The 144,179-nt window shown below is 42.7% G+C and overlaps 1 pseudogene; it reads right to left on the bottom strand.

Moving 5' to 3' along the window:
* Window positions 1-49,530: 49,530 nt before the first annotated feature.
* LOC147456204 (polyphenol oxidase I, chloroplastic-like) lies at window positions 49,531-124,580 on the bottom strand (annotated as a pseudogene).
* Window positions 124,581-144,179: the final 19,599 nt, after the last annotated feature.

Raw genomic sequence — 144,179 nt, 5'->3', positions numbered from 1 at the left:
GGTGGCTCCTGGCGGAGTAGGTAGAGGTGTGTAGCTTTTAGGAACAGTCATCCGTGCAAAACCTGGCGTAGATTGCGATGTTGTGGCTGGTGTGGGGGCGGGCAAAGAAGGGGAGGGTAAAGAGCCTCTTGATGCTCGTCTGGCACCACCGCAGCGGCTTCTGATTGAGCATCTTCTCTGATCTCCTCCATTGATGCCGTTGTGATTGGCACATGGTAGCTTTCATATGTCCTTGCACTACGAGGGGCTACCTCTATGACGTACCACCAGTTTGATGTAGACTTTGTAGGATGAAATATTACCTTCCAGAGCCACATAACTTACATGAGAGCTTTCAAGCACATAACTTGTAAAAGGGGGATGTTAACTATTTACATACTTACTTGTTCACAATGCTCGGGTAGTACGAAAGTGTCTCTTAGGTCAGTCCATTTCTTAGTAGAATCCACCTCAAGAAAACCAGACTCTCCTCTACGCACAGTAGCGTTGCGACCCTCCATGATTATCTTGAACCATTGCACGTCGAACAAGTCGACAAAAAATCCTCTGTAATCGATCCTCAAAATCTCTTGGAGCGTGCCGAAGTAAGTGAGTTCCGCCACCACAGGATCCGCATCAGAGGAACGTCGTCGACTAGACTGTTCAAATTTTGCCATGATTCCACAATCTTGAGTAAAACGCTTTTTGTCGATTCGTTCCACCCTAAAATGTCGACCTTTACACCATGCTGCTGTGTATGACTTATACTACAACGAACAAAGATTATGAGTGGCCGTTCAAACGTTTAGCATTGGTGGTCGTCTTCCCCGTCTCCACTCGATTCGTGCCCTTTGTCGCTCTTGCTTTGCATCCTCATATTGTGAAATCCACTTTTTGCATCACTGGATTGTGAAGCATGCAAAATCGGTTGATTTTAGCCTCTAGATCTTCCGTCATCTTCTTCTCAACACCGAGATTGCACATGACAATCCCAGATATGCGCTCATCATCTATGGTTCGCCATAGCGTGTCCCGGGATTTATCAAATCCGTCTAGCCACTCTCCAATGTACACTAGGGACTGTGATACCAACCAACCTTCTGCCATGCTACCCTCCGGACGTGCCTTTTGATGCACATATCCCTTAAGCGTTTTCATGAAACGTTCTAAGAAGAACATCCATCTGGAATGAACTGTGCCAGCTATTTCCACCTCATCGACTATGTGAACAAGAATATTGCTCCATACGATCCACATTTCTAAGGTCAACTCTGGCTCCCAAAGTATCTTTCTTGCCGGTCAAATGGTCCCATAGTAGATTACCCACATTCTTGAATATGTGCATTGGATCGAGCAAGTGATTGATCATGAGTCGGGGCCAGTATGGTAACTCGTACCATAGAGATAGTCTCTTCATCCCTGGAGGCAATCCGTCATCGCACATCTCCTTCTGCTCTAACCATGCTTGTGCAGACATCCTTGGTGGCTCTCTTCCCAAAAAGCCGTCGCGTAACACATGATTCTCTGGAAGATACGCTTGATGACCTTCGTAGATTTGCTTCTTCAGTGAGGGTGCCCTACGTGCATTCAGTCTAGGTCCACATGTGACACATGCTCTGTATCCGCTTGTTTGAAGCCCTGCATGTATACACATGATAATAGATCAACTATGGGAAAAAACAAGATTTACAGTGTCTGAGTGAGGAGTGTCAATAGATCACCTGAGCATTCTTTTAGCCCGGGATAGTCATGCATGGTCCACATTAGAATGCCTCTGATCAAAGCATTCCGTCGTCCTGTGTGTCGGCTCATATCCACCACCTCTATGCCAATCCACAATTGTTGTAGCTCTTCCAATAGTGGACGAGGATACACATCCATATTCCCCACTTTATATCGCCCTGGCACAATCAAGCTTAGCCATAGGTGCCCCTTCTTCGTAGTCAACCACGGGGAAATGTTGTAGTTGACGATGACAACGGGCCATACACTGTAAGATGTTGATCTTTGACCAAATGGATTTACGCCATCCATAGCCAGGCTTAAGCGCAAATTTCGAGCTTCCCTGGCAAAATCCGACCATGTTCCATCTATATGTTTCCACGCTACGCAATCTGCAAGAATTCGTAGCACACCATCCGAAGATTTATTCTCCTCATGCCATGATGCTAGGGCGGCCATGGACTTACATTCGAAGAAATGCTTGATGCGAGGAAGCAGAGGGAAATGTCGCAAAACCTTTTGTGGAATTTTTGTCCCGTGGAGATCTACTCGATATCTTTTGGAATCACATTTCGGACACTTCTCCATGTCTATGTATTCCCCTCTGAAAAGAATGCAGTCATTAGGACAAGCGTGGATAGAATTGTAATCCATCCCCAAGTTTCGCAAAATCTTTCTTGCTTCATCTCGGGAATCTGGCATCACATTGGCAGCTGGTAGTATGTGCTCTTCCAGCAATCTACACAACATAAAAATATGATACAGTTGTGTAAAAATCTATCAGATCATTATACATTTAGAGTTTTATTAAAGTAAACTAATTGTAATAGATCACCTAAAAAGCGCTGTGACGCTAGTGTCACTCCATCCAAACTTTGCCTGCATGTTGAGAAGAACCAGGAGTGCTTTCAATCTAGACATACGTGCTCCATTATACAATGGCGTATCGGCTTCACTTTTCATATCATCATAGATAAGCCTTTCTGAATCCATGATCGTCTCGACCATTTCATCAATCTCGGGCTCAAACATTGCCTCGTTGGGAATGTGCTCTGCATGATCATCCCCCGAGCTGTCAGAGGCTACATCTTGTGGCCTCACATATGCTGCTTGACCAAAGCGCCTGCGAACACGTCTATTGGGTTGCAAGATTGCTGCTTGTTGGCCAGCGTCAGAGTCCGACGAGTTATAATTGGCAACAACTCGATCTATAATAGATGGATCGAACTCGCCAAATTCGCGAACATGCTGCAAAGAAACACGTCTTGTCCGTCGCACAGCATGCTTGCATTGATTACAAGGACATAAGACCCTCGTTGAGAGATAGGTGTTTCGGTTGGACGGTCCCACATCCTCGTCACTACTCATAATGAGGATAAAAAACTTATAACCTGGACAACAAATTTAATATTCTATTGTCATTCTTCGTCTTATCTCTCTCTCTCTCTCTCTCTCTCTCTCTCTCTCTCTTTACCTCACATTCTCTAGTCATGTCCAATCCCTGCACACCTCGGTCTAGAGGTGCACGGAGATCAAAACCACCGGGTTATAATCTCGTCTTTATTGGTCAATACCTATATTTGTGGGTACAAGAAATCTACACACCCACGTCTACATGATACTGCATGTAGTGGACAAAACCCCTTTGCCTCTTCTCTAGCTGTAGCACTTCACAGCATCTTAACATCTTTTCACAGTAGATCTTTTCACTGTTCGTCTAACCCTAAACCCTAAACCGTAAGTAATTCTTGCGTGGACTCGATCTAACGTAAATAAGCGTAAATCTAAATAAACGTAAATCTAACTAAAAATTAACCTAAATCTAATTTAACGTAAGTCTACATCTAACCTAATCTTTAACGTCTTTTGGGATAGTTTCCTACGACGTTAAAACTCTCCTCTTCTTGTGTGTGTGTGTGTGTGTGTGTGTGTGTGGGTAAACCTAAATAAACCTAAGTCTAATCTAATATAACATAAATCTAAATCTAACGTAAATTATGTTATATTAAAAACAAAGAACTAAACTAACAGGGATTATAAGAACCTTAAAACTGATTTAACACATAATTTTTCACATAACTCGGCAAGAGTTGGCATTCTCATCAGTAAAGATGTGAGAGTTAACTTCCGGCGGTGACGCTGCCTCATCTCGATCCACATCTGACGACAGCAATTGGCCCTTTAGACCGTTCTTGCTCTTGTTACTAACTTTGAAGTTGCTCTTGAATGACTAGAGGTTGTCTACATGGTCATTGTGTCAGGGATGTAGTGACTCTTGTTGCCCTGAAGATCCACCTTCTTCCCTATCTGGTGAAGACATTTCACCAGTACTTTTGGATCGACGGAGCCCACCATGAGTGAAGGCAACAATACCCTATATTCCATTGAGGGCTTTCTTCACCCGCTTCATGCAGACATCGCAGTCTATGGATACCTAAATCTAATCTAATATAACGTAAATCTAAATCTAGCGTAAATAAACGTAAATCTAGTTAAAAATAAACCTAAATCTAATTTAATGTAAGTCTACATATAACCTAATCTTTAACGTCTTTTAAGATAGTTTCCTACGACGTTATAACTCTCTTCTTCTTGTGTGTGTGCGCGTGTGTGGATGTGTGTGCCAATAAAAAGAGATAAATGGTATAACCTTTCTATCACCCATGCCAAGTATGATAGATTGATTATGCCATTTCCCTCTTGAATAATAGGTCTTGAGTTCAACTCCTCGTCTGCTAGATCTTTAGGTCTTTTAATTTTAATTAGTTTCCTACGACGTTAAATTAGTTTCTCTCTCTTTCTCTCTCAATGTGTGTGCGTTTTTTTGGATCGTATGCATGTTTTCTCTCTTTTCCTCTCTCAATGTGTGCGTTTTTTTTTTATGCATGTTCTCTCTCTCTTTTCCTCTCTCAATGCGTGCGTTTTTTGTTTATGCATGCTCTCTCTCTCTTTTCCTCTCTCAATGTGTGTGTGCATTCTTTGTTTATGTATGTGTGTGTGCGTTTTTGTTTATGTTTGTACTCTCTCTCTCTCTCTCTCTCTCTCTCTCTCTCTCTCTCTCTCTTTCAAAAACACTATGTGTGTGTGTATGTGTGTGTGAGAGAGAGAGAGAGAGGGAGAAAACTTTTGGTGTTGCATTCTCACATGGCCTATAAAAAAGAAAGTACCTACCACACGGTGAGTTGAAAAAACTCACCAGCAACTTTTGGAGTTGCCACTTCTACATGGCCTTATAAAAAGAAAGTAAAGTTCACATTTTAATCTGCCTTATACCCAGCCTTAAAGTTCACTTTAAACTATGTTAACTTTTGCATATTTGCAAAAGTTTCTTGAACGCATCCTCTCCTCGTTTATTCCCTCTTGCCCACTTTACTTGGTGAGCCCTGTTACACAATCATTCTCGTTCTCTCACTGTTTCACCTTGTTTTGATTTACTTCTCCCTACTTCATGCTCTTTCAGACAATTAGCATGCAATCCAAGTGGGATCAATTATATTAAGGCAAACGGAATTAGCTTTTAAAACTTTTTGTGAGATATATATAATTATATGCAGCGGCAGCGTTGACGGTTAGTATGGATACGCAGGCGCTTATCTGTACGAGCGCCGGTTGCAAGAGACTGCCACGTGAGATTCAGGTAGCCATTCTATCTCTCTTGGCTGTATTCTTCCACAGCTCATGTCACGGCGCCAAGCTGCAGGGGGACAATGACGTCGAGGGGCGCAATATTATGGGCGCCATTGGAATTGGCAAATTCACACCAAAGGCAGCGGAAATGGACGCAGTGGCGAAGCTGAGCCAAGGCCCAAGCCAACAGTCATGGTGGACGCTGGCAAACACTGCCTGGCATGACTCTGCCATTGAGAGGTTTTTTGGGGTAGGGCCGCTGAAAGCCGTTGAGATGGTCAACCTATATTCTGATGCAAGCAATGAGGCCAGCGGCATTACTTCATGGATGCAGTCTGGAATCAAAAATGTGAATGACACTATTGACATCACACATTCTCTGCAGAGTCTCGCCTCTGCAACCTATAATATAAGCAAAACTGTGGAAGGCACAGGTACCATAGATGCGACGTCCATGTTGACCATCTTCTTCCAATGCGAGGCCTCAGCTTCCTGTGATGAAGGTTATATGGTGCCTCTTGTTATCACGGAGGCCTCCAACCCGATTCAACCGGTCAAACTGCGCCTCTTGAAGAAGAAGTGCAGCTTTCTTATGGCACCCTTTGGCTTAAAGACACATCCACCATGCTTGTCAATGCCATTCCTTTCTTCATCACTCCCCCTAGCTCACGTCGCAATATCCACGCCGACCCAGATGATCAGTTTGCCATGGTCATCAATGTCCATGAAAAGATCCCTCTGTGCGCACTAAACGCTTGCTTTCTTAGTTACCGGTCCCATCTTGAGGCCTCCTATGGCCTTCTACCCGCAACAACATGTACTCTGTTCAACGTCAATCAGCTCACTAATTTCAAGCTTCTAGTTGCCCTGACTCTGACGTCGTCCAGCGATCTTAGTGACACGAGCGACCGTCTCTCTGGAAGAAACGTCACTGCTGAGTTTCTGGACTGGCTTCATGTTGAGAGACGGCACTGGAAGAGCCGACCATTTGACGAGTGTGAGAAGGAGGGCGTATTGTTAGCGGATTGGGATCCTGCTTATCCAGATTCTACGTCTCTCACCATCTGCAATAAAGATTTGTATGTCCAGCTCATTGACCCAATTGATATTTCATGCACAACTGATGATGTGCAAAGGCTCAAGTTCCTACAATTAGGAGTCAGCTTATCAGATTCCTGTACTGAAGATTCGCAGTCGGGTGATCAGAAGCTTAACGTCACTTCGGGATTTTATAGGAATGTTAGATGCCAGCTAGATGTAGAATCTAATGTATCTTGCGAAGCAGTACTGGTCATCTATACAACAAACATATCAAGCGAACCCTTAATTCAAACTACTCCCAAGAGCAACTGGGCCTCCTGTAAAGGTCTAGACACCAGCGAATTCAAGTGTGCCCCTCAGCAAATGAACAAAATGAGTGCAGCTTGCACTTTAAACGTGTCTTCCTCGCAGCTCTCCAACTCCATGCCAGGACATCACTCAACAGCTTCCTGTGGGCACACTACATGGCTTTCACAATCGAAAAGGGTCAGGCGACTGATATGAAAGGCTTTGCTGCAATCATTCTCAGCACGGCCATTTCTGTGTTGTTTGCCTTTGCTGGTCCCGGGTCTGATCGAACTTCTTGTTCCTCTTAATTTTGCAATAAATCTTATATTAGCTTGAAATTTGTGGAAATTCTTAAAATACCCCCATAATAGGTAGATGGGTTTAAAAAATAAAATAAGGTCCACTACTGGCTCCTACTAGCTCTCTCTAATTTTAAAAAAGTATTACTTAGGAGATTTCCCCTAAAACCACTCATCGTTTGCGTCTTAGCCCGCTGACAAGAAGTGCAGATTGCGGTCACGAAAGTGTCGAGTCTTTGATTGTGAGAGTTTGCAGCAAAATCAAGCAAGTCGTAAAAGATTTGAGGTTAAAAACACACTCAAAAAGAACAAAACTCCAGCCATGAAAGCTTCCGATCTTTGAAAAAGAACCAAGATCAACTCAAAACTCTTTGTGTGTGATGATTTGGTGTAGTCTCACTACCAATTACACAATTGCAGTGCTCTTTCGTTCTGATAAAACCCTACATAAAGGCTTCAATTCTACGTCGTAGCCATTTCATGGAAGCTTCAGAACTTCATTTTACATTCCCAAGTAGTTATTTGAAGAGGGGAAACCCTGATTGGTGGCCTGACAACCTCGAATACAGAGTTGGAATAGCACGAGACTGCACTAGCATACCTTAGGTGCTTCACAGAGAGGCTTATAGTGCTGATATTGTCCTTCTAGAATGTTCCCTCACTCCTCATAGTCACGGCACCATTAGTGATGTGGCATTTTTAGCCATTTTTTATTAATTATGTGTCATTTTTTATCATTTTTAGCCAAAAATACATTTTTTTGCCTTTAAAAAGCCCAAACGAGTTGGAAAAATTTCCTAAAATTGTGACAAATTCCCATTGGGCTTGAATTTCATCTTAAACCTCATTTTACCACTTGCCAAGTACTCTAAATGCATCTCTTCCGCCTACGCATGAAACATGCTATTTTTGGCCGAGACCGTCCGCATTGAACGTTCGAGACAAAACGAACGTACCACTTCGATACACTTGAAATTTGTACATGCCTAAACCAAATTAAGCATATATTTATGTGAAAAGAAACATGCCATAGTGCCATGTCGAGGGCCTCACTGTCCCCACAAGGTATATACAGAGCTGCAATAGTGGCATCTATTTTCGCATATATCACACTATGTAGATCATACCATTTGGTCCTACATAGAAAAATCATTGAGAGTGAGGTAGATAATTTAGTTTCACATTATGTTTGTGCCACAATACGACACCGTGTTCGCCATCTACACCCTCGTCCTTCGTCATATGTGCCTCAGCGTGCCTTCGCCATCCCTCGGCCTGCAACACCGCCCACCTTCCCCATCCCCCCCCATCTCGCTCCTTTGGCTGAGCGGCCTACTCCCCTGCACCTGCACCTCTCCCACCTTCTATGTCTCTGCACAGAGATGGCATTTGCCTTATTCCTACGAGAAGGGATTGCCACAGACACACACACACACACACACACAAAGAGAGAGAGAGAGAGAGAGAGATATTGATTGATTGATTATCATGCGAAATAAGGGAGAGAGACTCCAGATGTCAACTGCATATACATACATATATACACACACACACACACACACACACACATATATATATATATATATATATATATAGAGAGAGAGAGAGAGAGAGAGAGAGTCAAGTTCGCCTTCTCCTAATTTAGACGCTTCATATCTCATTTTATTCTCTTCTTCATTTCTTTTACAAAAATTGTAGCACCTACTTGCATAGTTCATGTGCAAGGAAACTTTAATAAAGAGATCAAAAAAACGTTAAAGGAAAAATAAGGAGAAGGAAAATATAAATTCACTAATGTGAAGCATGCCATCTTTTTATGGTCACAAAAAGTCTTTTGACTTTTCACCTTCATAAATCTTTTCATTTCTTAAAGTCACCCTTCACTTATGCACTTAATATATTTTTAAAAGACCTTAATTTATTTTGCCTAAATTCCAAATACCTCTTGTTAATCTCGCGCGAACATTTCCGAATACCTTTTCTCTGCAACTTCTCAAAAGAAAATTTGTTCCACCTAAGTAGAAGAGAATAGAACAAGGATTTTAGGCAGTGTTGTGGACACTCTAGTTGATGAAATGCTTCATTATTTCTACGTGAATGCCTGGATTCTCAAGCTCATTGTTGGTAGAATTGTGGGACCTCTAGTTCAAACACTTGATTCTTTGTAGATATGAATGTCTATATTATCGAGCTCATTTGGTGAAAACCTATCTTAGGGCCGAGTCACACCATGTGCGAGCAGGGTGAGTGGGGAGGAGGACACCAATAGGTCGCATCTACCTTCGATACACTTAAAATTTGTACATCCTAAACCAAATTAAGCATATATTTATGTGAAAAAGAAACATGCCATAGTGCCATGTCGAGGGCCTCACTGTCCCCACAAGGTATATACAGAGCTGCAATAGTGCATCTATTTTCGCATATATCACACTATGTAGATCATACCATTTGGTCACATAGAAAAATCATTGAGAGTGAGGTAGATAATTAGTTTCACATTATGTTTGTGCCACAATACGACAACCGTGTTCGCCATCTACACCCTCGTCCTTCGTCATATGTGCCTCAGCGTGCCTTCGCCATCCTCGGCCTGCAACACCGCCCCCTTCCCCCATCCCCCCCCCCCCCCATCTCGCTCCTTGGCTGAGCGGCCTACTCCCCTGCACCTGCACCTCTCCCACCTTCTATGTCTCTGCACAGAGATGGCATTTGCCTTATTCCTACGAGAAGGGATTGCCACAGACACACACACACACACACACACACAAAGAGAGAGAGAGAGAGAGAGATATTGATTGATTGATTATCATGCGAAATAAGGGAGAGAGACTCCAGATGTCAACTGCATATACATACATATATACACACACACACACACACACACACACATATATTATATATATATATATATATAGAGAGAGAGAGAGAGAGAGAGAGAGTCAAGTTCGCCTTCTCCTAATTTAGACGCTTCATATCTCATTTTATTCTCTTCTTCATTTCTTTTACAAAAATTGTAGCACCTACTTGCATAGTTCATGTGCAAGGAAACTTTAATAAAGAGATCAAAAAAACGTTAAAGGAAAAATAAGGAGAAGGAAAATATAAATTCACTAATGTGAAGCATGCCATCTTTTTATGGTCACAAAAAGTCTTTTGACTTTTCACCTTCATAAATCTTTTCATTTCTTAAAGTCACCCTTCACTTATGCACTTAATATATTTTTAAAAGACCTTAATTTATTTTGCCTAAATTCCAAATACCTCTTGTTAATCTCGCGCGAACATTTCCGAATACCTTTTCTCTGCAACTTCTCAAAAGAAAATTTGTTCCACCTAAGTAGAAGAGAATAGAACAAGGATTTTAGGCAGTGTTGTGGACACTCTAGTTGATGAAATGCTTCATTATTTCTACGTGAATGCCTGGATTCTCAAGCTCATTGTTGGTAGAATTGTGGGACCTCTAGTTCAAACACTTGATTCTTTGTAGATATGAATGTCTATATTATCGAGCTCATTTGGTGAAAACCTATCTTAGGGCCGAGTCACACCATGTGCGAGCAGGGTGAGTGGGGAGGAGGACACCAATAGGTCGCATCTACAAGCAAATGGGAGTGAAAAGCAACAACTGGAAAGAATTGCGTTGTAGTGGAGGCGTTCTATTGGAGGAAATTTATCGTGAAATAAGGAGAGAAAGGCCTCGCCAAAAAAATAGCTTAATACCATGCTTTCTCCACGTGCTAGTAGAAAGATAGCAGGGTCTCTACAAATTTGGAAGAAAACATGCACTTTCCTTTGTTGGTAATATTCTTTTTGTACATCTCCTTGCTCACACAGGGTGCGACCTGGCTCTTAAGACACTTAAAGATAGATCATATTGTCAAAAGTCATATACTATGCAAATATTGGAGCACTCTAACTTCTATCGAAAATTAGTACAAGGGTGTTCTTGGGTATTTTGGGAAAATTGGGCAATCCTCTGGTGGAGTTATTTCTTTTGGTTGTCTTATTGTGTACTAGTATGACCTGCGCGTTGCTGCGGCCAACGAAACAAAGCCTCTATTCTCATAGGACTATCTTATCTTTCAAGTGGAACACTATCAATACTCTCTTCCTACACGTATAGTCTATCGCATTTATAATAGTGATGCATGACACGACCTCTTAGATGATGCAAATCATTCTTTGATACCAAAATTGAAAGATTCTTATAGACATTATTTTCCATGACATGCTAGCCCTGGTTCAACCAACTCAGGAGTACTCTAATTCTATTGGGGTGGGTCGGTGTGTGTGTGGGTGCGCGTGCGTATAGAGAGAGAGAGACAGAGAGAGATTCCTCCTTTTGGTCTACCTTGATCTAGCAATGCTACCAAGCTTGATTATAGAGGTTAGATAAGTTAGCATGGTGTGAAGAGATGAAAGCTAAGAGAAGTCGATGTAATAATAAAACTTTTTTTAATAAATGGAGCGGGTTTTAGAATTGGTTTCAATGATAGGAATGCAATTGGATTCAATGTCTCTGCTCCACTCTTTTACTTGCTTCTATCCTTGTATATCTGTATGGATGTATGTATACATACATATCTATATGTACACATAGTATACACACGTACACACACACACACAGGTATGTGTATGTGTGTGTGTATATATGCTTGAAGCGAAGATTTGTCACATAGGTCTTGAGGCATCATGATATGTTCCAATTATGTCTAATATGTACAGATAGCGCATGCGCGCGCACACACACACACACACACACGTATGTGTGCATGTGTGTGCACACACACACACACATATATATACATACGATTGAAGGAAAGATTGTCACATAGGTCTTGAGGCATTTTGCTATTGTTCCAATACAGTAACTATGACATTCAAAGTTTCTATGCTCCTCCCCCCCCCCCCCCCCCCCCACCCCTCTAGTTGAAGTGATGATCCCAGGTGGACATTTAAAAGGGAGAAGCGAACTCCTTTTTCTCATCTTTCTGAAAAGAAAAGTATAGATGGCTATGATTGGTCTCTCTCTCTCTCTCTCTCTACCATTGGATAGATCTTTGCGATCTCATTGGATGTTCCTACAACATTTCAAATCCTCCTTTTATCAAAACATGGGTGTACATGTCTGTGTGTGTGTGTGTGTGTGTGTGTGTGTGTGTGTGAGTGAGAGAGAGAGAGAGAGAGAGAGAGAAGATGTAACAAAAATAGCTTTATTCTTACCTATGTTGTGAGATATATCTTTTGGGATTGTTTCAATGACATTAAAATTTTTCTTCTTCATCATCTTCTCTCTCTCTCTCTCTCTCTCTCTCTCTCTCTCTCTCTCTCTCTCCTCCTCCTCCTCCCCATAGATATTTACTTTTGTTGAAGACTTGTCTTGTAAGTTTCAAAGTCACTTTAGATTATTCATGCACTCGAACATTTAGTTATGTCTTCCTCTGAACATTTAGTTATGTCTTCCTCTCTCCTCTTGCGTCATTTGTTGGACTTTGCATTTTAACAAATTAAATAAGGCACGAAAAAATTGTCCTCTCTCTCTCTCTCTCTCTCTCTCTCTCTCATTGATTTTAGATTGGCACCTTGCCTGCCAAAATTTAAGGAATTTATAGATTTTTAAGCATGGGCCACATGTTAACTCTTAAAAATAAAAAGAACAACATATCCAAGAGTGAATAAAAGGTCCATCAATTGGGAAATCCGTATACCCATTTGGGGTATTCTCTCTTGTTGATTTTAGATTGGCGTCCTTACCTGCCAAAATTTAAGGAATTTATAGATTTTTAAGCATGGCTCACATGTTAACTCACAAAAATAAAAAGAAAAAAATATCTTAGAACTGGTAAAAGGTCCATCAACATTGGGAAATCTCTCTACCCATTTGGAGTGTTAATCTGAGGGTTGGTCTTTATGTCAGGCAATTAATCCATTTTCTATGGGTGAAAAACTTTTAGCTATCCTTTTCAAAATACACTAATGCCAAAAAATAATATCTTGAAATTTTGAAAAGTGCATGAGCTCAACGGTAAAATATTTCTCTCTCTCCCCCTCATAAATGTACATCTGTATGCACATAGGCAATATGATAGTCTCTCTGTCTCTCTCTCTCTCTCTCTCTCACTCACACATTGTTGGAATTAGGGTTGTAGAGAAACACACACAGCTTGGAGAAGACGAAGGAAGATCAAGGCACACAATAGAGAGTGTGCTACTTAGTGTGCAATGGAAAGATAGATAGCCCTAGAAGTGAAGGGCGTATATACAATGCACAGGGGAAAAAACCTCCTGAAGAGGGAAAAAATGCCCCGGCAGTCCTAGTGTGTTCACACACATCACTACCACATGTATATGGTAACAAATCCTCCTTGGAGTGATGCGTGAATGAGAGCTTGCACATGAGTAAAGGGAAGTGCCATGCCCTGAGGACAGGATCAGTCCACAAAGGGGAGTAAGCCCAAAGCTTTGCGGAAAGCTTCAAGCTTCTCACGAGACAATGCCTTTGTGAAAAGATCTGCAAGGTTGTCTTATGTTGGCACATAAGCCAAGCTTATCTCTCCCGCTGAGAGCCTCTCCCTGACATAGTGGTAATGTACCTCAATGTGCTTTGTGCGAGCATGAAAAATTGGGTTTCTCGCAACTGCTAAAGCGCTCTGACTGTCAGTGTAGATAGTGTTGGCAGTGTCCTGTCCAACACCCAAATCAGCCATAAGGCGTCTGAGCCATACACACTCAACCGTAGCTGTGACGACTACCCTGTACTCAGCCTCACAACTCAAAGTGGCCACAGTAGGTTGCTTCTTGCTCAACCATGATATACATGAACTGCCAAGCATGAAACAAAAACCACTTGTGGACACTCGCGTGTCAAAACAACCAGCTTAATCTGAGTCCGAAAAAGCATGTAAGTTTGGCGGCAATGATCCCCCCTTGGGATAAAACAAGCCAAGATGTAAAGTGCCACTAAGGTAGCGGAAAATCCTCTTGACAGCCTACCAATGCTTAGACCGTGGGCTATGCATAAATCTGCTAACCTGTGAGACTGCAAACTGAATATCTGGCGTCGTGTTGCATACATAAATGAAGCAGCCAACAACAGTTTGGCAAAGAGTGATATCAGCAGGATTGCCAGCATCATGTAGACTCAACTTCAAACCTGTTTCCATGGGAGTGGCAATAGGTTTGCAATCCTCAAGTCCAAACTTACATAGCAATGTTTCTCTCTAACTTTTCTGACACAAGGCAATACCACCATCACACTGCTTAAATTGTATACCCAAGTAATGATGCAACAGCTCAAATCTTTCATCTTGAAAGTAGCATTCAAATCAGCCTTAAATTCAGCAATATGTCTCTCATTCGGTCTAGTGATCAGCAAATCATCAACATAAAGAACCACGATGAGAAATACATCACCCTCCAGCTTTACATACAATGTGCTTTTTGTTGGATTGTTACGAAAGCCTTGTTTGACCAAATGACTGTCAGCTTTCTCATACCAAGCACGAGGAGATTGCTTCAATCCATACAAAGCCTTGTTACATTTGCACACTTTTTCCTCTTGTCCTTTTATGACAAAACCGCGAGGCTGCGTTACATAAACTTCCTCAAATATGTCACCAATTAAGAAAGCAATAACAATGTCTGATTGATATATGTACATCCCAACCAAAATGAGCTGCCAATGCACATAGAAAACGCACAGTAGTCATACGACAAGTGGGAGAAAAAGTCTCTTCATAATCTATGCCTTTTTGTTGTGCATAACCCTTTGCAACAAGTCCAGCCTTATGGCGATCGATCTCACCATCCAGCTTGCGTTTCAACTTGTAAACCCATTTCGTACCAATGGCATTTTTGCCAGGAGGCAAATCACATAAAGTCCATGTGTCATTTTCTGTAAGTGCATCATATTCTGATTGCATGCCATCCAATTTTTTGAAAACTCAGAGGCTCCTCAACATCATGTAAGCTAGATGTTGAGCTTATATCATGTGTGTATTCTACACACTTTGGGGTTCTACTTCTGTGCTCTCTTCTTCTCTCTCAACATGGTATCAGAGCAGTACGTTTTTGTTTTCAATTTTTCTCCTGATAAAAATCGATTTTGCAGAAACTACCCCCTTAAGAGGGATCGGAATCGATGTGGTCTACAACTTTGCAGAAGGAAGTTTTTTCAAATTCTGCACCGATTTTGAGTTATCGTTCACGGACTGCGTACATACCTGAAAAACAGTTTTCGCGTTTTGTTTTTGATTTTTGTGCTAATTGGAAACGATTTTGCAGAAACTACCCGTTGGAGAGATTGGAATCGATGTGGTCTACAACTTTGCAGAAGGAAGTTTTTTCAAATTCTTCACCGATTTTGAGTTATCATTCGCGGACTGCGTACATACCTGAAAAGCAACTTTCGCTTTTTGTTTTTGATTTTTGTGCTAATTGGAAATGATTTTGCAAAAACTACCCGCTGGATAGACCGGAATCGATGTGGTCTACAACTTTGCAGAAGAAAGTGTTTTCAAATTCTGCACCAATTTTGAGTTATCGTTCGCGGACTGCGTACATACCTAAAAAGCAATTTCCGTTTTTTGTTTTTTATTTTTCTGCTTATTGAAAACGATTTTGCAGAAACTACCCGCGTGAGAGACCGAAATCGATGTGGTTTACAACTTTGCAGAAGAAACTACCCGCGATGGGGATTGGAATCGATGTGGTCTATAACTTTGCAGAAGAAAGTTTCTCTAAATTCTGCACCGATTTTGGGTTATCGTCTCGGACTGCGAATATGTTTGAAAATCAAAATTTTACTTTTTGCTTTTGATTTTTCTCATAATTGAAAACTTCTCAATTATATTTTTCTTCATCAATCATATATTTGTTACTGACGTAACTTTGCTGCAGAAGCCAGTTACACATCGTTCCGATTCAGTCGAGCCGTTGATGATCGTTTAAATTCTATCGAGCTACTGTTGGTACATGATCTTTTGTTATATGATATACTCATTCATTGATTCTCGTATAATTATTCTTTTAGAGATATAGTTTACGTCGTTTTATTAATAATTTCTCATTGATACCATAGTGATTTTGATGGTACCATGATGATGTTTTGTTAATACTTTGGTCATGGTGATTTTCGTTGATACCATGATGATATGTCATTGATACCATGGTTATTCTCGGTGGTGCTATGATGATATTTCGTTGATACCATGGTTATTCTCGGTGATTCCATGATGATATTTTGTTGATTCCATGGTGATTTTTGTTGATACCATGATGATGTTTTGTTGATACCATGGTTATTCTCGGTGATACCATGATATTGTTTCGTTGATACCATGGTTATTCTCGGTGATGCCATGATGATGTTTCGTTGATACCATGGTTATTCTCGGTGATGCCATGATGTTGTTTCGTTGATACAATGATTATTCTCGGTGATATCATGATGCTTTTCATTGATACCATGATCATTTATTCATTTTTATTGATATAATGATGATATTTTGTTAATACTTTGATGGTATTCATTGATCACTACATTGATAAATATTGTTTTATGTAGTATATACACATATCATTTGTATCACGTAATCACACATTTTGTACTTTTACGTTTATACTTTATGTACCATATGTTGTCGTGCGTATATATGTCGTCAAAAGAGTGGCGTCGCGAACCATCTCTTATGGCATTGTGAACGTAATTATTTCATTAACGATGCTAATAATTTTCATGACATGTTTTTTTTTGGAGTCTATGATCTATGTAGGATTGATCAAAGAATTGATTTTATGAAGACAAACTTGGTGACAATAAAAGATTTATGAAGATATGTTTGGTGATGCCATATTGATGACAACATGAAGACATGTTTGGTGATGCGATATTGATGACAAGCTACACAGCAGATTCACGGAGACACTTTTGATTACAAGCTAATCGATAGCTTTTACACCTCTTTATTGAACCTTTGTATTCATTATTGTATTGATAGGATAGGAGTAATGTAACTCCTCATAAAACATTCATTGTAAAAGGAGTGATGTAGCTCCTCGTAAACATTTGTATATTCAATGATTTTTATAATATAACGGTGGGTGTATATAGAGCTGTGGGTTTTTCCCTTGATCCCCCAAGGGTTTTTTCATCCACAGTTAGGGACCCTTATTTGAGCGGGGGTGTTGAGCTTATATGTGAAGCTACTCAATATATGGCTTCTCTATATATGGCACCCAGGTCCCCTCTATATATACATCATCTCATGTGTGTATTCTACACACTTTGGGGTTCTACTTCTGTGCTCTCTTCTTCTCTCTCAACACTAGACACAGCCAAAGCATAACAATCTGATGCATAAGATGCATGGCGAGAGCATGAACGAGTACAACTAGACAAAGGTGCATCCAATTTACTATCACACAAGGTGTGCACCAGCCATTTTGGCATACCTCTAGCCTGCTCATTTTCAGCCCTTTCCTCATCAAGTACATCATGTACATCTACATCAGTAATAGGCTGATCTAGAACATTTTCAGAAACCCCTATAGGCTGTACTTTTTCCTCATTGGAACTTCCATTCGTATTTCCACCACTGAAAAGAGGAAACAAAGTGTCATAAATATCCTGTGAGCTTACATTACTGTCTCTAGTACATGACAGCAAGGGCTGAACAGAATCTTCCACAAACACTACATCCCAAGAAACCAGAATACGTTTTGTTTGCGGATGATACAACCTGTAACCTTTGCTTTCAGCACTATAACCAACAAAAATACATTTGACAGCCTTATCATCCAATTTTTTGCGCTGCACTTGTGGCACCAAAGCATATTCCAAACAGCCAAAAACACGCATGTGCTCAATAGAAGGTTTTCTATCATGCCATGCTTCATATGGAGTAATAGACTGCAAAGCTTTCGTAGGACACCTGTTAAGTACATAAGTGGCAACAATAATGGCCTCAAGCCAAAAAGAATGCGGCAAAGCTTGAGTTTTGACCATACATCGTGTTATTTCCGTTAGTGACCTGTTTTTCCGCTCAGCAACACCATTTTGCTGAGGTGTATAAGGCATTGTACATTGGTGTTTTATCCCACGACTAGCCAGAAATGCATTAAATTCATGAGACATATACTCCCCCCCTCAATCAGAACGGAGGGTGTCCATAGTACATTTCAAGACATTTTTAGCCATAGCCAGAAATTGTTTGAAGCACATAAAAACTTCGGACTTCGCTTTAAGCGGAAATACCCATGCATGCTTGGAGTAATCATCAATCAAAGTCACGAAGTACAGGTAATTGCCCAAGGACGGAGTTTGCATAGGCCCACAAACATCACTATGCACAAGCTGCAAGCTGCATGTGGCCCGAACTGAACCATCCTTTGGAAACTTAGAACGCTGCATCTTACCCAAAATACAGCCTTCACAAACATGTTTGACAGGTGCTTCAAGAGGCGGCAAAGAAGCAACCATATCACATTTCTGCAAACGCAGCAAACTGGCAAAATTTAGATGACCAAAACGTGCATGCCAAAGTTTTGCATCTGAAATAGCTCTTGAATCTGCAACAGCATTTGCAAAAAATAATTCACACTTGTCATACAAAGTGAGCTTATACAGCCCACGGCACAAAAGGCCAGATGCAACAATTTCATCACCAAAACTGAGATCATGAACTGTACATCTGTCATCCACAAATTTGACTACAAGTCCAAGTCTAGCAAGTGCGGATACAGATAAGAGATTCTTCTTGATCCCAAGTACATAAAGTGCATCAACAAGTGTGAAAGAACTGCCATTAGCAACAGTAAGCACAATCTTTCCAACTCCCTGAACTGGATAAGAGGCGTTGTTGGCACAAGTGACTGAATTCCCATGAGACTCGAGAGAGGTAAACAATTCAGGATGTGAAGTAATGTGCTTTGTAGCACCACTGTCCAAATACCACACGTGTGAATCTGCAGCAACTGAGAAGCATGCATCATGGACAACAGGATTGTAAGTGCACTCTACGCTAAAAGCCCATTCTGCATCAACATCAGCAACACAATCTCCTTTCACAGAAGACTCAATAATGGCTGCATTTGTAGTGGAACCAACATTTGCAGTGGAACCACCCTCTTTCTTCTTAGCCTCTTTTGCCTTCAACTTAGGACACAACTTGATCAAGTGATCATTGGCTTTACAATAATGGCAACGCATCTTCTTTTGCCCTTATCACCAGAATTTCCAGACGAATTGCTGCCAGCAGAAGAATTAGGAATATAATTTTTGCTACTCACAGCAGAACCATAAGAAGTGGCTGCATTACTGTTACCACCCTTTCTTTGAGAAGCAATAAAAGCCTGTTCAACTGCACACTGCCTAGTCCTGTTTTTTCTAGAAAGTGACTCTTGCAACAGCAATGTGCCTAATGCATCAAACTTGACAACTTCTCGATTTCCTTGGGTCATAAGTCTCCAAGTACTAGCAAAAGTCTGGTAGGAATCTGGTAAGGCATCAAGAACAGTCTACACAAGCTGGGAACTGTCTGAAATGACTTCACCTGTAGAAATAAGCTGCTCATTGATATCCTTGACACTAGCAAGGAAAGTTTCCATATCATCTTCCTCATGCATAATCTTCGACTGCAGCTCTTTACGCAGCAAAGCAATTTTAGCCTCATTGCGGCTTGCATAAAGACCTGCTAAAATATCCCAAGCCTGTTTTGCTGATTTTGCTGAACGGATGTGAGGAACAATGGTGCACTTCACAGACAACGCAATCAATGCATGAGCCTGCGCATCCTTAACATCCCAACGAGCTTGTTCTACCATAGGCAAAACAACTCTAACAGCTGCAATCCTTGCAGCAAGACCTACAACATCCTCAACATCGCCTACATCCTCAGAACCAGGACATACATCAATGCCCTGCACAATGTTCTAGACACCCTTTGACACAAGAACTTGTTGCATCATATAAGCCCACATAGGGTAGTTGTCCCCATCCAACCTGTCCTCAGCAGCAAACATCTTGAACACATCTATGTTGTTGTTGTCAGCCATGGTAAATACAGCACCTCATGTGAAAACTGCCCGAAAATAGGAGCAACGAAGCGGGAACAACCTGTGTTATGTAGCACAAACCGTAGAAGACTATAAGGCACCAGTTATGCCGAAAACGACACTGACAAAAATTTTGCACAAAATGATGAATTAGCCTGTGCAGTACTGCCTGTAGTGGAAACGAAGGCCGAAATGAGCCCAAATCAAAATTCTGAGCAGACCGAGCTCTTCGACCTCGCCCAAAAATTTTGTCGACCTGCGATCGCTCGCCAAAGCTCACTGAAATCTGAGAAAGTGAGTAGGCGTGTGCTGGAGCAGCTGGCGACTAAGCCCGGGAGGACGTGACCTGCTCTGATACTAATTGTTGGAATTAGGGTTGCAGAGAAACACACACAGCTTGGAAAAGACGAAGAAAGCTCAAGGAACACAATAAAGAGTGTGTTACTTAGTGTGCAATGGAAAGATAGATAGCCCTAGAGTGATGGGCATATATACAATGCACGGGGAAAAAAACCTCCTAAAGAGGGAAAAAATGCCCCGGCGGTCCTAGTGTGTTCACACACATCACTACCATATGTATATGGTAACACACATACACACACACATTCATGGTCAATAATGTGGATAACGACCTCTGCATTTGCATGGCATGCATGTCCTCAAAGCGAAACAACACCAAGTCGATGTTAGGTGAGTTTGTTTCTTTTTGTCAAGCTCTTTGAAGAAATACATACTTCCAAAATTTTCTAAAACATATTGGTCTTTAAAAAAGGCCCTTCAAAAGGTAAAGCCAAATATATCTTCATAAATTACATTTTCATTAAACAATAAAAAATAACTAAAATTCTTCTTTTTTTGTTGTATCTTCAAAAAGTAAATTCTCATTAAGTAACAAAATCTCCACTAAAATTATCTACTTTTTGTTATGTGCAATCAAACTTCAACATTTATTTTATGTAGAATAGAAAGTCTTTTGACTTTACATTTGAAAAAGCTTATTACTTCTTACATTGTGCAAAGACTCTCATTTCTTACAATCTTACACTTTACTTTTGCATTTTAAATTAGATGTTTTGTGAGGTGTTTTTTAAATGAAAAAGGAATGGCACGTGAATGCCTACATTTATTTTATGTAGAATAGAAAGTGTTTTGACTTTACATTTGAGAAAGCTTGTTTGTTCTTACATTGTGTAATGGCTCTCGTTTCTTACAATCTTACACTTTACTTTTGCATTTTAGATTAGATGTTTTGTGAGGTGTTTTTTGAAACGAACAAGGGAATGACACATGGATGCCCTCTCCTTACTATAAAATTTTAAGTTACATTATAAAGAGTATAGAAGTAGATTCCTAATCCTACAAGAAAAGAAAATGCACTCTTTGCAACACTTTAATATGCAAATATAGCTTGCGTTGGATGCTTTTAGTAATGTCAAGGACATTTACGATGGTACATGCAATTATTTATTTAGTTTTAATATTAACAAAGGGGATGTCTAGGATATAATACTAATATTACCAAGTTAATGAGAACATGTTTTACTACCTAGGCGTTGATGGGACCTATATTTGTCTCAGTAATAAGGAACTTGTTCTCATATATAAATTTTTAGATCTACCATATTGTATTTTGAAGTACGTCGAATATTGTTTGAAAAGAAAGATATGAACTAAAAATTAATATTAATGAGCTCATTGTTGTTTTCATGAACTTTTGATAGGTACAAAATCTTTGGACGACATCCTTCGTCACGGCAAGAACCATACCTCCACACTATCAAAGCTAGGTTCACGCGATGATGGTCCAAAAGAAGGGTTGGAACATGGATTTTCAAGTGGAAATATCCCAAAAATGTGATTTTTTATACCCTTGTGTTCACATAGTCACTGCAAAAGTAGCCTGACAAGCTTAAGATGAAAGTTTTGTCGCCCCTACATTCACGTGGTGTTGACATACAAGATTTGACTTGAAGAAGGTTTACTTAGTAGGGACTAAAACTCTATAGTATAGTTTGAATTGGCCTAAGTTTCTATTTACCAAAAATACTATGTGCGATCGAAGATTAATAAAAAATTAAGTGTAAGTTTATTGAACAATAGGATGTAATATACCTTTAAATGGAGCAACCAATATTAATAAAGTTGATTTGACATTGGAATAAGCAATAGATAAACACCATGATGTAAGTCCCAATGCCAATTCATACTAGATCAATGGATGTGTCATGCCAAGGGCAATGCCCGATGATCAAGGACTAGGCCGAAGGGGCTGGCTGCGAGTGTGGATAGGGAATAAGGCCCAGGGGAATATTTAAAGGGAGGTTGGGAGGTTCATTCCTAAGCAGTCCCACCCACGGCTTTACATTGGTATCAGAGCTCTATTTTAAGCATAAGGCGTGGAGAGCCACACTTTTTTTGCATGCATGCACATCAAGGCTGTGTGCAGTGATTACAGCTAGGCAGGGAAGTCGAATGGGGGAAGGACCGTGTGCAGGGCCTCTAGTGTCGAGGAGGCAGGCAAAGTCGAGATGCACAGAAATAGCCGAGTCAGACTCGCTAGGGTTGCAAGGAAGCATGCAGTGTTTTTGGACACAGGGCCGAGCTTTGGTTTGCAACAGAGGAGCTCTGCGCTCGGCATTATCCCTCACACAGATCTATTGCCGCCTTCCATGCTATTTACCCCCTCGTTTTCCACTTGGGGCCGCCCACAGTCAAAGGGAGGCCACTCTTAAAAGGCCTTAGGGGGCATAACCCCCAACCCCCTTTCTCATGGGATTGAAACATAGCAAGGGATAGTCGGCAAGGCCGATACTGTAGCCGCCAAGAGCACCATGAGCTACAAAAATTTTCTAAATTGCAGAAATTTTCCTGCTATCAAATCTTTTACTGGTTTTCATGCACGTTGAAGGGAGAAACCTTGAAGGTAATTCTTGCAAGTTGAAGGGAAAAATCTTGAAGGTAATTCTCTATCAGCACACAATAGCAAGAGTGCACTAAAGTGTAAGAGATCCAACCTCGACACGAATAAAGCAGCCTAGTGGTGGATGCAAGGATTTATCAAACTCAAGGTAAACATGAAAGCTTGTCTCTAGTAGAGCACGACTCAAAGGGTGTTTATTGCTTGACTGTCAATACGACAGATCAGACACACAAGCTAATGCTTGACGAGGCAAGTCAGTGCAAGTAATTAAAAGGTACGCAGTAACTTTCGATCTTGTTGACGCATTTTTTTAAAGAATACAATCAACAGTCATGGTATGCACCAAACAACGTGTGTGCTGCCATAGCAAAACTAAAATAAAATTTTGTTATTATTTAAGCATTAACAAAAACCAACCAGTGGTGTGATGACAACCGTCAAGCAAAGCTTGGTTTTGTGAACCGCTCTTGATACAAAGCGCGCCTTGTGTCGACAAGTACAATGGGCAAGATCAAAATTTTCTACAAGGGCAAGGCCTTTTGATAGTTTTGATCATGCATGCCAAGGTCTGGCTCCTAGGTGATATGTGTGCAAGGCTTGTCTCGACCTCTGGTGTTGATCAAGAGGATAGAACAAGATTTTTTTTGGCCAATATCTTTTTCATGGGAAAGTAAATCTTTTAAGAGCACGGCTCCACGCATGGGATACATCATCATTTGTTGTAGTTGCACGATTCGGCATTAAGGCCGATTCTATATGAAGTTTTGACAAGGTCAATTCTTTTTTGCTTTTACATATCTATGTCAACTAGACCACTTGTCAGCTATGAGAACAGAGGATACATTCTCTCATCTTTTTCATGAACTTGTGCAAAGCAAGGCTTCTGTTAGAACATCTTGCATAGAAGTTTCTAAATTTTGGAATATGCTATTAGCATACAAACTTGGAGAAACTTGCCAAGATGTGTGCAGGTTTTCAAATCACGAGGGTGTATATGATACACATGCTAACTCACTCAAGCGGTACATACAGCTATGAGCCGGATTCGAGCAAATTACCAGACACCTGGCCACAAGTTGGGAGACAAGGTTAATACATTTCAAGATATGTTTGTATTTTATTCTGGAAAAGATCTCTCTGCTTTGGAGGCAAAGTGCTTGCGCAGACTCCATAAGAAGCAATTGTACAAAGCAAAGTGCTTTGTCCGACTTCATGTAAAGCACAACTTCAATTATGTACCACAATCTTCTTGATTGGCACTACGTGGATATAACCTCCAAGTTCACACAATGCCGCACTGTGACGTATCTATGCCAGTGTGATCGTGCAAGGCACGTATACTAGAAGCACACATGGTCGATACTTTCATTAAAGCCAATGGCTTATTATTCTTTTTTCTTCTTTTTCTCTTTCCTGTATGCATGGCATGCTAGTATGATGGACGTACGACACCCATCATTGCATACGCTTCCGCTATAGCACTAGTGACTCTATCAAGGCCGAGCTCAGTTATTGATGTTTTAAAACATTTTGTGTTTGTGTTTATTCACAGGCAACATGCCATACATATGACCCTTATACACTCACGATCACTTACACAGTAAGTCGGTCAAGATGTGACTTATGGTACCTCTCTCTATAAGGGCGTGGTAGAAATACCCTTTTGTACGCTTATAAAATACGTTCAGACATAGCCATGGTATGTACTGGCTCATATGCAAGGGACATACAACCCATTCAAATAAGGCTTTTTTCTCAGCCCATCATTCTCTCTTTCTCTCTCTTTCCAACTTTTTTGCGGGAAAGGTCAAACTCGACGTGCCCATTGACATTTTTCTATGTCAATATGGTAACAGGAAGGGCTAAAAGACAACCAAAAGGGCTACAAGCCCTCTCTTGCCACTTACTTTGTAATGTCTAATACCCATCTTTTTGTAATCCATCAGTAATTTCTTTCAAGATCGACCAACTCTATTTCGTTGAGTACCCACTGATTTTCATGGACAGGCAAGATTCTTGCCATTATCAAATTTTTGGGTATTATTTTCTCAATCTATACCTTCAGAGTGTAGATCACATTGATTTTTTAAAAGATTCAAACTCCTAAAGGCTTATCTCTGCTAAGGTGTATGGATAGAGCAAGCATTTCAGACAGCACGGTGGCTGTTCAACACGACTATTCACAAAAACCCACGATTATGGATTTCTAGGTCTAGAGCAGATCCAACGGTGAATACGATTCAAACTTGAGTGGACCTTTTCTTTTATCTATAGCACTAAAAGTGTATATATGCATACAGTTTTAGGGTAAGACCAATCTCGTGATTACTCAATCACTTCTTAAAGTATTGCTGGTCAGTTCTTGGACCCATGACACTTGCACTTTCAAGGAAAGAAGTCCACAGATTTCCAAGAGGTAGTGGCCAAATTTCAACTTCCACACGAATGTAATGCCACGGGTAAACCCAAGGGGGGTCACAGACATAGGACAAGGGGACTGCTAGTGGAGCAGTTTTACTGCAAATATTAACCAAGGGGTTTGCCAATGTTGATTTTCACCAAGGGGTCTATATTGCACAAGCAACACCCAAGGCTCCATGTTCATACGTCTTGCATTTCACTCATTTTCAGTTAGTGTTCTTAGGCCTTTGTAGGCGGGAAATTTGGGCAGGTTCTCTTCACTTCGGATAAGTGACCACTATGTTTAACCTACAGGTACGCATCTGTTTTGATTTTGTTTCTTTTGGTTTGTTTTTCTACACAAACTATGTTTGCTCTTTCGAGAAATGACAAGGTCATGTAAGAGCCAAGCATTTTGGACTGTGGTGTACAAAATCAGTTTCTAGATTATGTAGTTATAGACCCACTTGTAGGGTTTTTTTTGGTACATGTTATCACATGGTCTAGGAACTCAAGGAGTTCGTTTTAGCCAGTGTGGAGCAAAGCTAATGAGGGTCCCTCTCTCTCCCCTTGTAGAGTGTTTGTAGTTACCTCCACGGACAAGTACATCTTGTACTTCAAAAATGGTTTTTTTAAAGACATCCTTACATGAGACATATTCCACGTGTAGAGAAAACTGACCTCGCAGTGCATAGTTGTCACCTTTTTGCATCATCTGCACACCTGGCACTCAGTTTTTCCAAATAATGCATCCCGCAACCACGTGAAGTGGACCCAAAAATTGGTCCTCATGATGACCTTTCTGCATAAGTATCACAAGAAAACGCCCACATCGTGTCCATACTTCTCCGCGTGCAAGTATTGACCCCGTTCGACCTCCTGATGCCACTCGATGCCATCTAATGCACCTGCTTACCTCATGTCGTCGGCCTGTGGATAGCTTCCTCAAGAAGTTTGACGCGCTACCAAATCCTCCTTATTGTAGAAAAAACACACTGGTACTAATAATAGTGAAAATCGTTGCACTATGTACACCCTGTCCTACCTGTACACACGTGGGCCCCACGTAACCACCTGGCTATGGAAATTGGGTAATCCTTTATTCGATGCACCATGCATGTGTATTTACATATGCACAATCCCTTGCTCAAAAAAACTCCTGAAATAATTTGCCCATCCCCTAGCCTGCTAGATCATTCATGATCAGCAGCAGCAAAGATAGATATGAGACTCGCCGCATCACAGGTCTCCTCATCCCTCATAGACATCACTTGCTCCAGAGATAGCTCATCCTGCTCCACCATCATCAATCTAGCATGATACAATTTAAGACGCAATCCATTTACCCTTGACTTATGTAGAATCCCATCCAGGTAAGCCAACTGATATGTACCATTTGAAAAAAACTCCACTACCTTGAAAGGGCCTTCCCACTTAATCTGAAACTTCTTTTGGAAGGTGTTGTCGAGCTTTCTATTGTAACGCAAAACTAAGTCATGCTTCTTGATACCCTTACTTTTGACCTTTTCATTTATCTTTGCCAAAGCCCTATCTTGCATCTTCCCATAATGCTCCAATGCGCTCATCCTATCCAACTGAACGTCCTGTAACTGTAAGAGCCTCTCTTTGAATGCATTACTAGACATCCCAAGTAGCTTCTCTAGCATCTTTACTGTAGGAAACTCTACTTACACAGGCAATAGTGCTTCCTTTCCATATACCAAATTAAATGGAGTAAACCCTGTACCTATCTTCACCGAAGTACGGTAAGCCCATAATGCACTAGCCAATTCCAAATCCCAATTATTTCCTTGGTGCTCTGTCACTTTCGAAAGAATCTGTACCAACTCACCATTGAATCTTTCATTTAATCCATTACACTGTGGGTAATAAGGAGTGGTATGCTGGTGCCTAATCTTTATCTTTGCGCATAAGAAGTCTAGCAGTTTAGCTCTAAATCCTGGCCCCTTATCTGAAAGTAGCTCTAATGGCACCCCAAACTTGCAACATATTTCATCATACACAAATTTTGTCACATCCTTTGCAGCGATCTGTTTTACTACTATAGCCTCTGCCCATCTAGAGAGATAGTCCACTGCCATCAAAATATAGCTTTTGCCCCTGCTTGTGATAGGTAACGGGCCTATTGCATCAATCCCCCACTTTTCAAACACATCAAACGCCATAATGGTTTTTCGTAGCTCTGGCTTCAACACTCTCTTCCCAAATGCTTGACACCTATTGCAAGACCTACACCAATGGTGAACATCCTTGTGAAAAACTAGGCCATACATACCCCTCTTGCAAAATCTTATGCAAGGTGATCTTTAGCGCAAAATGGCCACCACATGCGCCTTCATGATTCTCTTCCAACACTCTGTAAAGCTCCTCCCGCCAAGGTACACGTCTCAACACGAGATCAGCCCCTTTCATGTATAAGACGTCACCAATCAATTTGTACCTGTATTCTCTATGCACAAAGCCATACTTCTTAGACTTCTAAATCTCCTTTGGAATGATTCTTGTTAGCAAAAACTCCTCTTCTTGAGCCAAACTTTCCCGGCCATGATAAAGAGCTAAAGTGGTCCTCAACACAAATAGCTCCCCAATCATGCCTTGAGCTGCTTCATGTGCCTCTCCATTTAGAGAACGTTCAATGTGTCTGATGATCCATGCTTCGAACTTTTTTAACAGGCCTTTAATTCTGAAGCACATTTCCTTCAATGAGGTGTTCTTTCTCTTCCACACACCAAGCACTTGCTTCACCACTAACAAGGCATCACCTTTTATGCTCAACCTTCGAACCCCATGCTTCAAACAAATGTGTAATCCGGCTTCCAGAGTAGCATATTCAGCCTCATTGTTACTATGAGCATCCAATTTGAACCCTCTCTTGCATACTAGCTTCCCCTCTGGATCATAAAGTGCTATACCCCCTGAAGCTGCATCATGGCTCTTTCTGTATGAACCATCAAAGAACAACACATGTGCATTGCTGATATGTGGCACTTCTTCAACTACCTTTCTCACCACCTCTTCCTTAGAAATAAGGGGATTCTCCTTGTAGGTCAACAAATCAGCTAGGGTAGCCCTTGTACTATCTTCCACTAGAAAAGAGAACTCAAACTCTTGCAGCTCAATTACCCATTTCTTCACCACATTTGACATGTTAGTACCATTAATTAACTGTGGAAAAAAGGCATAACTCATGAAGAAAACAAAAGGCCATGGTAGCAAGTAATGACGAAATCGCCGACAAGCAAATATTACACTGGCCATCACTAGCTCTACTTCCGAGAACTTTCTCTCCGCTACCAACTTCACTCGGCTTGCACAATACACTGGACTCATATAATGGATGCCCTTCCCCTTTTGCAATAGGATGGCTCCAATGGCATCATCCCCTACTCATGGATTTACATAAAACACTTTCTCCCAATCAGGAGCCTGCATGGCTGACAACCCCCCTAACACCTCTTTCACCTCTTGAAACACTTCTTCACACTTGTCATCCCATTGCAATGGATCATGCTTTTCCACTTGCTGTAATGGATAAAGAAGCTGCGAAGACAATGGAATAAACCTTGCCATGTACTTCACTTTGTGTATAAAGGTTGCCAATTGCTTCGTACTCGTAGGTGATGGAAGAAGAATAATAGACTTAACCTTGTATGGATCAGCCTCAATGCCATTTTCTGACACCATGTGGCCCAATAACTTCACCCTTGGCTGTGCTAGATGACATTTCTTTGGATTTAGTTGTCCTCCACATTCATCATATCGAGCCAATACCATCTGCAGCTTCTCATGGTGTTCAGCCCTACTGCTATAAACACAGAAGTCATCCATAAAAGCTTTAACACAACTACCAATGAATGGTTCCAACACCCAATTTTCTCTCTCTTGATAGAAGAAAGGTCTATTTGACAACTCAAATGGAAATACTGTGTAGCAATAGCAGCCCCATGGCGTAATAAAAGTGGTCTTTGTGCGGTCTTTAAGAGCAATCTTCAATTGAAAATAGCCTGAAAAACCATCACACACACTGTACCTCTCATAACCTGCCACTGAATCCAAGATCTGATCGATGAATGGAAGAGGATATGGGTTCTTCTTAGTGGCTGCGTTTAAGGGCTTAAAATCTACACAAATCCTCCACTTCCCATCCTTCTTTGGACTGACTACTACTAGACTCACCCATTCTGTGGTCTCCACAGGGACTTTGAACCCTGCCTTCAACAACTTGTCCACCTCTTCTCGCAAGGCTTCCATTTGCTCTTGACCCATCCTTCTTAGCCTTTGTCGCACTGGCTTAGCACCTTCTTTAAGCTCTATATGCATCTCTTCACCCTTGAACCCTCTGATCTCTTCATATGAAGTAATGAACAAATCAGGAAAACTAGCCAGCATATGCAAATATATATCCTTCTCCATAGCTGAGAGGTCTCCACTGATCATTTGTGTCATCAATTCCTCCTTCTTTGACAACTCAACCTTGGTTTGCATCAGCCCTTCAATCACTTCATAAGGCCCTTCACTTTCATCTTCAGCCTCATTCGCAAATGCAACTAAACCAAACTCCTGTATTTCTTTGTCCATCAAAAGAAATGCAACATCAGCATCCTCATCACTACTGGTAGTGCTATCACTGTCCTCATCTGTCACCGTGGAAGAATCTTCATCACTAGACTCATCCTCATCTTCATAAAGCTCCTCTAATCATTTCCTTATGTCCATATTATAAAGCTTCTTGGTACCTGTCTTACCATAGAGGCTAATCGTACCATGTCGCCCAGTATAATAGGATATGCTCCCAACCCTGCTGGCATCACATGAAAATTTCCTTTTCCTCTTGGCCTTGACATCCTTGCCTTCATGGCTCTTTCCTTTCTTCTTACTAGGACCTGGGGCACTTCTTCCTTCCTTATCCTCTGTGGTCATCTTCCCAATAGGCATCACTAATGTATCCTCTAGCTTTGATGCCTTCTCCAAGGTGACTACACTTAGCACTTTTGTCTTTCCCTTTTCCTCTTGGGTCAGTCCACTAGTTCCTTCGTCTCCCTTAATTTCGATGCCATGATCATTTGACCTAGTTAGCACCTGTCTTGGCAATGGATACATGTCTCCCCCCATCCTTGGTGGCCAATCACATTGCGGGCTGATGTGACCCAACTCTCCACAATTATAACATGTGGGCGACTGCCTCCAAAACCTACCATTGCTTTGTCCAACACCATTCCTAGGCCTTTCTTCACGTCCTGGCTGATTTGCAAACCTCCCTCGACCTCGATTATTTCCCACTTAACCTAGCATGTTTAGGCTAAGATTCTTCATCAAATCTACCATTTGCCTCATGTCTTGCCTTAGCCCATCATCTTGCACTGTTGTAGTGACCAGTGCTAGCATAACCTGAGTAGTAACAGGAACTACTGGTTCGTGATGAAGCCCTGACATGCGACCTTGTAAAGACTCTGTAGGCTGAAATTCAGACCTCATGGGCAAAGACTCCACCCCTAACTGGCTCATTTTCCTCAACTTCCACTCTTTGTTCCTTGATACCTCTAGTGCATCTTCATATGTCCTAGGCTTCTTTAGCTCCACTCTCCAACGTATATTCTCCCAAAGACCAGCTAAGAACCTGTCCTTCTTCACCCTCTTTCTTCTTAGCCTCTTTTGCCTTCAACTTAGGACACAACTTGATCAAGTGATCATTGGCTTTACAATAATGGCAACGCATCTTCTTTTTGCCCTTATCACCAGAATTTCCAGACGAATTGCTGCCAGCAGAAGAATTAGGAATATAATTTTTGCTACTCACAGCAGAACCATAAGAAGTGGCTGCATTACTGTTACCACCCTTTCTTTGAGAAGCAATAAAAGCCTGTTCAACTGCACACTGCCTAGTCCTGTTTTTTCTAGAAAGTGACTCTTGCAACAGCAATGTGCCTAATGCATCAAACTTGACAACTTCTCGATTTCCTTGGGTCATAAGTCTCCAAGTACTAGCAAAAGTCTGGTAGGAATCTGGTAAGGCATCAAGAACAGTCTACACAAGCTGGGAACTGTCTGAAATGACTTCACCTGTAGAAATAAGCTGCTCATTGATATCCTTGACACTAGCAAGGAAAGTTTCCATATCATCTTCCTCATGCATAATCTTCGACTGCAGCTCTTTACGCAGCAAAGCAATTTTAGCCTCATTGCGGCTTGCATAAAGACCTGCTAAAATATCCCAAGCCTGTTTTGCTGATTTTGCTGAACGGATGTGAGGAACAATGGTGCACTTCACAGACAACGCAATCAATGCATGAGCCTGCGCATCCTTAACATCCCAACGAGCTTGTTCTACCATAGGCAAAACAACTCTAACAGCTGCAATCCTTGCAGCAAGACCTACAACATCCTCAACATCGCCTACATCCTCAGAACCAGGACATACATCAATGCCCTGCACAATGTTCTAGACACCCTTTGACACAAGAACTTGTTGCATCATATAAGCCCACATAGGGTAGTTGTCCCCATCCAACCTGTCCTCAGCAGCAAACATCTTGAACACATCTATGTTGTTGTTGTCAGCCATGGTAAATACAGCACCTCATGTGAAAACTGCCCGAAAATAGGAGCAACGAAGCGGGAACAACCTGTGTTATGTAGCACAAACCGTAGAAGACTATAAGGCACCAGTTATGCCGAAAACGACACTGACAAAAATTTTGCACAAAATGATGAATTAGCCTGTGCAGTACTGCCTGTAGTGGAAACGAAGGCCGAAATGAGCCCAAATCAAAATTCTGAGCAGACCGAGCTCTTCAACCTCGCCCAAAAATTTTGTCGACCTGCGATCGCTCGCCAAAGCTCACTGAAATCTGAGAAAGTGAGTAGGCGTGTGCTGGAGCAGCTGGCGACTAAGCCCGGGAGGACGTGACCTGCTCTGATACTAATTGTTGGAATTAGGGTTGCAGAGAAACACACACAGCTTGGAAAAGACGAAGAAAGCTCAAGGAACACAATAAAGAGTGTGTTACTTAGTGTGCAATGGAAAGATAGATAGCCCTAGAGTGATGGGCATATATACAATGCACGGGGAAAAAAACCTCCTAAAGAGGGAAAAAATGCCCCGGTGGTCCTAGTGTGTTCACACACATCACTACCATATGTATATGGTAACACACATACACACACACATTCATGGTCAATAATGTGGATAACGACCTCTGCATTTGCATGGCATGCATGTCCTCAAAGCGAAACAACACCAAGTCGATGTTAGGTGAGTTTGTTTCTTTTTGTCAAGCTCTTTGAAGAAATACATACTTCCAAAATTTTCTAAAACATATTGGTCTTTAAAAAAGGCCCTTCAAAAGGTAAAGCCAAATATATCTTCATAAATTACATTTTCATTAAACAATAAAAAATAACTAAAATTCTTCTTTTTTTGTTGTATCTTCAAAAAGTAAATTCTCATTAAGTAACAAAATCTCCACTAAAATTATCTACTTTTTGTTATGTGCAATCAAACTTCAACATTTATTTTATGTAGAATAGAAAGTCTTTTGACTTTACATTTGAAAAAGCTTATTACTTCTTACATTGTGCAAAGACTCTCATTTCTTACAATCTTACACTTTACTTTTGCATTTTAAATTAGATGTTTTGTGAGGTGTTTTTTAAATGAAAAAGGGAATGGCACGTGAATGCCTACATTTATTTTATGTAGAATAGAAAGTGTTTTGACTTTACATTTGAGAAAGCTTGTTTGTTCTTACATTGTGTAATGGCTCTCGTTTCTTACAATCTTACACTTTACTTTTGCATTTTAGATTAGATGTTTTGTGAGGTGTTTTTTGAAACGAACAAGAGAATGACACATGGATGCCCTCTCCTTCCTATAAAATTTTAAGTTACATTATAAAGAGTATAGAAGTAGATTCCTAATCCTACAAGAAAAGAAAATGCACTCTTTGCAACACTTTAATATGCAAATATAGCTTGCGTTGGATGCTTTTAGTAATGTCAAGGACATTTACGATGGTACATGCAATTATTTATTTAGTTTTAATATTAACAAAGGGGATGTCTAGGATATAATACTAATATTACCAAGTTAATGAGAACATGTTTTACTACCTAGGCGTTGATGGGACCTATATTTGTCTCAGTAATAAGGAACTTGTTCTCATATATAAATTTTTAGATCTACCATATTGTATTTTGAAGTACGTCGAATATTGTTTGAAAAGAAAGATATGAACTAAAAATTAATATTAATGAGCTCATTGTTGTTTTCATGAACTTTTGATAGGTACAAAATCTTTGGACGACATCCTTCGTCACGGCAAGAACCATACCTCCACACTATCAAAGCTAGGTTCACGTGATGATGGTCCAAAAGAAGGGTTGGAACATGGATTTTCAAGTGGAAATATCCCAAAAATGTGATTTTTTATACCCTTGTGTTCACATAGTCACTGCAAAAGTAGCCTGACAAGCTTAAGATGAAAGTTTTGTCGCCCCTACATTCACGTGGTGTTGACATACAAGATTTGACTTGAAGAAGGTTTACTTAGTAGGGACTAAAACTCTATAGTATAGTTTGAATTGGCCTAAGTTTCTATTTACCAAAAATACTATCTGCGATCGAAGATTAATAAAAAATTAAGTGTAAGTTTATTGAACAATAGGATGTAATATACCTTTAAATGGAGCAACCAATATTAATAAAGTTGATTTGACATTGGAATAAGCAATAGATAAACACCATGATGTAAGTCCCAATGCCAATTCATACTAGATCAATGGATGTGTCATGCCAAGGGCAATGCCCGATGATCAAGGACTAGGCCGAAGGGGCTGGCTGCGAGTGTGGATAGGGAATAAGGCCCAGGGGAATATTTAAAGGGAGGTTGGGAGGTTCATTCCTAAGCAGTCCCACCCACGGCTTTACATTGGTATCAGAGCTCTATTTTAAGCATAAGGCGTGGAGAGCCACACTTTTTTTGCATGCATGCACATCAAGGCTGTGTGCAGTGATTACAGCTAGGCAGGGAAGTCGAATGGGGGAAGGACCGTGTGCAGGGCCTCTAGTGTCGAGGAGGCAGGCAAAGTCGAGATGCACAGAAATAGCCGAGTCAGACTCGCTAGGGTTGCAAGGAAGCATGCAGTGTTTTTGGACACAGGGCCGAGCTTTGGTTTGCAACAGAGGAGCTCTGCGCTCGGCATTATCCCTCACACAGATCTATTGCCGCCTTCCATGCTATTTACCCCCTCGTTTTCCACTTGGGGCCGCCCACAGTCAAAGGGAGGCCACTCTTAAAAGGCCTTAGGGGGCATAACCCCCAACCCCCTTTCTCATGGGATTGAAACATAGCAAGGGATAGTCGGCAAGGCCGATACTGTAGCCGCCAAGAGCACCATGAGCTACAAAAATTTTCTAAATTGCAGAAATTTTCCTGCTATCAAATCTTTTACTGGTTTTCATGCACGTTGAAGGGAGAAACCTTGAAGGTAATTCTTGCAAGTTGAAGGGAAAAATCTTGAAGGTAATTCTCTATCAGCACACAATAGCAAGAGTGCACTAAAGTGTATGAGATCCAACCTCGACACGAATAAAGCAGCCTAGTGGTGGATGCAAGGATTTATCAAACTCAAGGTAAACATGAAAGCTTGTCTCTAGTAGAGCACGACTCAAAGGGTGTTTATTGCTTGACTGTCAATACGACAGATCAGACACACAAGCTAATGCTTGACGAGGCAAGTCAGTGCAAGTAATTAAAAGGTACGCAGTAACTTTCGATCTTGTTGACGCATTTTTTTAAAGAATACAATCAACAGTCATGGTATGCACCAAACAACGTGTGTGCTGCCATAGCAAAACTAAAATAAAATTTTGTTATTATTTAAGCATTAACAAAAACCAACCAGTGGTGTGATGACAACCGTCAAGCAAAGCTTGGTTTTGTGAACCGCTCTTGATACAAAGCGCGCCTTGTGTCGACAAGTACAATGGGCAAGATCAAAATTTTCTACAAGGGCAAGGCCTTTTGATAGTTTTGATCATGCATGCCAAGGTCTGGCTCCTAGGTGATATGTGTGCAAGGCTTGTCTCGACCTCTGGTGTTGATCAAGAGGATAGAACAAGATTTTTTTTGGCCAATATCTTTTTCATGGGAAAGTAAATCTTTTAAGAGCACGGCTCCACGCATGGGATACATCATCATTTTTTGTAGTTGCACGATTCGGCATTAAGGCCGATTCTATATGAAGTTTTGACAAGGTCAATTCTTTTTTGCTTTTACATATCTATGTCAACTAGACCACTTGTCAGCTATGAGAACAGAGGATACATTCTCTCATCTTTTTCATGAACTTGTGCAAAGCAAGGCTTCTCTTAGAACATCTTGCATAGAAGTTTCTAAATTTTGGAATATGCTATTAGCATACAAACTTGGAGAAACTTGCCAAGATGTGTGCAGGTTTTCAAATCACGAGGGTGTATATGATACACATGCTAACTCACTCAAGCGGTACATACAGCTATGAGCCGGATTCGAGCAAATTACCAGACACCTGGCCACAAGTTGGGAGACAAGGTTAATACATTTCAAGATATGTTTGTATTTTATTCTGGAAAAGATCTCTCTGCTTTGGAGGCAAAGTGCTTGCGCAGACTCCATAAGAAGCAATTGTACAAAGCAAAGTGCTTTGTCCGACTTCATGTAAAGCACAACTTCAATTATGTACCACAATCTTCTTGATTGGCACTACGTGGATATAACCTCCAAGTTCACACAATGCCGCACTGTGACGTATCTATGCCAGTGTGATCGTGCAAGGCACGTATACTAGAAGCACACATGGTCGATACTTTCATTAAAGCCAATGGCTTATTATTCTTTTTTCTTCTTTTTCTCTTTCCTGTATGCATGGCATGCTAGTATGATGGACGTACGACACCCATCATTGCATACGCTTCCGCTATAGCACTAGTGACTCTATCAAGGCCGAGCTCAGTTATTGATGTTTTAAAACATTTTGTGTTTGTGTTTATTCACAGGCAACATGCCATACATATGACCCTTATACACTCACGATCACTTACACAGTAAGTCGGTCAAGATGTGACTTATGGTACCTCTCTCTATAAGGGCGTGGTAGAAATACCCTTTTGTACGCTTATAAAATACGTTCAGACATAGCCATGGTATGTACTGGCTCATATGCAAGGGACATACAACCCATTCAAATAAGGCTTTTTTCTCAGCCCATCATTCTCTCTTTCTCTCTCTTTCCAACTTTTTTGCGGGAAAGGTCAAACTCGACGTGCCCATTGACATTTTTCTATGTCAATATGGTAACAGGAAGGGCTAAAAGACAACCAAAAGGGCTACAAGCCCTCTCTTGCCACTTACTTTGTAATGTCTAATACCCATCTTTTTGTAATCCATCAGTAATTTCTTTCAAGATCGACCAACTCTATTTCGTTGAGTACCCACTGATTTTCATGGACAGGCAAGATTCTTGCCATTATCAAATTTTTGGGTATTATTTTCTCAATCTATACCTTCAGAGTGTAGATCACATTGATTTTTTAAAAGATTCAAACTCCTAAAGGCTTATCTCTGCTAAGGTGTATGGATAGAGCAAGCATTTCAGACAGCACGGTGGCTGTTCAACACGACTATTCACAAAAACCCACGATTATGGATTTCTAGGTCTAGAGCAGATCCAACGGTGAATACGATTCAAACTTGAGTGGACCTTTTCTTTTATCTATAGCACTAAAAGTGTATATATGCATACAGTTTTAGGGTAAGACCAATCTCGTGATTACTCAATCACTTCTTAAAGTATTGCTGGTCAGTTCTTGGACCCATGACACTTGCACTTTCAAGGAAAGAAGTCCACAGATTTCCAAGAGGTAGTGGCCAAATTTCAACTTCCACACGAATGTAATGCCACGGGTAAACCCAAGGGGGGTCACAGACATAGGACAAGGGGACTGCTAGTGGAGCAGTTTTACTGCAAATATTAACCAAGGGGTTTGCCAATGTTGATTTTCACCAAGGGGTCTATATTGCACAAGCAACACCCAAGGCTCCATGTTCATACGTCTTGCATTTCACTCATTTTCAGTTAGTGTTCTTAGGCCTTTGTAGGCGGGAAATTTGGGCAGGTTCTCTTCACTTCGGATAAGTGACCACTATGTTTAACCTACAGGTACGCATCTGTTTTGATTTTGTTTCTTTTGGTTTGTTTTTCTACACAAACTATGTTTGCTCTTTCGAGAAATGACAAGGTCATGTAAGAGCCAAGCATTTTGGACTGTGGTGTACAAAATCAGTTTCTAGATTATGTAGTTATAGACCCACTTGTAGGGTTTTTTTTGGTACATGTTATCACATGGTCTAGGAACTCAAGGAGTTCGTTTTAGCCAGTGTGGAGCAAAGCTAATGAGGGTCCCTCTCTCTCCCCTTGTAGAGTGTTTGTAGTTACCTCCACGGACAAGTACATCTTGTACTTCAAAAATGGTTTTTTTAAAGACATCCTTACATGAGACATATTCCACGTGTAGAGAAAACTGACCTCGCAGTGCATAGTTGTCACCTTTTTGCATCATCTGCACACCTGGCACTCAGTTTTTCCAAATAATGCATCCCGCAACCACGTGAAGTGGACCCAAAAATTGGTCCTCATGATGACCTTTCTGCATAAGTATCACAAGAAAACGCCCACATCGTGTCCATACTTCTCCGCGTGCAAGTATTGACCCCGTTCGACCTCCTGATGCCACTCGATGCCATCTAATGCACCTGCTTACCTCATGTCGTCGGCCTGTGGATAGCTTCCTCAAGAAGTTTGACGCGCTACCAAATCCTCCTTATTGTAGAAAAAACACACTGGTACTAATAATAGTGAAAATCGTTGCACTATGTACACCCTGTCCTACCTGTACACACGTGGGCCCCACGTAACCACCTGGCTATGGAAATTGGGTAATCCTTTATTCGATGCACCATGCATGTGTATTTACATATGCACAATCCCTTGCTCAAAAAAACTCCTGAAATAATTTGCCCATCCCCTAGCCTGCTAGATCATTCATGATCAGCAGCAGCAAAGATAGATATGAGACTCGCCGCATCACAGGTCTCCTCATCCCTCATAGACATCACTTGCTCCAGAGATAGCTCATCCTGCTCCACCATCATCAATCTAGCATGATACAATTTAAGACGCAATCCATTTACCCTTGACTTATGTAGAATCCCATCCAGGTAAGCCAACTGATATGTACCATTTGAAAAAAACTCCACTACCTTGAAAGGGCCTTCCCACTTAATCTGAAACTTCTTTTGGAAGGTGTTGTCGAGCTTTCTATTGTAACGCAAAACTAAGTCATGCTTCTTGATACCCTTACTTTTGACCTTTTCATTTATCTTTGCCAAAGCCCTATCTTGCATCTTCCCATAATGCTCCAATGCGCTCATCCTATCCAACTGAACGTCCTGTAACTGTAAGAGCCTCTCTTTGAATGCATTACTAGACATCCCAAGTAGCTTCTCTAGCATCTTTACTGTAGGAAACTCTACTTACACAGGCAATAGTGCTTCCTTTCCATATACCAAATTAAATGGAGTAAACCCTGTACCTATCTTCACCGAAGTACGGTAAGCCCATAATGCACTAGCCAATTCCAAATCCCAATTATTTCCTTGGTGCTCTGTCACTTTCGAAAGAATCTGTACCAACTCACCATTGAATCTTTCATTTAATCCATTACACTGTGGGTAATAAGGAGTGGTATGCTGGTGCCTAATCTTTATCTTTGCGCATAAGAAGTCTAGCAGTTTAGCTCTAAATCCTGGCCCCTTATCTGAAAGTAGCTCTAATGGCACCCCAAACTTGCAACATATTTCATCATACACAAATTTTGTCACATCCTTTGCAGCGATCTGTTTTACTACTATAGCCTCTGCCCATCTAGAGAGATAGTCCACTGCCATCAAAATATAGCTTTTGCCCCTGCTTGTGATAGGTAACGGGCCTATTGCATCAATCCCCCACTTTTCAAACACATCAAACGCCATAATGGTTTTTCGTAGCTCTGGCTTCAACACTCTCTTCCCAAATGCTTGACACCTATTGCAAGACCTACACCAATGGTGAACATCCTTGTGAAAAACTAGGCCATACATACCCCTCTTGCAAAATCTTATGCAAGGTGATCTTTAGCGCAAAATGGCCACCACATGCGCCTTCATGATTCTCTTCCAACACTCTGTAAAGCTCCTCCCGCCAAGGTACACGTCTCAACACGAGATCAGCCCCTTTCATGTATAAGACGTCACCAATCAATTTGTACCTGTATTCTCTATGCACAAAGCCATACTTCTTAGACTTCTAAATCTCCTTTGGAATGATTCTTGTTAGCAAAAACTCCTCTTCTTGAGCCAAACTTTCCCGGCCATGATAAAGAGCTAAAGTGGTCCTCAACACAAATAGCTCCCCAATCATGCCTTGAGCTGCTTCATGTGCCTCTCCATTTAGAGAACGTTCAATGTGTCTGATGATCCATGCTTCGAACTTTTTTAACAGGCCTTTAATTCTGAAGCACATTTCCTTCAATGAGGTGTTCTTTCTCTTCCACACACCAAGCACTTGCTTCACCACTAACAAGGCATCACCTTTTATGCTCAACCTTCGAACCCCATGCTTCAAACAAATGTGTAATCCGGCTTCCAGAGTAGCATATTCAGCCTCATTGTTACTATGAGCATCCAATTTGAACCCTCTCTTGCATACTAGCTTCCCCTCTGGATCATAAAGTGCTATACCCCCTGAAGCTGCATCATGGCTCTTTCTGTATGAACCATCAAAGAACAACACATGTGCATTGCTGATATGTGGCACTTCTTCAACTACCTTTCTCACCACCTCTTCCTTAGAAATAAGGGGATTCTCCTTGTAGGTCAACAAATCAGCTAGGGTAGCCCTTGTACTATCTTCCACTAGAAAAGAGAACTCAAACTCTTGCAGCTCAATTACCCATTTCTTCACCACATTTGACATGTTAGTACCATTAATTAACTGTGGAAAAAAGGCATAACTCATGAAGAAAACAAAAGGCCATGGTAGCAAGTAATGACGAAATCGCCGACAAGCAAATATTACACTGGCCATCACTAGCTCTACTTCCGAGAACTTTCTCTCCGCTACCAACTTCACTCGGCTTGCACAATACACTGGACTCATATAATGGATGCCCTTCCCCTTTTGCAATAGGATGGCTCCAATGGCATCATCCCCTACTCATGGATTTACATAAAACACTTTCTCCCAATCAGGAGCCTGCATGGCTGACAACCCCCTAACACCTCTTTCACCTCTTGAAACACTTCTTCACACTTGTCATCCCATTGCAATGGATCATGCTTTTCCACTTGCTGTAATGGATAAAGAAGCTGCGAAGACAATGGAATAAACCTTGCCATGTACTTCACTTTGTGTATAAAGGTTGCCAATTGCTTCGTACTCGTAGGTGATGGAAGAAGAATAATAGACTTAACCTTGTATGGATCAGCCTCAATGCCATTTTCTGACACCATGTGGCCCAATAACTTCACCCTTGGCTGTGCTAGATGACATTTCTTTGGATTTAGTTGTCCTCCACATTCATCATATCGAGCCAATACCATCTGCAGCTTCTCATGGTGTTCAGCCCTACTGCTATAAACACAGAAGTCATCCATAAAAGCTTTAACACAACTACCAATGAATGGTTCCAACACCCAATTTTCTCTCTCTTGATAGAAGAAAGGTCTATTTGACAACTCAAATGGAAATACTGTGTAGCAATAGCAGCCCCATGGCGTAATAAAAGTGGTCTTTGTGCGGTCTTTAAGAGCAATCTTCAATTGAAAATAGCCTGAAAAACCATCACACACACTGTACCTCTCATAACCTGCCACTGAATCCAAGATCTGATCGATGAATGGAAGAGGATATGGGTTCTTCTTAGTGGCTGCGTTTAAGGGCTTAAAATCTACACAAATCCTCCACTTCCCATCCTTCTTTGGACTGACTACTACTAGACTCACCCATTCTGTGGTCTCCACAGGGACTTTGAACCCTGCCTTCAACAACTTGTCCACCTCTTCTCGCAAGGCTTCCATTTGCTCTTGACCCATCCTTCTTAGCCTTTGTCGCACTGGCTTAGCACCTTCTTTAAGCTCTATATGCATCTCTTCACCCTTGAACCCTCTGATCTCTTCATATGAAGTAATGAACAAATCAGGAAAACTAGCCAGCATATGCAAATATATATCCTTCTCCATAGCTGAGAGGTCTCCACTGATCATTTGTGTCATCAATTCCTCCTTCTTTGACAACTCAACCTTGGTTTGCATCAGCCCTTCAATCACTTCATAAGGCCCTTCACTTTCATCTTCAGCCTCATTCGCAAATGCAACTAAACCAAACTCCTGTATTTCTTTGTCCATCAAAAGAAATGCAACATCAGCATCCTCATCACTACTGGTAGTGCTATCACTGTCCTCATCTGTCACCGTGGAAGAATCTTCATCACTAGACTCATCCTCATCTTCATAAAGCTCCTCTAATCATTTCCTTATGTCCATATTATAAAGCTTCTTGGTACCTGTCTTACCATAGAGGCTAATCGTACCATGTCGCCCAGTATAATAGGATATGCTCCCAACCCTGCTGGCATCACATGAAAATTTCCTTTTCCTCTTGGCCTTGACATCCTTGCCTTCATGGCTCTTTCCTTTCTTCTTACTAGGACCTGGGGCACTTCTTCCTTCCTTATCCTCTGTGGTCATCTTCCCAATAGGCATCACTAATGTATCCTCTAGCTTTGATGCCTTCTCCAAGGTGACTACACTTAGCACTTTTGTCTTTCCCTTTTCCTCTTGGGTCAGTCCACTAGTTCCTTCGTCTCCCTTAATTTCGATGCCATGATCATTTGACCTAGTTAGCACCTGTCTTGGCAATGGATACATGTCTCCCCCCATCCTTGGTGGCCAATCACATTGCGGGCTGATGTGACCCAACTCTCCACAATTATAACATGTGGGCGACTGCCTCCAAAACCTACCATTGCTTTGTCCAACACCATTCCTAGGCCTTTCTTCACGTCCTGGCTGATTTGCAAACCTCCCTCGACCTCGATTATTTCCCACTTAACCTAGCATGTTTAGGCTAAGATTCTTCATCAAATCTACCATTTGCCTCATGTCTTGCCTTAGCCCATCATCTTGCACTGTTGTAGTGACCAGTGCTAGCATAACCTGAGTAGTAACAGGAACTACTGGTTCGTGATGAAGCCCTGACATGCGACCTTGTAAAGACTCTATAGGCTGAAATTCAGACCTCATGGGCAAAGACTCCACCCCTAACTGGCTCATTTTCCTCAACTTCCACTCTTTGTTCCTTGATACCTCTAGTGCATCTTCATATGTCCTAGGCTTCTTTAGCTCCACTCTCCAACGTATATTCTCCCAAAGACCAGCTAAGAACCTGTCCTTCTTCATCATGTCAGGCGGGGGTACCTGTGGTGCTAAGGCCTTGCACATTCGCTCCCATGCAATGAAAACTTACGTATGTATGCATCTACTGGCTCACCTTCCTTTTGCACCAAAGCATGTACTTCTTGCCACACTTTGTCAGGATCTTCTATCTTCACAAACTCCACTTCCAAACCATGTCGTAGATTGTCCCAACTCAACCTTATAGGTGGATCAGCCACACGCAACTCCTCTTCAAATGATTTAGACCAAACTCGTGCATCACTCTTCAAACAAATTTGGAGAAGGCGTAACATTTGTGCAGGGTCATGAATCTGGTTGCGAATGCAGACAACCTCCATCTTTTCCAAAAATTCTTCCACATCTTCATCACTTCTTCCATGAAACTCCGGATAAGAGAAAGCCATGGCTACCCAAGTTTCAATGCTTTGAGAACCCCTTTGAACACACGTGCAAGAACCCAAAACTTTTGACTACCCAATCCCCAAAACTTCGATGGAGCTCAACTTTAGATAAGGACAAACACATGCACATCAAATGAGTTTTCATAGGTAATCATCGGAATTACAACAGGCAAAGGACATTCCAAGATCTCTCGTAATCTTCTTGGCCCGAACATAAAGACTATGCGCTGCTGGAAAAAAATCTTCCTGGACACTTGAACATTTATCTGGATTCTTTGAGTTAAATGAAATGGAGTGAATTGAGGGCCATTTTGATCATCCATTAAAGCCAACCATGAAGCTCTCAAGAAGGCACACCTGAATAAACCTCTGATTTTGCCAAAATTTCAGCAGCATAACAGCATAAATGACTCAAAAGACCAAAAAACCAGCCATCATAACTTGGAAAAATTTTGGCAGAGTTTCCCCAGAAATAGAGCAGTAGGAACCCAAAATATAGGCTGTATATGTATGCATAAACTGTCAACAATAGAACCCGAGCATCAAGAAGGACTCACTAGTACATAGCCTATGGCGAGGTCACAAAAAGGGTGCTCCAGCTACTTGTATCACCGAAAGGATCTCTACATTTGAGAATCCCCCATCTCAATAAAAACCTCACGCTATCGACCCTCACACGAAGGCTAATGCAAATCGCGTATAGTCAAGACTCAGAAATGACTATCTTCCATACCAAGCCTTCAGAAATGGCTGGGACTGCCAAATACAACCAAGTATGGCTCCACAAATGCGTACAATGGCAGTTTCCACAAGTAACGTATAATCCAGCAGACAATGCGCTCAAATAGGCGCCAAGTGATGCATACCCACAACAACTGCAAGTGACATCACTGCTAGTATATCAGTGTACTCCAGCTACCTGTACCTGTGTGAATCACTTGTACCTGTACCTGTCCCTGTAGCCTGTAACCTATAATCCCAAATCTCGAAGCTTGAAGCTCGAAGCAGAAGGTACTCGAAGAAGATCCTCTGTGGGGGCGCCAAAAGAATGTGAGCGGGATGAAAACACACACAGCGCCTCTATAAAAACCCGACACACACTCTTGGGAAGATACACACACACATACTATGGGGCACCACTCGGCTTACACAACCACCTGGCCGAGACAGGAAACACACCTATGGAGTGAGAGGAGAGAGACTATCCACTTGCCCACTCCACACAGAGACACACACATACACACACACACCCAAAAATTCAGCTCACAAGAGGATAATTTTTGATGTTTAGATACAAATGAGCTTGGGCCAACACCAATGGGGAAAACAACTCACACAATATGGGTAAAAGATACCAGATACAATCACAAACTGGAGCAGAAACTTCGCTCATAGGAGAAACTTACACAGCAAAAAACAAGGGAGGAATTTGGCAAAATGGATAGCGCCATCGCGTCCGGAATGAACCAAAACCCCAGTCTACAATGTCAAAGTGCTCAAATCCGACCTCGGATGAGCAGTTTACGGCCAAAACAGGCTCCAAAATGAGCAAAAACACACCTGCGGCTGTTCCTCCTCTCTTCTCCACGTTTTTTTCTGGTCTTCTCTCTGTCTTTTCAGTTCCCACACTTAGATTTATTAGTTGGGCACCCGTGGCCTTTTAGATGACCTCAAACAGACCCTGAACAGGCCAAAAACATACCTCGCAGTGCATAGTTGTCACCTTTTTGCATCATCCGCACACCTGGCACTCAGTTTTTCCAAATAATGCATCCCACAACCACGTGAAGTGGCCCCAAAAAGTGGTCCTCATGATGACCTTTCTGCATAAGTATCACAAGAAAACGCCCACGTCATGTCCATACTTCTCCGCGTGCAAGTATTGACCCCGTTCGACCTCCTGATGCCACTCGATGCCATCTAACGCACCTGCTTATCTCATGCCGTCGGGCCACGGATAGCTTCCTTGAGAAGTTTTACGTGCTACCAACTCCTCCTTATTGTAGAAAAATCACACTGGTACTGATAATAGTAAAAATCGCTGCACTATGTACACCCTATCCTACCTGTACACACGTGGGCCCCACGTAACCACCTTGCTATGGAAATTGGGTAATCCTTTATTCGATGCACCATGCATGTGTATGTACATATGCGCAATCCCTTGCTAAAAAAAACTCCTGACAACGTCATCAATGAAATTTAAAAAAATCACAGAAATCTCAACTAGTGTTAGAATTTGAAGATTTTGACACCGCCAGTGCGTCCGAAACGCCCAAAAAGCTATACATCGAGTGTTTATTTGCCCTATCTGACACCGAGAGAGGGAGAAATTACCAAAAAACCCCTTAAAATGGGTCTTGGGATCACGGCATGCGAGGAACAACAAAGTGGATCACGGCGCGCAGAGGCCACTTTACAAAAACAAAAGTTGTCCCTCGTGCGCCGTGATCCCAAGACCCATTTTTAGGGTTTTTTTGGTAATTTCTCCCTCTCCGGGTGTTAGAAAGGGAAAGTAGACATTTGATTTTTCGGTTTTCGAGAGTTCTGAACGCACAGGCGGTGTCAAAATCTTCAAATTTCGACACTAGTTGAGAGTTTTGTGTTTTGTTTAAATATCATTGATGACATAAGACATTCTGAATGAGCAGTGCCGAACTTGTGATAAAGACACTCACATTTAATAAGAAGGTGACCGTTTTCAAGGATCGTTTGCTCATTGAATATATCTTTTATATTTTTGTTGATATCTCGCTTTTTTCTATGTAACGTAAGCTCTCTCTCATAGAAGGAGCTATTTTTCCTCTCTCAACTAAAAGGCCCTCCAGAAGACCTCCGAAATTTTCTAATGTGATGCAGTGCCAGCTGTAGGTGCACATGTGTAGCGAGGATATCCTGCACACCAAGTGCTTTCCCTCTGTTGGAGTTGGAGTATCTTTTGACGGCACCAGCCATCCTCTATTATAACAAGAGGTATTCACTAGGGCCTGACTTCCTATCCAACTTTGTTGAGGAACAACCAATCAAGAGTCTCACAGGAACCTTCAATGCTCTTCATGCCGACATTGGTGTTATGATGCTTCCTACTCGCCACCTTCAATTCTGCTCTAACGCAAAATCTTCTTCTACTCACACATGTATGTAGTGCCGACCTCGAAGGATATATATGGTAGGATCATTGTTGTTGACAAACCTTCATTACTGAGCCTGAAATGGCCACAACCCGATCCGTGGTCACTCTTCTCAGTGAAGGAGAAGATGCTTTCTGATATTTTCTCCTCATTAAAATTTGGGAAGGCTTCTAGATCAGTAGGGCTCAATTGGTGTAGCCCCATGCATGTTTTTGTACACTTGTTCAAGACATTGCCATTCAGTGTCACACCTACTGTGTTTTGTAGCAAGAATGTTATGTATGAAGCACTAAACTTGTATTTGGAGATAATTGAGGAATGGTTGAGGAAGTGCACCAAGGACATAAATACAAGTTTAAGGTGGAGGCTTCAGGTGTAGGGATATGATATTTGAAAGTGGGCACTACTTTGTACCTACGTTTCCACTATGAGCATTGGATGTGTAAGAGTGGAAATCAATTACGCTTACAATCTAGTGTTGATAATTTTTACATGACCGTTACTTTGTCAGATGGTTTTTCTGAGATTGTGAACGTTAGTGAACATTGGACTCTCACCAATATACGTGGACACTTGATTATCTTGGGCTATCAAAGGTGCTTACTCTCGTCTCAATCGGCAAAAGGTCGGTTCAATTTTTATGTTGTCTATATGTGCCAATTGTTAGTCTTATTAAAAGCATTTGTTTTGTTTCATATTGGTAGGTGGATGGAGGTAGCCATGAAAGTGCAAGAGGAGTGGAGGGTTGGCAGCGCAGTGTCTTTAACTTGATCCGAGGTAGATCGATGTAACCGGCTCTAATGCCACGTTGTAAAGCATTCTGTTTAATGGAAATTCAAAACTTTTTTATAGTTACTAGTAAAACGGTGCCGCCTTCGGCGGCGGCATGGACTCTCTTACCCTCAAACCCCTTGCTCTTACTTAGAATCTTTGTGTGTGTGTGTGTGTGTGTGTACTGTTCCTCAATGAGTACCTAAATTGCACAAAGCCTACAACTTTGCCTGGTTGCCAAAGGCTACTCACCAATATTATTTCTGTTTGGAGAAATAAATTTTCCAGAACATTGCTCGACCCCCTATGCCTAGCCATCTCGACTTTGCCACCCTCTTGCATGCCTCGACAGTGGCCGACAGCAAATTATCTCTCTTTCTTGGTGTTCGCATGTCTGAGTCTGGACAGTCGACATCTCTCTCTCTCTCTCTCTCTCTCTCTCCATTCGCACGCCTTGCAGCTGCAAGAGACACTAGCATGAGCAAGGAAATCATGCCAAGTGTCAAAAGGGGGGGGGGGGGGGGTCCCTTTCCCTTTTATAATATTATAGATTTAGATAGACTCATCCAAGAAAGGGTACATGTATTGCCCACGTGCCTCATTAAGCTTTCTTGCAAGCTAATCTCCACCATCATCTCCAATGGGTTGATTTTAAACTATTCAGCTTGTGGGGGGGGGGGGGGGGGGATAGAGAGAGTTAGTAACGATGTCCTTGAACGACTTGTAAGACCACAATCTCTCTCTCTCTCTCCCTAATATACTTGTTGCATGTACTTGGGAAGCTTGGCAACTCGTGCAACCCAAGAGTTCATGGCCATGGAGCAGTGTTCAAGAAAAGTGTGTCTCAACTTAGCCTTGAGCCGGTTTGAAGGGAGAGGGAGAAAGAGAAAAACCGCTTGAAAAGTTTAAGAAAATAGATATAAATTGTGAGAAATTCCGATTAGTCTGCAAAATTTCATCTTTGATTGTATCCTAAAGGAAATTTTGTATGTTTTTGAAATTGGATTTTTTCGAACACCACCATGCAGTCTCGACTTAATATCATGTTCTTTTTAATTTCAAAAATTCCGATCGGGGGCAAGGGGAAAAGGAAACTTTCCTTCCCAAAATAGAGAAAAATAATGAAAAAACAACTTAGTTTTTGAAATCTTCTCTTGGAAAATTCACAAAAGGAATCATTGGATTACAAAACCAGTACTTGGTTGCCAAATGTACCAAGCAAAGGCGACCAATAGGATGTAGCACACATAAAGGTCGACCCAGTGTTTGGGAAAAATGTGTCTCAGCTTAATATCGTGTCGTTTTCAATTTCAAATGTGCCGGTTGAGAGAAAGGGGAAAGGTAGAAATTTCGCCCCAAAATAGAGTGAAATAGTGTAAAAACCTAAAAAATACTCGTAATTCTAATATAAAGTTTGTATGTCCACTCGAGGTTGTATGTGTAAAACAAAAAAGACAATACTGAAATAGAGCTTGTTAGAGACATGAACGTGAGCTTTCTTATGTTAGACAAAAAGTGCTAAGCCCACAACCTTAGGACCAAAATCTCAAATTTCAAGGCAAAGAAGAGATTAGAGTTTGCAGTAGCTCTCAACACAAAGATAAAAATCAAAATCGTAAACTCCAAAGTTAATGATGAGACCTTGATAACAACACAAATGCAATAGACCTTCAGCCCGCACGAACATAACAGTGCTCATTATATGTGCAAAGATCTACAAATAAGGCACTTGAAAGCGAGTCAAATTAAAGGGCTCTTATAAGCATGTTTTGATGTCTTGCCACAAAAAGAGTGTGTAGTAAATATATGCATGCCATAAGTAGCCATACACAAATACACACATAAATATTGGATAGCATGTTGGATACCTTCCTTAAACTCATGACCTTATCCTGTGTCACATGGTTTGTGATTATCCCTTGCCAATTTGTTCTTCAGAAGTTGATCCTTCAATTTGTTCTTCAGAAGAAAATGTAACCAACTAAAATATGTGAGCTCAACATATGCAAGCGAGCCTTTGAATTCTTGAATAGTTTTATGAGCAAAAACGTCTCTAAAAATCTTAAGGCGATAATTAAGTCTAGGAATCCTATACTTCCAAAATAAATTGGAAACGTATAGCACGCTGCCATTACACCTTAAAGTGGCCTTTAAGTGGAAAGGTCCTACAAAGAATATCATGTGATCCTCATGCACCTTTTGAATGAGGGTATTCGCATTATTTAAGAACTCCTCTATGTAACCACAGTCCTATTACTGAGCATCCAGCTTCTTCAGCATCTCCCATACCCCAATCTTGAAGTTGGACTTCCTCATACTCCTCCCCTCCCCGATTGTCATCCCTTACTGAGCATCCAACTCCTTTAGCATCTCCCATATCCCAATCCTGAAGTTGGACTTCCTCATACTCCTCCCCTCCTCCATTGTCATCCCCATACAAATGACCCAACATAGTATGGGCACATCACACCCTACCTTGTCATCATCTTCATCATCACCTACCAAGTTTATGTACACATCAAACTTGGATCTTCTCGTCCGATGCTGGTGACACCCCCTCTAGCTTGCGTATCTCCTCGTCGAAGTCGTCCGCCCGCACCTTCCTCTTCTTCTTCACTAATACTCTTGTTGTCTTTTCAATCGTCCCTGACGCCCTTTCCTTGGATTCTTTCAAACCTACCTTGAACTTCATATACTTCTCCTTGAGCTTTTGACCCACCATTGTTGGAGGTGGACCTCGACCAAGCCTAAAATTTATCGCGGAGTCAGTGATTGCATTGCCTCTCGGTGCCGCATTGAGCCATGCATTTAGCACATCTTGGTACTTGTATGCCAGTTTGGTGGTGTCTAGAGCATCCTTAATTCTTAACCTCACCAACTTGACATTCTCATCATAGAAGAGAAATTTTGGATTCAAGTAATCAAAGTTTGTCAAATTTTTTCTCCTGCTTCTCAAACCCTTCCATACCTCCTAGAGGGGGTCGATGTTCGAATGTTGGGCGTGGAAGATAGGGTCACATCCTGTAGAGTAAAGAGTGCCAATGTCATCATTGTTTGGGTTAGCAAGATTTCCAATCCATACATGAAGTATGCCATCAGGAAGATTTTCAATGGTGCCTGCTCCCAGTTCTGCTCCAGGTACCTTGACGATAAGCTTGACTATTAAAGAGCAAAGATTCAGTCTTAGAGTTGGTGACCATTTGTCGATACATGAGGGTGTTGTTCCCTGCAAGCTGGGCAGCTGTGAGGCGACTCAATGAAATTGTAGTTGAGATCCACCACATTAGGGGTTCTATGCAAGGGATTGCAATTGGCATCGTAGAGAGGGCAAAGGGCTTTTACTATCGTTGTGGAAGACTATACCCTGATGCAAAATCTTAATTCCAAAAAGGCAAGGAAAATATGCCATTCTCATCATAATTTGCATCATATAAGGCACAATGGACGTTCACTTGCTACGAATATTGGCGAGGATCGAAGGCAGGGAATTTGGCGGAGAAGCTTGTAAGCCTGGTTGTACTTCGATGTAAGGAGCTAAGGAATTGGTGGAAGGCATTAGGAAATTTCGGAGGTCATTTGGAGTGTAGGGTCTCTGACCCTGATCAAAAAGAGCACCCTTGTACCATGAATTGAATATAATGGAATAAGTTAGTATTTTTAGCAGTTTTTCAAATTCTGTTAGTGCCATGATGTTAAGAATGTTTTAAAGCTTCGAAATGTGAACTAAAATATTTTTTGTAAAAAAAATCCAAAAATAGTAAGTTTTGGTCACCCGACCCATCCAATTTTGACCGTCTCGAAAAATTGCACCCGTACCTCGAATTTGAAAAAAATGCATTTTCGGACCACGAGGGCTACTAAATATGGCAGGTACTCAGGCCAGTACGTCTTAGTTAGAGCTCCGTATAGCAATTTACGGCATCAAAATCCGACTCGTATGACCCATTTTAGCCTAAAATCAAATTTTCCAAAAATTGAGCGGGGAGGCACCGGAGCCGGGGACTATGTGGGAACAGGTCCTAGACCACTCCAGATCAGCTTTAGCAGCTAGGGGGTGCCTTTTGTCTTTATTGGAGTCCTGGGAAAGCTGCCAAGCCAGTAACTAAGTCTCAGAGCCAGTTAACCAAGCCAACCTGACACTTGGTGGTAGGGGAACTGGACTTGCCAATGCAGAGATTGAGTGCTCCTTCAGATGCAATTAGCAAGGCTGGTCGATTTTCAGCTTGTAGGAGCCTATTTAAAGGCCTACTCACACACACACACACACACATATGCTCACACACACATAGTGCACACATACACACCTACACACAGTGGGAAGGTGATGTCGGTACACACACCTTTTGAAGGAGAAGCAAGGAGGCAGTGTTGAGATGTCGAGCTCTACACCTTGAGATGGCATCCACTACGGGTCTTGGCCGCTTACGGCATTTACTCGCTGGCGCGTTAGGTGACCGACACGGAGGATCTCTGCCAGTGATTCTACAGTTGGACTACACATATAGTGCCAGCCTAGTACGCTTCTAGCGAGTTCACACTTAGTGACCGCATGTACATATGTGCTACTTTTCAGCTTTAGCATTTAGTCATTTTGTACTCTCTTTTCTGTGAAGAAGAAGAAGAAGCTTTCCATCTCTGTGTGCTTTGTGCTTGTCTTGTGTAGCTCTCTTGCATCCTCATTCTTTACATGGTATCAGAGCCTGGTGCAAGCAAGAGAGGCTAAGAGAGCAAGAGCATCACAATCCCTTCGTTCGCAATCCACGACCAGATGCCAAGTTTCTGAAAAGGTCTCCAAAGTGTAGTATACAGAGATATACTGTACAAGTACAATGGTTGTATGTACGCTTGATTGTGGACACTCGTTGAGTGTACAAAGCGTTACAGGTACCACGATAGCAGGCTCAGCAGATTTGCAGGTTTTTGCAGATTGCAGCTATTTTGTCTTAGTGCTTTAAGATGTCTGACGGTTTCAGTCAGATTGTTACTGAGAAGCTTGAGAAAAATAACTACCCTGCATGGAAGTTCAGAATAACAAATTTCCTAAAAGGAAAAGGTTATTGGGACTATGTAGAAGGAGACAATGAAAAGGAACCAAAGATTCCCGAGGCAAATGCTACAGCTGAACAAAGGAAAGCTTTGAGGGACTGGCAACAAGGCCAAAGCAAAGTGATGTATTGGCTTTCTATGAGCATCACAGATGGCATGATGGGCTATCTACAGGATGCTGAAACCCCCGCCATTGCATGGAGAAACTTAGGCAGAGTGTTCGAGGTGAACACCAAGGCCAAGAAGCTTCAACTAAAGTCGGAGCTAAATCAGGTTAAGAGGAACAACCTCTCAATCAATGATTATGCCTTGAAGATCAAGAGTATCATTGAGGCTCTTGGATCTATTAAAGTCTCAGTGGAAGACGATGACATTGTCCGTGCATGCTTGGATGGTTTAGGAGATGAGTATGTACATTTTAGGTCTTCCATGAATACAAGAGACGACATCCCCGTGTTCCAAGATTTGATTTCTATGCTTATTCTTGAGGAGAAGAACCTTGACACATCTTCTTCTCATGGCAGAAATAATTATGAACAGGCCTTCTATTCTAACTCCAACAGAGGTAGAGGTAGAGGTCATGGTCGAGGCCCAAGGGGTTGCAGGGGCCAATTTCTGGAAGGTCAATCAAATCAAAACAATACAGGTGGCAGGGGAAACCAGTCTCAAGGCAAGGGGAGTCAAAGAGGTCGTGGTGCAGGATCAAGCAGGCAGCAACATACTCCAGATAGCAGAGAATGTTGGACTTGTGGTGAAAGAGGTCACATGTCACGTGACTGTCCAAAGGGAAAAGCAAGTGGAAAGAGAGAACATGGCAACTATGCATCTACTAGCAGAGATGCAGATGACAGCAAAAACGAGCGCATGTTTGTTATGCAGCATGTAATGAATACAATGACTGCAGAGAATTCCACCCAAGATGATGTTTGGTATGTGGATTCAGGTGCCTCTAATCACATGACGTCTCGTGGAGAGTGGTTTAGAGATATGCGCAAACCATATGTGTCAGGCTATGTGCAGACAGGAGATGACACAGCTCACCCCATTGCTCATGTAGGAGACATACCTCTAAATACGAAGAGTGGGAAATCAAAGTACTTAGCAGATGTACTTCATGTCCCAAACATTACAAAGAATCTTGTTTCTGGTGGACAAATGGTTGAGCAGGGTTTGCAGGTTTGCTTCAATCCAAATGGCTTTTATGTAGAAGATTTCCAGAATGGCTGTAAGTTGATCACAGAGGGCAAATGTGTGGGCAGAATGTTTACGTTGAATGTAGACATGCCTGAGGTAAAAGCTGCATTATTTGCACAGGGCACAGGTGTTGTGGTTGATGTTGACATTTGGCACAAACGCATTGGCCATGTCAATGAGCAGAGATTGCGCAACATGCAATCAAAACAGATTGTAAAAGGTCTGCCCAAATTCAAGGTGGATGGTATGCATAAAGTGTGTGCAGCATGCCAATTTGGAAAACAGTCAAAGGGCTCATTTCCACATGAGCGCAATGTATGTAAAAATCCACTTGAGGTGGTGCACACAGATGTTTGGGGTCCAACCGATATTGCAAGTATACATGGTTGCAGGTATTATGTCTCTTTCATTGATGACCATACAAGAAAAGTATGGGTCTACTTCATGCGTAACAAAAGTGAAGTGTTTGGTCACTTTCAAGACTTCAAAGTCATGATTGAGAAGGAGACAGATATGCAAATCAAGACATTGAGGTCAGATGGAGGGGGAGAGTACTTCTCCAATGATTTTTCAGATTTTCTGTGAATGCATGGTATACGCAGGCAGTTTACATGCAGATATACTCCACAACAGAATGGGGTCGCAGAAAGGAAAAACAGGCACATTGCAGAGGTTGCACGTGCATTGATGAATGAGAAGAACATGCCTCATCATTTCTGGGCTGAAGCCGTAAATACAGTTGTGTACATTATGAACATGACACCTACAGCTGCGGTGCATGATGTAACACCTGAGGAAAAGTTTACAGGTACAAAGCCTGATTTGGCACACTTGAAAGTGTTTGGCTGCATAGCTTACGTGCATGTACTAGATGAGTTGCGTAGGAAATTGGATCCTAAAGTAGAGAAATGTATTCTTGTGGGATATTCCCTTGAACAAAAGGGGTAGAGGTGCTACAATCCTACTACATGAGAATTACGAGTGACCAGAGATGTAGTCTTTGATGAGATGAGCAGCTGGTACAGTAATGCACATGGCACTATTGGGGCTGACGTAAAAGATGATGTGGTTGTACAAAATTTGAGGCGGACCACAAGAGTCCTCTTCTCGTGGCTCTGTTGAGAAACCATGGAATGGTAGACTACGTACGCAGGTTACTCCACCAACAGGTACAGGGAATGTATCACGAAAAGGAATGGAAAAGGTTGATGAACCTCCCTTTATGGCTGATGCATCATCAGGTTTTTCACATGTAGACATGGATTCAGATGGTTCTGAACAAAGTCTTGATGAGGAATTTGGAATTCCCGCTGTCAGGACACCTGGTGTAAGGAAAGTACAAGAAGATGCTAGAGGGCAAAGGAGTGACCCAGGACCGTGCATATCTAATAGAGTCAGAAATCCAGTTCAGAAATTGACTTATGATGGGTATCTAGCGCATCACCAAGCCTACATGGCTAAGGTGATACAGGATGTGGAGCCCACATGTTTTGAGGATGCAGTTGGAAATGTGCATTGGGATGATGCAATGAATGAAGAGATGGCTGCATTGGAAGCAAACGACACATGGGAGTTGGTGCCATTGCCAAGTGGCAAGAAAGCTATTGGTTGTAAATGGGTGTATAAAACCAAGCATAAGGCTGATGGTAACATTGAGCGTCACAAGGCAAGGCTGGTCACAAAGGGTTATGCACAGACGTATGGCATAGACTATGAGGAGACCTTTGCTCCAGTGGCAAAGATGACGACTGTGAGAGCTGTCATAGCAGTGGCTGCATGTAGAGGATGGATTATGCATCAAATGGATGTAAATAATTCCTTCTTGAATGGTGAGTTGCAAGAGGAAGTGTATATGGATCAGCCACCTGGTTTTGTCGATCCAGGTTACCCAGATTATGTATGCAGACTTCTCAAAGCTTTGTATGGTTTGAAGCAGGGCTCTAGAGCATGGTATGACAGGATTGCCAAGTATCTTGTCAGTATTGGTTTTAGGAGAGCTCATGCTGATCATTCACTCTATCTACGTGAGAGTGATGTGGGGATTGTGGTCATTATCATATATGTAGATGACCTTATTATTGTTGGTGACAATGCTATGGAGATTGACCATGTGAAGGGTCTTCTCAAACAGGAGTTTGAAATGAAAGATTTAGGTGAGTTGCGCTACTTTCTTGGCATTGAGGTGATCAGGACTCCAGAGGGTGTATGGCTATCACAGAGACAGTATGCTTTGGACATGTTGTCAAAGTATGGTATGGCTGATTGTAAGCCAATTTGTATTCCCTTGGATGTGAATGCAAAGCTGAGTGCAGAGAAGGGTGATGTTGTTGAGGATGTCAACATGTATAGGAAGATTGTGGGTAGTCTAATCTACTTGACTATCACGAGGCCAGACTTGAGCTACACAGTAGGCTTGGAGAGTCAGTTCATGCAGCTTCCGAGGAAGCCACATTTGGATGGAGTACGACGCACACTTAGGTATGTGCAAGGTACTCTTGACTACGCATTGTTCTATGCAGCAGATGCACCATTAGCATTGTATGGGTATACAGATGCAGATTGGGCAGGTAGCATTGTTGATAGGAGATCTACGAGTGGCTTCATGTTCTCTTTTGGGAGTGTTGCTGTTACTTGGAGCAGCAAAAGCAGCCTATGGTTGCTTTATCGAGCACAGAGGCCGAGTACAGAGGTGGAGCAGTTGCGGCGTGCGAGGTAGCTTGGCTACGCACATTACTTGAGGACTTGGGAGTGCAGGTGGACCAACAGATTTTCATCCATTGTGACAATCTCAGCAGCATGCAGTTGGCTAGGAACCCAGTGTTCCATGCCAGGACCAAACACATAGAGGTCCATTACCACTACGTTCGAGAGCGAGTGTTGGCGGGCGACATCGACTTGGTCTACGTCAGCACAGAGGAGCAGATAGCGGATATCTTTACCAAGGCCCTCGGAGCTGAGAAGCTTCGACATTTCCGGACTATGCTTGGACTCTGCGACATGCAGAGCTCGAGGGGGAGTGTTGAGATGTCGATCTCTACACCTTGAGCTGGCATCCACTACCGGTCTTGGCCGCTTACGGCATTTACTCATTAGCGCGTTAGGTGACCGACACGGAGGATCTCTACCAGTGATTCTACAGTTGGACTACACATATAGTGCTAGCCTAGTACGCTTCTAGCGAGTTCACACTTAGTGACCGCATGTACATATGTGCTACTTTTCAGCTTTAGCATTTAGTCATTTTGTACTCTCTTTTCTGTGAACAAGAAGAAGAAGCTTTCCATCTCTGTGTGCTTTGTGCTTGTCTTGTGTAGCTCTCTTGCATCCTCATTCTTTACAGGGAGGTGCTGTCGAATTCTCGTCTCAAGAATCTTGATTAGATCAGAGAATGCAGAAGATTATCAGCCCTTAATCACGGTAACCACGGTTTAATTAATGCCTTCTGTAAATTATTTTCATTACCATCTAAATTCCTCGTCTATTATCCTTATTCCTAGTCGTAATTCTCCATACTTACTCTCTAATTTTTCCTTAACCATATTCTATTATATAATCATCATCCCATAGCTGAATTATCAGCCATTCATCACTCTTAATTAATGATTAGTGCATGATTATTAGAATTTTCTCTCTCTAGGTAGCATAGTAATTAATCGGTAAGCTGGTAATTGTGTAGATTGATGAGAATCACTCTTTCTATCATTCATTAATATTGTAGCTAAATTAAATTCATTTCCCTTATGCATTAAGATGTAAATAAGGAAAAATTAATCCGTCGTTAAGTCTCTAAGAGTTGAATTTCCTCACACCTATGCATAAGGTGAATCTGCACCATCTATTTGCTAGGAAAGAGATTAATAGTTCTAAATTCATCTCTCTGGTAATTCCATTAGTGAAATCCTATTATTCTTAATCATGTAAGCCGAGTAATTATCTTTAGAGCCCATAGGGTTATGTGTAATCCATAATGATTCCTATATGGAAAAATCTAGACCTCTCATATATGAGGGATTAATTGGTGTTGCTAATCTATCTATTGGGTTGTTATGACATTTGCGAACCTTAGCTTTTTCTCCAAGCTAATTATTTAAAGTAGTGAGTAAATGGCTCCGGTTAAGAGAACTCGCTTCAGTGGTGCCCATGACCGCGAGGCAGGAACAAGCAATGTCAATGGAAAGGGAAAAGCTCCCATGGAGGAGCAAATACCGGCCATCTCACGGGCCATCGACGAAGAAATGGAAGAGGTAGGTCACAATTTCATTCAAGTTGTTTAATTTAACATTGCACACATTTAGCTAGGAATGAACATATCCCCAAACATGTTGGAGAAATCCGACGGAAACCTTGGCATTGAATTCATTGTACATTAAATTCTAAAGTAGGAAGGAAATGATTGATGGGTATGTTGTTTGCAAGAGGAAAGAATGTCTGCTAGGGAAAATTTAGCTCGACATATTCATTTTATTTCCAATGTTGAATCAGTTCGGACCCCCTACTAATCACATGGGGCAGAGTTCCTCGTTAAGGGCTCTTGAATCCACGACTTTCTTTTTATGCGGTGGATACCCACGACTTGCTTTCTATACGGTGGGAACCCACGGCTTGCTTTCTATGCGGTGAGAGTGTCCATGACGTGCTTTCTATGCGGTGGACATACCTAGTTGTATGGGTAGCTAAGTGACAACGGGAGGAGTAAACTCTTGCTGGAGGGGGGATGTTGTACCTCCAGAACATTGGAATTTTAATGAATAAGTTTGAGTAGAAGTTTTACTAGAATACTGTCTTGGTGTTGTTTGCAATATTGGTTGAAGGGTTGTCTTAACGAACAATGTGCTTCGGAATTAAAACAAGGAATGTTTATGTTGAACAAACTTTGTGGTAGTAATTAGGTCACACAAAGAAGTGTGAGTGTGAGGGTGGAAAGTGGGGGCTTGGCGCAAGTTGCCAATGCCTACGAGATGGGTGGTCCCAATTGGTCGGGAACTCTCTGTCCCCATCATTGCCTACTTCGATATTAATAATACTCATTGCCCATAGAGGGTTGAAATCTCGAGAGTACGTGCCTCCGAAACATGGGGAAAAAGGCTCTCGGGGTTTCTCTCATCTTGGAAGGTGGATCTTAGGATCGCTAGAGAGTTTAAGTATGCTTCCCCTGCAAGGTGAAGCTAGATCTCCTTGCAAGTAGGCTCGAATTCGACTCACTTTGTGATGAGAGATAGTCTGCTACTCGAACCGTGAACCATTTTGTTTGCTTCCGCAATAGATCTAGTGGCCACCAGGTTCACCATCAAATCCGCTGGTTGATACGGCGGGGTGGGACCTCACACCTGGTATCAGAGCCTAGGTTTGAATATTTAAATAAGGAACTGAAAGTATATAGGTAGTTGATCCGAATTCCTTGCATTGGTGTTGCAGGAAGACCCCGTGCTCGAATATCGGAAGTTCCAAGTGTTTGACCTTATTTATGAGCAAGCTCGAAGATCCGCAGTTTACCAGTTCAGGCGAGATGTCATGGAGATACTGATGAAGGCTCATATGCCACACTCCACTCACATTGATAAAGGATGGGAATTTGATTGGACATTTCTAGGAGGGGTTTACTACATCAAGCTCGGAAGCTAGGATGCCTGGCTACCGATTTGAAGAAGATACGTTGGGGAGAAGAGTTGAGGGTGGTGGAGATATTCTACTTGGTGCCTACACGATTGGACCTAACTGTCTCAGACGACACCTATCAAACCCTCAACGACTGGCTCTTGGAGAAGATCACCAATGTGATCCCAGCAAACAGAGTCAAAACCTTTGGAGTACCAAAAGAGGAATTTCAGCTTGATATCTTAGTTTATTATCCACTAAAAATGAGTACAGGAACTATTTCAGTAACGAAGTAGTGCATCATGTGAATACCATCTCCTAGGCGTATGTCATACGCAATCCATGAAGCCATGTAATGAGCTGATCATCAGTTATCCTAAACCTTGAGGGGTTTCGATTGTAATAAATTTTCATCAATAAAGTGCTTTTTGTCTCTGAATCTTTGTCTCTTGATAAAGTGGAATTTTGAAATTTTATTAAAGTCTCGTGTCTATTTTGAAATCCAAGTAATGGTATCAAGAATTTCCTAGGCACCGCCTATTGATCTGTACTCCGGAGCGCAAGAGAAGAAGCTCCTCCTTAAGCAAGCCCAACCTCCGATATTTAAGGGAGAGGAGGCAAATGTGGAGAGAGACGCAGAAGTGTGGATGGAAGCCATGGACGACTACTTTGAAGCTACGGGGACCCAACCCGTAAATCAGACCATGCTTGCGATTTTCCGCTTGACTGGCGATTTTAAGATATGGTGGAAGCAACATTGCAGGGACATGGATATTAAGGAATCTTCCCAGTCCTGGGAAGACATCAAAGCTGCAATAATGGGACGTTATTTACCACCTGCCTATAGAACCTTGAGGATGAATGAATTATTTTCACTTCGGCAGCTGAATTCATCTGTCGAAGAATATTATGCAAAGTTTGTCACTCTTCGGAGATATGATCCTAAGATGACCTTGGAACAACAGGTGGCGAGGTTCTTCCAAGGACTAATCGATCCCTTGAATACTCGGTTGGAAGCTCTCAGGACGAGAACACTACAGGATACCTTGTTGAGGGCCAAACCTCTAGCTCTCAAAGTACAAAAGGTTAATCTGAACAAGAGGAATCATTGGGCAAAGAGGGCAAGGACAACTGCTTGGAATAACATACCAACCAACCAAGCATATGACCAGCTCCCTATTATGGCTACCACCACAACCATGGAGTTCCCTGATGTTCGATGCTATGGTTGCGGTGAGCATGGACATTACAGATCCAATTGCCCCAGGAACATTCAGGCAACCAACTCCAATGCCATACCCTTGAATACCCGTGGGCGTGGCATTGGAGTTGGTTGCCTGAATGTTCCTGGGGCAATTGGATCTGTAATGTCCATGCTCACCGCAACCATAGCATCGAACATTAGGGAACTCCATGACTGTGGTGGTAGCCATAATAGGGAGCTGGTCATATGCGTGGCTGGCTGGTCTATTATTCCAAGCAGTTGTCCTTGCCCTCTTTGCCCAATGATTCCTCTTGTTCAGATTAAGCTAATGGAACAGGAGGACGAGGAAGGATAAACAGAGGGCGAGGGCGTGGAGCTACCGCCAGAGTGAATGCCACAGTGGTACAACCAACTTTGGGTGACGAAGCAGTGAAGCGAGCAACCCTACATGCTGCAATTGATAATCCCAATGGTTGCGAGCAATACGGAGTCATTTATACGCCAGGATCTCTCAGAGGTGAACAAGTTAACTTCCTTATAGATTGTGGTAGTACTCTTTCATTTCATTCACCCCGATGCATGAGGAAGCTAAATCTATATAAGTATCCAACAAGCAAGCTAGTTTTAGATTTAGCAAACGGCAAGGAAGTAGTATCTCAACATCCTGCAGGAAAAATCGACTTTGATTTAGGGGGACACCCAACTTCTGTCCAATTTAGAACCCTACCCTTAGGATTCTGTGATGGGATACTAGGGATGGACTAGCTAAAGAAAAATAGGGCCCACATATATTGTTCACAAGGGAATTTTACCTTTACAGATAACTTGGGTAATGAAGCCTTAATCCAAGGGGAAAATGGGAGACCTAGGGCTACTCTAGTTAAGGCCAACTGACTTTTGAAGGGACTAAGGAAGGGTCAGCAAATTTATGCAGTAAAACTCAACAAGGTGGACCAATCAGATACCTCACTTCGACCAAACTGGTTGAGAGAGTATGATAATGTATTCCCTAAAGACCTTACGAATCTTCCGCCACATAGAGAGGTAGATCATGAGATTGAGACTATCCCTGGATGTGAACCTATCTCAAAAAGACCTTATAAGATGTCACTTCCAGAGGCCATCGAGCTCAAGGAACAACTTAGGCAACTCATTGAGCAAGGATTCATTCGACCCAGTACTTCTCCTTGGGGTGCTCTAGTTCTTTTTCAGAAGAAGAAGGATGGAACCTTAAGGTTATGCATAGACTACCGTGGACTGAACCAGGTAACTGTCAAGAACAAGTATCCAATTCCAAGGATTGAAGAACTCTTGGACAGGCTCCACGACGCCAAAATGTTTACAAGGATATTACCAAATCAGAATCAAAGAATCAAATACTCCAAAGACAGATTTCAACACTAGGTATGGGCACTACGAGTTCACAGTAATGTCTTTTGGTCTAACAAATGCTCCTGCAAGATTCAATCGACTTATGCAGGATATTTTCAGACCTTACCTGGATGATTTTGTCTTGGTTTTCTTTGATGACATTCTGATCTATTCTAAGAACAAGTTAGATCACGAAGTACATGTTCGCAAAGTACTTGATCTTCTTCGGGAGCACCAACTTTACACTAAAGAGAGCAAGTGCACGTTTTGCTCACCAAAGGTAAACTATCTTGGATTTTTCATATCGACTGAAGGGATTTCAGTGGACCCATACAAATTCAAGGATATCGTTGATTGGCCTCAACCATCCACTGTCAGCGAAGTAAGAGGATTTCTTGGAATAACGGGATGGTATAGGATTTTTGTCAAGGACTATGCACGTATTGATGCACCTTTGATGAAACTCCTGAAGAAAGGAATGAGGATCGAATGGATGACCGAGCACGAGTCTAGCTTTGCTAAACTAAAAGAGTTCTTGGTCTCAGCTCCTATTTTAAAGCTTCCAGATTTTAGCAAGGAATTTGAAGTAGCGACCGACGCTAGCAAATTTGCTCTGGGCGGAGTTCTTACTCAAGAAGGAAGACCAGTGGCGTATACTTCACGAAAGTTGAGAGATCATGAGAAGAATTATCCTACTCATGATTTGGAACTTTTAGCAGTTATTCATACGCTGAAGTTATGGAGACATTATCTTATTGGGCGCAAGTTTCAGCTGGTTACAGACCACAAGAGCTTAAAATGGATTTTTACTCAACCTATTCTCAATATGCGACAACGACGATGGATAGAGCTATTACAGGATATGACCTTGACATAAAGTATAGACCAGGGAAGGAAAATGGAGTTGCAGATGGTCTTAGCCGAAAATCCTTTCTCGGAGCTATCTCTATTCCAAATAACCCTATTATGGGATAGAATCAAAGAAGCATCTTTAATTCATCCAGATTACCAGCGTATAGTATCTCTAGTCCAGCAGAATAAGATGCCTGAAGCTAAAGATTACTCTCTTATGGGAGGATGTCTTTACTACAGACATAGACTATGTGTACCCAGAGATCCAGCCTTAAAGAAGGCCATTTTGTATGAAGCACACGATAGCCCTACATCCGGACATCCAGGCTATGCTAAGACTCTTCATGCTGTGAGGAGGAGTTATTTTTGGACTGGAATGAAAGGAGACATACTTCTCTATGTGAGGCAGTGTCTTTCTTGTCAGCGGATAAAGGCCGAAAGGATCAAGTTACCAGGGCAACTTCAACCTCTTGACATACCCCAAATGAAATGGGAATGCATTAGTATGGATTTTGTTACAGGATTACCTTATACAGGAGGGTATGATTCTGTTTTCGTGGTTGTTGATATGCTCACAAAAGTGGCTCATCCAATACCCGTAAAGACAACCTTTACTGCTTCAGATATTAGTCGAGTATTCATCAAGGAGATTTTTAGGCTACATGGTCTTCCCAAGCGTATCGTCAGTGATAGAGATGCCAAGTTTACATCAAAATTTTGAACTTCTCTTTTCCAATCTGTTGGGTCACAATTAGCTTTCAGTACAGCGTATCATCCCCAGAAAAATGGGCAAACTAAAAGGGTTAATCAAGTCATCGAGGACATTCTCAGAGCCTATTGTTCGCAAGAGCCAAAGAAGTGGTTACAGTATCTACCTTTGGTGGAGTATGATTATAACTCTTGCGAACACAAAAGCATTGGAATGTCACCTTTCAAAGCTCTTTATGGACAGGACTGTCTAGCACCACTGAACTTCTCAGATCCAACCATTAGGGTAGAAGCATCTAGGAAGATGTTAGAAGATATGGGAGCACATACTAGAGCTATTCGACAGGACATTCAGGCCGCTCAGGATAGACAAAAGCACTATGCAGATAAGAACCGTTCGGAAAGAACTTTCAAAGAAGGAGATAAGGTTTTTCTACGAGTCCGACCAAATAAGAGCAACTTATCACTAGGCAGATATAAGAAGCTAAGCCCAATGTATTGTGGACCATTCGAGATCATTAAGGTTGTGAGTGATCAAGCATAGAAGCTAAAGTTACCTGCAAACTTGAAGGTTAATGATGTGTTCCACGTCAGCTTACTCAAACCCTATATTCCTAACCCTGATCAATTCTTGGACTCAGATCAGATAGTCATGCCAGCATAAGGAGTTCTCGAGCTCCAACCTTACTACATACTGGAAACAAGGGAAAGGAAGTTACGCAACAGAACTATCACGGAATATCTGGTAAAGTGGAAGGATTACCCTAAAGAAGATGCAACTTGGGAGGACGAACCAACGCTCATAAAAGATTACCCAAACACATTCTTGAGATGAGGACATCTCAAATTTTTCACGTTGGGGAGGTTGTAAGGTCTCTGTCCCCGATCAAAAAGAGCACCCTTGTACCATGAATTGAATATAATGGAATAAGTTACTATTTTTAGCAGTTTTCCAAATTCTGTCAGTGCCATGATGTTTAGAATGTTTTAAAGCTTCGAAATGTGAACTAAAATATTTTTTGTAAAAAAATTTCCAAAAATAGTAAGTTTTGGTCACCCGACCTGTCCAGTTTTGACCGGCTTAAAAAATTGTACCCGTATCCCGAATTTGAAAAAAATGCATTTTCGTACCAAAGGGGCTGCTAAATATGGCAGGTACTCGGGCCAACACGTCTTAGTTAGAGCTCCGTATAGCAATTTACAGCATCAAATCCGACTCGTATGACCCGTTTTAGCCTAAAATCAATTTTTCCAAAAATTGAACGGGGAGGCACTCGAGCCCGGGACTGTGTGGGAATAGGTCCCAGGCCACTCCGGATCAGCTTTAGCAGCTAGGGGGTGCCTTTTGTCTTTGTGGGAGTCCTGGGAAAGCTGCCAAGCCAGTGACTAAGTCTCAGAGCCAGTTAACCAAGCCAACCTAACACTTGCTAGGTAGGGAAACTGGACTTGCCAATGCAGAGACTGAGTGCTCCTTCAGATGCAATTAGCAAGGCTGGTCGATTTTCAGCCTGTAGGAGCCTATTTAAAGGCCTACTCTCTCTCTCTCTCTCTCTCTCTCACACACACACACACACACATAGTGCACACATACACACGTACACACACTGGGAAGGTGCTGCCGGTCACACACCTTTTGAAGGAGAACCAAGGAGAGAGGTGTTGTCGAATTCTCGCCTCAAGAAGCTCGATTAGATCAGAGAATCGAGAAGATTATCAGTCCTTAATCACGGTAACCACGGTTTAATTAATCCCTTCTGTAAATTTTTTTCATTACCATCTAAATTCCTCGTCTATTATGCTTATTCCTAGTCGTAATTCTCTATAACTACTCTCTAATTTCTCCTTAACCATATTCTATTATATAATCATCATCCCATAGCTGAATTATCAGCCATTCATCACTCTTAATTAATGATTAGTGCATGATTATTAAAATTTTCTCTCTCTAGGTAGCATAGTAATTAATCGGTAAGCTGGTGACGGGAGCAAAGCGAACCCCGAACCCCGACGGCCTCTAAAACACCGGGGACCAAATGGCGCGCTTCGAGCCTGTCATGGTAAAGCAAACAGGGGGCATCACCTAGCTTCAACGGCTAGGACGCAAACAACACACCACCATAAAAAAGTTTTCATCCAAGAGAGATGGATGCTTGGGAGTAATGATGAAGAGGAAAGGGAATGAGATCAAGTGAGTGAGAGAGAGAGAGAGAGAGAGAGGGAGAGTGAGGGAGGGGGTATAGCGGCTTAGTACTTAGGCACCACAAAAGGATGGCGAATCCGCACACCCTTCACACATACACAAGCTCACTCCAAAACACAAGACTAGGTGGCGATTCCGCACACCTCACATGGGCAAAACATTGCAAGAAAACATACTCACAAAACCTCAAGCTTTATTTAGAGAATTAGGCGATGAAATGGGGAGCATAGGGTAGGGGAATGAGAAGGGAGAGAGTGGTAGAGCACATGGCGGATAGGTGGGAGTTGATGGCGAAGACTCGCACGAGGATTATGGCCATCATCCTTCATTTAGTTGCCCTTCATCTTCCATAGCCAAGGGTGTAGAGGTCATGCTCAAGACAAGCATGGTGATTGCGGTGATGGTGATGGTGATGGTGATGGTGTGTGTGTGTGTGTGTGTGCACTAGGCACACACAGTGCATAGTGTGTTCTTTGGTGATGTTGTGTGTTTTTGTGTGATGGTGACCCCTCTTTATATAGGGGAGGAGGGGGGGGAGAAATTCTATAATTTAGAAATGAAGAAATCATTATCTACATAGGCCATGCGACTGTGGGCCCCACTTGTCTGGCTGTGTGTATATGTGCCAGAACAGCAGTCTCATGAGAGAGAGACTAAGAGAGAGAGATGGGTTGATGAAAAAAAGTGACAGGTGACATGGAGAATAAATTAATTACAAGAGGGGAGAGAGAGGAGTGTGTTCAGAGGTGAATCTGTGTGCAGATGTGTGTGAACACAAGAAAAATCAGGTAACCACCGGGTGGGGATGGGTCTGTGGGCACCTTTTTTTAGTGAAACTGAGTGTGTGTGAGTGTGGGGGAGGTTATTTAGCTACAAGACAAGAGACATGGCGCCCTTTAGAGAGAGGGGGGGGTATTTGGGTCATGGGATATGATAGGAGAGAGAAAGGGGGGGTGGGGTATACTATTTTGGAAGATAGGGTAAGTTGCATGTGAGTTAGGGTGCATTATTGGTGAGTTAGAATGCATTATTGGTGAGAGGTGGGGTAGCTTGAGAGGAGAGAGAAAGGAGAAAGGACAAGGGGAAGAGAGAGAGGGTTGACCTTTTGAGTGGAGGAGAGGAAAAGGAACACACGGCGGGGCAACAGTGAAGAAAAAGGAGGCAAGGTGGGGATGGGCTGCCCCGCAGGCATGAGGTGGCCTATTTTACCTTTCTCATATATTTACATAATCATACTTTATTTTTTTCTTACTTTTTCTAATGTCTTTTATCACTCCCTCCCTAAGAGGGGGTTTTCATGGGGTGGGGACGAGAGAAGAGGGGTATGGGAGCTTGGCTTGTGAAAAGCCCCCATCATTAGCCCTCCACTTTTGGCTAGAGGCATTCATGTCTCTAGCTCATCTGTTTGATCATTATCGTCGGAGGTGGCGGCTGATGGTGTGTCCTCATCTGGAATGTTAATAGGTGGAGCCTGGTCAAATCGAAGAAAATAAGGTTTAAGTCTCCAACCATTTACCCTGGTTTTATGAAGTTTTCCATCAGCCTCCATAAGCTGGTAGCTTCCATTGGCATACTTTTTCCTGACGATGAAAGGACCTTCCCATCGGAGTAGAAGTTTCTTATCCTTGCGCGTGTCGAAGGGATTGTCGTAGCGGAGCACCAACATTCCTTTATTCAATTCTTTTTTCCGGAGATGCTCGTTAAAGCTAAGCCGTCTATGCTCTGCTTGTGCTGCATAATAATTTATTGCTTCTTCTCTGTCCAGCTGCAGTCTTTCCAAGTTGATGATGTGATCTCTCAAATGCATGTTGGGCTGTTGAAGCTGGCTTGCCATTACTCTGAGACTTTGTAGTTGCACTTCAATGGGCAAGATTGCTTCCTTACCAAATACTAGATGATACGGTGTGAATCCCAAGGATGTACGAAATGAAGTTCTGTATGCCCATAAAGTTGGTAGTAGATACTTATCCCAGTCTCCAGGAAGATTGTTTACCTGCTTGGTAATAATTTTAGAAACCATTCCATTTACCTTTTCAACTAGGCCATTACATTGAGGGTAATATGGTGAAGAGTGCCTCCTTGTAATGCCCAGTTTCTGCATTAATTCTCCCACCAAGTCTGCTCTGAAACCTGGCCCTCTATCATAGATGATCTCTAAAGGTGTGCCAAACCTACAGCATATGTGCTCGTAGATAAATTTAGCTACCTCTACCGCTGTGATTCTAGTGGTGGCTGTAGCCTCTGCCCATCTAGTCATGTAGTCGACCCCCATGATAATGTAGAATTTTCTTGAGTTGGCCCTAGGTAATGGCCCAATGGCATCGATACCCCATTTTTCAAATGGGCCATATGAGAGAATAGGTGTCTGTGGTTCAGGCATAAGTGACCTAGTGCCGGCCTTTTGACACAACTTACATGTTTTTCACTAGTGGTGTACATCACGGTTGAGGCTAGGCCATATGAAGCCTGCCTGCAAGACTTTCCTACTTGTTATGTCTAGGGCAAAGTGACCACCACAAACCCCGTCGTGACAGCTAGCAATTACTCCTGTGATTTCCTGAGAGAGAGGGACCTTCCTGAGTATTTGGTCCTTACCCTTACAATACAAACCTTCATTGATGAGTCGATACCTTGTGGCCTTCCGCATCAGCCATTGCTTCTGTCCCTTTGTTAAATCTGATGGGCATTCCCCTGTTTCCAAAAAATGCATGATGTCAGGCAAGGCATCACATCCTTGAAATAGAGGGAGCTTTAGTTTTATTGCTCCAACCACCACTTCCTGTAGTCTTTCACTTGCTAGGGCATCTGCTTCTTGGTTTTGAGCCCTTGGGATATGGTGTACTTGAACTTCTTCAAACTTACCCAACAAGGTTTTTACACCACTTAAGTGAGTCCTTAAACTAGGATTCTTGCATGTCCATGCTCCATTTACTTGCCTTACCAGAAGTAGAGCATCCCCAAATACATTAAGGCGTTGTCTTGGTTAGTGCTGCATACTCAGCTTCATTGTTAGAATGTGAATCTAACAATTGGCCCAACGAAAATACCTTTGTCCCTTTGTCATCAAAGACCACTATGCCTGCAGTTGCTTTGTCGGACGCTCGCTTGTAGGCTCCATCAAAGTAGAGAGAGTATGCTCCTTCTACCATCGGTGGTACTAGAGGTAATCGGACTTCTCCTTCCTTAGATTGCTTCTCCTTCCTTTCAAAGACTTGGTAGGTCATGAGTCCCCCCAAACTTGCCCTTGTCGTGCTTTCTACCTGTACCGTGTAGTCAAACTCTTGCAGACGAACTAGCCATTTAGTAATTCTAGCAGACACATCCTTGTGTTGTACAACATAGGGAAATATTTCATCCGTGGTTAGAATCACAAATTGCTTAGGCAACAAATATGACCTAAACTTTGTAGTTGCAAATATAAGAGCTAGGACTAAGTGTTCCACATGGGTGAAACCTTTCTCTCCTGCTGTCATCATTCGACTAGAGAAGTAGATTGGCCTCATGAAAGATGTCGTCGTATCCTTTTGGAGTAGCACAGCCCCCAATGAGTCATCACCAACACTTGAGGTGACATAGAATTTTTCATCCCACTTAGGTGGTGAGATAGTTGGCAGAGTGGTTAAGACCTCCTTTACCTTGTTGTAGTGATGTTCGCTTTCCTCGTCCCAAGTGAAAGTTGATCTTTGAGTGAGTTGTTGCAGTGGTAGAACAAGTTGTGATAGTAGATGTATGAATCTACTTAAGTACCTCACCTTCTGTAGAAAAGAGACCAGTTGACGTGCGGTTGTTGGTGAAGGTAGGGCTATGAGTGCGGACACCTTACTTGGGTCGGCGTTGATACCTTTTGCTGAAATTTCATGGCCTAGTAGAATGACTTTACTCTCCCCAATGTGGCATTTATCCACATTTAATTGCCCACCTAGGCTCTGCAACCTGGCCAAACCTTCAGTTACCTTTTCTAAATGTGAAATACGGGAGCTATATATACAAAAGTCATCAATGAACACTCTTATGGATGTTCCAAAGAACGGTTGAAAAACATATGTGACATATCTTTGGAATGTGGCAAGTGCATTTGTGAGACCAAATGGCATAACCCTGTTTGCAAAACAACCCCATGGCATGATAAAAGTGGTTTTTAGCTGATCTTCTAAGGCTATGCGTATTTGAAAGTATCCAGAATAACCATCACAGACGGTATAGCATTCAAAACCCGCTACTTCATTCAGAATTTCATCCAAGAAAGGGAGAGGAAAGTGGTCTCTCTTTGTAGCTGCATTTAGTGGTTTGTAGTCAACACAGACCCTCCACTTACCATTCTTTTTAGGCGTCACCACTACGGGTGACACCCATTATGAGTTTTCTACAGGATAGATGAATCCCGCCTCCAGAAGTTTCCTTACCTCGGCCAAGAGTGCCTTTTCTTCTATGACCCCCAATCGTCATAGCTTTTGCACAACTGGTTTTACCCCTTCCTTCAGCTTAATATGATGTTCCACCACTGTAATACCTGTGATTCTTTCATAGTTGTCAATGAACAGGTTAGGAAATCCCATCGACATTTGCAAAAAACTATCTTTCTCCTCAAGTGTTAATTCCGTAGACAACATACCCTTCAACCTACTTCCTCCTAGGCCAGGTGATTTTCTCTCCTCTTCATTGGGTTTCCCTTTTGGTGATGGATCACCAGTTGTGCTTACCCTTTGTGGATCCTTCATAATGATACCCATCACATCAATGGAACTGTCACTTTCGTCGGTGGATGTGGTCTCCTCCTCAGAACTGGAAGATTCGCTAGTGGTTTCATCTGCCGATGTTTCCATATTCATTTGCTTCTGCTTGCCAATCCTCATGTCGTAGTATATTGTCTTCCCTTTCTTACCGGTCATGCGTAGAAGACCAGTACCCCAGTCCTTTTTTGCCTTCATGGCCATCAACCATGGCCTTCCCAAAATTGGTGGATAGCCCTCCCCCTTAGTAGGCATTACAAAAACATCTACCTCTACCTCAGTGTTGAAAGCTTTGATTTTCACGGCACTTACCACACCCACACACTTTACTTTTACGTTGTTTGCCATCTTTGCCTTGCATGGAGAAGGTCTGTCAACCTCGAGCCCTAATCGAAGCATCATAGCTTCACTCATTACATAGATTTGTGCACCTCCATCAATGTAGGTGTTTCCAACCCTCTTTCCTTTTATGTTTACGTCGACAATTGGAAGGATGTCATCCATGTTGCATCCCGAAATTGCTCCGGCTACCTTTGTTTTGGAGCGTCTTGTACTTACCATTTTAGACCATTGTCGCCTTACTTTTGGTGCAAGATGTAGCATCTCTGGCCATGTAATCTTCGGTCCTTGCTATGCCACATCCAATGTTAGATCATAGGGCTTAGAACTTTCCCCTAGCTGGAAGTCGGTGATGCCCAATTTCCGTCGTGGCCTGGATGGCCTCTTGCTAGTTTCTCCTCTCATGCTTCTCTCATCATCTGATTGTGTAGCTTTCTCCCTCCTAGCTCTTTTCACAGTCATGGCTTCAAGTGGTTCTAAAAAGGTTACCTTCTCCTTACCCTTGTCCCTCTCCTTTGCTCTGGGTGGATCCACTACTATGGCTTTTCGTTTCTCTTCTAGCCTTATGATGTTTACAGGGCGATCAGGTGGTGGGGCTGGTGGAAGAGGTGGGATGGATGCTTGTAGTGGTGTCTGGGGTGGACGTAGAATTTGTGTTGGTGGGGGTGGTGCTTGGGTGGGGGTGACAATTGGTTCCTCCTACCTCCTCTATTATAGTTTTGTCGTGGTTTGGGACAGTAGTACATACCGTGACCGTCTTCTCCGTAGTTGTAGCAATGATACTCCCTGTTTTGTCGTCGTGCTCTTCCAGGGTCTTGATCTCTTTCTTGACTCCTCCCTTGTTGTATTAAGTGGACAGACAAATTCTACAGTTGGTCAGTAATATGGGCCAACATATCTTGTTGGTCATCTCTTACCCCAAGAGCCGGTGGTGGTGGTGGAATGATGGTTGTTGTAGTTGCTGGTCGACACGATGTTCCTGATTCTGTTGACTCGGTTTCTTTGGCTTTCATTCGCAGCTTCTTGTCTTTAAGGCGAGCAATCTCAACGGCTAACTCGTACGTAACCGGGAATCTACCTTTCACCTTCTCCTTGAGAAGCGGCCATAAGCCATGCGTAAACCGATCTTTTTTTAGGAAATCGGGTGCAGCTTCCCCCCTAGCCAGTGACTCAACCCACCGTTCCCACAAATCCACAAATTTGGACTCATAGGTGGCATATTCTAAAAGACCCTCCTGCTTCAAGTCTCTCAACTTGTCCCACAACTCTTTTGAAGTGGTACCTCCTCCAAAGCGCCTCTTAAAAGCGGTTTTTAAGGGTTCCCAGTCATCCTTGGTTGCTTGTGGAAGTGCATTGTACCATGATCTAGCTTCTAGCTTCATGAGATGCTTAAAGATTCTAACCCGGGATTCATCCGTATCTTTGTTGCTCACTACACATGCTACTTCAAAGTCATCTAGGAAGTCTGTTACCAAATCCTCCCCCATCTTTCTTTTAAATGTTGGAAATGCTACACTTGCCATGATTACTGAGAGAGAGCTAGAAAGACACACTGCTTAACTTGCAAAAGTTTTTTTCTTCTTTACAAGGAGGCGTGTATACCCTCTTATACTAGGACATAGATTAAAACTTCAAACGGTACATTGCCTTGTACCAAAGGTAAGACAAATGGTTGATCTGATGCCAGAACCTCCAAAAACCGCTCCCCACCCGGCATGGTGTCAATGACGTGCTGGTAGTGAGCCTTCAAATCCAGCATTACCTTGATTGAGCATACACGTGTTGGTATGTGTGATCTGTCTTGAGGTAGGTTGTACTGATTCATGTGAAGCTTAGAGGTGCTTAGTCACTGTCCAAGCTTGTGGGAGAGGGTGGTGTTCTTTCGTGAAACAAACTCAGTAGATTCCTAGTTTCTCTAGTGAGAGTGTGAGCCAATGCTTCCGTTATCTGTGCTGCAGCATCAGGTGCGACTTGAAAACTGACTGTGATAATTACCTCGGTGACTTGAGTTACCCGATTCTCAAAGTAGAATAGTGTTGATTCTCTATTGTGTAGAGCTCCTTCCATTTTGTTGTTGTGGGTTGGTTGTAGGTTGCGGACATGGTTTCGACCTTCTCCTTCTTCTTCTTGGCACTTGGCCTATGTATATCCACTGGGTTTGGCGTGTTGGTTGCCTCTCCCACTGCAAATCGATTATCGTTATGCCTGGCACTCGAGCTTCGATGGAGATGCGGAGTTCGTCTAGTTGTGCTTGGAGCTCTTCTTCTTCTGTCGTCCAATTAGCAAATCCTGCTAGCCATTCATCCATTCACAATAGTTTAAGGGTTTCAGTCTTGTAAACTGAAGGGTTTCATGAAAAGATCCTCAGTGGGGGCACCAAATGACGGGAGCAAAGAGAACCCCAAACCCCGACGGCCTCTAAAACACCGGGGACCGAATGGCGCGCCTCGTTCCTGTCATGGTAAAGCAAACAGGGGGCATCACCTAGCTTCAGCGGCTAGAACGCAAACAACACACCACCATAACAAAGTTTTCATCTAAGAGAGATGGATGCTTGGGAGCATTGATGAAGAGGAAAGGGAATGAGATCAAGTGAGTGAGTGAGAGAGAGAGAGAGAGAGAGAGAGAGACAGAGAGAGAGTGAGGGAGGGGGTATAGCGGCTTAGTACTTAGGCACCACAAAAGGATGGCGAATCCGCACACCCTTCACACATACACAAGCTCACTCCAAAACACAAGACTAGGTGGAGATTCCGCACACCTCACATGGGCAAAACATTGCAAGAAAACATACTCACAAAACCTCAAGCTTTATTTAGAGAATTAGGCGATGAAATGGGGAGCATAGGGTAGGGGAATGAGAAGGGAGAGAGTGGTAGAGCACATGGCGGATAGGTGGGAGTTGATGGCGAAGACTCGCACGAGGATTATGGCCATCATCCTTCATTTAGTTGCCCTTCATCTTCCATAGCCAAGGGTGTAGAGGTCATGCTCAAGACAAGCATGGTGATTGCGGTGATGGTGATGGTGATGGTGTGGGTGTTTGTGTGTGTGTGCACTAGGCACACACAGTGCATAGTGTGTTCTTTGGTGATGTTGTGTGTTTTTGTGTGATGGTGACCCCTCTTTATATAGGGGAGGAGGGGGGGGGGGGAGAAATTCTAGAATTTAGAAATGAAGAAATCATTATCTACATAGGCCATGTGACTGTGGGCCCCACTTGTCTGGCTGTGTGTATATGTGCCAGAACAGCAGTCTCATGAGAGAGAGACTAAGAGAGAGAGATGGGTTGATGAAAAAAAGTGACAGGTGACATGGAGAATAAATTAATTACAAGAGGGGAGAGAGAGGAGTGTGTTCAGAGGTGAATCTGTGTGCAGATGTGTGTGAACACAAGAAAAATCAGGTAACCACCGGGTGGGGATGGGTCTGTGGGCACCTTTTTTTAGTGAAACTGAGTGTGTGTGAGTGTGGGGGAGGTTATTTAGCTACAAGACAAGAGACATGGCGCCCTTTAGAGAGAGGGGGGGATATTTGGGTCATGGGATATGATAGGAGAGAGAAAGGGGGGGTGGGGTATACTATTTTGGAAGATAGGGTAAGTTGCATGTGAGTTAGGGTGCATTATTGGTGAGTTAGAATGCATTATTGGTGAGAGGTGGGGTAGCTTGAGAGGAGAGAGAAAGGAGAAAGGACAAGGGGAAGAGAGAGAGGGTTGACCTTTTGAGTGGAGGAGAGGAAAAGGAACACACGGCGGGGCAACAGTGAAGAAAAAGGAGGCAAGGTGGGGATGGGCTGCCCCGCAGGCATGAGGTGGCCTATTTTACCTTTCTCATATATTTACATAATCATATTTTATTTTTTTCTTACTTTTTTCAATGTCTTTTATCACTCCCTCCCTAAGAGGGGGTTTTCATGGGGTGGGGACGAGAGAAGAGGGGTATGGGAGCTTGGCTTGTGAAAAGCCCCCATCACTGGTAATTGTGTAGATTGATGAGAATCACTCTTTCTATCATTCATTAATATTGTAGATAAATTTAATTCATTTCCCTTATGCATTAAGATGTAAATAAGGAAAAAGTAATCTGTCGTTAAGTCTCTAAGAGTTGACTTTCTTCACACCTATGCATAAGGTGAATCTGCACCATCTATTGCTAGTAAAGAGATTAATCATACTTAATTCATCTCTTTGGTAATTCCATTAGTGAAATCCTATTATTCTTAATCATGTAAGCTGAGTAATTATCTTTAGAGCCGGTTCCCATAGGATTATGTGTCATCCATAATGATTGCTATATGGAAAAATCTAGACCTCTCATAAAGAAGGGATTAATTGGTGTTGCTAATCTATCTATTGGCTTGTTATGACACTTGTGAACCTTAGATTTTTCTCCAAGCTAATTATTTAAAGTAGTGAGTAAAATGGCTCCGGTTAAGAGAACTCGCTTCGGTGGTGCCGACGACCGCGAGGCAGGATCAAGCAATGTCAATGGAAAGGAAAAAGCTCCCATGGAGGAACAAATACTGGCCATCTCACGGACCATCGACGAAGAAATGGAAGAGGTAGGTCAGAATTTCATTCAAGTTGTTTAATTTAACATTGCACACGTTTAGCTAGGAATGAATATATCCCCAAACATGTTGGAGAAATCCGACGGAAACCTCGGCATTGAATTCATTGTACATTAAGTTCTAAAGTAAGAAGGAAATGATTGATGGGTATGCTGTTTGCAAGAGGAAAGAATGTCTGCTAGGGAAAATTTAGCTCGACATGTTCATTTTATTTCCAATGTTGAATCAGTCCTGACCCCCCTACTGATCACAAGGGGAAGAGTTCCTCGTTAAGGGCTCTTGAATCCACGACTTGCTTTTTATGCAGTGGATATCCACAACTTGCTTTCTATACGGTGGGAACCCACGTCTTGCTTACTATGCGGTGGGAGTGTCCATGACGTTCTTTCTATGCGGTGGACATATCTAGTTGTATGGGCAGCTAGGCAAAAACGGGAGGAGTAAACTCTCGCTGGAGGGGGGATGTTGTACCTCCAGAACATTGGAATTTTAATGAATAAGTTTGAGTAGAATTTTTACTAGAATACTGTCTTGGTGTTGTTTTTGCAATACTGGTTGAAGGGCTGTCTTAACGAACAATGTGCTTCGGAATTAAAACAAGTAATGTTTATGTTGAACAACCTTTGTGGTAGTAATTAGGTCACACAAAGCAGTGTGAGTGTGGGGGTGGAAAGTGGGTGCTTGGCTCAGGTTGCCAATGCCTACGAGATGGGTGGTCCCGATTGGTCGGGAACTCTCTGTCCCCATAGTGCCTACTTCGATATTAATCATACTCATTGCCCCTAGAGCGGTGAAATCTCGAGAGAACGTGCTTCTAAAACATGGGGAAAAAGGCACTCGGGGTTTCTCTCCTCTTGGAAGGTGGGTCTTAGGATCGCTAGATAGTTTAAGTACGCTTCCCCTGCAAGGTGGAGCTTGATCTCCTTGCTAGTAGGCTCGAATTCGACTCACTTTGTGATGAGAGATAGTCCGCTAGTCGAACCCTGAACCATTTTTTTTTCTTCCGCAATAGATCTAGTGGCCACCAGGTTCACCATCAAATCCGTTGGTTGATACGGCGGGGTGGGGACCTCACATGGAGGGCCTTCTAAGAAAATGTATTTTTTGCACTCTGTCTCTAGAAAATATGGCGAATAATAGAGGTGGGTCTTTCATGGTAAAAGTTCAAAAAGTGTACTTTAAGTAGATTCCTTACTCTTTTGAACATTCGTTCGTAATGATTGAGGGATAATATTCTTTTCAGCTGCATTGAATGAACCTCGTCAATATGGAGGGAGGAAGGCGCAGCCGCCTATTCACTTTCCATTAAACCTGCACCTTTGTTTAATGGCACACTCCTCAAATGGCACAAATGTTACGTAGAAACGAGCCAAATATCACCCTTCACATTGATTTGGACAATGAGTACCAACCATTGATTAAGCGTAGTAAAGCAAACACACATATACCTCCCGCATCCATAGACACGCTCAGAGGTCAGGGAGCTAAACACATAGATATCTGGACGAGAGGCTCTCTCTATCCTAAGAATCCAATGACTAATGCGTCTCCACCGTTTGTCAATCCTACAAGCTTATTGACCTTTGTTGGTGATGGAGAAAAGGGCCTTCTAAGTTATTGTAAATCTCTTACAAGGGAGGTTGAAACTGATAAGGGCATTCTCCAAGCTCAACAATGTGAGATTGTTCGTCTTTCACATTTACATTCTACAGATCAGGTTACCATTTTGCAACACAAAACATAGGTACAGGAACTGAAAGGAAAGGTACGAAGTTGTCAAATGAAGGACACCATCTTGGGTGGTCGTATTCGAAAGAAGAAATTGCGCAATCTTGAAACATTGCAGGTTGCATCCAGAGGTCTCAAGAAAAGAATACGAATATTAAGGTGATGCTTCTTGGTTGGCTATATTGTCTTAGTTAAATAATATTTTTGTTTTTTCTTGTTATGCATTGTTTTCATGTGCCTAAATAGTGTTAGTGAAGTAAATTTTCTGTTATTTACTTATGCATTGTCTTCATGTAGAGATTCAATCTATCCTAACAAGGAAAACATTGACCCCAAAGCCAATATAGGAAAGAGATTGAAGCCACTTATAAGTAGAAGCCTGGCAGTAGATATAGTACATGACAAGAAGTTTAAGGTCCTACAACGAAATGTAGTGGACCGCTTTATTTCAGAGGACTCAGTGCCTGCAAAAGAGATACAAGGTACACTTGATTCACTTGGTGTAAGAAAAAGAGGATATTCGGCTATACAAAAATCTGTCTCATCCATCTTTGTTAAGAAGGGTCTAAAATCCAAACTTTTACCATCAGCCTCAAGTGTTTCGAAAGAGAGGCTTCAACTTAACGAGACACAGGGAGACTATCTTGGACAGCCCTTTCATATTAAAGAAACTTACAGTGGCCATGGAGCAAACATGGCATATGATGAGTTCAATAATATTTTAATGGACCTGCTGATGTTACATAAGAGAATGGTGGAGTTTTACAACATCACATTTGAAGAGTCACGAGGGCTATTACATTTTGTGCTAAAACTCGATGAGTGTGAGCTTGTTAAAGAGAAAAAGCTAGAGCGTGTTACTATTACTTTAATGAATAGAGCCCTCTCAAAGTGTCCCAGTGATGATCCTTTGTATTTTAGTGTTCAATCAGAATCTAACATATGGTGGTTTGGTGCGTTTGAGGTAAGCGAGATTCTCAGCTAAGCTCAAATGTTCACATCTACTTAAGTCTCATTTATTTTGTGTTGCACGTAAAGAAAGAAGATCATGAGATTCTATATTGGGTGCTCCATCGAACTAATATTCTGGAGGTGATTGATCTACAGACTAACCAGGGAGAGATACTACGTCTAGATGGAAGGGGAGACTTTCAAGTTCAGTGGCATCTTGCAGGTGACCTCAAAACATTAAAGTGCGTGTATAATTGTGGAATGGGTGCAATGGCAAAGTCGCCGTGTTTGTTTTGCATGGAGCGTGCAAAGGTCATGGACCCAAAGTGGTGGAGAAAATCTCCAACACGTCACATTGAGGACCCTGCTTTTCGACTGGTTTTGAAAATACCACTTGTGAATGTCCACATCTGTACAATGCATGCCCTTTGTAGAATTGTGGAGAAATTGGTCTACTTATATATCGGGTTTTCTTGGAAAATTAAGAACTCAGTAGAGCGACAAGTAGCCCTGCAGTGCTTAGAATTGGTACTGTCGGATATGGGGCTTCATGGTGGCAATGTGAAAATCCATGGGGATGAAAAGAGATCAATTGCTGAGAAGGATGTCCCATGCAAACCATCCATCGGTGGGGTGAAGGCACGGAGGTTTTTATCTAAACCCCAAGGAATACGAGATCCGAAGCTAACAGAACATGGAAAAATATATAACACATCTTATGTTAGCAAGGTAGAGTATTAGAGCTGGAAAAAGCTACATATTGCAATCGAAGACCAAGAACCAACTACTCGTAACGCGAAGGCTGAGGTTTGGCAATCAATAGACATCCTATTTTTGATGTGCGACAAAGATGATTGGCCACAAGGTGATATGAACAAGTTCAAGGAGAATCTCAACCTTCTTAAAAAATCATTCAAGACAGCATGGAGAGACACCCAGATTACTCACTACATGGTATTATGGTGTATTTGATTCTCTTTTATGTGTAACTATGTGAGTGTAAAACATTCTAACTGATTTGTTTTCATATCCAACACATCATTTTCAATCATTTACCATATTTTATACAAAAGTATGGGAACCCGGCAATATGGAATACCCAAGGGATGGAAAAGTCTCATTACATGGCGAGAAATGCTTATTTCAGGCACACGGGACATGGTGGCTCTCGAATCAAGGCTAGCAGTTTGAGAGAACTATTTGAATGGTTCTATCGTAGAATCATTCATCGAATGCAAGCAAAAGAAGTCTTGGCCTCTTCAGCAACAACACAAGCCATCAGACATTTAGATGAACAAAAAGTTAAAAGATCAATGGCATACAACAACTCCGGTGCTCGTGAAAGTCAATGAAGGTGGAGAGAGACAATGGTGTATGTGAACCACAAGTGGAGAAAGATACTCTGAGTGGATGACATTGTACAAAATTTTTGTAATACATGATCTTATACAATTTCTACTTGAAGTGTATCAAGATTTTGAAGGTTCAATTTTGTTTTTTGGCACATCACCCTTGTAACGAATCATGAGATGTTTGCCATACTCTAAAAGTTCATCTGGGTTTTGTCTACCAAGAGCTAGTGCCATAGCTGTGTAAGTGTAGTAATACACTGCCCGACCACCTGTATAGCCCGGGCAGTAACCAAAACAATCTCTGGCAAACACTTTGTCCACAAGAATGACTTTATCTGCACTTTTGGGCAGCACGGTTCCACCCAAGAAGCATGATAGTGTCTTTAATGTGTAAGTTGCTATTGAACCCTCTTGTGACATGGAATTGTGAAAAACTACTATCAGCGACTCGCAAAGCTTTGAAAGGTAATGCGCTAGGGCCGCATCCCTTCCACGATACTCTCGAGTCCGCCGTCAAAGGAAGTCATCCTTGTCAGCAATTCAAGACTGCACATATCATGTCTGAGTAAGTGACACACACACACACACATAGAGAGAGAGAGAGAGAGAGTTACCATGAAGCTCTCATCCTACAGAAAGAGGTTTTCCTGCCACAGGTCTACAGATGTAGTTGACCCCTGACCTAAATGGTTAAACCGATCCTCCACTTCTTTGTTACTTGTTGATGGTCTTAGGCTTTGTCTTATTGCTTGGAAGGGGGCTTCATCAGGTAGTGTCTCCTTGTATTTTTCAGCTTTCTCAAAGCATCTTCAGAGGCATTCCATTGGATTGATGGATGTTTCCATTGCCTCATCATCACTACTATCCTCTGAAACAAATCCACTGCTCTCCTCTTGGACTCTGGAAATGATAGCCAGGGAGAAATCATCCCTTAAATAAAAGATGCTTTGCACATCATGTAAAAAGATATAGGTCCTTTCTCCAATCTTGAAGTCAAGCACAGCAGGTAGCATCATCTGAGCATGCTTCTCAGTGAAGTTACTAACATCCAAAGGTAGTTTGATTTCTGTGGTTTTCACAGAGAGCATCTTACTTCTTTGTACTTCAATTTCCTCAACCTCAAGGTCGATTGTATCTTCAACCTCCTCGACTTCTTGTATATGTGTTGTCTCCTCGCATTCTTTGTCTGGTGCTGCATCCTGCTCCTCTAACACCTCATCAGGATGCTGCATGAGGAATCCAAACAGGCTGTTCAGGTAAATCATAAAGCCAAAGGATTCCTGAATAAGTTTGCACTCTTTTTGGTGCAAAGGGCAGGCTGAATGTCGGAAAGCAGGTGGTAATTCCCTATACTTCTTCAGTGCCTGTCCCTTTCCACCGCAGTCATTTAAATGCACAACAGTCATACTGGGCAGAACAACCCTCCCTACCTGCACCATCACTTCAAATTTATCTCTGTAGGACTGCAAGAATTCACTGTGCTGAGCTAAAAGGTCTTCGATATTAAATTTTGGGTTAAACATAGAATGAACTAGATCATATTTATCCCCAACACCACAAGATGCTTCAAAATTGAACAGCCTCTCATCAGTTGCAGCTGTGTCTTCCAGAGAAGGCACATCCTCTTTGGCTTTACCTTTACTTTCACTGGGACTGCTTTCTGGGAGATCTGCATCATCTGAGAAGTCTATAGTTCTCTTTCTTGTATTTTTCTTGACAAGTACTGTAGAGGGTGAGGGACCCTTGTAAGGTGAGGGATCCTCTTGGCCTAGTGACCTCTCTGACTCATCTTCACCAATTGACTCTTCTTCATCAATATCCTGACAAAAGTCAACGGTTCTTTTGGCAGAAACATTAAGCAACTGAGCCTGCAAAGGATGGAATCCTGGCACAAGCTCTGGGTCTCGTTTTAGCCTCTTCTGCCTATTAGACCTTAATCCTATTCATTAGGAAACATGACAAGTCGCTCTCTCTCTCTCTCTCTCTCTCTCTCTCTCTCTCTCTTCAAAGCACACCAAAAGACACACATAGACACACTCTTTCTCTGTCTCTCTCTCTCTCTCCTCTCTCTCTCTCTCTCTCTCTCTCTCTCTCTCTCTCTCTCCAAAGAACATAAAAAAAACACACATAGACCCACACTCTCTCTCTCTCTCTCTCTCTCTCTCTCTTTCTCTCTCTCTCTCTCTCTCTCTCTATCTCTATCTATCTCTTTGTACTAAAGGCGCGTAGAGAAAAAAACATACTCTTTGCAACTCTCTACGCGCGCCTTTAGTACTATTGAGAGAGAGAGAGAGAGAGAGAGAGAGAGAGAGAGAGAGAGAGAGGCAGGTGTCATGAATGTACTATAGGCGCGCGGAGAGAGCTGCAGCCAGTATTTGGTTGTCTCTGCGCGCCGTTAGTACACGAACACACACACACACACACACACACACACACACACACACACACACACACACACACACACACACACACACACACACACACACACACACACACACAGAGAGAGAGAGAGAGAGAGAGAGAGAGTGTTTGTGTGTGTGTGTCTGTGTGTGTATGTGTTGAGGTGTGTGTGTGTGTGTTGAACAACAATATGGGTTTTTCTTTTTTTTCCACACACACACACACACACACACAATTTTCTACCTATTGTTGGAAATACAGAGAGACAGAGTGAGAGATCACCTTTTGTTGGTGGAGTTTGCAGAAACTCCATGGGAGATGTCTTCTCCATTGCTTTCTCTCTGTCAATCTCTCTCTCTCTCTCTCTCTCTCTCTCTTTCTCTGTGTGTGTGTGTGTGTGTGTGTTTCTCTTTCTATGGTTCTCTCTCTCTCTCTATCACTCTCTCACAGTAATGAGTCTCTCTCTCTCTCTCTCTCTTTCTATGGTTCTCTCTCTCTCTCTCTCTCTCTCTCTCTCTCTCTCTCTCTCTCTCTCTCTCTCTCTCTCTCTCTCTCTCAAAATGACACTTATAACGGATACAAAGCGGCGCCCCACGTGTTACTAAAAAATAGAATATAATTGCATGATGCCGCACGTGCGGTCATTTATTGGGCCCGTATACTTTTGTACGTCACATATAAAAGTGATGAGAGAGAAAAAAACACACCGCGTCAAAGAGAGTGAGAGAGAGAGAGAGCCGTCGTCTGCGTCTCCGACAGAAAGCACCTGCAAGATTGAGTTCACCCGTCTTCGACATAACGCAGGTCTGCGTCCTTAGAAGGTTTGGCCCTCACCCTCTCTCTCTCTCTCTCTCTCTCTCTCTCTCTCTCTCTCTCTCTCTCTTTCCAAAAGGTCAGGCTGTGCTTCTCTCTCTGTTTCTGAAAATTCCCTCTCTCTCCCTCTACCTCTCCCTCTCTCTCTCTCTCTCTCTCTCTCTCTCTCTCTCTCTCTGTGTGTGTGTGTGTGTGTGTGTGTGTGTGTGTTTATTTTTCTCTCTCTGTTTCTCTCAGAGTATATTTCATATCTAGCTCTCTCTTAACACACAACACACACACACACACACAAACACAAAACACACACACACACACAACCACACAAACACACAAACACACAAATATAACACACACACACACACACAAACACAGACACACAGACACACAAATATAACACACACACACACACAAATACAACACACACAGAGACACACACACACACCCCCCCCCCCCCCCCCCTCTCTCTCTCTCTCTCTCTCTCTCTCTCTCTCTCTCTCTCTCTCTCTCTCTCTCTCTCTCTCTCTCTATACTAAAGGCGCGCAGAGACAGGCGCCTCCTGTTTGGATGTCTCTTTGCGTGCCTTTAGTACTGTGCTAACGCAAGTAGAATGAGTGAGAGAGATGGAGTGTATCCACGAGTGTGTGTGTGTGTGTGTGTGTTATAGAGAGAGGAAGAAAAAGTGTAGAGACTGGGGAAAGCGGGAGAAAGAGAGAGAGAGAGAGAGACTCTTTCTGTACCCTTATACTAATGGCGCGCGGAGGTGTATTTTGGGGTCAAAGGTTTCACGCACGCCGTTAGTAATGGAGTCTCTCTGTCTCTCTCTCTCTCTCTCTCTTTAAATATGCTAGGCTATAGAAAGGAGAGAGAGAGAGAGAGAGAGAGAGAGAGAGAGAGAGAGAGAGAGAGAGAGAGAGAGAGAGAGAGAGAGAGAGAGAGAGTCCTCTATTTTTATACAGTGAAATGGCTAGAACAAAGGCCACTGCAAGGAAGGCAGGCAAGGGACCGGGATTAGCAACTAAGGCAAGTAGCAGATCTGCAACCCCAAAGAAGAGACCTGGAGAACCAAATAAAATTTTGAAATTTCCAAGGGTGAAGAAGTTACAGAGCTGCATGGGACTTTTCAAAGAAATCAAGAAGGCACAAAAATGTGTAGATTTGTGCATAACAAAGCTGTCCTTTCAGAGGATGGTGAGGTCCATATGTGAAGAAGCTACCTGGGGCACTAAAAGGTGGAAGGTGGTGACATTGATGGCTCTACAAGAAGCAGCATATGACTTCCTACTTGAGTACTTCAGTGACATGACCATTGTAGCAGTCCATGCCCACAAGGTGACTGTAATGGACAAAGATAGTGAGACACTAAAAAGGATAAGGTGGAGGTATGACAAACTGCTGGTCCCCAATGTCTGCAGGGATAAGAAAATGAGGGAAATTTTGCTATACCCCTCTGAGCTATTGCCACAAATCACAGTTGTAGATGTCACACATGATGTGAATACAAGGGCAAGGGCAGAGACGGTTGCTCGCCAAGCAGAGGACATGAGGAAAGCAGACCTTAAGGAGAAAGCAAAAGTAGTAGTGGAGTCCCAGAGGCAAACAGAATGCAATGTGACCCTGTCCATAGAGGAACGCAATAAAGAAACTCTACTTTTAATGAAGGATGGGTTGCTTGCAGAGATACCATTATAGATGGAGCCAGAAAGCTGGCTCTGGAAAAAGTGGACATTAATTTATTGTTGAGTCCAGGTGCTCACATCTCAGACATAATTATCTATGCTTGTCTTAAGTACGTGCTACTATCTTGCTAACTTTGAAAACTCAGATCATAGGTGTACTAATTCAGGTATACTCTCTGCAGCTTGATCAAAAGTCAACTTCCACCGCACACCCACACGGAGGTGTTTCTTCTTGATCCACAAATGTCAGTGATTATTAGACAGAAGAACAGTCCATCTGGCACCTTTGAGAGTTGGTTTCTCCACTGTGCTATGCTGGAAGTAATTGTCATCATCTTTCCATATGAGAACAACCATCACTGGAGTCTCATATGCCTTGATGTTGAGCAACCAGTAGTGTGGGTGTTGAGTTCAATAAAAGGAACCCACCCTGAAATTAGGTTGTAAGTGTTATGTATCAAAAAGTGTTTCTTATAGATATCCATGTAAATTTGAAGCCTCAAGCTAACATCTTGATACTGCTTTGTGCAGTTGTATAAAGAGGTTGTTGCTTGCTTATGGCAAGCTATGTGGAAGGTATGAACTATACAAGGCCCCAATCAAAGATGTACATGTCCCAAATCAAACCGATGGAAATTCTTGCAACTGGAGATGTATTCTCCATGTAGAATATGTCCTGCAAAGCTACTTTGCATTAAAACCTTTCATGACTAAGGTAACCATTTGTCAATGCATTCAATCAGTTTTGGTTTTCTTTATACAAGACTTCTCACCATGTGGTCTTTCAATTTTGCAGAGTTCTTTAAAAAACTACACATATGATTATTTGCAAAGATACCGAGTAAGTCTAATATAACACCTTCTTACTATGTCGAGCCCTAGAGAACCTGAAGATAGCGGATTGGATGACCGCACAATTGATATGACAATACATGACGTGCCGCCACGACAAACCCTTGCATCAGATACAGTGGAATCACAACGGGCCAAGGGGGTCATATCAACCGAAGATGAAAGAGTCGACGATGAGGAAAGGTCAAATGAGCATATGGAAGGTGCTAGTGTACAACCAGAGGGGCTTATGGAGGAGACAATGAAAGAGCCAAGTAAGCTAGTGGAGGAGCCAAAAGAGCCTATGGATGAAACCCTGGATGAGGAAAGCAGGCCTACGGATGAGCAAAAGGATATGGATGAGGAAAGCAGGCCTAGGGATGAACAAACTGATATGGATGAGGCAAGGATGGATGAGGGAAGCAGGCATACTGATGAGCACAAGGTTATGGATGATGCAAGTCGGCCAACAGAGGCAGAGGAAAAGACCTTGGAGGAAACCCTGAATGAGGCAGAAAGAGACATGGGGGAGACCCTTGATGAAGATGTGAATGATGACTATGAAGATGTGAATGATGAAGCTAAAGCAGAGGATAGCAACAACGACAACAACACTATAGAGACCCAGTATGGACCCTTGCTACCTGTAGATACAGTTGTTCAGGTAATGTCTATTCAAGTATGGAAAAATATGTCAAGCTTCTAACTACTTATATGTACTTGTCAACTTTTACAGAGGTTGATTATCTTGGACCTCAATGGATTGCTGTTGATGCGCGTGCCTCTGGGTGACACAGACCCCTTCGAGGATTTGCAAACATTTCAGATGGGAACTTGTCTAGTCGTGGTTCGTCCAGGAACCAAAGAATTTATTCAGTTTCTTCTTCTGTGCTTTAGAGTTTTCGCATGGTCTTCAATGCAAAGGCAAAAATTCTCGCCACTAGTTACAATAGTTTGTGGTGTATGTGGTGCTCACACTTCAGATTTTGCCTTTTTGTATGATCAAAGAAAATGTGTTGCCACTACAACCCTAAAAAACCACATTTACCTCTTTTGTACAAACTGTTTAGCCAAATCGATGTACCCTTTGATGCAAATAATACACTACTGATTGATAATACTCTTGAAAAGGGAGAACTAAATCCACCAGGAACAACTATCTCACCACATTCTTTCCAGGGGCATTCCTTTGATTTTTACCTTGAAGACATTTTGATTCCATACTTACAGAAATTGTATCTCAGTCCATTGTTCACGGACGAGTTTGTATCTTCTAATGAATTAAGATGACTCTTCTATCATGTCTTTGTCTTGCCTAACATTGAGAGAGAGAGAGAGAGAGAGAGAGAGAGAGAGAGAGAGAGAGGGAGATTTGACATACTAAAGAAATGTATTTCAAGAACACTTATATTCACAGAGCACAATTGACAAATGAGATAAAAAAACTTCATGTATTGAAAGTCATTCGTATACACTTGGGTTCACAATAATCTCTATTACATTGACACTATTTCAACCCGACCATCCAACTCTTTGCACAGAATATATTTTTCCCTACACCGCATCAGCTTACGGCTAGCTAGGAAAAAGGAAAAATCTGAAAGGTCCCTGTCCATTAACTCTTCAATTATGCCGTGCCGCAACTGCAGAAGACTGCATAGCTCCCTTATTGTAACCACCAACATTAGGCCATGCTCTTTATCAATCACTTCCACATCCACAGCAGGATTATCTTTGAAACCTGCAAAAACCTGGTCCATAGGAATGTACTTACCTTTGAGCATTTGTGATCGCATATACCAAAAGGAGACTAACAGTGATTGGCTTGCAATCATGTACTTGACAACTAGAGTGTCAAGCACGACCTCGCAAAGTACGCCAATATCTTCCTTTACATACCATCCTCTGTCAAGAAGTTTGTCACAGGATGACTGCTGAAATGACTTGCACATGAACATAGTTTTCGTAACACGTATATTGTAGTTATGAAACAACTCTATGAAGAGTGCATCAGGACAAAAGTTTGCAATTCTAACCAGTTTGGTGGGAATAGAGCTATGTAGAGACCTCTGTATATCCTTGTAGAGCTTACTTCGCATTGCCTCCACCATTGTTTCCTCAGGAACTGATCAGTCCACAGTGTTCTAATTGGTTGGTAGAGGTAGTTTCACCAAAATTCCATTCTTATTCCCTGGGCTGAGTTGGTAGAAGTGGTCATAGAAAAATATTCCTTCATCAACCAGGATTTTGCTGCTTCTCCCTGAATATTGTAGAGAACCAATGTGGGCATTGATAGCCATTTTTCGGCTCTCCATAATTGCCATACTAAGTTACTCCACCCTACCAAATTCACCCAAACGCTATGGCTATCCCTAACATTTCACTGTACATAGGCGTGTGTGAGTTAGGGGGCTTTTCCCATATCTTCTTAAAAACCCTCAGCTAGCTAGTCACTGGGCTAGGTGAGCCAAAAAAAATAAAAAAAATAAAAAAATAAAAGTATATTATGGCCTCTTTGTGTGTAAATATTTCATTGTATATATGGCCTAAATATAGGGATTTTTTATAATTATTTTGGTATTTTATTTAAATATTTCTACTTAGGTGTGTGTTTTATTAAACCTATGTACACTTTCTTTCATCCTCTTACACCATAATTATATTTTTTTCCAATATGTACATACTCTAACCTCATATTTTTCCTTTATACAAATCACTCCCACATTTTCACCCTCACCCTCGTGAAAACAAAAAATTGATTTCTACTCATTGGTTACTTTTATTATATTATTTACTTGCATACCTTTTCCTCTTTCACCCAAAATAATTCAAGGAGGGACCATATCATATGATTCCAATATCTTTCCATATCCATAACTCCTCCATATTTTTATTATTATTTTTACTCATTATTCTAACACCATGTGCTCATTGAGCTAAAGTCCATGAATAGTCCATACACTAGTCCCACCATGTATATATTTCTTATTTCACCAATAATCCTCCTCCATGCATGGGTCAAGGGCAACTTGAATGCTTTGTATTATAATATGACAAAGGAGGGGCTCACTCTTGGATGCATTGTACAAATTCAACAAAGGAGGGGGCCACTAAAAGACTTTTGCAGGCATAAAAAACAGGCTTTTTGGTGAGAATTTTGGCACCTATCTCGACTCCGAATTTGGAGCAGTGGTCAAAAGTAAAAATGTAACCCACGCTCTGAATAATCACCTCAAATGTTTTCATGATTTTTGGAGCTACCAGCGGTGAGCTATGATTTTTTGAGTGGACCCCAGTCTCCCCACTTTTCTCACAAGTAGCCCTTAGTCTTCTCTCACCCTTCCACACACCTACTCACTCTTACACATCCCTCCCTCTCCTTCCCTCACTCAAACCTGCAATTTCCATGGCTTCTCCCACCCTCTTCACCATTACCCTTCTCTCCCATCCCTATAGTTCTTTTATGAACCTCTACATACATACACCCTCTCCATGTCTCTCTCTATTGCTTCTATGTTACAATTTCATTTACCTCTCCTAAAAATATCTAATATTCAGCATCTTAACCATGATAACTTCTGGAAATTGAGGATTTTTCATCAACAAATCCTCTTTTCATCGTGGTGATCAACCGTGGCGGCGGCATAAAGAAGCGAAGAAGAAGAAGAAGACCAACGGTCATTTTTTCCACAATCTACACAAGGGTGAGTTCAAGCTTCTTCAAAGCTTCACCATCTCAATGATTCTCTTTTAATTCACCCCTCTTCCTTCATCAAATCAACTCACTCTACCCATTGTAAATGTAACATTAACTTTCTAGTGATTAATAACAACTAACATACTAACACAAAATAGCATTGACCTAACCATAAAAGACACCTCACCTCAAGACATGTACAAAGTAACTCACTCTCTCTCTCTCTCTCTCTCTCTCTCTCTCTCTCTCTCTCTCTCCTTACTTACTTTCACCTTATCTACCATCAATAATGCTCTCTTTTGAGCCCACACCCATGACTCAAGCAGACAAAGAAGGCCCGCAATGTTTTGATATTCAAAAAAATCATAATCCTGATTTGTTAGCTTGTAAATTAGGATTTCCAATAATCTTTATGAGGGGTCTCCAACCTATAAATAGACCCCGCTCCTTATTGTAAAACAACCTCCAACATCTCACATAGCACCCCAACACTCTATGCGTGAGGAGAGACTTAGGTGTAACAACCACTTGTGAGCTTCACTCTTGGTGTGAGAGAAGCTTTCAAGCTACACATTGCAAGTGAGAGAGCGTGAGTTCCACAAATCTCAAAACCACTATTGTACATGCTCCTTCATCATCAATAAATCGAGGTTTGGTGCATCAAAGGCGTGATTCGACGTTCAAATCTTCGTCCTTCCATTTGTGTAATACGGTTTGGTGAATTAAAGGTGACTTGTGTATTTTGAGTTTTTATCGGTTGATCTTGATTTTAGAAAGTGTTTTAGTGTGTTTTTCATTGCCAGTTTTGTGTCCATTGTAAGAGGGTATTGTGGTGAGAGGTCTCCCACACCCTAAGACAGTGTGTGTGTGTTTTGGCAATGATTAGCAATCACTAAGCATTGAGTGAGTTTTGTACAAGTTCTACGATAGTATCATAACGAACCATCTCCATTTGCAAGTCACAAATAAGGTATTACGCAAGATCCTTTCCTCTCTCTCTTCCCTTTGCTCTAGCTCTCTCTGGTCCATTACATGTGTGTCTTGGTGTGAGGTTTCTTGTGTGTGTTGTGTGGTGCATCTTCTTGGTTGTGCCAAAATCTCTCTTGCGTCCTAGTTCGCATACCATAACTAGGTGGTGCCCCTATCTTGTTTGGGTTTGGATGTGGGTTTGTTGTTGTGTTCTGCTTGTGGTTGCCCCAGCCCCAATTGAGCAGCACGGGAGCCTTGAGGGGTGTTTAGAGGTCGCCTCTCTTGTTGCCCGCCCCGGACCGCCTCAGCATGAACAACAAGGAAGAGGCCTATTATGCACTCCACAGGCTCCCATTGCTCATAAGAAGAGGGATAAACATCTGCAAAATATATTACAAGAGTTCAACTAAGAGTATCAATAAGTCAAAATGACAAATCTAATGTAGTTGAGATGTGAAGAATGGAGACATTGCTCATAAGAAGAGGGATAAACGTTGCAAAATATATAAGAAAAGTTATAATGAGAGCAATAAGTGAAATGACAAATCAAATGCAGTTCAGATGTCAAGAATACTTACAATTGCAACGTGGTTGATGTATATCTGACACATTTCCACCGTTTGCTATCACGTCTGGATGGGTAAACACATGCTGAACAAGAACTTCCTTTACAGATCTTTTGCCGATTTCAACTTTGAAATCCAAAACTCTGGCCTTCCAACGGAGTGGTAAACATTGATAGCACTAGACCTCTTGGGTCTCTTGGTTGCATGAGGACCCATGAATCTTTGTTTATTCTTTGCCCGGGGCGGTCACTTTTTAGAATTTGTATGCTATCATGTGAGTTAACCGGAGAGGATTATTAAAAGATCAAAATGTATCAAAATGTATACGTACAGATGGGGGTGGGGGTTTTTTAAATAGGCACGTAGTGTAAATATAGTATGTATATTGAGGTATTATTAATAACCTCTTGAAGCACGTGATATAGGAAGCTTTTGATAAGTGACCGCCCCGGGATCCTTTGTCCAACCCATTGGTTCTCTGCACTTATTGAAGTTGATATTGTAATTGAGGATATGCTACTACTTGGCCTTCTAGGCAAAGTGTAGCTGTTGTTTGCTGGTGTGAGAGACCATAAACACCTAAAGCTTCTTGGGCAAGAAGACATGGAAGCCATAGCTCTCAGAGAAAAGCTTTAGTGGAGGGAGATTCACTTTGAAAGCATTCTGATGGAGGGAAAATGATTTATAATTCCAATATCTTGTGCGGGCTTAATGGTCACCCTCCAGTACATTAATGACCATAAGAGAATATCAGCAGTGCGACCACACCAGCACCTAACAGCACGATAAAAGCAAGGAAGTTACGATGCCACAATCCCAGATTCGTGAAAGTTTTTAGGGTATTTTCCTATTTTTTGAGTCTTTCCACATACTGAAGCGGTCCGGGGCGGGCAACAAGAAGAGCAACCTCTAGACACCCTTCAAGGCTCCCGTGCTGCTCAATGGGGCTGGGGCACAACACAACACAAACCAAAACAACAAACCCATAGCCAAATCCCAACTACACAAGGGGCACCACCTAGTTTAAGAGCGAACTAGGACGCAAAAGAGGAGAATCGTTAGAGCAACCCACAAACAAGCAAGGAATTTACACTAACCCTAACACCAATGGAACACTCTCACACACTAAAACACGAGAGAGAGAGAGAGAGAGAGAGAGAGAGAGAGAGAGAGAGAGAGAGAGAGAGAGAGAGAGAGAGAGAGAGAGAGAGAGAGAGAGAGATGGTGCTCGGGCTGCTTTGAAGTGTATCGTTAATGATCAAGCAAACATAAATATATATATGTAAGAAAGAGAGAGAAGGGGGAAGGGGGTGCTTGTTGCACTAATGCCTTCTTACAAATCTGTCATGACCAATCAAGTGAGATTAGTATTTGTTCAACATAGCCTGAGTAAATTACACCACAACACATCACAAGAAAAAAGCCACCCCAATCACTGTCTTAAAGCCAGGGGAGTCCTCTCCACCCTGTCGCCCTCTTACAGCATGTGGGATTTATGGCTAAATTGATAACAATACCCGGAGACAAGCTATCAAGAACTTAAATAAAACACCAAGACACTTACACATCATTATTGTGCATGACTTCACATTGGAAGGGAGACAAGGTATCCATGCTTAGTCCAAATTCACCCTCCTTGATTCAGCAAATGTTGGGCTTACTCTAGTAGGAGAAATGATAGATTTCCTACTCTCAATTTAATGATCACTCTCTCTTACAATGGCATAGAGTTCCCTTGCTAATCACCCCTAATACAACACATACATATGCCTAATGCCAATGAGATTCCACTCAAGAGCTCCTTCTCAAGAGGTTGAGCTTGGCTTCTCAAGCTATAGCATAGTGCTCTTTCTTCTCCCCCTTTTTGTGCTAGCTACACCCTCCTTTTATAGCAATTTGAAGGCTAGGGTTACTCCTCTAACCATAGCTGGGTTAGATTTTCAGCAATTTATCTAATTTTTTTTGCTTGGAATTATCAAGAAGTTGGTGGGGAAAGAGAGAGGAGAGAAATGGAGGTGATTGGACTTTTCATAGTGGGTTAGTGTTAGTAGAGTTAGTATTAATTTACAAATGGAATTGGATATTTACAATGGGAGTATCCATGTAGGATACAAATAAGGAAGAAAAACTCTTAAGAGGTAAGAAAAGATGGATTTCTTACAAGGTTGATGCTCCAAGTGTCTTGAGTAGGGCCAATTTTGACGCTTGTTGACGGTCCACTAGCTTTGACGGTACATTTTTTCTCCACTCTTGACCTTCCTTGAGAGACAAGGTAATTGAAGCTGAGTAATCAACCACCATGATGTTGTCTTTTAAGAGAAGAGGCTGAATTTTTTGGTTTTTTTGATAGATATGGATAATTTGGAGGAGGAAAAATGAGACTAGATGGTCAATTTTGGAATGGAATTGTGTGTGGGAGGTATGAGCTCACCATGGTTTCTCTTATTCTTCAAGGTTGAGGAGAAGGTGAGTAGGGTGCAGAGAGGAGTGGTGAGAGAGGTGGGGATGATGAGTGGAGAAGTGTGTGTGAAAGAGGAAAATGATAAAGTGGAAGAGAGAGTGTGGCTACATAGCATGGGAAAACTGGGGTCCACTAATAAAATCATAGCTCACAGCTCGTAGCTCAAAAAAATATGAAAAAAATTTGAGGCAAAAGTTCAGCCCATGAGCTACAACTTTTGTTTGTATCACCTTTTCAAATTCGTAGAGCAAGTGAACTTTAAAAATTTAGCAAAACCGACCGTTTTTTTCCACTGCACAAGGTCCTTGTGGGGTCCTTCTTTGGATGATTCTTTTGAATACCTCCAAGAGTGAGCCCTCCATAGTGCATGTATGCATGCCACCTACCCTTGACCTTATTTGGTAGGTCTATAATTGAAGATATTGTTGAGATCATGATATAAGTGAATAGTACAACTAAGAAAATCAAATATTGAGGGGTCTAAAAAATATGTACATGTCAAATATAAATAATATAAGTGGAAAAAATATAAAGGGGTCAAAAGAAATCTCTCTCATTATGAGGCTACCATAAAAGATAAATATTTTTGGTGTTCTAATTTTTTAGAAAAAAAACAAAATAGATGTAGGAAGGGAAAAATCACAATAGTGAAAAAATATACACATAAATAAAACTAATTTTTTTGGATTTTTGTTGGGGTGGAGTTACACCAAATATAAGAGAAGCTTACATGAAAATATTTATATATGGAATAAAGAGTATGAAAAATGGTAAGAAAAATTGTGGTAATGGTGAGGCAATGTACAGAGCATAAATAACACACACCTAGGTAGAAATATTTAAATAAATACCAAAATAATTATGAAAAAATCTTTTATTTAGGCCCTATATACAAAGAAATATTTACATACGCATGGGCCATAATATACTTATATTTTTTATATTTTATATATTTTTGGCTCAACTAGCCCAATGACTAGCTAATTGAGGGTTTTTTATTTCAGTAAGGAGATATGGGAAATGTCCCCTAACTCACACGCACCTATATACAGTGAAAGGGTGAGGGTAACCACAGTGTTTGAGTGATTTGATAGGGTGAGATAACTCACTATGGAAATTACAGAGAGCCGAAAAACGACTATCATTAGCCCTCCCCCAGGATGATGGTATATTCATGTACCATCATAAAGAATCTTTTCCAAAGAGAGTGCTTCAGAGTCCTTGACAAGATATTCATTGTTTGGCCCCTTGGAATTTTGGTTTTTGTTACACTCATGCTTCATGGAACAATACTTACATGGGATAGTTGCCTTTTGCTCTGGTAGATCCTTTGGTAGAACTCAAGTAAGGCTTCAAGCGATACCCGTTTACCTTCCTGGAGTTCTCTTTACCATTCAAGTCCATAAGCTGATAGTAACTAGAATTGAAAGCCTTCTTGACTATGTATGGCCCTTGCCATCTAGTTTCAAACTTGGCATCAAAACGATTGTCAAGTCGATTGTCATAACTTAGCACAAGCTCTCCTTCCTTGATGCCTTTGTCCTTCAGTTTCTTGTCGTGCGTTTCTTTCGCTTGTGTGGCTTTCCTCTTGTAGCACTCATATGCGGCTTCTCTTTTCCACTCAAGCTCCACTAACGTAAGAAGTCGATCCATCCATACCTCTTGATCATCTTGTGCTCCTTTGCCATGAAGTCACATTGTTGGAATGTTGAGCTCGATAGGCCGCAAAGCCTCTTGACCATAGACCAAGTGAAATGGTGTGAACTCCGTGGCTTCCCTATATGTGGTTCGATATGCCCACAAGGCACCATCCAAGAAGTCATCCCATAATTTTGTCTTGTTTTGCACCATCTTTCTAATGATTCCTGCAATGACACCAGTAGCCTTCTCCACCAAACCATTTGACTGTGGGTAGTATGGTGTGCTATGACGATGTAGAATGTGAAGCTCTTCACAAACTTCTGTGAGCAAGCCCTTCCTAAACCTTGGACCATTATCAGAAACAATATCCAAAGGTGTGCCAAATCTGCAACAAATGTGATTGTACACAAACTTGCTAACTGTCCTCTCATTCACTCTTGCCACACTTTGAGCTTCCACCCACCTAGTCATATAGTCTACAGCCACTAGAATGTAGAGTTTACCATTTTTTGTCCTAGGCAGAGGACCCATAGCATCAATGCCCCACTTTTCAAAGGGTCCATTTGCAAGAACTATTTGCCTCGAGCCATGCACCAACCTTCTATTTCCATTTATCTGACAATTGTAACAGCTTTTACACCAATGTTGAACGTCCACATGCAAGCTTGGCCAAACATACCCCGCAAGCAAAATCTTCTTCACAGTTAATTCTTGGGTAAAATGACCACCACATGCCTCTTCATGCAAACCTTTTAGAATGGCTGGAATTTTCTCGATAGTTGGTACTCTTCTGCACACTTGATCCTTCCCTTTTTGATAGAGGGAGCCTTCTAGGAAGAGATAGAAACTTGCCTTCTTCATGAGTCTCCTCTTCTGAGCCTTCGTGACGTCTTGTGGAAACTCACCCTCCAAAATGTAGCCAATAATGGGAGCCAATGGCTCCAATCCCTGGTATCTCGGTTGCTTGACAGCTGCTGCCACCATGATGACCTGCACTTCTCTCTCAACACATGTAACTGCTTGTTGTGCAAGTAAATTGGCATCTTCATTTTGTTTCCTCGGAATATGATATAGTTGCACCTCCTCAAATTGATTAAATAGCCTATGGATGGTATGAACTTTGGCCCTTAGTCTTTCATTTTTGCATGCCCAAATGCCTAAAATCTGCTTCACAATGAGAAGTACATCCTCTTTTACGATGAGACGTTGTATACCATGGCCAATGCATATTTTTAAACCATGAAGTAGTGTGTCATATTCTGCTTCATTGTTGCTAGCTGAACTTGGTAGATTGAACTTCTCTTTCATGACCACCTCTCCACTTGGGTTGAGCAACACTAGCCCTCCCCCTGCTTTTCTTGTGGCTTGACGAAAAACTCTATCAAAGAACAAGGTAAAAGCATTAGGAATACTTTTTGGTGGTGGCAATGGTAGGGTCTTTACTTCAGGCACCTTAATCTCCTTTTTATGCACCCTATAAGTGAGAATCCCTGCCAATTGTGCACGCACACTATCTTCTACCTTGAAAGAGTATTGAAACTCTTGCAACTCCATAATCCACTTTGAGATCCTAGTACTAAGATTCATTTGAGATGACACCCAAGGGAACAAATTCTCTGCGGTGAGGATTACAAAAGGTTTTGGGATCAAGTAGGATCTAAACTTCCGTATCGCAAACATGAGAGAAAGCATCATGAGTTCTGCCTCCGTGTAGCCTCTCTCTAAAGCATTCATGACCCTACTAGAAAAGTAGATGGGCCGCATCCTGGTACTATAGGGATCTTGTTGTAGAAAAACTGCACCAATTGTTTCTTTCCCAGTACTAGAGCTAACAAAGAATGTGTACTCCCAACAAGGAGGCATGAGTGTTGGTAGCTCTGACAAAATGGATTTAATGTTACAAAAGTACTCTTCAAGCTCATTAGACCATGCAAATTCTACTTGTTGTGTCAACTTTTGCAAAGGGTGAAGTAACTCCGAGGCTAAGTGAATAAAGCGTGACATATACTTCACCTTTTGAATGAAAGAGATGACCTCCTTAAGACTCTTGGGTGATGGTAGCTCAATAAGAGCCTTTGCCTTTGAAGGATCCACTTCAATGCCTTTGTGAGAAACTTTATGACCAAGCAAGATTACTTCATCCTCACCTATATGGCACTTGTCGGGGTTGAGTTGACCTCCCATGTCGTAGAGCTTCTTTAAACCTTCTTCTACCCTTTGTAGATGCAATGATTTTGAGCTATAAATACAGAAATCATCAATGAACACCCTAATTGACTTTCCAAAGAATGCTTGAAACACCATATTCATGAAACGTTGGAATGTTGCAGGAGCATTTGTCAGACCAAATGGCATGACTCTAAAAGCATAACAACCCCAAGGAGTGATAAAGGTTGTTTTCAATTGATCTTCCAACGCGATACCTATTTGAAAGTAGCCTGAGTAGCCATCACACACAGTGTACTTCTCATGACCAGCTATCTCATTTAGTATCTCATCCTGAAATGGGAGGGGAAAGTGATCTCTTTTTGTTGCCTCATTGAGTGGACGGTAATCCACACACACCCTCCACTTTCCGTTTTTCTTAGGAGTGACAACAACGGGAGAGACCCACTCTGAATTCTCCACTGGATAAATGAAACCTGCTACTAGAAGCTTTCTTACCTCCTTGAGTAAAGCCTGCTCCTTGATGACTCCTAGCCTTCGTAGCTTCTAAGCCTTAGGTGTGGCCTCAGGCTTTAACTCAATCTTGTGTTGAAAAACATCTACCCCACGCACGTCGGTGTAGTCTTTAGCAAAAAGCCTAGGAAACTTCCTTAGCACACATTTGAACTCGTCTCTTTCATCCTTTGTAAGTGTTGTTGATAGCATACCTTCCAGCATCCCTTCATCTTGAACACCTTCGTTCTCTTGAGGACCTACCTCCTCCAAGCCTTGACACGAGGTCTCTTGGTTGCTTGGCTTAAACCTTACCCCCATGACTTTGATGGAAGACTCCTCTTTAGTAATGCTGCCGCTACCTTCTTCTTCTGAAGTGCTATCGGTCCAACCTTCTTTCGTCTCGCTTTGAGATGATTCTTCATGGAGCTCCTCTTGGCGTTGCTGCTTCATGTCAAAGACAACCTTCTTATGATTGTCATTCCTGGAAATTAATTTTCCACTCTCCCAATCCTGCAAAGCTCGCATTTTCATTAGCCATGGTCTTCCTAGGATAAATGGATAACCACTTCCCTTGGTTGACATAACATAAAAATCCACCACTTTCTTAATGCCAAAGGCCTCTACAAAGACATTTTTACAAATGCCTACACACCTAGCCTTGCTATTGTTTGCCATCTTGACTTTGATTTCAGGTGTCTCATGGATGTGCATGCCTAGTCTTTGCACGAGTCCCTCTATCATGATGCAAATTTATGCACCCCCATCCACTAGACCTTTCCTAACCAATCTTCCTTTGATGTAACAGTCTAGCACCGGTGTAATGTCCTCATTCATTTCAGCTTGTGCAATTTTTACAACAGGCACGCTCTCTTTTACCTTTCTCCTAGTGCTAACTGCCCTTGTTAAATCCCTCCTAACTTGTGGACATAATGCAAGAAATTGAGGCCATGAAATATCAGGACCCTTACCTCTCATGTCTTCCAACAAGTTGTACGGAGCCATACCATGTCCAAGAGGTAAGTCTTGGAGGTTGATACGACGTCGAGTCCTCTTGGTTTCCTTGGTCTCCTTTGCCTTCTTGCCTTGTCCATGGTCACTCTGTGATGTGACTCCTTCTTTCTCTTTACCTTTTCCTCGGCCACGCTTAATGCCATTGGCTTCCATGCCAACCTCATTTGAATTTGTCACCTCTACCACATGCACATTTGGATCTGGCAAAGGTGGAACTCCTTCTACCCCTTGTGGAGGTGGTCTTGGTCCATTTGGCCTTTGTAGAAGCCTTGGTTGTTGACCACCTCCTTCTCCTTCATTCATCACTGGGTAATTCAAGTTAGGTCTCCCTGGCTCTCCACGGGGCCAAGGACAATTATACATCCCATGTCCAGACTCTCCGCAATTCCAACATTGCAAGACTCTCCTAGTTCGTGGCTCTCTCTCTTCTGACTTCTTTGCTTGTCCCTTCGGACCTACAACTTGTGCAAGGTGAATTGACAGGCTGCTTAAAGATTCATTTAACTTCTCAATCACTTCAGCCGTTACCTCAGGAAGCTCCCTAGATGTTGATGATTGTGACTTACCTTTCGGTCTAAGACCTTCTATTGGAACCTCTCCCCTTAAGCACTTGAGTTTCCTATACTTCTCAACAGCCCTAGTTTCAGTTGCATCAAAAGTAGCAGGTGCACCCGCCTCAACTTTAACCTTAAGGTCAGGAAAGAGTCCGGCTATGAACCTCTCCTTCTTTAAAAATTCTGCACCATCACCAGGGTTAGCAACATTTCGTATCCATAGAGCCCAAAGACGTAGAAACTCTTGCTTGTACAAGTAGTAGTCATCTAAGTCTTTTTGCTTATGAGAAACAATGTCTTGCCATAGTTTTTGAGTGTTTTGGGGATCAAATAAGTATCTCTTAAAACGATTCAAAACTTCTGTGTAATTCCCCTTAACTTCCTCAGGCAAAGAGTCAAACCAAGTACTAGCATCTTTCCTAAGGACCACCTCAAACATTTCTACACGTTCTTGATCGGTTACTATCCTCTTGATACGGCAAGACATCTTGAAATTTGCTAAAAATAATTCTGCATCCTCTCCAGGCTCTCCAAAGAAAAGAGGATATCTAGACATTTGGCGTTGGCTCTCCATTATTATGAAAGATTACAACACGAGTTACAATAAGGGATACGATAGAGATTTAGAACCACTCGCCTGCAAATGAAGAAGTAAGAAAATACCACTCTTGGTTTTCTTCTTCAGCTATCCAAGCTTCAATGAGGTCTCGATTTGTTTGATCAAAACAAAAAGGTAGACTATTGATGAGCTCTAAGAAGGGTTGAAATTCTTCAAAGCTAAAGCGATAAACAGAAATCTCTAGAACTTCATTTTCTGGATCCAAAAGAGCAACCACGTCCCAAGTGATAAATTGCACTTGCTCTACAATTCCTGTTGAGATGTCGAGCTCTACACCTTGAGCTGGCATCCACTACGGGTCTTGGCCGCTTACGGCATTTACTGTCTGGCGCGTTAGGTGACCGACACGGAGGATCTCTGCCAGTGATTCTATAGCTGGACTACACTTATAGTGCCAGCCTAGTACGCTTCTGGCGAGTTCACACTTAGTGACCGCATGTACATATGTGCTACTTTTCAGCTTTAGCACTTAGTCATTTTTTGTACTCTCTTTTCAGTAAAGAAGAAGAAGAAGCTTTCCATCTCTGTGTGCTTTGTGATTGTCTTGTGTAGCTCTCTTGCATCCTCTTTCTTTACATGCTATCAGAGCCTGGTGCCGGTGTGCGCTCCTTGCCGCACTGTCGAAGCAAGGGACTTGCCAATACACCGTATGCGAGCCACAAACGGCTCCAAGCACACAACAAGCCTAAACTAGCAAGCTCAAGAAAACAAAGGGTGTGTCACTCACCGCTCTACGCTCGCCTTCGTGGTGGATTCCTCGCCGCGATGAAGAAGAAGCTGCAGTCGTGCCGCGCTCAACCGCTTCGCCACCGTCGTGCCTTCGCAATGCTCGATCGCACACACACTCTCCTTCTCTCTCTCTCTCTCACACACACACACACACACGAGGAGGTGAAGAAGAAGAAGAAGATGGAGATGGAGCAAGAGCACTCTTCTATTGCACAAATGAGAGAATGAGTAAAAATTAGGTTTAGTTGTCTTTTATAGGAGCTCACCCCATTCACACTTGGGCGCCCATGCTTAACCAACTAATCCCTTGAATGTCCAAGTTAAAGTGCGCCTCTCATCGGCGATCACTCTACCTTTCCCTATTGGTCCGACAAGCCCGGTACCTGACTCTACCAAATACATAATACGCGTCCATCGTAGGTGATGGGGTGTCCGTGTGCCGTGAGGGTTAACATGCCCCCCTTCCTGATGTAGATTCCGTCCTCGGAAGCTATTGAGTTGAAGCTGGTTCGTCGAGGTGGAAGAGCATTTGAGATGAATGTCCTTAGCCTTCTTCAGTCACTGCAAAATCAAACAACATTGGCACAGTAATGGCATTCTCTTAAAAAGCATATGCAGTTTTAGGTAGACAAATTGATTGGTAAAAGAATTTCAAACAATTTGTTAGCAATGAACATTAAATTGCAATGTAATCAAATGCATAAACAGATGTAAAGGCAAAAAATTAAACAAGTCTGGGGTCGCTAATTTGACGGTCGAAAAGCACTAGAGATCGAATATTAATACCATGGGTAAGCTTCTTAATTTTCTATGGTCAATTAAGTTGTTTAATCGCGAGAGCCAAGTATTCATGTTCAAGGGCTGACTAGAGGCTATATCTAGAAAACCTTGTAGTTAAGCTACCATAAAAGGAATTTCTCATGAAATCATCGCCTGGCTGATTACTTTTTCTTTGACCCCCCAAGGTCTTTTCACACTGATTCAATTTTGAAGTGGGTGCTTATTTTGTATGCCTTGGGTTTTTTTCTTTTCAAGGAAAAGCGCCCACACTGGGAACCTCTAGGGCTCTAGTACCATAGGCGATACATGTGAGTGAAGTACCAAATCAAGCTGAGATTTCTCTTCCAGCTTAAAATTTTACATTGTGGTACTTTGATTTTTTGTTTGTTCATTTTCATCATTTTAATTTTGTAACTTTGGGGGGTCATATAACACTGTTACATTCCCCAGGCTCATCACATTAGTAAACTCCCTTTATAATACTTAAGCTAAAGGTCAATAGGGTCAAGCCCACTAGAAAGCCCTAGTACATTTCATACAATGCTGCCTAAATCGGATTAAGAACCTAAGTAACCATTGCTTATTAGGAAGGCATTCCCCATGGTATTAAGAGAAGATTTCTAACACCTAACTTGGTCAAACTAGCTTAGTCGGACTGCTTGATTTTTACACCTAAACAAGTGATTATGACAAAAGATTGCATTGAATTAAATGTTGGATACTAAGCCAACGCGCTGAATAGTATGCTACCAATCACAATCAAAGCAGACAAACATGGATGCAAAAAAGATAAGGGCAATGCTAATGGACAAGAAACACCTGTTTGTGTTGATGGTCGCGCTTGATTTGAAGGTTCCATGAAGATCCAAATCCTATCAATAGCAACACGCTCCTGTACACACTATGAAACACAAACAATACCTCTAGGAGGCACATCAGTGGGAAAAATTAAAACTCCTAAAAAACAAACTCAAAACACAATCTAGACCCCTAACCTACCTATCTGTCACCCCTTTTAGAATCAAGGAAAGAGGATATTATATAAACCGGGTGGCCACCCTAAGGCTAGGCCTCTATCCTCATCATCTAGATAAATAAAATCGTTGTCCGTGAGGCCATAGTCTTCCTCGGTCTCTATTAGTTCCTCTTCATCATCCTCTTGTGCAAGCATGCTAATCAAGAACCTCGTGATGCGTGGATACTCATCTTGTGCAAAAGAATAAGCATGTGCCATTGGAGACACATTCGCCACTGGGTAGGGATCACTAGTTAGCCATAGACGTATCAGCCATTCTAACTCCTCAAAATTTCTCTCACATGCAAGACTCTCTATCAAATCCCATTCGCAAGAAAGTATAGGGTAGCATACGTAGAACACTTGTTGAAAAGACAAGGGGTACCTTTCATCAAAAATAGAAGTACATGCCTCTGGTGAAGTAGCCATTTCTGACAAGACAGATAGATTTGGTTAGGCCTTTAAAACATAAGAGTTGTTTTTGTGTGTTGCTTGACTTGACACGGTGAATTTGGACTTATATGTAAGATCTGATAGGGTGCTCTCTCATTGCTAGGCGCTCTTGCTCTTTACTATTTTTGTTTTTTTGTGAGTATAAGGCTATATATATACATTCCCTAAGATCGGAGATTAAGAGGTCAGGGAAAAAAGGTTGAGAGGGAAGCAAGTGAATGATGGATGTCCACAAACACTCCCCCCTTCCTTGGGTAGATCATACCGTTTGAAATGAGCTTGTCACCCTTTGAAACCAATTGTTCCAGTTGGTAATAGGTGAGGATTTTTGCCAGTAGTTTTCTATTACCCTAGGTGCCTCGTCAAGTTGCAACGGTGGTAAGGTACTCTCCCAGGATCGAACTTGAAGTGGTTCATTAGGTGATTCTTGAACACTGGGAGGTGTGGATTCTTTTATAGCTTCATGGAGGTCCACTACTATAGATGGAGGCTGTGTAGAAGCTTTTACCTCTATGGATGTATTACATGATGAGCTAGAATCTTCATGGGACTCCCCCCTTCCTGAGCTAGGTGGAACAAATCGTTCTTTCTTTGGTACCCAAACTAGCTCGGGAGCGGGTGTGTAGCATTCTGTGATTTTTTTCTTTCCATGATCATTGATTCGTTTTGGAGCTACGGGATTGGGCTCACTTGGGTCAGGTGATAGGTAAGAGCACAATCTACGTTTTGGCACCCAGATTTGATCATTTCCTTGATAGTATCCTTGGGCTTCCAATAGTCGTTTAGGAATCCAACGCAGCGTTTCTTTACATTTCTTGGAGTGAGTGGTACGGTTCTTACTAGGTTTCCGTTTTTTTGCATCAACCATGCTCACTACAGAGGTTTTAGGGACCCACTTGTATGTTTTCTCTGTTACATTAGGATGGTTCTTGTGTGTCTCAAGCTTTCTTTCAACTACATTAGTTGAAGCTCTAGAGAGTTGGGCTATGGGGACGTATGGTTCAACCTCCTGGACATGCAATGTCTTGGGTTTTATTTCCTTGGGCAATATCTCAGGGACTATGGCTTGAGTGGTAGGGCTAAGAGTTGGTTTTTGCGTTGTAACACCCCCAGTCCCCCAATCAATAGTGCATTTGGTGGCTATCATCCACGTGCGGCCTAGGTTTATATTACCCTCCATAGTTCCAGTAGGCATGACCAAAAAGTCTTGAGCTACCACCCCATTGTCATAACTGACAGAAGTGTGCCAAATTCCAAAAACCGCAGTTTTTTTCTTGTTGACACCCTTGACTTGGATAATACTCTCAGATAGAGGTGGCTTCCCTAACTGACACCACACCCCATAGGATAGCAGATTGTATTTAGCACCCGTGTCCAATAAGGCGTTATATAGCACTTTTCCATAGGCACTATTTAACTCAATGGGGTATCGTAGAGGTGTGTCAGAGTCCAACCCATCCTCTTCGTGTGCTTCATTTGCATCAGGTTCCGAGCGAGTAGCTCTACCTAATGTTTCCATCAAACGGCTAAACATACTAGTACTAGGCTGTGGAGCTTCGGGAGGTGCATGGCCTTCTCTCTCAGTGTTTTGGTTAGGGTATGCTTCCATGATTTCTGAGTCGGAGGCGGAATCACTAGCGGCTATTTTAGGGTCTTGGGTGGTGCTACCTTGTGTCCCCGCTGAGGGTCTAGAGCTTATCGTGGATGGGTAATGGGTGTCCGTATGAACAGAGGCACCCTCAATATGCTCGTGTTCTAGCACCCGCCCAGAGCGTAAGTGCATGTGCTTTTGATACCCTAAGGTGTCAAAAAGCTGCTCTAGGAGGCCTTGTGACTAGTTTTTAGTATGTCTTTTGTTTGTTTTTTTGCTAGATTTTTTTGAGCGTGTCGTGGAATGGACCGTGTGATAGCTCAAAACGAGCGTATCGGTCAGAGGGTCGTGCCGTGCTTTACAGCCCTCCGTTTGGTCACTCTATGCCCTCGGAATCCCTAAAACTGTCAATTTCCAGTAGGGAACTAGGCCCAAACTAGAAAGTCTAAGGGTGCAAGTGGGAAGAGAAAGGAGGAGAGTGGAGGACTTGTCCCACATGCTCTCATTCTCTCTTGAGGGAGTAGGGTATATATATAAGAGTGAGTCTAGTATATATCATAAGACTGAGGACTGAGGCCTGGGCTTGGGCTTGGGCTTGGGCTTGGGCTTGGGCCAAGCCTGGGCTTGGGCTTGGGCTTGGGAAAATGATCCCGATCCCGATTTATCTTTTATACAAACCAACCCGTACGTTTTAAGAGTCGTGTTTTTTATTTTCGAAAAATATCGCCGCCCACTCGCTCGCATTTTTAATTTCCTTTTTTTTTTTTTTTTCGAATTTTTTTTTTTTTCCTCAAAAAACTTTTATTTTTTTTTTTGGGGTTTTTTTTTTTTTGATGCAGAAAAACGCAGCAATTAAAAAAATGCAGAAAAACGCAAAAAAGCAGAAATTGCAGAAATTGCAGAAAACTGACAGAAAAACGCAGAAATTGCAAAAAAATGCAGAAAAACCGCAAAAAAATGCAGAAAATGCACAGAAATTGCTGAAAAATGCAGAAAATGCAAAAAAAACGCAAAAAATGCAGAAAAAACTCAGAAATTGCAGAACTTGACAGAAATTGAAAACGCCGAACTTGAAATTGCAGAAATTGAAAAACGCAGACAATAGCAGAAATTGAAATTTGACAGCAAATGCAGAAAACGCAAAAAACAGAAATCTCCACACACCCCTTCCCTGCCTTTCCTATGATACAAATTGCACCACAAGGAAGCGTAAAGTGCTAACCGAGCTTAGTGTAGGGCATATCCCCGGCAACGGCGCAAAAAATGTGCGCTCCTTGCCGCACTGTCGAAGCAAGGGACTTGCCAATACACCGTATGCGAGCCACAAACGGCTCCAAGCACACAACAAGCCTAAACTAGCAAGCTCAAGAAAACAAAGGGTGTGTCACTCACCGCTCTACGCTCGCCTTCGTGGTGGATTCCTCGCCGCGATGAAGAAGAAGCTGCAGTCGTGCCGCGCTCAATCGCTTCGCCGCCGTCGTGCCTTCGCAATGCTCGATCGCACACACACTCTCCTTCTCTCTCTCTCTCTCACACACACACACACACACGAGGAGGTGAAGAAGAAGAAGAAGATGGAGATGGAGCAAGAGCACTCTTCTATTGCACAAATGAGAGAATGAGTAAAAATTAGGTTTAGTTGGCTTTTATAGGAGCTCACCCCATTCACACTTGGGCGCCCATGCTTAACCAACTAATCCCTTGAATGTCCAAGTTAAAGTGCGCCTCTCATCGGCGATCACTCTACCTTTCCCTATTGGTCCGACAAGCCCGGTACCTGACTCTACCAAATACATAATACGCGTCCATCGTAGGTGATGGGGTGTCCGTGTGCCGTGAGGGTTAACAGCCGGCAAGAGAGGCTAAGAGAGCAAGAGCATCACAATCCCTTCGTTTGCAATCCACGACCAGATGCCAACTTTCTGAAAAGGTCTCCAAACTGTAGTATACAGAGATTTACTATACAAGTACAGTGGTTGTATGTACGCTTGATTGTGGACACTCGTTGAGTGTACAAAGCGTTACAGGTACCACGATAGCAGGCTCAGCAGATTTGTAGGTTTTTGCAGATTACAGCTATTTTGTCTTAGTGCTTTAAGATGTCTGATGGTTTCAGTCAGATTGTTACTGAGAAGCTTGAGAAAAATAACTAACCTGCATGGAAGTTCAGAATAACAAATTTCCTAAAAGGAAAAGGTTATTGGGACTATGTAGAAGGAGACAATGAAAAGGAACCAGAGATTCCCGAGGCAAATGCTACAGCAGAACAAAGGAAAGCTTTGAGGGACTGGCAACAAGGCCAGAGCAAAGTGATGTATTGGCTTTCTATGAGCATCACAGATGGCATGATGGGCTATCTACAGGATGCTGAAACCCCCGCCATTGCATGGAGAAACTTAGGCAGAGTGTTCGAGGTGAACACCAAGGCCAAGAAGCTTCAACTAAAGTCGGAGCTAAATCAGGTTAAGAGGAACAACCTCTCAATCAATGATTATGCCTTGAAGATCAAGAGTATCATTGAGGCTCTTGGATCTATTAAAGTCTCAGTGGAAGACGATGACATTGTCCGTGCATGCTTGGATGGTTTAGGAGATGAGTATGTACATTTTAGGTCTTCCATGAATACAAGAGACGACATCCCCGTGTTCCAAGATTTGATTTCTATGCTTATTCTTGAGGAGAAGAACCTTGACACATGTTCTTCTCATGGCAGAAATAATTATGAACAGGCCTTCTATTCTAACTCCAACAGAGGTAGAGGTAGAGGTCATGGTCGAGGCCCACGGGGTTGGAGGGGCCAATTTCTGGAAGGTCAATCAAATCAAAACAATACAGGTGGCAGGGCATACCAGTCTCAAGGCAGGGGGAGTCAAAGAGGTCGTGGTGCAGGATCAAGTAGGCAGCAACATACTCGAGATAGCAGAGAATGTTGGACTTGTGGTGAAAGAGGTCACAGGTCACGTGACTATCCAAAGGGAAAAGCAAGTGGAAAGAGAGAACATGGCAACTATGCATCTACTAGCAGAGATGCAGATGACAGCAAAAACGAGAGCATGTTCGTTATGCAGCATGTGATGAATACAATGACTGCAGAGAATTCCACCCAAGATGATGTCTTGGTATGTGGATTCGGGTGCCTCTAATCACATGACGTCTCATGGATAGTGGTTTAGAGATATGCACAAACCAGATGTGTCAGGCTATGTGCAGACAGGAGATGACACAGCTCACCCCATTGCTCATGTAGGAGACATACCTCTAAATACGAAGAGTGGCAAATCAAAGTACTTAGTAGATGCACTTCATGTCCCAAACATTACAAAGAATCTTGTTTCTGTTGGACAAATGGTTGAGCAGGGTTTGCAGGTTCGTTTCAATCCGAATGGCTGTTATGTAGAAGATTTTCAGAATGGCTGTAAGTTTATCAGAGAGGGCAAATGTGTGGGCAGAATGTTTACGCTGAATGTAGACATGCCTGAGGTGAAAGCTGCATTATTTGCACAGGGCACAGGTGTTGTGGCTGATGTTGACATTTGGCACAAACGCATTGGCCATGTCAATGAGCAGAGATTGCGCAGCATGCAATCAAAACAGATTGTAAAAGGTCTACCCAAATTCAAGGTGGATGGTATGGATAAAGTGTGTGCAGCATGCCAATTTGGAAAACAATCAAAGGGCTCATTTCCACATGAGCGCAATGTATGTAAAAAGCCACTTGAGGTGGTGCACACAGATGTTTGGGGTCCAATCGATACTGCAAGTATACATGGTTGCAGGTATTATGTCTCTTTCATTGATGACCATACAAGGAAAGTATGGGTCTACTTCATGCGTAACAAAAGTGAAGTGTTTCGTCACTTTCAAGACTTCAAAGTCATGATTGAGAAGGAGACAGATATGCAAATCAAGACATTGAGGTCAGATGGAGGGGGAGAGTACTTCTCCAATGATTTTTCAGATTTTCTTCGAATGCATGGTATACGTAGGCAGTTTACATGCAGATATACTCCACAACAGAATGGGGTCGCAGAAAGGAAAAACAGGCACATTGCAGAGGTTGCACGTGCATTGATGAATGAGAAGAACATGCCTCATCATTTCTGGGCTGAAGCCGTAAATACAGTTGTGTACATTATGAACAGGACACCTACAGCTGCGGTGCATGATGTAACACCTGAGGAAAAGTTTACAGGTACAAAGCCTGATTTGGCACACTTGAAAGTGTTTGGCTGCATAGCTTACGTGCATGTACCAGATGAGTTGCGTAGGAAATTGGATCCTTAAGTAGAGAAATGTATTCTTCTGGGATATTCCCTTGAACAAAAGGGGTACAGGTGCTACAATCCTACTACATGAGAATTACGAGTGACCAGAGATGTAGTCTTTGATGAGATGAGCAGTTGGTACAGTAATGCACATGGCACTATTGGGGCTGATGTAAAAGATGATGTGGTTGTACAAAATGTGAGGCCACAGTCACAGGTTTTGAGTGGACCACAAGAGTCCTCTTCTCGTGGCTCTGTTGAGAAACCATGGAATGGTAGACTACGTATGCAGGTTACTCCACCAACAGGTACAGGGAATGTATCACGAAAAGGAAAGGAAAAGGTTGATGAACCTCCCATTATGGTTGATGCATCATCAGGTTTTTTACATGTAGACATGGATTCAGATGGTTCTGAACAAAGTCCTGATGAGGAATTTGGAATTCCCGCTGTCAAGACACCTGGTGTAAGGAAAGTACAAGAAGATGCTAGAGGGCAAAGGAGTGACCCAGGACCGCGCAGATCTAATAGAGTCAGAAATCCAGTTCAGAAATTGACTTATGATGGGTATCTAGCGCATCACCAAGCCTACATGGCTAAGGTGATACAGGATGTGGAGCCCACATGTTTTGAGGATGCAGTTGGAAATGTGCATTGGGATGATGCAATGAATGAAGAGATGGCTGCATTGGAAGCAAACGACACATGGGAGTTGGTGCCATTGCCAAGTGGCAAGAAAGCTATTGGTTGTAAATGGGTGTATAAAACCAAGCATAAGGCTGATGGTAACATTGAGCGTCACAAGGCAAGGCTGGTCGCAAAGGGTTATGCACAGACGTATGGCATAGACTATGAGGAGACCTTTGCTCCAGTGGCAAAGATGACGTCTGTGAGAGCTGTCATAGCAGTGGCTGCATGTAGAGGATGGATTATGCATCAAATGGATGTAAATAATTCCTTCTTGAATGGTGAGTTGCAAGAGGAAGTGTATATGGATCAGCCACCTGGTTATGTCGATCCAGGTTACCCAGATTATGTATGCAGACTTCTCAAAGCTTTGTATGGTTTGAAGCAGGGCTCTAGAGCATGGTATGACAGGATTGCCAAGTATCTTGTCAGTATTGGTTTTAGGAGAGCTCATGCTGATCATTCACTCTATGTACGTGAGAGTGATGTGGGGATTGTGGTCATTATCATATATGTAGATGACCTTATTATTGTTGGTGACAATGCTATGGAGATTGACCATGTGAAGGGTCTTCTCAAACAGGAGTTTGAAATGAAAGATTTGGGCGAGTTGCGCTACTTTCTTGGCATTGAGGTGATCAGGACTCCAGAGGGTGTATGGCTATCAGAGAGACAGTATGCTTTGGACATGTTGTCAAAGTATGGTATGGCTGATTGTAAGCCAATTTGTATTCCCTTGGATGTGAATGCAAAGCTGAGTGCAGAGAAGGGTGATGTTGTTGAGGATGTCAACATGTATAGGAAGATGGTGGGTAGTCTAATCTACTTGACTATCACGAGGCCAGACTTGAGCTACACTGTAGGCTTGGAGAGTCAGTTCATGCAGCTTCCGAGGAAGCCACATTTGGATGGAGTACGACGCACACTTAGGTATGTGCAAGGTACTCTTGACTACGCATTGTTCTATGCAGCAGATGCACCATTAGCATTGTATGGGCATACAGATGCAGATTGGGCAGGTAGCATTGTTGATAGGAGATCTACGAGTGGCTTCATGTTCTCTTTTGGGAGTGCTGCTGTTACTTGGAGCAGCAAAAGCAGCCTATGGTTGCTTTATCGAGCACAGAGGCCGAGTACAGAGGTGCAGCAGTTGCGGCGTGCGAGATAGCTTGGCTATGCACATTACTTGAGGACTTGGGAGTGCAGGTGGACCAACAGATTTTCATCCATTGTGACAACCTCAGCAGCATGCAGTTGGCTAGGAACCCAGTGTTCCATGCCAGGACCAAACACATAGAGGTCCATTACCACTACGTTCGAGAGCGAGTGTTGGCGGGCGACATCGACTTGGTCTACGTCAGCACGGAGGAGCAGATAGCGGATATCTTTACCAAGGCCCTCGGAGCTGAGAAGCTTCGACATTTCCGGACTATGCTTGGACTCTGCGACATGCAGAGCTCGAGGGGGAGTGTTGAGATGTCGAGCTCTACACCTTGAGCTGGCATCCACTACGGGTCTTGGTCGCTTACGGCATTTACTCATTAGCGCGTTAGGTGACCGACACGGAGGATCTCTACAAGTGATTCTACAGCTGGACTACACATATAGTGCCAGCCTAGTACGCTTCTAGCGAGTTCACACTTAGTGACCGCATGTACATATGTGCTACTTTTCAGCTTTAGCATTTAGTCATTTTGTACTCTGTTTTCTGTGAAGAAGAAGAAGAAGCTTTCCATCTCTGTGTGCTTTGTGCTTGTCTTGTGTAGCTCTCTTGCATCCTCATTCTTTACAGGGAGGTGTTGTCGAATTCTCGTCTCAAGAATCTTGATTAGATCAGAGAATCCAGAAGATTATCAGCCCTTAATCACGGTAACCACGGTTTAATTAATGCCTTCTGTAAATTCTTTTCATTACCATCTAAATTCCTCGTCTATTATGCTTTTTCCTAGTCGTAATTCTCCATACTTACTCTCTAATTTTTCCTTAACCATATTCTATTATATAATCATCATCCCATAGCTGAATTATCAACCATTCATCACTCTTAATTAATGATTAGTGCATGATTATTAGAATTTTCTCTCTCTAGGTAGCATAGTAATTAATCGGTAAGCTGGTAATTGTGTAGATTGATGAGAATCACTCTTTCTATCATTCATTAATATTGTAGCTAAATTAAATTCATTTCCCTTATGCATTAAGATGTAAATAAGGAAAAATTAATCCGTCGTTAAGTCTCTAAGAGTTGAATTTCCTCACACCTATGCATAAGGTGAATCTGCACCATCTATTTGCTAGGAAAGAGATTAATAGTTTTAAATTCATCTCTCTGGTAATTCCATTAGTGAAATCCTATTATTCTTAATCATGTAAGCCGAGTAATTATCTTTAGAGCCCATAGGGTTATGTGTAATCCATAATGATTCCTATATGGAAAAATCTAGACCTCTCATATATGAGGGATTAATTGGTGTTGTTAATCTATCTATTGGGTTGTTATGACGCTTGCGAACCTTAGCTTTTTCTCCAAGCTAATTATTTAAAGTAGTGAGTAAAATGGCTCCGGTTAAGAGAACTCGCTTCAGTGGTGCCCATGACCGCGAGGTAGGAACAAGCAATGTCAATGGAAAGGGAAAAGCTCCCATGGAGGAACAAATACTGGCCATCTCACGGGCCATCGACGAAGAAATGGAAGAGGTAGGTCACAATTTCATTCAAGTTGTTTAATTTAACATTTCACACATTTAGCTAGGAATGAACATATCCCCAAACATGTTGGAGAAATCCGACGGAAACCTTGGCATTGAATTCATTGTACATTAAATTCTAAAGTAGGAAGGAAATGATTGATGGGTATGTTGTTTGCAAGAGGAAAGAATGTCTTCTAGGGAAAATTTAGCTCGACATGTTCTGAACAGGTCTCCAAAGTGCAGTATACACAAATTTACTGTACAAGTACAGTGGTTGTATGTACGCTTGATTGTGGACACTCGTTGAGTGTAGAAAGTGTTACAGGTACCACGATAGCAGGTTCAGCAGATTTGTAGGTTTTTGCAGATTGCACTTATTTTGTCTTAGTGCTTCAAGATGTCTGACGATTTCAGTCAGATTGTTACTGAGAAGCTTGAGAAAAATAACTACCCTGCATGGAAGTTCAGAATAACAAATTTCCTAAAAGGAAAAGGTTATTGGGACTATGTAGAAGGAGACAATGAAAAGGAACCAGAGATTCCCGAGGCAAATGCTACAACAGAACAAAGGAAAGCTTTGAGGGACTGGCAACAAGGCCAGAGCAAAGTGATGTATTGGCTTTCTATGAGCATCACAGATGGCATGATGGGCTATTTAGAGGATGCTGAAACCCCCGCCATTGCATGGAAAAACTTAGGCAGAGTGTTCGAGGTGAACACCAAGTCCAGGAAGCTTCAACTAAAGTCGGAGCTAAATCAGGTTAAGAGGAACAACCTCTCAATCAATGATTATGCCTTGAAAATCAAGAGTATCATTGAGGCTCTTGGATCTATTAAAGTCTCAGTGGAAGACGATGACATTGTCCGTGCATGCTTGGATGGTCTAGGAGATGAGTATGTACATTTCAGGTCTTCCATGAATACAAGAGACGACATCCCCGTGTTCCAAGATTTGATTTCTATGCTTATTCTGGAGGAGAATTGAAGAACCTTGACACATCTTCTTTTCATGGCAAAAATAATTCTGAACAGGCCTTCTATTCTAACTCCAATAGAGGTAGAGGTAGAGGTCGTGGTCGAGGCCCAAGGGGTTGCAGGGGCCAATTTCTGGAAGGTCAATCAAATCAAAACAATACAGGTGGCAGGGGAAACCAGTCTCAAGGCAGGGGGAGTCAAAGAGGTCATGGTGCAGGATCAAGCAGGCAGCAACATACTCGAGATAGCAGAGAATGTTGGACTTGTGGTGAAAGAGGTCACATGTCACGTGACTGTCCAAAGGGAAAAGCAAGTGGAAAGAGAGAACATGGCAACTATGCATCTACTAGCAGAGATGCAGATGACGGCAAAAACGAGAGCATGTTCGTTATGCAGCATGTGATGAATACAATGACTGCAGAGAATTCCACCCAAGATGATGTTTGGTATGTGGATTCGGGTGCCTCTAATCACATGACGTCTCGTGGAGAGTGGTTTAGAGATATGCGCAAACCATATGTGTCAGGCTATGTGCAGACAGGAGATGACACAGCTCACCCCATTGCTCATGTAGGAGACATACCTCTAAATACGAAGAGTGTCAAATCAAAGTACTTAGCAGATGTACTTCATGTCCCAAACATTACAAAGAATCTTGTTTCTGTTGGACAAATGGTTGAGCAGGGTTTGCAGGTTCGTTTCAATCCGAATGGCTGTTATGTAGAAGATTTTTAGAATGGATGTAAGTTGATCACAGAGGGCAAATGTGTGGGCAGAATGTTTACGCTGAATGTAGACATGCCTGAGGTAAAAGCTGCATTATTTGCACAGGGCACAGGTGTTGTGGCTGATGTAGACATTTGGCACAAACGCATTGACCATGTCAATGAGCAGAGATTACGCAGCATGCAATCAAAACAGATTGTAAAAGGTTTTCCCAAATTCAAGGTGGATGGTATGCATAAAGTGTGTGCAGCATGCCAATTTGGAAAACAATCAAAGGGCTCATTTCCACATGAGCGCAATGTATGTAAAAAGCCACTTGAGGTAGTGCACACAGATGTTTGGGGTCCAACCGATACTGCAAGTATACATGGTTGCAGGTATTATGTCTCTTTCATTGATGACCATACAAGGAAAGTATGGGTCTACTTCATGCGTAACAAAAGTGAAGTGTTTCGTCACTTTCAAGACTTCAAAGTCATGATTGAGAAGGAGACAGATATGCAAATCAAGACATTGAGGTCAGATGGAGGGGGAGAGTACTTCTCCAAGGATTTTTCAGATTTTCTGCGAATGCATGGTATACGTAGGCAGTTTACATGCAGATATACTCCACAACAGAATGGGGTCGTAGAAAGGAAAAACAGGCACATTGCAGAGGTTGCACGTGCATTGATGAATGAGAAGAACATGCCTCATCATTTCTGGGCTGAAGCCGTAAATACAGTTTTGTACATTATGAACAGGACACCTACATCTGCGGTGCATGATGTAACACCTGAGGAAAAGTTTACAGGTACAAAGCCTGATTTGGCACACTTGAAAGTGTTTGGCTACATAGCTTACGTGCATGTACCAGATGAGTTGCGTAGGAAATTGGATCCTAAAGCAGAGAAATGTATTCTTGTGGGATATTCCCTTGAACAAAAGGGGTACAGGTGCTACAATCCTACTACACGAGAATTACGAGTGAGCAGAGATGTAGTCTACGATGAGATGAGCAGCTAGTACAGTAATGCACATGGCACTATTGGGGCTGATGTAAAAGATGATGTGGTTGTACAAAATGTGAGGCCACAATCACAGGTTTTGAGTGGACCACAAGAGTCCTGTTCTCGTGGCTCTGTTGAGAAACCATGGAATGGTAGACTACGTACGCAGGTTACTCCACCAACAGGTACAGGGAATGTATAACGAAAAGGAAAGGAAAAGGTTGATGAACCTCCCATTATGGCTGATGCATCATCAGGTTTTTTACGTGTAGGCATGGATTCAGATGGTTTTGAACAAAGTCTTGATGAGAAATTTGGAATTCCGGCTGTCAGGACACGTGGTGTAAGGAAAGTACAACAAGATGCTAGAGGGCAAAGGAGTGACCCAGGATCGCGCAGATCTAATAGAGTCAAAAATCCAGTTCAGAAATTGACTTATGATGGGTATCTAGCGCATCACCAAGCCTACATGGCTAAGGTGATACAGGATGTGGAGCCCACATGTTTTGAGGATGCTGTTGGAAATGTGCATTGGGATGATGCAATGAATGAAGAGATGGCTGCATTGGAAGCAAACGACACATGGGAGTTGGTGCCATTGCGAAGTGGCAAGAAAGATATTGGATGTAAATGGGTGTATAAAACCAAGCATAAGGCTGATGGTAACATTGAGCGTCACAAGGCAAGGCTGGTCGCAAAGGGTTATGCACAGACGTATGGCATAGACTATGAGGAGACCTTTGCCCCAGTGACAAAGATGACGACTGTGAGAGCTGTCATAGCAATGGCTGCATCTAGAGGATGGATTATGCATCAAATGGATGTAAAGAATGCCTTCTTGAATGGTGAGTTGCAAGAGGAAGTGTATATGGATCAGCCACCTGGTTATGTCGATCCAGGTTACCCAGATTATGTATGCAGACTTCTCAAAGCTTTGTATGGTTTGAAGCAGGGCTCTAGAGCATGGTATGACAGGATTGCCAAGTATCTTGTCAGTATTGGTTTTAGGAGAGCTCATGCTGATCATTCACTCTATGTACGTGAGAGTGATGTGGGGATTGTGGTCATTACCATATATGTAGATGACCTTATTATTGTGGGTGACAATGCTATGGAGATTGACCATGTGAAGGGTCTTCTCAAACAGGAGTTTGAAATGAAAGATTTGGGCGAGTTGCGCTACTTTCTTGGCATTGAGGTGATCAGGACTCCAGAGGGTGTATGGCTGTCACAGAGACAATATGCTGTGGACATGTTGTCAAAGTATGGTATGGCTGATTGTAAGCTAATTTCTATTCCCTTGGATGTGAATGCAAAGCTGAGTGCAGAGAAGGGTGATGTTGTTGAGGATGTCAATATGTACAGGAAGATGGTGGGTAGTCTAATCTACTTGACTATCACGAGGCCAGACTTGAGCTACACTGTAGGCTTGGAGAGTCAGTTCATGCAGCTTCCGAGGAAGCCACATTTGGATGGAGTACGACGCACACTTCGGTATGTGCAAGGGACTCTTGACTACGCATTGTTCTATGCAGCAAATGCACCATTAGCATTGGATGGGTATACATATGCAGATTGGGCAGGTAGCATTGTTGATAGGAGATCTACGAGTGGCTTCATGTTCTCTTTTGGGAGTGCTGCTGTTACTTGGAGCAGCAAAAAGCAGCCTATGGTTGCTTTATCGAGCACAGAGGCCGAGTACAGAGGTGCAGCAGTTGCGGCGTGTGAGGTAGCTTGGCTACGCACATTACTTGAGGACTTGGGAGTGCAGGTGGACCAGCAGATTGTCATTCATTGTGACAACCTCAACAGCATGTAGTTGGCTAGGAACCCAGTGTTCCATGCTAGGACCAAACACATAGAGGTCCATTACCACTACGTTCGAGAGCGAGTGTTGGCGGGCGACATCGACTTGGTCTACGTCAGCACGGAGGAGCAGATAGCGGATATCTTTACCAAGGCCCTCGGAGCTGAGAAGCTTCGATGTTTTGGGACTATGCTTGGACTCTGCGACATGCAATGCTCGAGGGGGAGTGTTGAGATGTCGAGCTCTACACCTTGAGCTGGCATCCACTACGGGTCTTGGCCGCTTACGGCATTTACGCTCTGGCGCGTTAGGTGACTGACACGGAGGATCTCTGCCAGTGATTCTATAGCTGGACTACACTTATAGTGCCAGCCTAGTACGCTTCTGGCGAGTTCACACTTAGTGACCGCATGTACATATGTGCTACTTTTCAGCTTTAGCACTTAGTCATTTTTTGTACTCTCTTTTCAGTAAAGAAGAAGAAGAAGCTTTCCATCTCTGTGTGCTTTGTGCTTGTCTTGTGTAGCTCTCTTGCATCCTCTTTCTTTACAATTCCCAACGCACAAGCGGTTTGTATAAAAACTAGATCTTCATGCTCGTCGAAGGCCGTGAGAAAGTAGCAATTGACTAGGAGCTCCTTTCCTTCGAGTTCCACACAGTCGGAGTGAGGCAACCTTCTCACAATTTCATAAAGAACATCCTCATCAAGTCCAATCAAGTTTGCAAGATTTAAAGACTCCACTTGTGCTACAAAATTCCTGGACAAAAACTCCTTAGGATTATGGTTAAATCATTCAAAAGCATAAAGAGATTTACAATGTCTCTATGAACAAAGTGTCATAGAAAGTAGAGAAGGATGAGAATTTATACAAATTTGCAATCTTCTCTATGCTCTCTTTATTAAGACAAGCTCTGAATAGCTCCCTATCTCCTTTGTTGAAAGAGAAAGGAAGACTATTAATAAGACGCAAATGAGGGAAAAATTCACCAAATGTGAGTCTATGAAGCATGAACTCTGGCCTCTGGCCGCAAGTTTCCTGAAGAGTCTTCCTCAATGGTGAAATGCACTCGGCAAATGCCAAATTTCACTCTATTTACCAATCTTAGGGCACACACTAGTTGGATGAATGCGCGGTCTTCCTTAGTGCCCAACAACAAGAGGAAAATGGAATCCACGCGTAGGACCTTTCGTCTTAACTTCACCACCCTCTTGTTATGAGGGAGACGCCTTACTACTTGCTCCTGCAACTCAATTGGTAATAGAGCTAGATCTCTAAGGATTGAACTTTCACTGCACACACATTCCCTGTTAGAACAAATGATCTTTTTTTGTTTCTTGTAACAACTTGGACAAAGAAAAAACAACATACACACTATTTTGCCGGGCTGCACTTCATTTTAAAATAAAATGAACACATGTACATCAAAAGAACTGTGGTAGTTGATGAGAGGTAGAATGACAGGGTTTGGTGATGCAAGAATTTCTCCTACTCTTTGGGCACCAAACATGAACACCATTCGTTGTTGAAAATGGATCTTTCTACTAATTGCAACGTTTATTCTAATGTGTGGAGTAAAATGAAAGGGAAAAACCTCTATACCTGGGCCATTATCCATGGCCTATGCATGTCCTAATGCTTAAAATAACACAAAAATATAGACGTCCAAGCTAATATCGTACCTAATGAGAGGCAAAATAAAAGGATTTACCGAAGTGTTTATCTCGGCTAACCTAAGAGGACCTAAAATCCTACGAATTACCCGTTGAAATTGCAACTTAGTACTAACAATTATTTGTATCTTTTGCCTTGCAATGGGAATGAAAGGATCATACAAACTCTCGTGATTCATGCAAACTACTTGACTATGCTAAAAGTTGATCCTACACAAAAACATACACGAGTTGTTGTCCTCCGTGGGGGCACCAATTTGAAGCGGTCCGGGGCGGGCAACAAGAAGAGCAACCTCTAGACACCCTTCAAGGCTCCCGTGCTGCTCAATGGGGCTGTGGCACAACACAACACAAACCAAAACAACAAACCCACAGCCAAATCCCAACTACACAAGGGGCACCACCTAGTTTAAGAGCGAACTAGGACGCAAAAGAGGAGAATCGTTAGAGCAACCCACAAACAAGCAAGGAATTTACACTAACCCTAACACCAATGGAACACTCTCACACACTAAAACAAGAGAGAGAGAGAGAGAGAGAGAGAGAGAGAGAGAGAGAGAAAGAGAGAGAGAGAGAGAGAGAGAGAGAGAGATGGTGCTCGGGCTGCTTTGAAGTGTATCGTTAATGATCAAGCAAACATAAATATATATATGTAAGAAAGAGAGAGAAGGGGGAAGGGGGTGCTTGTTGCACTAATGCCTTCTTACAAATCTGTCATGACCAATCAAGTGAGATTAGTATTTGTTCAACATAGCCTGAGTAAATTACACCACAACACATCACAAGAAAAAAGCCACCCCAATCACTGTCTTAAAGCCACGGGAGTCCTCTCCACCCTGTCGCCCTCTTACAGCATGTGGGATTTATGGCTAAATTGATAACAATACCCGGAGACAAGCTATCAAGAACTTAAATAAAACACCAAGACACTTACACATCATTATTGTCCATGACTTCACATTGGAAGGGAGACAAGGTATCCATGCTTAGTCCAAATTCACCCTCCTGGATTCAGAAAATGTTGGGCTTACTCTAGTAGGAGAAATGATAGATTTCCTACTCTCAATTTAATGATCACTCTCTCTTACAATGGCATAGAGTTCCCTTGCTAATCACCCCTAATACAACACATACATATGCCTAATACCAATGAGATTCCACTCAAGAGCTCCTTCTCAAGAGGTTGAGCTTGGCTTCTCAAGCTATAGCATAGTGCTCTTTCTTCTTCCCCTTTTTGTGCTAGCTACACCCTCCTTTTATAGCAATTTGAAGGCTAGGGTTACTCCTCTAACCATGGTTGGGTTAGATTTTCAGCAATTTATCTAATTTATTTTGCTTGGAATTATCAAGAAGTTGGTGGGGAAAGAGAGAGGAGAGAAATGGAGGTGATAGGACTTTTCATAGTGGGTTAGTGTTAGTAGAGTTAGTATTAATTTACAAATGGAATTGGATATTTACAATGGGAGTATCCATGTAGGATACAAATAAGGAAGAAGAACTCTTAAGAGGTAAGAAAAGATGGATTTCTTACAAGGTTGATGCTCCAAGTGTCTTGAGTAGGGCCAATTTTGACGCTTGTTGACGGTCCACTAGCTTTGACAGTACATTTTTTCTCCACTCTTGACCTTCCTTGAGAGACAAGGTAATTGAAGCTGAGTAATCAACCACCATGATGCTGTCTTTTAAGAGAAGAGGCTGAATTTTTTGGTTTTTTTGATAGATATGGATAATTTGGAGGAGGAAAAATGAGACTAGTTGGTCAATTTTGGAATGGAATTGTGTGTGGGAGGTATGAGTTCACCATGGTTTCTCTTATTCTTCAAGGTTGAGGAGAAGGTGAGTAGGGTGCAGAGAGGAGTGGTGAGAGAGGTGGGGATGATGAGTGGAGAAGTGTGTGTGAAAGAGGAAAATGATGAAGTGGAAGAGAGAGTGTGGCTGCATAGCATGGGAAAACTGGGGTCCACTAATAAAATCATAGCTCACAGCTCGTAGCTCAAAAAAATATGAAAAAAATTTGAGGCAAAAGTTCAGCCCATGAGCTACAACTTTTGTTTGTATCACCTTTTCAAATTCGTAGAGCAAGTGAACTTTAAAAATTTAGCAAAACCGACCGTTTTTTTCCACTGCACAAGGTCCTTGTGGGGTCCTTCTTTGGATGATTCTTTTGAATACCTCCAAGAGTGAGCCCTCCATAGTGCATGTATGCATGCCACCTACCCTTGACCTTATTTGGTAGGTCTATAATTGAAGATATTGTTGAGATCATGATATAAGTGAATAGTACAACTAAGAAAATCAAATATTGAGGGGTCTAAAAAATATGTACATGTCAAATATAAATAATATAAGTGGAAAAAATATAAAGGGGTCAAAAGAAATCTCTCTCATTATGAGGCTACCATAAAAGATAAATATTTTTGGTGTTCTAATTTTTTAGAAAAAAAACAAAATAGATGTAGGAAGGGAAAAATCACAATAGTGAAAAAATATACACATAAATAAAACTAGTTTTTTTGGATTTTTGTTGGGGTGGAGTTACACCAAATAGAAGAGAAGCTTACATGAAAATATTTATATATGGAATAAAGAGTATGAAAAATGGTAAGAAAAATTGTGGTAATGGTGAGGCAATGTACAGAGCATAAATAACACACACCTAGGTAGAAATATTTAAATAAATACCAAAATAATTATGAAAAAATCTTTTATTTAGGCCCTATATACAAAGAAATATTTACATACGCATGGGCCATAATATACTTATATTTTTTATATTTTTTATTTTTTTGGCTCAACTAGCCCAATGACTAGCTAATTGAGGGTTTTTTATTTCAGTAAGGAGATATGGGAAAAGTCCCCTAACTCACACGCACCTATATACAGTGAAAGGGTGAGGGTAACCACAGTGTTTGAATGATTTGATAGGGTGAGATAACTCACTATGGCAATTACAGAGAGCCGAAAAACGACTATCAATACTTTCCTACGTAACGTAGGCCTCCTGCTCATTAGATGCGCTCTATTTTTCTCTCTCCTTCATATGGCCCTCCAAATGACCTCCGAAATTTCCTAATGTTTCTGGGGGATCCTTGGCATGGCAGGACTACCATTTCTGTACTTGCTTCCACGTTAGCCCTTGGAAGCCCTATCCAACCCCCAGATATGAAGTAGCGTAGGACACCTCTTGACCCTCAATTACTACCTTCATGTTTCAACCACCATCACTATCTTCAAGCTGAGTGGCAGCTGCCATCAATCAAGCACGACCTTGGCAATGATAGGATATGAGAAAGTCAGAGGCAGTCCATGCCCTTGGAGTGCCCCAAGGTGGACAACTGTGCTGGTGCTTGTAGGCTTGCGGCTGTGTGAAAAGCCCTAGGGGAGATGAGGGCCTGGGAGCTGATGTAGACAAGAGAGGTGGGGTTCTCCCTGATGAGAGTAGGACTCAACGTGCCGCGTGTCGGAGGTGGCACCTATTCTCTCTCTCTCTCTCTCTCTCTCTCTCTCTCTCTCTCTCTCTCTCTCTCTCTCTCTCTCTCTTCATTCTGGATGGAATGTCCCAGTTCATTACCACTGAAGACAATGTAGAGCACATGAGCGATCAAAGAGACCCCTTCAAGCCTCGAGGGACCAAGGGTGGGTAGTTGTAGGTTTGTAAGTCAAAGCGGACAACTAAGCTTGAGGGGAAAATGGCATCAGGTGTTGCTCGCAGCTCGTGCTCTAAGTGTAGGTGAGGCCTCTAGAGTGTGTCGTCTGCAAGAAACGAAAGGGTATCTTAATGAACACCTCATCAATTTCCGTGCATTAGGGAAAGGACATGACGGTGAAAGCGAGAGCTTTAGATTGTAGCTACCCGCTTGGGCACGATCGGACTACCGAAATCAAGAAGGTGTTGACCCGTGGGAGGGGAAGGGTGCCAGAATCCCTCCCCCTATTATATGTAGTATAGATGGTATCACCTTAGTTTATTAAGTTTTCTAGATTTTTTTTGGGTGTTTGTGTGCGCACCCATGTGTGTTTGTATGATATCAAAGACCTTTGGGATGGTATCTTTTTCAGTAGCAGGCCGTGGCCGGGGGGGGTTATATAGGGGAGGGGGCTTCTTATTTGTCTGTCAACGTTTGAGAGTGAGACAAAGAGAAAGACACACACACACACACACACAGAGAGAGAGAGAGAGAGAGAGAGAGAGAGAGAGAGAGAGAGATACATAGAGAAAGACACACACACACACACACACACAGGGAGAGAGAGTGATCACCATGGAAGCACATGCTAGCACATCCTCCTCCCACGCAGCAACAACATCGAAAGAGCCACAAACACCCCTTTTGTGGTTCCTTCTTTTCCTAGAGGACACCGAATATGCTGGATTCAATGATCTTCACGGGTTCTTCACCCACACAATGGATTTATAGAAAACCATGCAACTCCACAATGACACTTTTCACGACATAATAGGGTAAATGCATGTGCAATCTTTCTTGTCCAAAATTTCCACTCTCTTCTTCCTTGTCAATAAGGAGTCCTCCTCAAAGGAGATGGACATCACACATCTGGCACTGGGTGGGGTGCTGCTAGATCGTAACGATCCCAAGCTCGTCCCTATATATGTCCAAAGTGAGCAAAGATTGAAAGCTATTAAATATCCTCACAGCTTGAAAGGGGAAGTTGAAACGAGAGAGAAAATTGATGGCACCTCCAAGGTGCCCATCCATGGCTCGTTGTGACCCTACTGCAACTCTCAAAGTGGAGATTAGCCATCTCAGTAGCATAATTATAGAAGATAAGGAGTATTTAATCTTACACAATGTGAGAAAGGGTTTTGGTGTCTATCTAGATGAGGATCTTAGACACATATGCACCAAGATGGAGTTCCCCCTTGATCCTACACCAAAAGCTACAGATGACAAGCTCCCTACACTGGGGGACACTGTTGCTGACACAATTGCACTAGTGACAGCGGTGTCAGGAGTTTTTTGGAGCAAGGGATTGCGCATATGCACATACATATGCATGGTGCATCGAATAAAGGATTGCCCATTTCCCAGAGCCAGGTGGTTACATGGAGCCTGTTACGGGACCTTGGAGAGAAACCCGTAAATGGGACTTAGGGGCCGCGCGTGTTCGCCGATTCTCCACCTGAACACAAGTTAGCCGACTTCACAACAAGTTGAGCAAGTATTTCCAAGGGACTTTTGATGCAAGGGTGCTTTGTATTGATTCAAAAAGTTGATTACAAAAAGGGACGGAGGCCCCTCCGACGCCTCTGAAGACTGTGTTAACCTAACTCCAACCTAGTATGGGTAGATGGTTTTATGGACGTGAGGATTGCCACCCCGGCTCCGGTTGAACAACCGGCCCCCTCTTAGCTACCCGGTAGGATGCGCACGGTTCACCAAGAGTGGAGTACTACTCCCATATAAGTCCTTTAATTCGGGGCGCTCAGGCATACCGCCCAAGCCCCATGGCCTTGAGGTAGAAATCCCTCTCAAGGAATCACCGTCGGTCCCGTCAAGGAGCCGCGGTTCCAAAAACTGTACAAAATGCCGAAACAGCCCCGCGGGCACGTCTCGGGCCGATTTGGACCCCGGGACCCCCATGGACCCGGCCACGGTCCAAGCGGGGCTCTCACTTGCAAAATGCCTTTCGGGGGCTCCCGGAGTCGTGTTGCGTTCACGGGAGCGACGGGTCCACGGGTCGTTATGTGTTAGCACGTGGTGAGCATGGCCGCGGAGAGGGGCAATTCACCAAACGGGACCTCGGTCCCCCTCAAGCACCGTCCACATTGGGGAGTTAGGTTACCGGGTGTTAGGTCACCCGCCGGTGTTAGGTCACCCGTGTTCGGCCACCCGCCGGTGGTAGGTCACCCGTGTTAGGTCACCGGGTGTTAGGCTAGAGGGCGTTAGGTTAGCGGGTGTTAGGTTAAAAGTGGGAACGTGGACCGCCGGCATGCATGAGGGATAGCCCATATGGGGGCGCTTGAGGCAAGGAGGGACCGCCGATGCGCCGTGAAAAAACTCCCTCTCACAAGGATCCCAACATTCTCCCCCCCCCTTAAGGAACTTGATGTCCTTGTCAAGACTGAAAAGCATCTGACCACATAGTGCATACATTGCATAATTGTCGCATACTGTATCTTTATTTTGCTGAAACTGAAGCATAATTGTGCTGAACTAATGCATCCTAGACTACTACTGTACATGTTTGTTGACTTCTATGCCCTAGTCATGTGCTTGAGCTCCAGGATCCTGTAGTACCGAAGCAACAACTGCTTATCCATTGCAATGACTCTATCTTCTAGCACCCAAGTGCAATCTGACATTGGCCGCCCTCGCCATTTTACATAGAACTCCAGGTTGTTGAGCCTGAAACGATGTTTGATGATGATTTCTGGCTCGAAGGGGTTTACTCCTTTGTCTAGCAGAGGCACATGGCGACCGTATTTTCCATCAACTTGAAATCGTTTGAGTAGGCTGATGTGGAAGACATTGTGGATCTTGACATTGGAGGGTAGCTCCAGCTTGTAGGAGACGTTGTTGAAGTCTTGTATAACCAGATATGGACCATAGTACCGATGGTTGAATTTGGGTGTCAAGTTCTTTGGCAGGTTAATGTTCTGTGCACTGACCAGTACCAAGTCACCTTTTTGAAAGAACTCGGTTCGTGATTTCTCATTGTGTCTGGCTACATACTTATCTTTGTACTTCATCAAGTGCTTTGTGGCTACATCCAAACTTTTGTGCCAAGCCATCAGAAACTCTTCAGCATCCTGATCTTCTGCATGCATGGTGCCCGAAGCAAGGGCCATGGGCGTAATCACCTCTTTACCTATAGCTAGTTCAAACGGTGTGTATCCTGTCCCTGAGTGCACACTGTTGTTGTACTGAAACTCAAGGACCTCTAGGAAATCTGCCCAATCCTTTTGATCTTCTTGAACATAGCAATGGATGTAGTCTTTAATGCCTTGATTGATTTTCTCAGTCTTCCTGTCTGTTTGGGGGTGATAGGCTGACGAGAATCTGAGTTGTGTGCCTAGGAGCTTGAACAATTCCCGCCACATGTCACTCAAGAATTGCCCGTCGCGGTCTGACACAATTGCCAGGGGCAGTCCGTGATTTTTGAAGACATGCTTGAAGAAGAGCCGCGCTATCTGGTAGGCTGTAAGAGGCGGCTTTGCGGTAATGAAGTGTGCTTGCTTTGAAAAGTAATCCACTATCACGAAGATGGTAGTGAATCCGTGGCTTTCCGGCAAGTCGACGATGAAGTCCATGCTTATTACATCCCAAGGTCGAGATGGTGTAGGCATAGACATCAAAAGCCCTACTGGCTTTATTCGCTACGCCTTAACTAGCTAGCACGTTGGGTAAGTTCTTACATACTCAACCACATCCTCCTGCATCTTTGTCCAGAAGAAGTAGTGGCTTAGCCTGTCGAAGGATCTCTTCTGCCCACCGTGACCTGCAAATTTGCAGTCGTGGGTTTCCCAGAGTAGCTTTGCTTTGAGCGTTGGATCATCTGGCACATACACGCGGTTATGAGCATACCATAGCCAATCCCGCAAGTCGAGCAGTCCCACTGAAGTCTTGCCTTAACGCCAAGTCTACATCATCTATAACACTGCGGGGTCTGTCTTACTCGCCTCGCGAATCTGATCGAGTACCTCGTCACTGCTTATTATGCTGACTACATTAACCTTGGGCATGCGACTGAGTGCATCCGGCATCGCATTCTGCTTGCCCGGCTTATGAATGATTTCTATGTCATATTCTGCTAGCTAATCTTGCCATCGGCTCTGTTTGTGCGAGAGCTTAGACTGCGTCTGGAAATACTTTAGGGAAACATTATCTGTGTATACCTTTGTGTGCTTGTCTAATACATAGTGACGCCATTGGTCAAGGCAGTACACCACTGCATACATCTCCTGCTCGTGTGTAGCCCATCTCTTCTGCGGATATGAGAACTTCTTTGAAATGTAGGCTACTAGTCTTTCTTCTTGCATTAGTACCCCTCCCATGGAAATGCGTGATGCATCAGTGTGAATTTTGAATGGGTTGTCGAACTCTGGGAGCTTGAGTACCAGTAGAGAGCACATTACTTGTTTGATATGCTCAAAAGATCGTTGGGATTCTTATGTCCATTTGAACGCCAGCGAACCCTTGGTGGTGTCTATGATGGGAGCCATGATTTTCGAGAAGTCTTTGATGGACTTCCGGCAATACTGAGTAAAACCCACGAACTCACGCACCTGCGTGATTGTTCGGGGAGCAAGCCAGTTCACCACGGCCTCAATCTTTTTAAGATCCACTCGGATCCCATCAGTAGTGACCAAGAAGCCCAAGAATTCCACTTCATGTACTGCGAAGACACATTTTTCCAACTTTGCATACCACTTGCACTCTCTGAGTCTGCGGAGCACCTGGCGTACATGTTCTACGTGCTCTTCGTAAGTCTTGCTGTAGATTAGTAGGTCATCTAGATACACAATGAGGAATTCATCCAGCATGTCGCCGAAGTCTGTATCCATTCTTGCTGAGAAGGGGAGCACTAGCCATTCGTGAGCTCCGTAGCGTGATCTGAAAGCTGTCTTGTGCACATCTTCGTCTACGATCCGGATTTGGTGATATCCTAATCGCAGATCAACTTTAGTGAAGTATTTTGCCCCTGCCAACCTGTCTGTTAGATTGTCCATGTGCGGTAGAGGGTACGTGTTCCGGATAGTTATTTTATTTAGGGCTCTGTAGTCGACGCAGAGCCTAGACGAGCCATCCTTCTTCATGACAAATAGAATTGGGCCCCCGTAAGGCGACTTGCTGGGCCTGATGAATCCAGCTTCAAGTAGTTCCCCCAGTTGCTTCTTCAATTCCTGTAGCTGTGTGGCATCCATTCGGTAGGGTGGATGGGCTGGCGGCGAATGGCTAGGCACCAGTTCGATTTTGTGGTCCATCGCTCGCTTGGGTGGGAGACCAGCTGGAAGTTGAGGCGGTACCACGTCTTTGAACTCTTCAATCACCTTGATGATGCGAATATCCCCGATAGTGCACTCCTCTTCTGAATCTGCCAATGTTACTTTCATTACACAGCAGTGAACGTGGGCCCCCTGTTTAACAGCCTTTTCTGCTTGCTTCGGGGAGATCCACATTGAGTCCGGAAATAATTCGTCCCAGCTAACGCAAGCCTTACCTTTTTCCGTTGTTGTTGGTGTTGGTGTCTTAGTCTGAGATGCATTTACGTGCCGTCGAGCTTGAGGCGGTACGTAAGGTTGCGGTTTAGGAGGAGCTTTAGTTTGAGTGGTCTTGCGGGCAGGAGGCGTGTCCATTGGTCGAATGATCGGGACAATCACCCCCTTTCCATTCATGTCCAACATCTGTTGATTCATGCCCTTGGCATACAATCCCATCACATAGGAATCATACTAGGCCAGGCCGAACATCAGATTGTAGGAGTCCATGGGTGCAACAATGAAATCCACTCTTGCCCGCCATTCACCTACCTGGACCGCCACGTCGTAGGCCATTGTTGTGTTTGAATCTTCGCCCTGGACAAAACCTACTGAGATGCTTCGTCCTCCTCCGGGTTTGCAGGTCTTTACCCCCAAGCGTTTGGCACATGACGGTGAGATAAAGTTGTGACTCGCTCCAGAGTCAAGCATCGCCAATTCTGATTGCCCGTTGATCAACGTCTTGACATACATATTTGGGATTGGTTTTATGCGTGCTGCTAGGCAGTGTAGGGAAGCTTTGATGGCTCCTACGTGGACTGTTCCTTCCGTAGACTCCTTGTGTCCGCATTCTTCCTCTTGCTCTTTGATTTCAGTGATCTATACCTGGGACGTTCCTCTTATGTCCGCGTTAGTCTCATTGGCCCAAGCGGAGTGAGCTCAAGAATGAGAGTTAGCTTTGTGACAGTCACCATCCCAGTGAGGACCCCCACAGCTATGGCAGGGGCGGGACGGGGTCGCCTTCCAAGGCAAAGTTCGTTGAGCAGCCCCTCCTGACTGGTTTACTGAGAAGTTCCTTGTTAAGTATGGAGCCTGATTTACCCTTGTAATTTTCTGTGGTAAAAGCGCACATTTGTAAGGCCCCCATTATGAGGAGAAGCCATTGTGCGTGAAGGAAAATCACTCACCGGAAACCAAAATTTTCACGGACAAGAATCAGGGGCAACTTTAAAGGCCTCGGGAATATTTTTTTCGCCGGAATATTCTTTTTCTCCGGAATATTATGGCCGGACGGCGGTTGAAAAGTGGTTGGAAAACAACCGGTCGGTTGGCCGGTGGCCGGTAGTCAATGGCCGATGGCCGGTGGTTGGAAGTCAATAGCCGGTGGCCGGTGGTCAGAAGTCAATGGCCGGTGGCGGAATTCAAAAGCGGACTTGTCTTCTCAAGGGCGGCCACACATGGGCGGATTGGAGGGTCCGATTTAGACTTATTTGCACAAGGGTGGCTACACATGGCTGTCTCTCATAAGAGAGGGCAGCCCTTTTGGCCTATAAAAGGAGGCCATTTCTACACACATTTTAGAGTGTGAAATTGATGCAACAAGGTGAGTGTGAGGTGGTGAGAGTGAAGCAAGGCGGGAGCTCCATTAAGGGTATAATCCCTTTGTAAAATACTTCTTGTTTTGAAGTACTAAAGCCATTGAGTGGCTGCTTTCCCGTGGACGTAGCCCACATTGGGTGAACCACGTATATCGTGTGTACTCTCTCTCTCTCTCTCTCTCTACTCTATAATCTCGTGTATATAAATTTGTCTCTCTCCATTAAGTAATCTAATCAATCATCTATTTAGCTACGTCTTATTTCCTAACAACTGGTATCAGAGCAAGGTTTGCTCGTAGCTAAATTATCTCAAGGAAAGGATTCCTTGAATTGAGTGGGAGTTATGGCGGAGGAAGGGAAGCTCAAGATTGAGAAGTTCAACGGCAAAAACTACCAACATTGGAAGATGCAGATTGAATACTATCTCTACCAGAAGGACCTCTATTTGCCACTAGGCGGTCTTGCGAAGAAGCCCGCAACAATGGTAGATGAAGCATGGATTGTCCTTGATCGAAAGGCACTGGGAACAATCCGGTTAAGCTTGGCGTCAACGGTGGCCTTCAATGTTTTGGAGATGAAGACCACGGAGGACTTGATGAAGTCACTTGACGACTTCTACGAGAAACCATCGGCATCCAATAAGGTATTTCTTATGAAGCGCTTGTTCAATCTAAAGATGGCAGAGAATGGTTTAGTTGCAGAACACCTAAATGACTTTAACACAAACATAAGTCAACTTCGATCAGTGAAAATCAATTTCGATGACGAAGTGTGAGCTCTCCTTATACTATCATCTCTACCAGATAGTTGGGACAGCCTTGTGATGGCTATAAGTAATTCTATCTCTGGCACAAATACTCTTAAGTTTGATGATGTTGTGGGTGTTCTCTTAAGCAAGGAAATGCGAAGGAGAAGCACAGGAGAATCATCAAGTGTTGCACTATCAGTGGAAACAAGAGGAAGGCCTAAGGAGAGGTTCAAAAACCAAAAGGGTCGTGATCGCTCAAGGCAGAGCAAGTCACGCACAAAGTCAGTTCTTGAATGTTGGAACTGTGGTAAGAAGGGCCACGTCAAGAAGGATTGCTGGTCCAAGAAGAAGAAGGAGACAGAGTCTCAAGACAACAAGCCAACATCGGAGGCCAATGTGGCAGGTAAAGTAGAGCAAGATGCTCTAATTCTCTCATTAGACAATGTGTCTAATTCCTGGATAGTAGATTCCGGGGCTTCATTCCATGCGACACCACACAAGCAACATTTCCAAGACTACACCAAAGGTAATTTTGGGTATGTATACTTGGGAGATGATGAAGCTTGTGAGATTGTCGGCAAAGGTACAGTTTCTGACAAAACTGCTAACGGAAATGAATGGAAGCTTAAAGATGTTAGGCATGTTCCTTCTCTTCGCAAAAAATTGATCTCTATAGGACAATTGGACGATGAAGGTCACAACATTGCATTCGGAAACAAACGGTGGAAGATCTCAAAGGGATCTTTGGTGGTTGCCAAGGGTGAAAAAGTCGGTACACTTTACTTGTGTACTGTTAGCACGCAACCTTCAACTTGTGCAGCAACTACAGAAGTGGATAGTGCGGTGTGGCACTACCGACTTGGGCATATAAGTGCCAAAGGAATGCAAATCCTTCAAACAAAGAAGCTTCTACCAGGTTTGAAAGAAGTGGACTTAGAGTTCTGTGAAGATTGTGTTTATGGTAAACAAAAGAGGGTAAAATTTCAAAAATCAGGAAATGAAAGAAAAAAAAAAAACTTGAGTTGGTTCATTCTGATGTTTGAGGTCCTGCAAGTACACCATCACTTGGTGGCTCATTGTACTATGTAACATTCATAGACGATGCGACAAGGAAAACATGGGTTTATGTCATGAAGAATAAATCCAATGTATTTTTCATATTTCAAAGGTGGAAAGCCTTTGTGGAGAATGAAACAGGTACCAAGGTTAAATGTCTCAGATCCGACAATGGAGGTGAATATTGCAGCCAAGCTTTTGAAAGCTTTTGTGCTAGCAATGGCATTTGGAGGCAGAGGACAACCCCAAGGACACCTCAACAAAATGGGATTTCGGAAAGGATGAACAGGACAATCATGGAGCGAGCACGAAGCATGCGGCTACATGCAGGCCTACCGCTTGAGCTTTGGGCGGAAGCTGTAAGTACGTCTGTGTACTTAATCAATCGGTCACCCTCAACGGCATTGGATGGGGGAGTTCCAGAAGAGGCATGGACAGGTAAACCGGTGAATCATGCATTTCTCAAAGTGTTTGGGTGTGAGGCTTTCATGCACATAGATAGAAGCCTAAGATCAAAGTTAGATGCAAAGTCCAAAAAGTGTTTCTTCATTGGCTATGGAGAAGGAGACTTTGGGTATCGCCTATGGAATCCTGAAGATGGTAAAATCTTAAGGAGTAGGGATGTAATTTTTAACGAACAAAATATGTACAAAGATTACTTGGAAAGAAAACAAACAAAAGAAACAAGTGATGAGTACATGGAGCTTGAGGACGGTAAAGACTCAAGGACTGCAAACGGTGACAATGTGCAACAACGTCAACGTCAACCAAATGAGGAGCCTCAACCTATTCCCCGAAGATCTACAAGAGAAAGTAGACCTCCAGAAAGGTTTGTTCCTTCCTTCAACCATCTCTTGATCTTAGATTCTAGAGAGCCAGAATCATATGAAGAAGCTATGCAGGATGAATCCAAAGAAGAATGGACGAAGAGCATGCAAGCGGAGAGGGACTCACTACATCGCAACCAAACATGGGAGTTGGTTGAGTTGCCTAAAGGTAAGCGGGCACTTCAAAACAAATGGGTGTACAAGGTGAAGGAAGAAGAAGGTGGGAAGAAAAGGTACAAGTCTAGGCTTGTGGTAAAAGGTTTTTCTCAAAAGAAAGGTATTGACTTCAATGAAATATTCTCTCTTGTTGTAAAAATGAACTCAATTAGGCTTGTCTTAAGCCTTGTGGATGCTCATGATCTAAATCTTGAGCAAATGGATGTAAATACTGCATTCCCTCACGGTGACTTAGAGGAGGAAATCTACATGCTTCAGCCAAAGGGGTATGAAGTAAAAGGTAAGGAGAAAATGGTTTGCAGATTAAGGAAGAGCTTGTATGGTTTAAAGCAAGCATCAAGACAATGGTATTTGAAGTTTGATCGATGGATGTTGGATCATGGATTCACAAGATGCAACTCGGATCACTGCGTCTACACGGAGAATTTGGGAGATGGGAAATTCATCATCCTAATGTTGTATGTTGATGACATGTTGATTGCAAGTGCTAACATGCAGGACATCAAAGACCTAAAAGAGGAGCTGTCCAAATCTTTTTCAATGAAAGATTTAGGTGCTGCAAAGAGGATACTTGGTATGAAAATATCAAGGGGCAAGACGAAGAAGACAATAAAGCTATCTCAAGAAGATTACATCAAGAAGGTACTAGAAAGGTTTGCAATGCAAAATGCAAAACCAGTTTCTACACCTTTGGCTAGTCATTTTAAACTAACGAAGGATATGTGTCCAAAGACACACGAGGAAATAGACTATATGTCTAAAGTTACATATGCTGCAGCGGTAGGTTCTGTAATGTATGCTATGGTCTGGACAAGGCCAGACATTGCACATGCAGTGGGAGTTGTGAGTAGGTTCATGGACAACCCAGGTAAAGAGCATTGGCAAGCTGTGAAGTGGATACTTAGGTATCTAAAAGGGACAACAAAAAATGCTTTGTATTTTGGAGAAACTAATATTTTCCTAGAAGGGTATGCTGATGTAGATATGGCAGGTGACAAAGATACTCAAAGGAGCACTACTGGCTATGTGTTCACGGTTGGAGGCACAACAGTAAGCTGAGATTCAAAGCTGCAGAAAGTGGTTTCACTTTCTACCACGGAAGCAGAGTATGTAGCAATGATGGAGGCAAGCAAAGAAATTCTGTGGCTTCACAGATTCTTAGAAGAGCTTGGATTCAAACAAGACAATTGTGTCTTGTACAGTGATAGCCAAAGCGCTATCCATCTTGCGAAGAACTCAGCCTTTCATTCAAGGACAAAGCACATTGAGGTGAGATATCACTTCATACACACTCTTTTGGAAGAGGGACAACTAAAGCTAGGAAAGGTGCATACAAGTGAAAATCCTACAGACGTGTTTAAAAAGGTAGTCAACAAGGAGAAGTTGAGCTTTTGCTCATCTTCAATCGGCATTCAAGGATAAGAAGCCAGAATGGAAAGCAGTCATAGGTTTGGTTTGGAGATCAGTCTCTAAGTGGGAGATTGTTAAGTATGGAGCCTGATTACCCTTGTAATTTTCTGTGGTAAAAGCGCACATTTGTAAGGCCCCCATTATGAGGAGAAGCCATCGTGCGTGAAGAAAAATCACTCACCGGAAACCAAAATTTTCACGGACAAGAATCAGGGGCAACTTTAAAGGCCTCGGGAATATTTTTTTCACCGGAATATTCTTTTTCGCTAGAATATTATGGCCGGACGGCGGTCGGAAAGTGGTCGGAAAACAACCGGTCGGTTGGCCGGTGGCCGGTAGTCAATGGCCGATGGCCGGTGGTCGGAAGTCAATGGCCGGTGGCCGAATTCAAAAGCGGACTTGTCTTCTCAAGGGCGGCCACACATGGGCGGATTGGAGGGGCCGATTTGGACTTATTTGCACAAGGGCGGCTACACATGGATGTCTCTCATAAGAGAGGGCAGCCCTTTTGGCCTATAAAAGGAGTCCATTTCTACACACATTTTAGAGTGTGAAGTTGATGCAACAAGGTGAGTGTGAGGTGGTGAGAGTGAAGCAAGGCGGGAGCTCCATTAAGGGTATAATCCCTTTGTAAACTACTTCTTGTTTTGAAGTACTAAAGCCATTGAGTGGCTGCTTTCCCGTGGACGTAGCCCACATTGGGTGAACCACGTATATCGTGTGTACTCTCTCTCTCTCTCTCTCTCTCCCTCTCTCTCTCTACTCTATAATCTCATGTATATAAATTTGTCTCTCTCCATTAAGTAATCTACTCAATTATCTATTTAGCTACGTCTTATTTCCTAACATTCCTAACTTCCGTATGGTCGGGTCTGGCTTGATGTGTTACCTGCAGGCTCACTTCTCTGAGGCCCAGCTGAAGATTGAATTTTGTTTGAATTTTTAGGGGTAGTCCCACCTCCCCCAGTCTTTGTGTTGGTGACCCCCTTTCGGCGCAAGTTGGAGTCCACTAACCTTTCTGCCATGGTTAATGTTGCTTGATTGGCTTGAATCTTCCCATTCAATCACTCCCACTCGCGGGAACTCCTGACGTGCTTGCGTGTCCTTTTCCTTTGTCCGCTTGCGGCATTCTGAGCATTCATTAGACTCACATGTACGAGCTGTTGGACCAACGCGGCTTGAGACTCTAGTATTGCCTCCCACCAGTTCATTCTGTCTTCGCGGGGGGGGAGGGGGGGGGGAGGGGGGGGGGGGGGTCATCCCTCTCTCCGTGAAATGAGTCTTCGTCAGTGTGACTCATTGTGTTAGGTGAGGAAGGTGCGGACTCAAATTCTGGGCCGGCTTTGTTGATAGGATCTAGGCGTTGTAGTCTCCCTTGCAAGCGTATCCACCTAGAATAATCCCAAGAGTCAATTACCCCGTCCGGTGCGATTTCTTCCAATCTTGCAGCGGGTAGGGACGTGCTGCTTGAGTCACTTTCAGCGGGTCTTTGTGCCCCTCTGTTAGGCATAGACCGGCTTTGATTTTCTAGCTCTGATACCAAGTGTTACGGGACCCTGGAGAGCGGCCCGTAAATGGGACTTAGGGGCCGCGCGCATTTGCCGATCCTCCACCTAAACACAAGTTCGCCGACTTCACAACAAGCTGAGCAAGTATTTCAAAGGGATGCACGAATCAAGATTTGGAGAAACAAGCCCGTGACGGGTGCTTTGTATTGATTCAAAAAGTTGATTACAAAAAGGGACGGAGGCCCCTCCGGCGCCTCTAAAGACTGGGTTAACCTAACTCCAACCTAGTATGGGTAGATGGTTTTATGGACGTGAGGATTTCCACCTTGGCTGTGGTTGAACAACCAGCCCCCTCTTAGCTACCCGACAGGATGCGCACGGTTCACCAAGAGTGGAGTACTACTCCCATATAAGTCCTTTAATTCGGAGAGCTCAGGCATACCACCGAAGCCCCATGGCCTTGAGGTAGAAATCCCTCTCAAGAAATCACCGTCGGTCCCGTCAAGAAGCCGCGGTCCCCAAAACTGTACAAAATGCCAAAACATCCCCGCGGGCACGTCCCGGGCCGATTTGGACCACGGGACCCCCGGGGATCCCAAGCGGGGCTCTCACTTGCAAAATGCCTTTCGGGGGCTCCCAGAGTCGTGTTGCGTTCACGGGAGCGACGGGTCCACGGGTCGTCATGTGTTGGCCCGCAGGGAGCATGGCCGCGGAGAGGGGCAATTCACCAAACGGAGCCTCAGTCCCCCTCAAGCACCGTTTACGTTGGGGAGTTAGGTTATCGGGTGTTAGGTCACCGGTGTTAGGTCACCTGCCGTGTTAGGTCACCCGTGTTAGGTCACTTGGTGTTAGGTTAGAGAGTGTTAGGTTAGCGGGTGTTATGTTAAAAGTGGGAACCTGGACCGCCGGCATGCATGAGGGACAGCCCATATGGGGGCGCTTGAGGCAAGGACGGACCACCGACGCGCCGTGAAAAAACTCCCTCACGAGGATCCCAACATTGAGCCCACATGCGTAAAGGTATGATAGCATGTACATAGTGCATCGATTTTCACTATCACCAGTACTAGTGTGTTTTTTCTATAATAATGAGGAGTTGGGAGCACGTAAAACTTCTTGAGGAAGCTATCCGCGGGCCGATGACATGAGGTAAGCAGGTGCGTCAGATGGCGTCAAGAGGTTGAATGGGGTCAAAATTTGCACGTGGATGAGTACGGACACAACATGGGTGTTTTCTTGTGATAAATATGAAAAAAGTTCATCATGAGGACCATTTTTTGGGTCCACTTCACGTGGTGGCGGGATGCATTATTGGAAAAAGTTGAGTGACAGGTGTGCGTATGGATACAGCAGGGTGACAACTATGAACTGCGAGGTCAGTTTTTGGCCTTTTCGGGGTTCGTTTGAGGTCATCTAAAAGGTAAAGGGTGCCCAAGTAATAAAGCTAAGTGTGGGAGCTGAAAAGACTGAGAGAAGACCAGAAAAAACATGGAGAAGAGAGGAGGAACAGCCGCAACTGTGTTTTTGCTCATTTTGGAGCCTGTTTTGGCCATAAACTGCTCATCCGAGGTCGGATTTGAGCACTTTGATATTGTAGACTTGGGTTTTGGGCCGTTCCGGACGCGATGACGCTATTCATTTTTCCAAATTCCTCACTCTTTTTTTTTATGTTTTTGTTGTGTAAGTTTCTCATACGAGCGAAGCTTCTTCTCCAGTTTGTGATTATATCTGGCATATTTTACCCATATTGTGTGAGCTGTTTGCCCCATTGGTAATGGAACAAGCTCATTTGTATCTAAACAACAGAATTTCTCCTCTTTTGAGCTGAATTTTTTGGGTGTATGTGTGTGTGTCTCTCTCTCTGTGTAGAGTGGGTAAATGGGTAGTCTCTCTCCTCTCACTCCGTAGGTGTGTTTCCTGTCTCGGCCAGGCGGGTTGTGTAAGCCGAGTGGTGCCCCATAGTGTGTGTGTGTGTATCATCCCAAGAGTGTGTGTCGGGTCATTAAAGAGGCGTTCTGTCTGTTTCCATCCCGCTCACATTCTTTTGGTGCCCCTACGGAGAATCTTCTTCGAGTACCTTCTGCTTCGAGCTTCACGCTTCGAGATTCGGGATTACAGGTTGCAGACTACAGGTTACAGGTTACAAAGACAGGTACAGTTGATTCACACAGGTACAGGTAGCTGGAGTACAGTGATATACTAGCACTGGTGTCACTTGCAGTTGTTGTGGGTATGCATCATTTGGTACCTGTTTGACCGCATTGTCTACTAGATTGTACGTTACTTGTGGAAATTGCCATTTTACGCCTTTGTGGAGCCATAATTAGTTTTATTTGGCAGTCCCAGCCATTTCTGAGACTTGGTCTGGAAGATAGTCATTAATGAGACTTGACTATACGAGATTTGCATAAGCCTTCGTGTGAGGGTCGATAGCGTGAGGTTTTATTGAGCTGGGGGATTCTCAAATGTGGAGATCCTGTCGGTGATACAGGTAGCTGGAGCACCCTTTTCGTGACCTCGCCATAGGCTATGTACTAATGATTCCTACTTGATGCTCGGGTTCTATTGTTGGCAGTTTATGCATACATATACAATCTATATTTTGGGTTCACACTGCTCTACTTCTGGGGAAACTTTGTCAAAAATTTTCCAAGTTATGATGGCTGGTTTTTTGGTCTTTTGAGCCATTTATGTTGTTATGCTGCTGAAATTTTGGCAAAATCAGAGGATAAGTCAGCTGTGACTTCTTGGGAGCTTCATGGTTGGATTTAATGGATGATCAAAATGGCCCTCAATTCACTCCTTTTCATTTAACTCAAAGAATCCAAATAGATGTTCATGTGTCAAGAAAGATTTTTTTTCCAGCATTGCATAGTCTTTATGTTTGGGCCAAGAAGATTAAGAGAGATCCTGGAATGTCCTTTGCCTGTTGTAATTCCGATGATCAACTATGAAAACTAATTTGATGTGCATGTGTTTGTCCTTATCTAAAGTTCAGCTCCATTGAATTTTTTGGGGATTGAGTCAATCAAAAGTTTTGGGTTCTTGCACGTGTGTTCGAAGGGGTTCTCAAAGCATCATAACTTGGGTAGCCATGGCTTTCTCTTATCCATAGTTTCATGGAAGAAGTTATGAAGATGTGGAAGACTTTTTGAAAAATATGGAGGTTGCCTGCATTAACAACAACTAGATTCATGACCCGGCACAGATGTTACGTCTTCTCCAAATTTGTTTGAAGAGTGATGCACAAGCTTGGTCCAAAGCATTTGAAGAGGAGTTGCATGGGGCTGATCCGCTCGTAAGGTTGAGTTGGGACAATCTACGGAATGGGTTGAAAGTGGAGTTTGTGAAGATATAAGATCCTGACAGAGTGTGGCAGGAAGTAGAGGGTTTGGTGCAAAAGGAAGGTGAGCGAGTAGATGCGTACATACGTAAGTTCTCATTGGCATGGGAGCGGATGTGCAAGGCCTTAGCACCACAGGTACCCCCGCTTGACATGATGAAAAATGACAGGTTCTTGGCCGGTCTTTGGGAGAATATACGTTGGAGAGTGGAGCTAAAGAAGCATAGGACGTATGAAGATGCACTAGAGGTAGCAAGGAACAAAGAGTGGAAGTTGAGAAAAATGAGCCAACTAGGAGTAGAGTCTTTGCCCATGAGGTCTAAATTTCAGCCTATAGATTCTTCGCAAGGTCGCATGCCAGTGGTTCATCACGAACTAGTGATTCCTGTTACTCCTCAGGTTATGCCAGCAGTGGTCACTACAGCAGTGCAAGATGATGGGTTAAGGTAAGACATGAGGCAAGTGGTAGATTTAATGAATAATATTAGCCTAAACATGCTAGGGCAGGTGGGAACCAATGGAGGTCGAGCGAGGTTTGCAAATCAGCCTAGGAGGTGAAGAGAGACCTAGGAATGGTGTTAGAAAAAGCAATGGTAGGTTCTGGAGGCAGACGCACACATGTTATAATTGTGGAGAGTTGGGACACATCAGTCCACAATGTGATAAGCCACGAAGGATGGGGGAAGAAATGTATCCATTGCCAAGACAGGTGCTAACTAGGTCAAATGATTATGGCATCGAAATTAAGGGAGATGAAGGAACCAGTGGATTAACCCAGGAGGAAAAGGGAAAGACAAAAGTGCTAAGTGTAGTAACCTTGGAGAAGGCATCAAAGCTAGAGGATACATTAGTGATGCCAATTGGGAAGAGGACTACAGAGGACAAGGAAGGAAGATGTGCCCCAGGGCTTAGTAAGAAGAAGAGAAAGAGTCACGAAGGAGAGGATGTCAAGGCCAAGAGGAAAAGAAGGGCTCGTCGCAAGTTTCATGTTTCAGATTTTCCACTAGGGGATGGGCAATTAAGCTATGACTTGAAGGAGTATCTAACGAGCTGGAAAGTCGATGTTACTTTTGGGCAGCATATAAAGATGGTTCCTAAGCTAAAGAGACAGTGGAAGAGGATGATTAACCCAATGGAGAAAGAGCCAGAGAGAGGTTCAGTAAAGGTGTTGGCAATGGATGAGCTACCAGACATTTGCCCAATAGTAGATGTGTCGCACAAAAGAAAAAATCTAAGAGAGGGTTCTGTTGATGGAGGAGCCCAAATATGTGTCATAACACACTCATGTGTTGAGAAGATGGGTCTTACAGTGACTGGGGTGTCAAGTTTCCGGATCAATCAGATTGGCAAACCATCAAAAAGTAAAATGTTTGGGTGTTGTAAAGAGATTAGAAGTGGAGGCATATGATGCAAAGGTGGTGGTTGATTTTCATGTGATGCCAGCGGGGTTGGGAGCATATCCTATTATATTGGTCCGACCATGGTTACGTGCAGTGGGAGTTGTTCAAGATTGGCGACGTGGTACGATTATCCTCTATGGAAAGACAAGTGCCAAGAAGCTATATAATATGGACACAAGGAAACGGTTGGAGGAGCTCTATGAAGATGAGGATGAGTCTAGTGATGAAGACTTTTCCACAGTGTTTGACGAGGATAGTGATAGTACTACCAGCAGTGATGAGGATTATGATGTTGCATTTCTTTTGATGGACAAAGAAATCTAGGAGTCTGGTGTAGTCGTATTTGCAAATGAGGTTGAAGATGAAAGTGAAGGGCCTTATGAAGTGATTGAAGGGCTAATGCAAACCAAGGTTCAGTTGTCAAAGAAGCAAGAATTGATGACACAAATGATGAGTGGAGACCTCTCAGCTATGGAGAAGGAGATATATTTGCACATGCTGGCTAGTTTTCCTGATTTGTTCATTACTCCATATGAAGAGATCAGAGGGTTCAAGGGCAAAGAAATGCATATAGAGCTGAAAGAAGGTGCTAAGCCAGTGCGGTGTTGAGAGGCACATGTTAGAAACTGACTCTGAATAGCTAAGTCGGATTTTGACTTATCGGATATTTACTGAGCTGTATTTTGCTAAGTCGGATGTAACTGTATTTCAGTTGCAGTCTGCTGAATGTCTTGTGACTGGGTAGGTAAGTCGGATTTATCTATATAAGTGGGGAATGTATCTGCGCACGATGTATCTGTTCTCTGATATGAATGTGATGATGATGGTGCAGTGCAGCAACTATTCAGTGTATTCTCTGCTTACTCTGATATTTTGAGTAGTCATGTTTACTGTGTCTGAATTGTTGTTAATGAAGTATGGTGGAGTAGATGGTTATTCTTGCTGTGTATGATGTTCATGTGTTGACCTAACCCACAACACATTTGGCGATCTGCTGGGTTAACGTTTATTTTCAAGTAATGATGCATGTTAGAGGGAGACAGGAGAGTAGGAAGAGTGTACTACACAAGGGCTCAAGCACAGGCTGGAAACATTGATCCATTTAACTATGATCATGACAATCAGCAATCACCCGATGCTCAGGGGCAGCAACCTGTAGACCAAGGAGGGGTAGGATCAGGAGCAGCAGGAGAAGAGAGAGTGAGGCAATTTATTGGAGCTTTATTCCTGGCAAGAAGAACCACCAGGAGAAGGATCCAGTTTGACCCACTTCAGGGGGCTACCAGGCAAAGACCTAGGAGACCACCACAACCCATTCCAATGGCTCAACCACCACCCAACCCAAAGGTCAAGGCAGCCAAGTTTAGAGCAGGGAGTAAGGAAGATGCTGACTGTCATGTGGCACAGTTTGAAACTAAGTGGCAGGCAAGTGGCTATCAGGTGATGTATGCTGATGGAGTGAAGATGGAACAGTTTGCTGCCACATTGGAAGGAAAGGCCATGAGTTGGTTCAGCCAATATGGCATTGCACATTTTGCTACTTATAATGCTTTGAAGCAGGCATTTCTGCAGAGATTTAGAAAGGAGAAGACTCCGATTGATGTCCTGAGAAAACTCAGAGACATTAAGCAAAATAAGATGCTGGTTGAAGACTATGCACAGAAGTTCAGAATTTTAGTAGAAAGATTGCAGGGGAATGAAAGACCCACTAATGAAATGTTAGCAGGTTATTTTTTGAAAGGATTGAGAAGCAGCTTAAAGGGAGCAGTAGCTAGCATTGATATTGCTGGAGGTCTGGATGACCTTGTTACTGCTGCTGCAAGGGTGGAGAAGAGGCTTGGCATGACCAAAGCAAAAGGAAAAGAAGACAGTGACTCAGATTCAGAAGAAGCATCTGAAGACACAGATTCCAGTGGGAACTCATATTCAGACTCACCATTAGACAGTGATGAGGAAACAGAAAAAAGAAAGAAGAAACAGAGCAGAAAGAAGAAGAAAGTCAAGCAAAAGTAGAGTATTGAGCAAGAGTTGGTAGGCAAACTTAAAAAGTTTGGTTATTCTGTTGTAGCACCTAAAGAAAAAGTGTATTGTCACATTTGTGAAAGGGATGGACATAGTACTGCTAGCTGTTGGTATAATCCAAAGAATAGAGGGCAGACAGCACCTAACATAGGAAGAGGAAGACCAGAAATTGGAGCAAATCAAGTAGTACCATTTAGGGGAAGACCACCATTTTAGAGGACAAGACCTCCTAGACCTCCTTGGAGAGAGCAGGAGAACAATAATAATAGGAGACCCTGTGTGTACTGTGGTGCACCAGATCACTGGGTAGGTCCCAATTGTGCTTTATGGGTGAAGCATAGGGAAGAAAGGGGAATGCCCATTGTGAGATATAATCAGCCCAATCAACCTGAAAATCAGCAACAGCAGCAGCAGCAAAATCAGCCAGCAGCTCAGGCAAATGTAATCTTGTTTGATATGTTTTCTCAGTATAAGCAGATTCAAGATACTGACCAAGAACAGGAGCAGCAAGGGAATGAAGAAGAGCATCAATGGGCTTGTGACTGTAACCAATGTGTGCAGGAGGATCATGTTGAAGTTCTAGCAGTGACTAGGTCTAAGGATAAAGCACCTTTGGATTGGAAGGAGCAAAAAGGGGTAAGAGACCAGGTTACAAAAAGGATTGCCAAACACCAGGCAAAGCAGGTGGATATTGAGGATGACCCAAAAGAAAAGGAAGAGCAGAATAAAGGGAGTAAGGAGGTGGAGAATAAACATGATAAGGACTGGTTTGAAATACTTATTAGCTCACCTCTTCAATTATCTTTGGATCAGTTGTTGCAATTGGTTCCAGCTTTCAAAAACAGATTGTTCAGAAAGCTGCAGAACCTGAATGGACTTGGCACAATGGACAGTTAGTTTTATCCAGCAGCAGCAAATAGAATTGATCCAGCAGATGTGGACTTTGTGGTACCAGTTATTAAAGTATACTTTCTTGGAGAAAATTTTGATGATGTGTTATTGGATGGAGGCTCTGGGGTGAATATTTTACCAGAGGCAGTGTACAAAAGAATGGAGTTGGGAGCTCTGGCTCCAGCACCTTTTCAGGTGAAAATGGCAGACCAATCTAGGGTACAACCTTTGGGAATTCTCAAAGCACAGGAAATTCAGGTGTCAGGATTATCCTTTTTTGTTAATTTTGTGGTACTCAGAATGTCAGACTCAGCAGCTGCATATGAAATGCTATTAGGAAGGCCTTGGTTCAGATTGGCTAAAGTAAGACAGGACTGGGGAGAAAATGTTGTCATATTGAAAAAAGGGAAAAAGAAAGTAACCATACCTATGAGGGGAAGGAAGATGGTTCCATTAAGTGAGAAACCACTGTTTGCTCATACTATTAATTTTGATGATGAGGTCACAGATGACCAAGAGGAAGAGTTCTTGAAGGCCAATCCAACTGTTGTACCTGTGTTTGAAGTAGATGTGGAAAGCATGTTACAGCAAGGTAAGGAACAAGATGAGCCAGATACAGGTTTAGCACCAGGACAGACAGTGCAGGGTAAGGAACTGTTACAGTTGGTGGACCAGAAATATGCTATGTCTGATAAGGAACAGATTCAACAGGAAGAAAAGGAGGCCAAGGATATGGCTGAGAAAATTTATGAAAAGAAGTATGGGGCATCAAGCAGGGTAGAAAAGGAGGAGCTTCAGGAGCTGAATTTAGGAACAGAGGCAGAACCAAGAATGGTCAAAGTGAGTGCACACATTCAAGGGGAATTTCTGGCACAACTGTTGCACTTATTGGTTGATTATAAGGATGTGTTTGCTTGGGATTATTCTCAGGTGAGAGGCATTGACCCAGCACTACATCAGCATAGGATTAATTTGAAAGAGGGTGCAAAACCAATTGTGCAGCAAAGATATAGAATGAATCCTAACTTTGCCAAACAGGTGAAGGAGGAGCTTGATAAGCTCCTGGCAGTAGGGTTCATTAAACCTGTACATGAAGTATCATGGTTGTCTCCTATACTGGTTGTGCCAAAGAAAAATGGAGCTTTAAGAGTATGTGTGGATTATAGAAAATTGAATGCAGCAACCATTACTGATCCCTTTCCTATGCCATTTTGTGATGCTGTGTTGGATGCAGTAGCTGGTCATGAAATGTACAGCTTTCTGGATGGTTTTTCTGGTTATAATCAGATTAGTGTTGCTGAGTCAGATCAGCATAAAACATCTTTTATAACTGAATGGGGAGCCTTTGCATACACAGTGATGAGTTTTGGGTTAACCAATGGACCACCTTCATTTAATTTTGTTGCTCATAAGGTGTTTGAACCTTACTTACAGGACTTTATGAGAGTCTTTGTGGATGATTTCTCAGTGTTTGGAAAGAAGGATAAACATCGGCTACATCTGAAGCTCTGTTTTGAAAGATGCAGACAATTCAGGATGGCTCTGAATCCTTATAAAAGTGTAATTGCTGTGAGGAGTGGAATACTTTTAGGACATGTGGTGTCAGAAGCAGGAATGGCTATAGATGTCAAGAAAATAGAAGCCATTCAAGCAGCACCAGTTCCTACCAATGTTAAAGAGTTAATGAGGTTTGTTGGACAGACAAAGTGGCACTCCAGATATTTGAGGTATTTGTCTAATGTATGCTTGCCATTAACTCAATTAACAAAGAAGGATGTGGCATTTGTATGGGATGAACCTCAGCAGAAATCATTTCAGATGTTGAAGAAAATGATATCAGTAGCACCAATTTTGCAGCCACCTGATTGGTCATTGCCTTTTCATGTGTTTGTTGATGCGTCGGATATAGCAATAGGAGCTGTACTGATGCAGGAGAAGGAGAAGGGATGGTTCAGACCTGTGTACTATGCAAGCAGGGTTCTCACAGGTGCAGAAAGAAACTATCCTGTGACAGAAAGAGAAGCTTTAGGGATGGTATATGCATTGAATAAGTTCAGGCTTACTTGTTGGGGAACAAGATAGTTTTTCATGTTGATCATCAGGCCTTGTTGTATTTGATCAAGAAGCCACTTCTTACTGGAAGGCTTGCAAGATGGATGTTGTTGTTGTAGGAGTTTGACTTTCAGATTGAGCATACTCCTGGGAAGGAGCATGTAATTGCAGATTATCTAAGCAGGATTGAAACAGGTGAAGCACCTACTGGGGTAGATGATGCACTTCCTGATGCTCAGCTGTTTGATGTGCAGACTACTGTGACTGAGTCTTGGTATGATCAATTACTGATGTTTTTGACTGATGGAACTATACCAAGGGAGCTCAATGCTGATCAAAGAAGAAAATTTGCACTGAAAACCAGACCCTATTTAGTTATTGCAGGGGCACTATATAAGAAAGGCATTGATCAAGTGATAAGAAGATGTGTGCCAGAATTTGAGCAAAGTGCAGTCTTGCAGGAAGCACATTCAGGCACAGCAGGAGGGCATTTCTCTGGAGATATTACAGGGAAGAAGATTTTGCAGGCTGGATTATGGTGGCCCACAGTTTTAAAGGATGCACATGATCATGCAAAAAGATGTGTAATTTGTCAGAAAACAGGTCAACCTGATTCAAACAGGGATAGGATGGGGGATCATCCTATTTTGCCTTTGGAACCTTTTCAAAAGTGGGGTTTGGACTTTGTAGGACCTGTCAAACCAACTTCCAAGAGGGGATGCAGATACATTTTAGTGGCTACAGATTATTGCACTAAGTGGGTAGAAGCAGTAGCATTGAAGGATAATAAAGCTTCAAGTGTGGCCAGATTTCTTTATCATAACATTGTGACCAGGTTTGGGTGTCCAGTGGAGCTGGTAAGTGACAGAGGAACTCATTTTCTGAATGAAGTAATTTCA

The sequence above is a fragment of the Adiantum capillus-veneris genome, chromosome 6, assembly GCF_014529385.1.
Source record: "Adiantum capillus-veneris isolate H3 chromosome 6, ASM1452938v2, whole genome shotgun sequence".
NCBI classification, from domain to species: domain Eukaryota; kingdom Viridiplantae; phylum Streptophyta; class Polypodiopsida; order Polypodiales; family Pteridaceae; genus Adiantum; species Adiantum capillus-veneris.
This window is presented reverse-complemented; position numbering and strand designations above follow the sequence as displayed.